At 40.5% G+C, this 130,066-nt stretch overlaps 2 protein-coding genes across 6 annotated transcripts; both read right to left on the bottom strand.

Moving 5' to 3' along the window:
• Window positions 1–23,632: 23,632 nt before the first annotated feature.
• On the bottom strand, window positions 23,633–86,127 carry Pspc1 (paraspeckle component 1). Its single transcript, XM_057786023.1, has 9 exons — window positions 85,611–86,127; window positions 80,283–80,584; window positions 74,965–75,060; window positions 72,303–72,499; window positions 66,694–66,778; window positions 52,740–52,845; window positions 30,682–30,739; window positions 27,406–27,575; window positions 23,633–25,396 (listed from the first exon to the last, which is right to left on the bottom strand). Exons 1-9 carry the CDS (start codon window positions 85,977–85,979, stop codon window positions 25,211–25,213), a joined length of 1,569 nt encoding a protein of 522 aa, XP_057642006.1. The 5' UTR covers window positions 85,980–86,127; the 3' UTR covers window positions 23,633–25,210.
• Window positions 86,128–101,929: 15,802 nt separating this feature from the next.
• Zmym5 (zinc finger MYM-type containing 5) lies at window positions 101,930–119,107 on the bottom strand. Of its 5 annotated transcripts, none has more exons than XM_057786790.1 (8): window positions 119,061–119,107; window positions 118,002–118,044; window positions 112,613–113,073; window positions 112,341–112,431; window positions 107,722–108,004; window positions 106,108–106,276; window positions 105,170–105,376; window positions 101,930–103,564 (listed from the first exon to the last, which is right to left on the bottom strand). In XM_057786790.1, exons 3-8 carry the CDS (start codon window positions 113,030–113,032, stop codon window positions 102,827–102,829), a joined length of 1,908 nt encoding a protein of 635 aa, XP_057642773.1. In that variant the 5' UTR covers window positions 113,033–113,073; window positions 118,002–118,044; window positions 119,061–119,107; the 3' UTR covers window positions 101,930–102,826. The 5 variants fall into 5 exon arrangements, with proteins under 5 accessions (XP_057642773.1, XP_057642778.1, XP_057642776.1 ...); XM_057786795.1 differs by having other exon boundaries at window positions 106,108–106,270; XM_057786793.1 differs by lacking the exon at window positions 119,061–119,107 and adding an exon at window positions 118,949–118,959.
• Between the last annotated feature and the right edge of the window lie 10,959 nt (window positions 119,108–130,066).

Raw genomic sequence — 130,066 nt, 5'->3', positions numbered from 1 at the left:
GACTACGGAATTTTCCTGCCACAAATGAGAGAAATCTGAATCAGCTCATGTAAGACCCTTTTCTCTTCTAGACCTCACTAGACATTTCCAGTCTAGATATCCACCTACTCAGGCTTCACAGTGCTATTTCAGAAACACTAGAGCAGAGCTCCTAAACTGCAACTTTCTACCTGGCAATGAGAAGGTCCTGGCCCTTTTTGCTCTGAACCCAAAATCTGGACTCATTCCCCAAGGTCAAGGACAGAGATGACTGTGGAGAGGCAGTACAGACATTGGAGAGAGCCAGTATTGATATCAAAGTGAACATTCGCCAGATAGCCATTTCAAGAATTAGCAATGTGAGGCCGGGCGGTGGTGGCGCACGCCTTCAATCCCAGCACTCGGGAGGCAGAGGCAGGCGGATCTCTGGGAGTTCGAGGCCAGCCTGGTCTACAGAGGGAGTTCCAGGATAGGCTCCAAAGCTACAGAGAAACCCTGTCTCGAAAAACCGAAAAAAAAAAAAAAAGAATTAGCAATATGGGGGTGCTTCAGCCAAGGTCTCCAAGGTTAATCTAGCTTGATGGTGAGATGAGTTTGGGAGTTTGGGGCCACACAGAGAAATTTCTGTACTGAACTTGGTCATATGCAGCAACATAGAAAAATCTTTAACCCAAAGAAGAAAACCCTGTTTCCTCTCTCTTTCTTTCTCTCATAAGGTCTCTCCCTATGTGGAGACCTGGCAATCCTGGAAGAAACACATACATACACATTCCCCCTTATCTCTCTTGCTCCAGTATACCTCAATACTACACACATTATACACAAAAGAATGCAAGAAAGCAATCAAGAGCGTTCTTAAAGATGGCATGCAGGCATTGTCTCATTGACACAGGTGGCATTGTAAGATTTCAGCTCAAACTCAGTTAAACTGTCTTCCAACAACAAAACATTGGGCCTGGTGGTGGGGCACGTACCTTTAATCCCAGCATTAGAAGGTGGAGGCAGAATTTGAGGCCAGATTGGTTTCAGACTTCCAGGCCAGCTAGGGCTACATACTAAGATACTGTCTCAACCAAAAGAGGAAAAAAAAAGGAAACACTAGAACTCTGACTGAGGTTGTAAGCTCTGGGTTCAAAGCCAGAGGACCACCAGGTAAAATGGCTGGGCATTGGTGGATCATGCCTTTAATCCCAGTACTCTGGAGGGAGAAGCAGAGGATTTCTTGGTTTCGAGGTCAATCTGGTCTACAGAGTGAGTTCCAAGCCAGCCAAGGCTTTGCACAGAGAAACCCTATCTCAAAAACAAAGAGTTGTACATCCCTGTTGCCCCAGCACTCTGCTGCTTGAGGTAAAGGAATTAAGAGATGAAAAGAACACTGGCAAGAGACTGGCTGCTCTTCCAGAAAGCCCAAGTTTTGATCCCCAGCACCAACACGATGGCTCACAATTGCCTGCAACTCAGTTCCAGTGAATCTAATGCACTCTTCTGGCATCTGTAGGCACAGGGCACACAAAACACTCATACAGAAAAATGAAAGAAAAGGTGTAGACTAGTTTGGACTACATAGTGGGTTACATAATAAGACTGTCTCAAACTAGTCAGACACCAACACTGGCTGTTACCTATGCCAAGGGTAGTAAGTACAATCCACGGGGAAGTGCCCTTCTAAACAAAGAACTGCCACCTGACCGAATGCAGCAGTGTGAGCCCAGCATACCTGGCTTTTAAGCTCTTCTACGTTAGACCAGTGCCTGGAATTTCAGCAGTTTCATGTTGTCTTAACAACCTAGGAATAGAAAAATAAGATTTTAGCCATTTAAAAATCAGACCTTATAACTGGTCTCTTAAAAGTTCCCAACAGTAATGAAGACTTCAATAAAACACCACTTGGTGCTGCATGGCCTACTTTTATTTTGAAAAATTATTTTTATTCAGAGGGTAATTTCTCTGATCCAGAATAATCCCTATTTCCATAAAGAATACTTAAGATTCAGATTTCCTACCATTGTACTAAACTCTATAAACCTTAAACTCTAAAAGATATTCAAATATATTAACAATTGAAAATGTTTATGGACATTTATTTTGTGAGAAGGCATGCTACAACATAGGTCAGAAGACAACCTCTGGGAGGACATTCTCCTCCACCATGTCAGTTCCAGAGATCAAAGTCAGCCAGTCAGCAGCAAGTGCCTTCACCCACAGAACCATCTTGATGGTCCAGTTAAAAGAAAAGGAAAACCGGGCATGGTGATGCCCACCTTTAAATCCCAGCAGTCAGGAGGCACAGACAGGCGGATCTCTTGAGTTCAAGGCCAGCCTGGTTTACAAAGTTACTTCCAAGACAGGCTCCAAAGCCTCAGAGAAACCCTGTCTCTGGAAAACTAAAAGGAAAAAAAAATAGGAAAGTTTTTTTTTTTTTTAAATTAAGCTTTCATCATCATAGTTCCCTTTCACAGATAACTAGCCCCTTGACACAATTTTAAAGCCTTGTTATAGGAGCTGAAGAGATGGCTCCAAGGTTAAGAACTGCCGAAATCTGGGGTTTGAATACCAGTACCAATATGGCTGCTCATAGATGTCTGTAAACTCCAGTTCCAGAGGCTCCAACACCTGCTGGCCTCAGTGGGCACCAGGCACATATGAACTGTCAATACGTGCAGGGAGAACACACATTTTAAAAACTGATAAACTTTCTGTGCTTGTACCAAGGTCAGCTACAGCTATTGTGCTCCATCAAGAGTACCCGACGGAAAACCTTAGGTACCGTTCGTTCTCCACAGAGCATGAAACATGCAATTACGGTCTGTTCCTTGCAAAATGTGTTTGGATAACGTGCTGGAATCATGAATAAAGTAGGGCAAAATAGCAGTGTAATAATCACAACTATCAGATTTAGGTTCAGTTTTCCTTTGTTTTGAGACAGGGTTTCTCTGTGTAGCCCTGGATGTCCTGGACCTAGCTTTGTAGACCAGGCTGGCCTTGAACTCAGAGATCTGCCTCTGCCTCCCTGAGTGCTTGGATTAAAGGCACAGGCCACCCCCCCACACACACACACCCTGTTTCCTTCTATTAAAAAAAAAAGGTTTATGTTGTTTACTTCATAAATAAATACATTAACACTTTAGACAGATAACAGTCTGGGAAAAAAAGTCATTATTTGACTAGAAATCTCTTAGGAATTTTGTCTCTTTTTATTTCCAAAGATTTAGGTAGGTAGGGGTGTGTGTGTGTAGATGTGGAGGGAGAGAGACTATGAATACAAAAGGTTCAGTTTTAAGTTAGGAGAGTTAAGTTTTAAGTTATATAAACACAGAAAACCAGACCTCTCCCTAAACCAGGAGTGTTTTGAAGTACCACTTAAATATTACGCCTGACGTAAGGAATACTGTCCCAAATTCATATCTGGATGAAATATTTTTATTTAAAGGCCTTACAAAGTTCTAAACATGCTTACTGGGGATCCACAGAACTGCTGTGTACTTTAATGCTTTATAAAAACCAAGCTTTTGTTATAAAACCTTATAATTTTTTAAAGTGTCCCAAAAATCAAATCAAACACTGTATTGGCCAAGTGTGGGTGTCAGTATTCAGGCATCTGTACTGCGTTGCCCTTGGGGTCCTGACAGGCTATGTCCTGAGCTGCAGCCACTAAGAGCACCTCCTTGTGAATACTCACTATGTTCCCTTCTAAAAGGGCCCTGCACACCTCCCATCTCTCTGTTCCTTTCTCTCTCCATCTCTGCCTATCTCTGTCTCCTTCCGGCCCTCTCTGCCTCTCTTTTCCCTCTTGTTCCCTCTCCACTAATAAAACCCTCCACGTGAGTTCTTTCTGTTGCATGGCGTCTTTCTTGTGCCATCTTTAAATTACAACAGTAGGAAGGAGCATCTCTAAGGACACAAAGATTTTAAAAGGGACATTTTATATACTCAGATACACAGTACCATCCCTAATCCTATGATTGCAAGAATATTAAAGATGCCTTCCTTCCAAGAAAAGGCCCACTCTACCAATGTATCATTCCCCAGGCCTTTGAGTGGTAAAAAATAAGACTTTCCCACCAGGTATCAGATATAATACGACACTCAATGTACAAAGAAATAACTGTAGAAAACAGATACCACAGCCCAATACTAGGCAGGCTGTTATTTAAATCATATGTGAATAGTAAAAACTCAACAGTACTTAAAGGCAAACACAATGAAAAATTCTTGCTATAAAGTAACCTAAAGAAAAGGTGACATTTCCTGATGTCTCCAGTTTCTTATTAAGAATGACTTTCTACCAGAATGCTCCCTTCTCAACAGCAGGGATTCTTTCCCAAGAAATACGCGTTTAGAGGTCTTATGTTTTAAGGCTGGGGGTTCTGTTAGTAAATATGACAGGAGAGCCCATGAACACTAGACCTCACAACCAATTATGGCCCTTTCCATTGTAACAGAAAATTCAGGCTACTAAGGCAGTAAGAGTAGGATATTTTATAGAGGAAATTTATCTTTTCCTGTCATATTTATGATTAAATGTTTGTGCATATGGGTGTTTTGTCTGCATATATGACTGGAGTTGCAGACGGGTGTGAGTCACCATCTAGATGATGGGAATTGAACTCGGGTCCTCTGGAAGAGCCATTTCTCCAACCAGCTCGTTTTTTCCCATCAAAGGTTACAGGTAATATTTGATGGTGTGAGCAAAGAAATATTAGGCTTGCAAATACATAAAATATAATAATATACAAATTGATGTCATCAAATACGATTTTAACTTTGTTTCCTAGGACAGACATTATGTATTCCACGCTGGCTTTACATTATGTAGATGAAGATGACCCTGAACTGATCTTCCTTCCTCCAACTTTCCATGTGCTGGAATTACAGGTGGTTAATATAGGAATTATCCACTTCAAAGCAAAGATAAATCCCAAGGTTTGGGTCATCAGACTTGAACATAAGCCAGGGCAGTGATGAACTTGAGGCGACTGCCCTGCCCCAGCCTCCCGAGAAGATGCCATACACCAGGTACAGGGAGCTGGTCCTGGGGCCTCAGGTCTACCACTGAGTTCGCTCTTCTTTTGGAGACAAGTAGATGTCTAAGTTGCACGAATTACCCCTGCACTAGAGCTAAGTAGCACCGCAGGATTGACCCTGTGATCCACCTGCCTCAGCTCATGGACAGCTGGGCTTACAGGGCTGCACCACCATGCCCAGAATTACGAGGCTTTTCAAAAACAAAAATCCAGCACCACCTGTGTAGTCAAAGTAAAATACAGTCACTGAAAACCATCAGAGTGTAATCAGGTTTGGCTGGACCACACTGACTGCCATTTTTTTCTTTTGCTTTTTTTAAACAGCACCCCACTATGAAAGCTAGGCTGGAGCTCCTGACATGCCTCTGAGTGCTGAATAATGGGCACGGTATCCCTGAACCAGTAAACTCATTCAGTTTAAGGAGGAAGATGAACTTAAAGAGCTGTACTGTTTTCTTTAAAAGTTCAATTTTCGCCGGGCGGTGGTGGCGCACGCCTTTAATCCCAGCACTTGGGAGGCAGAGGCAGGTGAATCTCTGTGAGTTCGAGACCAGCCTGGTCTACAAGAGCTAGTTCCAGGACAGGCTCCAAAGCCACAGAGAAACCCTGTCTCGAAAAACCAAAAAAAAAAAAAAAAAAAAAGTTCAATTTTCAAGTAGATTATTGCCATCCCCAAAAGGTCAGCCAATTTGTCAACCATGCTAATAAAAGGCACTGGAGGGCTGGACAGACAGCTCAGTGGTTAAGAGCACTTGTTGTTCTAGAGGACGTGGGTTCAGTTACCAGCACCCACACGGCAGCTCTAGTTCCAGGAGACCTTGTTTTGGCCTCCTTGGCACGAGAAATCTATATGAGGCACATACATACATGCAGGTAATGCTCATACACGTAAAATAAAATTTTTTCATTAAAAATGTTAAAGGCGCCAGACATGGTGGCACAGGCCTTCAATTCTACCACTTGGGAGGGAGCAGCAGGCCAATCTCTTTGAATCCGAGGCCAGTCTGGTTTACAGAGCAAGTTCCAGGCCAGGTTCCAAAGCCACACTAGAAACCCTGTCTCCTAAAACAAAATCAAAAACCAAAACAACAACAATAAAAATTTAATTCAACAGACAGGGAGCTAGAAGTAATGGGAAAAAATTCACAACCCAATGCATGAGCAAGGACAGAACTAAGAGCAGAGCAGGGGCTGAGGAAATAAGCCTGAGGCTCCACCTCCCCAAAATGTTTCCTTTCTCTTAGATGGAGAGAACAACAAACAAACAAACCAACCCAGACAGACAAAAACCACAAAGGATCTCAAGGTTAACAGCAACCATCTCATTTCTCACTTGGGTTTCCTTTCTTGTAACTCTGCAGGGCCCCCAACCCACGTCTCTGTCTAGGGGAGCAGGTCCAAGGCTCTTCAGTACCTTCTAGGCCTACTTTTTCTGTATTTGTTTTGGGGACAGTCTCACTACGCAGTCCAGTCTCACAATCATCCTCCAGAAGACATCACTTTATTTTCAACTTTGGTTAGGTTTTGGCGACAGGGTTTCCTGCAGCTTTGGAGCCTGTCTTGGAACTCCCTCTGCAAACCGCCTGTCTCTACCTCCCAAGTGCTGGGATTAAAGGAGTGCACCACCACTGCCACCCAACTAAACTTTGTTTTCGAAGACAGGCACTAACTACTCTGTTCCAGGCTGGCCTGGCACTCAGAGATCCACCTGCCTCTGCCTGCCTTCCAAGTGCTAGAATTAAAGGGGCCCACAACCACACCTGGCTTACTTCCAACTCAATGCTGGGCCCATTTTGTCTTCCACCCCTTGTCACGATCTTCCACATTGCTGCTGCCACCACTCACCCTCTTACTTTTCATCCTGGCCACCTTCCAGTTTATTCTCCAGAAATAACGACCTAAAATACAAACTGCCCCCACACCCAGTGTTTTCTCATCTCTCGGGCAAAATCATCACAAATATCTCCAGTGACAGGGAGGTGGATCATACTTTGAGCAGAAGTAGGTGGGGGTAAAAAGTCTTATTCGAACCACATATACAACCAAGCCCACAAGCAGTGATTTGGGTTGTCAACTTCATTACATGGGAGCAAATTAGAAAAGAAACATCTAAAGAGACTTCCATGATGAGAATGACCAAGAGCTTTGGAAATGCTTTGCCAATATGCCTACTGATCTTAGGTGCTAAACTGGTTGGGATATAGAGAATAAAAAATTCCCATCAGTTAGAATAGACATCAAATGGAATTTATGACCCAAATAACTAAGCCACTCCACTGTTTATTCTATGAACACATTCGCACAACACATGCCCACATATGGTAGAACGGGGACACATAACTGCCCAAAAGACCTTTGAGTATATAAAATAGCCTATTATGAGGTCTGAAATAACAGTCTAAAATACTGCAGAGAAATAATGTACATACACAGTGTGTACATATGTATGTCCTGAAATATATCAAGTGTCCTATGCCTGCGTGAAAACTTATGGAATACACAAAATCAGTAATGCTACCCCTGAATAGTGAAGTTGGGAGGTCAGCAGACAGTTTAGGAACTAGTTATGTGGCATTCTATACCTAACTTATGAATAAAGTTAGTCTACTCTGATTTTTAGTTTCCTCATGCTGAAAACTGACTCATCACAAATAAGAGCATGTATTATAAATACCCCATTCTGGAGCATACTGTGTAACACGAGCAGCTGCAGTTTTCTGAGGGAAAGTCTTCCATGGATCCAAACATCAAACACAGCCTCAACACGGCGCCACGTTTTTACATGCATGTTTATTGAATATTTCAGCACTGTTCAGCTACAAACATTTTACCAGCAAGTGACCTGTGTCTCACCTTTTATTCCCCTCCTCCTTTTTGGTTTTTCAAGACAGTGTTTGTGTAGTCCTGGCTTTAGACAAGGCTGGCCTCCAACTAAGAGATCCACCTACCTCTGCCTTCTAAATGCTGGGATTCAAGGCGAACGCTACCACAGCCCAGTGTGTCTCACCTTTTCATTATCAACAGCTACCTTTTAAAATTCTTACTGTTCAACTATGTATATGTATCTGGGCGTGTTTGTATACATGAATGCAGTTCCCAGAGGGGACAAAAAAGGGTTGCTGGATCTTCAGAAGCTGGTTGTAAGACTACAGACATGGATGCTGGGAACTCAACAGGGGTCCTCGGCAAGAGTAACAAGTGCTCTTCACCACTGAGCCATTTCTCTAGCCCAATTGCTATGTCTTTTACTGATGACAATAAGCGAAGATATTTTCCCTAAGCATCAAGAATTTTTATGTGCATATTGCAGAATCTTCCATCATGACATTGATCCTAATTATCATAACTTGACTTAAAGTCAAACATCAGCCCTTCCTTTTTTTTTTTAATATTTATTTATTACGTATACAATATTCTGTCTGTGTGTATGTCTGCAGGCCAGAAGAGGGCACCAGACCTCAATACAGATGGCTATGAGCCACCATGTGGTTGCCAGGAATTGAACTCAGGACCTTTGGAAGGGCAGGCAATGCTCTTAACCCCTGAGCCATCTCTCCAGCCCCCAGCCCTTCCTTTTATTTCCCATAGATTCCTAACAGGCAACTAACCAAAGTCCTAACCATAATTCAGTAATAATCCACGGGTCTTCTGTGTTGCTTGGGCCCCAATCTTTGGGCATGCTCCCATGTGTTCTACCCTGACCCAACTGGCAGATGTTGACTTCTCTACTCTCAGTCCGTAAAGCCTTAACTCTTCTCTGCCTGGAGTGTAAGGTGCTTCAAATTGAAATCTCCCCAAATAGCAAGTTATCTGAAAACCAAATACAAATGCCTTTAACATTTTTACATTCATGTTGGTGTGTAAAAAACAAATATGTGAAAATGAGAGATCTTGGGAAGTCAGTTCTCTCCTTCCACCATGGGGGTCACAGAGATCAGACTTCAGGCTTAGCACCAAACTGGCTCTGAATTCTTGCCAAGCCTTCCTCCCAAGTTGTTAGGACTAAAGGCACAAATCACTATGCAAGACTTAACCAGCATGAATACCCTGCCAAGAATCTCAATGACTCTTAACAGAAGTAGATCTAGAGTCCCAGTCTTAGTATGGGTTTCTACAGCCTTGTACCTACTTCCCAGGTCCCAACATGTCCTATGAGATGCTATCTGGTCATATATATCCCCCAAACAGATGTAACTTACTGGAAAAAGAACAGGCATTTGTACCCACCCAAATTCCTAGACAAAAGGACCCAACTCCTTTTTTGTACTCAACTGAATCCTTGAGATTTCCCTTCTTCATGGTATGGAAACAAGTCTCCCGTTGTTCGAGTCCCAGTGCTGCCTGTTCTTCACTGGTGAACAGTGTGCTATCTCTATTATCTTTCAGAGTTTCTGGCAGAAAGGAACCTGCCATCTATTTCATGCTGCCTTGGGTTTCAAAACATTTGCTGAATGGAGCTTTTTACTCTGTCTGCCACGCCCACTACAGAAACAGACATTCTGGTGGCTTTTGTGAGACAGGTCTTGTCATGTAGCAGCACAGGAACTCATGATTCTCCTGCCTCAGCCATCTGCAGGCTGACATTAAAGGCGCACACCACTACATATCGCTTATCTTCTTACCTATGCCCAAACAATCGGTATCATTCACAAACGTAACTACTAGTAACATCTCAGAATAATTCATTCCCAAGGCCCCGCACAATTTAAAATCATTTATTGACCAAATACTATGTTCCTTTTATTGCTTCATCAGAGTGGTCTAACAGCCCCAAATATTTCTATTAAATTAATGTTTATTTCACATTAAACATCCCATGGCCCAATGCCTGGAAACAGGATGTTTTGGGTTCTGCAATTTTTAGTGGGAAAGAACTCAGGGATGTTTGTATATATATAGTAAGTGGGTTTTGTTTTTGTTGATTAGACAGGGCTTCACTATGTAGCCCTGGGGCTACCCTAAATTTCACTGTATAGATGAGGCTAGAATTAATTGATCTACTGGAGTTTGCTGCCACAGTCAGCAAATGACAGATCTAGGAAAAGCGATTCCTGCAGAGGGAGCGATGCACAGCATTCTGATGCCCCTGCTTCCACCGTTAGCCCTCAGTCAGGTAGGATTTCTACTTGTGGCATCATGCCAATGGCCTAAAGTTTCAGATTTTGAACCTTTTAGATTTCAGACTTCCAAGAAAGGTCTAACCTCCAACTCAGGACCATGTACCTTGTATTCCCAATACTAGGACAAGGTGTATGCCAACATACTTAACTCTAAATCACTTTAACAAGATAGTCAAACTATTTTGAAGGATCCCAAACTATGTATTATTCCTATATATATAGTACCCAGTTGATTTTGTTTTTGACTCTGATGGTCAAAAGAACTATTGAAGGACAAATAAAAACAAAAGGAAAAACAAAACAACAAGCCAACCATCCCAGCAGTCAAGTGGCCTAATTGAACCAGCATTAATGTGGCCAAAAGTACTTCTATCCCAGAGGGGCATTTCTGGAACTCCAGCTGTTCTAGATAAAATCAGCTCAGAACTGAGCAGAACAGGCAGGCCTGCCTGTAGATAGGAGACTGGGTGAGGCTAAGAACCAGAGACAGGCTAATAAAAATAATATAGGGTATTAGGGAAATAGTAAAGACATGGAGTTTCTATACAAAACAATCTATTAAGTTTGTAATACTCCACAGAGCTAATTGTCTCTCCAAACCTGTTCCCTGTTCACTCTGGTATACAAGGATAAAATATTTGACCATCATTTTATTAAATGTATTAAAATATATTTTCTATCTCACATAATATCTATGGCTATGTAGAACAAACTGGTTTTAGCTAACTTGAGTCCACTCATTTCTGTGGAAAAGCACTAAAAAGATATAAAACTAGTGGAACAGATAAACACAATATATCAGCAATATAACTTGAAAAATTCCAAAATCCTTTCAAATAGCACGAGGTACACCCCACACACACACCTGATGTGTAAAGGACAGACCCTGCAGTGGGCCCTGTAGCATGTGCACAACTGACGTCAGCTGTCAGTTCACTTTGGAATGCAGAGAGGCACTAAGATGACTTTACAAAAGAAGACCACGCGGGGCGGTGGTGGCACACACCTTTAATCCCAGCACTTGGGAGGCAGAGGCAGGCGGATCTCTGTGAGTTTGAGACCAGAGCTAGTTCCAGGACAGGCTCCAAAACCAGAGAAACCCTGTCTCGAAAAACCAAAAAAAAAAAAAAAGAAGACCAAACAAGCGAATACTCCATAAAGAAAACTGTTAATACATATCATAAAAAACCTGACATCTTATAAAACACTAAAAATAGTTATAAAAGCTCATTTTTAATAACTTTTAAAGTATGAACCACCACCCAGTGAATAGTACCAGGCATTAGCCCAGGGGGAATGCTGGCACAGCTTAGCAGGTTATGGGCCTAACACACGACCCTGGGATTTACTACCAAACACCACAGTGGAAACCCAGTGGCCACTGTTAAGGAAGCAGGCACGTGAAAAGCCAAGGAAATCTGGTGACTTGAATTCTCCAAAGCATTTTTGGTTTGGGGGGGTTGTTTTTTTGAGACAGGCAGGGTTTCTCTGTTGTCCTAGAACTCACTTTATACACCAGGCTGGCCTCGAACTCAGAGATCCGCCTGCCTCTGCCTCCAGAGTGCTGGGATTAAAGGTGTGTGTCACCACCACCCAGCCTCTCCCAAGTATTTTAATAATAAACACAAAAGACCAATATGGATATTTTGCTGTTTTGTAAGTAACACCGAACTATGAATTACAAATTTTACACTGAGATTGGTAAGGTTCCTGGGGACTTCGGGCACATAGGTCAAGGGGTTTCTGCACTAGACTATACCTGAGGAGTAGCTCAGATGGGTTTATAAAATACCCACTTGCTCATTCAAACGTGTTCAAGGACTCAGTCCTGACTACACCCTGACCTTGAAATCATTACAATTTCTGTAAGCAGATCATCAGTGTGTGGAGCTGTGTAAAGAATGACCACCGTCATGGTGTGAACTAGCCTCAACTGCTAGACTAACCTTTCACATTTGAGTTCCTAGTAGCTAATTCTTTCCACTTTTAGTTTCAGTCTTCAATGCAGACAAAATAAGAGGAAACAAACAAAATAAAACCAGGTTGGCTTAGCTTTACACTCAAAAAGAAAGGCCACTTTTCCTGCAGATACTGTCGTAGGCCCAGGAAACTTCTAGATCCTCCAGTCTTCCAGCTTGGGAATCCAACACCAAACACCATTGCATTTTGTAAAACTGACATACAAAACACACTGTAATTTTAGTTTCAAGTTTCTCTGATACTGCCAGTCTGATCATTCACTCTCCAGCCTCAGAGAACGATGTCTTGATGCTCATCCATTCAGCTTTTCCCTGCCTTCCACGTGCTTATTCTTATATAATGCTTTATTGAAAACTGGGTGGCACATTGTCTGGCTCTTCTTGGTCTTAAATAATGGTGTACTTAAGAATTGGTTTATGGGTTTTCTTCTCATATTTCTCTTGCCGCCTAGTAGACCTCAAATTCAAAATAGGACCCAGTGTATTTTCTTTATTGTTACAGGCACAGGCTGAGACAAAAATGGTCAATAAATATTTATTGAATGAGTACACTATCAGAGATTCTCATTAGCATACTTTTATTGATACTGAAATACCCACTCTTCACTGTGTAGATTAGCCCAGGCTGGTCTTGATGAGAGGCAGAATTACAGATGTACACTTTCACACTTATTTTAGGAAAACTCATTTTAAAATTTAGATTATATATATTTTTTTTTCTTGAAATTCCCCTTAGAATCCTATGAACACTCTCAAGATACCAAAACACACCCATGATCAGGTCCCTAATTAAGCAGTGGGGACTCTGCATAAAACCTATGTCATGTCCTCATATAGATTTTTAAACCACAAGTTACTTACAATCTAATAAAATGCTACATCGACATGAACTATTATGTACTGTTTAGGGACTAACATAAAAAACCCTTTAAGTATGAACCAAATGTTGACTGAATCCATGAATTTGGAGTCTGTAGAGAAAGGGCAACCTGCACTAAATGGCAAGCACTGTGTGCTAATAACTTGAGTACTAATAAAGATAAATAAGATGGAGGCCTAAGAACTAAATACATGTACACTTACAGAGCATGAAATGAAAAGAGTGACAAAATACTACCTGAGCAACCTACTAAACAATAGGGAAACACAAGATACCAAACAGCTTAGGGAACAAGGTGGGGAGGTACTGAACTGAGAAGTAGTTTCAAATAAATCTTTCACATTATAGATTGGGAGATGCTGCATTTGAAAAAGAAAATGGAACCGGCTCTAAAGTTACAGAGAAACCCTGTCTAGAGAGAGAGAGAGAGAGACAGAGAGAGAGAGACAGAGAGAAAGAAAGAAAGAAAGGAAAGAAAGAAAGAAAGAAAGAAAGAAAGAAAGAAAGAAAGAAAGAAAGAAAGAAAGGAAAGAAAAGAAAGAAGGAAGAAAGAGGGACCAGATGTTACTCCTTTAAAAGCATGTACTCAAGACTGTGGAGACAGTTACAAAAAGAAGAGAAATGATCAGCTGTTGTCATGGCCTCAGTAACTAATGATAATACCTTGAGAATAATTTTTAAGTTTATTTTTAACATACGTGCATATTTTGCCTGCATGTATGTCTGTGAATAATATGCATGCTGTATCCCACATGCCAGAAGAGAGTGCTGGATCTCCTGGGAATGGATTTATAGATGGTTGTAAGCCACCATGCAGGTGCCTGAGAATCAAACCCATGCTCGTAACTGTTCAGCCATCTCGCCAGCACCTGAGGATACTATTTATCACACAGGAAAGCTTTGCAGTGTTTTAATGCCCTTCAACCCACTGCTGAACACCTGCTTGCAGTAAAGGAGTGGAAGCTCTTCTTTTAGAGTTATCCTTCCGCCATCGCTCCTGGACTTACCTTTCACACTAGAAACTCCTGGAACACTTTGCATCTTCCTCTTTCCTGGCAATATCCAGCTAAATTCATTCTGCATTACTTTATAAGAAACTCAAAGACTCCCTACTGTCATCCCTGTGTGTGTGAATATTCAAGTATCCAAGGTCTCTGCTTCCTAGAGCATTACTATGAACCCAGCCAGTTTAAACTTAGCTATCTAAAGACACCTACGTGATCTATTTAAATGTTATCATCCTCATGCCTTCTTCCCACATTTCCCAAAAGTACTTTTATTTGCTTCCAGACTGTCACAGTGCTTTCTTTTTATTAGTACTATGCATATAAAGTCCCAAGATGAGCAGGAGGCCATTTTCTCCTTCCACCATATGATCAAAAGGCTTGCACACAAGCACTTTCTGTGTCCTTTATTACTAACACAGTACCACTTTCCACATACCACTAAACTTTAAATCCTAACAACAGGGACCTGAGTCGCAGATTTGGGTACATTCACTAGTAAACACACAGCTGTGCTTGAACTGGTGTCCTTCATTCACAATCAATAAGGACTTCCTAGGAAACAACGGTAAATCACTAGGTAATGGCTAGTGTTCCTACTTCGTTTTCTTCTTGTGAGACTGGGAATTGAATCATGAGCCTCAACTGCTAAGCAAATCCACTACCACTGAGCTGGATTGCTGCCATTTTTGCTGATGCTAGTTTTCTTGCAACAAGGTCTGGTTTAACTTATACCAGCCACTATCTAGCTGAGGATGACTCTGAATTTTGTGATCAACCTGCCTTATCACACCGGGCAGGCCTGGCATTGAAATGGAACAAAACTGAACATTATACATACATTTAAGAGAAATTTTGTATGTCGAATCCCTTTACAGGATATATGCATCCTGTACTGACATTAGGTTATCAAGCAGGTGATAGATACAATAACAACAGTGAAAAGGATACAGCATAATTCACTGCCAGAGAACTGTGAGCTCCAACTCGTTCCTTGCTCAGTTGGCAAACACCCACTATTTTGCTTAAAGAAACAGATCTTTCACAAATTCGAATCCATAATAGAGGATATTTAAACTGTTTTTTCCTGTTTTCATAGGGTAGGGAGCATAAAAGACTTGCTCATGCTTCAATAACCATTCTGTTACAACCCAGCACTGAAAGGTCAACCCTGTATCAGCATAATTGTGGATTCTAGGAACACAAATCGTGAGATAAAATTTGGCAAAGTCACTGTGTTAGGATGAATCCTGTCCCGTATATGAACATTTCAAGTTTCCAAAAGCAAGAGATAAGACTACACAAATTTTTTTGAGCACAATATATCCAATTATCACCCCAATAGCTAAAATAAGCTACTTTACATTTTATTGATATTAGCCTTTCTACATGTAATTCAAATACTCAATTTTCTTTAAAAAACTTGAATACGGAAAGTGAAGGTACAAAAACAGATTTAAAAACTCAGCTTCAGGGCTGGAGAGATGGCTCAGTGGTTAAGAGCATTGCCTGCTCTTACAAAGGTCCTGAGTTCAATTCCCGGCAACCACATGGTGGCTCACAACCATCTGTAATGATGCCTGTCGCCCTCTTCTGGCCTGCAGACATACACACAGACAGAATATTGTATACATAATAAATAAATAAATATTAAAAAAAAAAAGGCAGGTTCTTTAAAAAAAAAAAAAAACAAAAAAAACTCAGCTTCACAGGCTCACAAGGTTCAAATACTCACTCGATAGCCAGACAGGACACCGCTTGACAGTGCAGCTCAAGCGAGCTCACCTCACCCGACTACCCCTGACTCTAGCACTGATTTCTCCTTCCAAAACTGTTCCCCACTCTTAGCTGAAAGAGGGCAGCTGCATTGCTGCTTCCCTCGCACCCACACGCTAAGCTCTTTCTATGGCATTTCCTCTTCTCAACTACAACACACATGCCTATGGGGGTCCCTGGGAAAGCACTGGCCACACGAAGCAGCAGAGCAGCTGTGGAAGGTCAATTCTGGACTAAGAATTCCAGATAATGCCTAACGCACTTAACATATACTTAATGGTATACCAATTTATAAGAGCATAAACAGCAACTTGTGATAGGTTATCTTTCTACTCCATTAGTCCAATATTCCAAAGCAACTCACATTATGAGAACCAGGGTTTCCATAAACACTGGACCCAATGAGTGATCTCAAAGGGGGTATGAAACCCTGAGGCTTAGTTTACTTTACCCCCATTCCCTGCGTCAAAATTAGCAAATAAAATTAAAAGTATCAATACATGTCATTTTCCAAAACATTTTAATGTCCGTCATTTTTATAAAATTGCAGTGGCTCCAAATAAATCTTGCCATGTGACAACACATAAGCAACAATGTTAATGTGCCAGCTAATTCCAACACATAAACCTAAATTCCAGGAATGGAACAGACAGAATCTAAAGCTTCAATGCTCAACAGTAAGTAGTTTTGGGCTGCGGTAAGTACATGTGGGGTAGGGAGGAAAAGCATATTTGGATTCAGAAGATTTCTGTCATCTTGAGGATAGCAAACGCTGATGGGCATGGTGTCTGCGTTTTAAACTGCTGTCATTACGACCAAGAACACAGTTCTGAGCACCTGCATACACATGAAGCACCTAGGGTAGCCCCAAGAGCCCCTTCCCCATTTTTACCAAATTTTTGTGTTTAAAAGTAAAGAACTGACTTTTGGAAAGATTCAGCTCATTTTAGTGTGACAGGACTCAATCATTTCTTGAATAAAGAAAATTAACAACAGATAATTCACTGTTTACTGTGTCAAGGAACTTAGTTATAATTAATGGATTTAGAAAAAGGTTTTCTTCTCATGAGTCTATATCAAAATAGCTCATCTGGAAACAGGTTCATTAGCTAACCATCTTTGTGTAGAAAATATCTTAGTCCTGGGATCCCAAGAACAAAAAATTGACTCTTATAAAAAGATAAAGCGTGCCTTTGTTATGTTACAAAGCTAGAAATCTGGGGCTATAGAGTGTGTAAAACACTGGCTGCTCCTTCAAAGGACCTGGATTCAGGTTCCAAGCATCTACATGGTAGTTTACTATCTGTAACTCCAGTTCCAAGGAATCCAACACCTCCTTTGACCACCACAGGCTTCAGGCACACACGGTACAGATATACATGCAAGCAAAATGTTCACACAAATAATTTTAAAAAACTCTTTTTAAAGACTAGTTAAACAAGGAAGGCGACGATTTTCTTGATCGCAGATAAAGAATCACCACAGAGTCAAATTCTTAGGTTGGTGGGGGGAAAATCACAAAATGCTTCAACAATTAAACTTCTGGCAAAATTTCTGAGACACAAAAATTCTATGCAAAGGTAACCTTTGGTAAGTAAGGCAGGTATCTGGATGCCAAATAAAATCATGGTTCCTAAATGGATTGTCTTATTACAAGTTGACATGAGTCCATCTGATATTACAATGCCCATTGTTTCTGTTTTATTTGTTTTGAAACAAGGTCTCATTATGTAGCGCGAGCTGACCTTGAACTCAGATCCCCCTGACTCTGCCTCCAGACAGCTGAGCCACCACATCTGTCCAGCCTTCATATTTGAAACAAACTACTGCCAATCTAGTAACTATGGGCTATCATTATAAAAATCTTAATATACATAATTTTCAATTAATAAACACATAGATGCATTTAGAATACATTCTTTGTTGGTCTCAGAAATAAATAAGATTACTTATTTTCCTCTTTAATTCCTTGATGGGTACTATTTTCTAACATGACTAATGAAAAATACGGCCAAGAAACGAAGATTGTTTAGAATACTTATACACTTAGGAAATGCGGTTACCAAAGTCAACCCATTACAAACACAGCAAAATGCTATCATTCTGGGCATGCTTACCAGGATGTAAGCAACAGTTTCCAGTGCCTCTTCAGCTGGCATTAAGGACTCCAAGTATACCAACTCCAAGACTGACCTGGTAGCTTGTTTTATCACTAATACAAGTACAGACAAGAATGAGCAGAGTGAAATTCCTAGTGAGACTTTCAGAATGTACTTATTTAGGTGTGTACGTATGTGCAGGAGCACATGCGTACGCAGACAAAAGTACTTCAGATGCTCTCCACTTCCCCCATCTTTTCAAGTGGGCTAGCCTGGCTGAAGACCAAGCTCAAGGAATCGACTCTCTGCTCCCTCCACACAAAATGTACTTTTCAACATAATCATCTTCATTTTGTTAAGAAGGTTTAAAGCTGGGTGGTGGCGGTGGCACATGCTTTTAATCCCAGCACTCAGGAGACAGTGGCAGGTGGATCTCTGTGAGTTCGAGGCCAGCCTGGTCTACAGAGTGAGTTCCAGCCAGAACTACACAGAGAAACCCTGTCTTGAGAAACGAAAAAAAAAAAAAAAAGTTTGTGAACACAATAAAACAAAAATTCAAACAAGTGTGACAAAACCTGTCAATCTAATATGAAGCAACCCAGGGGTTATTACATTTTCCAATCAGAAATACCATATTTGGCAGGGCTTGTTGACTGTCAACAAATACTCAGGGGGTCTATTAGATTGGGAGGACAGAAATCTTAACCTACAATATACTATGACATTAAGCTATGACCAAAATAAATTTAAAAATTACATAACCCAAAATGCAGTTCTACCTTTTTGGGAGGTGGCAGGGACAGGCGCATGTTTCCGCCTGCCAGCCCTGTACCTGAGTAACAAGTCTAACACATTAACCAAGTAGGATCACCAAACCACCAGCACCAGTATCACGTGAGAACTTGGTACAAAGAAATGTGTGCTCCTTGGTTCTGCAATTTTACTGAAAATCAGACACTGGGGTAGAGAGCCCAGAATCTGTGTTATGGAGGCTCAGAGATCTGTGTTTAGAGAGCCTCCTCACTCAGATCCAAGAAACACTGACAGAAGGATGGACAGAAGGATTGCTGCTGTCCCATAGAAGACCCAGTTTTTGCACCAATTTATCTTTTTAAAAAGCTGCTCATTTTTAGTCTGCACGCCAGCTACAGTCTAGTACACACAGAGGTCAGAAGGCATCGGGCCCCGGGAACTGAAGTTACAGCTTATTATGGGTTGTCAAGTGCGTCCTTTGCAAGGGCAGCCAGTGCCCTGAATGGCTGAGCCATCTTTCCAGTACCCCACTGTGCAGAAACTGTTTGGCTAAGTAGACACCATTTGTAGACAATTATTTCAGTGATCATTTTCATTCTGCTAAATTAATGGGTCCAAAATGAAAATAATGTGTAACATTCAAATAAGTGCAAAATTTTCTAACCAGTTGAAAGAATTAACAGAGGTTAAAGTATATTCTGGAGAAATTTTTGATACTGCTAACACCAAAAAGTTCAGAAATTACTAACAATTACCGAATAATTTAAGATTCAGTTTAATGTTACTCATTCATTCATAAACGTATCGATTAACATTTAAATCTAAGAAATCAGTGAAATAATTATATAGTAATTGAAAATACTCAAAAAAATGATCTCTAATTATGTTGTTAAAATGCATGCAATGTTTTATATATTTTTGCATGAGATTACATAACTTGTAATGTAGGTAACCCATAGTCAAATACAGCAAAGGTAATATACGTAAGACTCACACAGTTCTTTGAAAACCCAGAAACATGCAAAATCTCATTTAGCCAGTGGAAGCTAGAACACAGAATTATTTCAAAGACCCAGTAAGAAATAAAGCATGGAATGTAACGGGTAAATGTGGCTTCTGAAGTTTTCACGCTAACGTACTTATGTACCTTAAACGATGTGCTCAATACATGAATTAAATTTAATGTGACTGTCTTTACAACATAAGCCAAAAAAGATTTGGTAAATTACCAACGCTGAAGTCTTCAACACTGTCAAACTGCTTATATACAGCATTTAAGAAAGGGCCCCAGACATTACCTTATTGACTGAACTTTAAAATATGGGAACAATGTATTCAAATTTAGTATGCTTGCACTTAATTCTACCCAACTGTACTAATCCTAATCTTAATTTGAGATCTGAAGTCCCTCACAGGGAATTGAGGTAGGTAGTTTCTACAAGACAGGATTAAATGTCATTGCAAATATTGAGCAGCCCCTGTGAGAGACCTGTTTCTTTTTATCTTCTTTTATGAGTGTAAATGTTCTGCCTGCATGGATGTCTGTGTACCGTGTACACCTAGTGACTGCAGAGGTTGTAAGAGGACATGGGATCCCTGGAACTAGCGTTAATAAAGGTAGTTATGACTGGCCATGTGGATGTTGAGAATCAATCCCACGTCCTCTCTATAAATCAATGCTCTTAACAACTGATCAATCTTCCCAGCCCCTGGTAGTTTTTTTTTTTTTTTTTTAAGATTTTTATTTATTATGTATATAGGTTTCTTCCTTCATGTATCCTGCAATACAGAAGAGGACACCAGATCTTATTACAGATGGTTGTGAGCCACCATGTGGTTGCTGGGAATTGAACTCAGGACCTCTGGAAGAGCAGCCAGTGCTCTATTCCTCTGAGCCATCTCTCCAGCCACCTGGTAGTTGTTTTTAAAACAGAAAGACACACACTGAAAACGAACAACACTGCCTTTAGCCATTTTTAAGTGACAAGTAATTACGCTCTTGAAAAGAGGGAAGTAGTAAGTAGTACCAATGGTTATTTCAGTCATACATGTCTGAAGGGATCCTTTTTGAACCTGTATATGTACCTGAATACTCGCTACATTGAAATTTTCGGTAACTCAGACCTGGAAATAACAGATTATTTCTGTTCTTCAAAAGGAAAACAAAAGAGAAAATAAGGCATAAACTTCATCATGTAAATAAACAACAATGAAAAAGGAAATTTTAGAGGTGGTCATAATCTAGACAGTTTTATAAAAACAACAAAACGGTAGCAGTCACAGGAATTTTAAGTGTCTTCAATGTTTAAAGTTTTATTTATTTGTTTGTTTTCAAACAGGTTCTCTGTATAGTCCTGGCTGCTCTGGAACTTCCTCTGTGGACCAGGCAGGCCTTAAACTCATCCACCTGCATCTGCCTCCCTGGGATAAAATGTGTACACCACCACAGTGCAACTAAAGCTTTATTATTCAGTAATCAAGAAATCACCCCACAACAAAAAACATACTGCTTATGACAAAGTGCATTTGATACTTAAACAAAAAGATAGCTTTAAATTTCTACAAACATAAAATAATTTCATAATGACATATTTTGATTTGATATATACAAATTAACATACTGTATGACGGTGGCCTAAAGATGTTGATATTTTTAAAAGATGCATGTAAAATCTTAGCTATATCCATTTATTTCCCACCACCAATAAAACGAAAGAAAATCTTGCCCACAAATGTCTATGTAGAAGGGAAACACAGGGAAACAAAAGATAAATACGCACTGCTTTCTCTTGAGACTTGTTTCCCTTTCATTCAGTGGAACTGGAAAATGAACCCAGTGCCTCAGCGGGGCAAGCATCCACCTAATGAGAGCAACAGTGAAACCCTGACCACAGGGCCTGGCTTTTCCTAATTCTGCCCTGGCTTCCTGGCACAAGCAATAAAGTCCAAACTAGCCTTCACCTTGAAGCAGTCCTCCTGTCTCAGCTTCCTGAGGGAAGGGATGATACTTGACAGCACTTTGGTGGTTTATGAATTTTATTAATTTTTTTAAAGTTTTTTTTTTTCCCCCTTAGGAGAGGGTGGGGGGTTACATCTTATGAACCTGCATGTGTATGGCACATGCAGTCTGAGACAACGTGCCAGATGTTTCTCTCCTTCCACCATGTGGATTCTACGACGAAGCTTGGAAGCAAGTGCCTTTATCCAGTGAGCCATGCTACCAGTCTTAATTAAGATTACATTTTACTACCCGAGAAGCCCTAACTACATTAGTATCCAGAGAACATTTAACCACCACTCGATTCTTCAGGAAGCCTTCTCCATTTACCCTAAAAGACACACCCCACATATCTGTATCAACAGAACAGTTTACTGTATCCCAACTGGTCTCGTAAGCAGCTGCACAGCGAAAGACTGGAGGAAAGCAGTCTAAGAATGGAGTTGTGAGGAAAAAAAAAAACAAAAACAAAACCAAGAAAACAAGAGTCTTGTGACAGGACACTTTAATCATGTGATCCTCTTAACCCTCAGACAGGAACTGTCTGGTGCTCTGACATGGCCACTGCATCAGACTTTAGTTCCCCTCATTTATCAGCTCAAATCCCCAGGTCCACTGCCTCTGGACAGTAAGCAAGGATAAAGAGCTCTGATTGGGGCTGGTGTCACTGACACTGCATTTCAGCACTTTTAAAGCTTCGATCACACATCTGATTATATTCCTTCACAAAATCTCATTCGTTTGATAACACAGTTGCATCCTTTTCCTCGTTAAAATTGATGTTTTAACTGTCAATTTAGCTTCCTATTAGTCACTCACAGTGATACTTAGCAATTTACATAAAAATAAGTTACTCTAATATTCAAAGATATTTCTGAATAAACTTTAAGCTACAATTTAGTGTTTGAGAAACAAGAGCCAAAGCCTGGACCCTGTCCAAATATCGTATTGCTAGTAAATACCAATCATAGCTAACATAATGCCCCAAATACACTGACATCTAAAAAAAAATGATATTTTACTGAATGTTTGGGGCTGAACATAGATTATAGAAATACCCAAAAACATCAAAGAATAAAATTTACAAAATACAGATAATCCAAGCTTTTTTTAAAAAAAAATCTCATCTGTCAAGAAGAAAATTGTTTACTTACAAAATAAAAGCAAGAAATTCCAAAACAATGATAAAATTGGATGTTCCTTTATTTTATATGAACTACAATTAGCATACGCATCCTGAACTCTGCAAGACTTCAAAGTTGATTATTTCAAGACACAAAAAAAATAAGACTGTAGTATTCTAAGATTAAAATATCATGTTAACTTTTGCTGAAAGAATTATGATAGCATACATGACAACTTCACACTAAATCAGAAAGTGGGAACTGTTTTCTTTTTTTTTTTTTTTTTTTTTTTTTTTGGTTCCCTGACCGGGAATCGAACCCCGGGCCGCGGCATGAAAACTGTTTTCTATACTGCATTTTTCCTACAAGCTTTAAGCAAATCACCAATGGTATGCTAATTAATGAGGCAAGTGGAATGAGACAGCTGAGACACCAAAAGCACTAACAACTGGGTAACAAGGAGGTCACGGGTGTTCCACTTGACTGTCACTCAGAGGCTGACTCTTCTGGGGAAACCTTCTAAGTACTGGAACAGGGTTTTCTTGATGTAGGAAAGGAAGGCTGTGTAGACTTTTCTTGGAGCTACAGTTGAGCCTGAATACTAAACTCTCAGGAGACTAGGACCACTCAAATGTTCTTCAATAAATTACACAATTTCACAGCCTTGGACAAAGGCAGCTTGGTATTAACAACAAATGATTAAGCATCTTGGAATCTTAATTCACAATTAAATCAAATACTGGAGGAGAGATAGTAACAGAAAGACAGTTAAAATATTAAAACAAATCAATTAAAATTGCAATTAAGAACTCATTAATTCCCAAATTAATGTTAGAAGTTAAAACAAGTTCCACTTCCCATCACCTTATACTTATGAAAACTGTAATGGGAATTAGAGTGGCTATTATTTTACAATCTCAAATTTATTATTTTCAAGTAATTGCTAAACACAAAACTTCTGAATATTCCAAGCATTTAGAAAATATTTTCAGCCCTCTGCTGTGTCTGAAAAGAATAAAAACACTAAACAACAAAATGAAATATTATTTGGTACAAAAGGTTACATCTTAGTCATGCTTTACAACCAATTGCTTTTATGTAAAATTTTGATTGACTGAAGTCATCTTCCCATGACATACCTTTCATCAAAAGGAGGCAGGAACTATTTACATAAATACCATCTACCCCAGAACATTCTACTCTGCAGACAGGTATTCTGTAAAAGGACGAATACACAGAAATTTTTATGTGAGAAATACCACCTATGATCATTAGCTGGTCAACTAGACATGTTAAATATGAGAATCTACATCTACATATGAAAATTTAAATACTATGGAATGAAAACCACAACATGGCATCAGTTTCCCCCAAGCACTGAAAATGAAAATTCAAAAATGGACTTTCCTAGACGAATCTACTCAGATGCTACTGAGCCTACCAAAGGTGGGAGGGAACATGAACCAGCATTTGAACAGTACTAACATCAGGCGGGGTTACTGGGCAGGCTTAACACAAGGAAGTACTTCCAACACAGCAGCGTCACACTACCTTTTAAAATACTTCTAGAAAACAAGAAGAAATGCTTCAGTGGCTAAGCTAACTGTTGGAGAATAAGACCAAATCCACTTTCACTGACGTTCTAGTGATGGTGTCTGTTTGTGGCTGACTGGTCAGTTTAAAGCTTAACACCAATTCGTCAAGTGACAATAGGGGAAATGTAGGTACTGAGACTAAATAAATGATGGAACAAGATTAAAACCAGGAATTGTTTTATAATCAAGAGAGAATTTACCTTCAAACATTTTTGTTCAAGATTCAAAAGATTTATTTGAAAAAATCAGCACAAAACAAAGAGATCCTTAATAACCTTTCTCAGAATATATGAATAGTCAGAATCTATATGAAATGTAAGCAACAACTCTAATTTTACACAATATGGATGGTTTATACAATCTGAAGCCCCATGCCTCCCACCCACAGATACACTACAACACTACACTATTGATCCCCACTGACATCAGCTTTCACTAACAGTCTGACTTTGGGGTTATTGGAACAAACAGAAAAGCAAAATCATTTCCACTTTTAAATAGGATTAGCTAAAGCAACCACAGCAAGTTTTATAAAGTCATGAGGGAATACCACTAAGAACATTTTTAAATTAGGCAAAATCATTTCTTTATTGATATTAAGTAACTACATAGATTTAATAATAATGTGGCATAGTTATTCTTAGCTATGATCACAACACATTTCAACATTCACAATGATGGGCATCTTTATCGCTAACCTAATCTACAAAGCTTATGAATAAAGAAAATACAAAAAAAAAAAAAAACCTCAAGCTTTACAAAAGAAAAACTTCAATCTACGTACGTTAACAATAAAACCATTTTTTTCCAGGTAACAGACAACGTGTAAAGGCATACCATTGAAAGTGTTTTTCTAAACAGCCGGGAATGAAAGAATATTTAGTATCTCCGACGCTTATTAGGGCCTTCAAAGTTGCCCCCTTGACTTCCTCTACCAAAACCACCAGGACCTCCACTCACAGGACCTACACCACTCATTGGTGTCTGTGGAGTTTCAGAACCTGTTCTATTTCCCATAGGCGAACCCATCTGGGACGGAGGTCCTTGAGGAAACCTATCATTGTGCTATAATGACATATAGTAAAGTCCATTTGGAACACGCCAAAATATAAGTGACAAGAAAAATTGGCAAAATCCCAAGTGGTGATGTCAGGAAGTTCAGCAGAAAGTCCAGCAGAGTCAGGATCAAACATAGAAGGAAGAAAGGAGCAATTTAATTAGTTCCTGTTTTTAAAAAATAAATAATAATAAGCAGCATCTGAAGATTTACAAGTTGCTAAGCTATACCCCATTTGGTGAAAAGAACTGATTCTGACATAAGCAAATGTCTCCTTATGCCCAATCACACTGCTCTGATCCCTTTTTAAAAAGCTTATAACTACATGAAACTATGATGTAATATATATCATTTATATATATATTATCATTTTGCTCTGAGATGGAGTATCTGTTTGTAGCCCAGGCTGGCCTCTAACTCATGATTCTACCTCTACCTTTACCTCTCAGGTGCTGGGACTATAATATAAACATGCTCCATCTGTCCTGGCAAGAAAGATACTTTTTAAAAAGATATCAGAGATGTAAAACTGAGGAGCAGCATTATACTATTTTCGAAGTAAACATTCTATAAACTTGAGAATCAATGCTTTTAAAACACAAAGCACTAACATGAACATCACAAAAAACTAAAACTTAATAGAGACATATGAAATACTTTCCTTTAAAGACTAGCATTAAGAAAATAAGATTAAGTTTCAAGAACTGTTTAAATAACAAATTATTGAGAACACATTAAACATCTCTATCATTTATTCTGTGATACTTTATAATAGTTAATCTCAAGTGATGAACAGAATTTTGTCTTAAAAAAAAAAGAAAAAACCACCAAAGATGACATTTAAATTAAATTTACAATTTTAAGTAATGTGTAGGAATATAGGTTGGTTATGTCTATGTTACTGCTAACGATTAAATGCTAAAGAGAAACTTAACCAACATACTTCAAGTTTCAGGAGTTACATTGCAAAAATGCTGCCTCTCCTAAATATATCAACTTCTTTATGTGCCATCTGACTGTCCTAGATACTATGACCCTGCTTTTTTTAAGACCCTTGTACAATAAATTTTAAAATGATATCAAGAAAACCAGTGCATGCTTCATTTTTGCAATGCACAATGTATTCCTTTTAGTCCCTTCTGATCACCACAGACGTAGAATGATGGCATGTCTAAGTTAAATGCTAGTGTATCTTCCTTCTTAGCCATCAATGGAACTTTAACTTTTGGTATGGTAATCCAAACACCAAACACCCTCTTTGAAATCTAGTCACCAATTTTACTTTTCAGAACAACTATCAACAAGCATTACATGAGGCAACATTTTCCTACTCTAAGGCCTCAGAAACAGTAAGAGGCACCTTTCCTGCTAACTGATATGCAAAGATGACAGAAATTACAACTGAGAAAGTCAATTTTCATGTTTTACCCATACAAAGATATCTTCACACTCATGGATCAAGACCAAAAAAAATCTGTATTTTTAGGTTACTAATACAAGCAATTATTACTTTTATGAAGAGAAGATAACAGTGTACCTTTAGAAAGCTTTAGAAAAATAAAGTTTTAGTGTTAACTATTTTCCAGTGAAGCAAAATGGTCTGAAATAAATTACATTGTTTTCATAAAAACTAAAATCTGTCATTTCGTACATAGTAGAGTTTTGTTTCCAAAGGTAAATAGTCTACATAGAAAAAGCACAATATAAACATTTAGCATTACATCCATACACTCAAAGACAGATGTAAATTAAAAGTACTGAAGAATAATTGTAGTGGCATATATCTTCTATATTGAGGTAGCAAAGTAAGTAGTGATGGCAATACTAACATAACATCTGGCAACTTAAAACTGTCTCAAATAAATAAAAACTTAACCAAGTTGCTTTCTCTTCGTTGGCTGTACATCTGTACTACCAAAAACAATGATGCCTGGCTATCGTAAGTGTGAAGTTACCTTTGGGGCAGAAAAATGTTTAGTTATAAAATAAAATCAAAATAATTTTAGTGATACGTTACCACTGTGCCATTATCGGGTATCATTGGAGTTCCCATATTTGCAGCTCCTTCTGGTCCCATGGCAGGACCAGGGCCCATTGGTGGGCCAGGTATAGTTCCTCTGTTGTTCATATTCATACCCATCATTGGAGGAGGCCCTTGGGTACCAGCAGGTGCTGGGCTAAATGCATCTATGCAAAACAATCTACACTTAGAGCTGTCCTATCTTAGTTTGGTGAACATTAACAACTTTATAACTCATAAAAACAAAACTATCATCAAAATAATTTTCCTTCCTTAAGAAAGGAACACTAAACCATCAACAATACAGCATCATATACACAGTAAAATTCTCTTTATTAAAACAAACCTACAAGAAATAAGTAAAGCCAATGTCAATTTTTTAGAGCAATTGAGACTAAGATATGCAAAGTTTCAAAAATCAGAAATACTAAGTGTAGCTTAAAGAAATGACCCTTGATAATTTTACATTCCACCAGTCTTAATAAATGGTCAAGGGTTGGCACTCAAAAACCAAATACAACTAAAACTATTAGCATATCAAAATAATGAATCTTAAGAAGGAAAATTAGTCCAGGGAATTACACAACATAAGCTATAAAAAAAAAATCCCTTGGCTTTTACAAAATTGTTAAAACTTACCAAAGAATGGTTTTTCAATTTTATATTAAAATAAATAGTCTAAACAAAAAAAAAATCTTACTCAGGTCAAACCAGGTTTTAAAACACAGTTACACCCAAACAGAAAATGATTATTAGGGAGTACTTCTAAAAAGTGAAATTCTGAAAAGAGGCATAATCAGACTTCTAATTTGGTCATTAAGATATCCACCTGAGTCATATTACAATACTGTCTGAGCTGTACTCCAACATGTATGGTAGTCTGAAATAAAACATTTTAAGGGATGATATTTTTTATTTTTAATTTTTTAATCTTTTATTTTTTAATTTAAGGGATGAGTTTTTTGATCATAAAACTCTAAAACCAAAAACTAATGCCAAAATCAAGATTTCTTCTACTATTTCAATACATGGCCAGTTTTCAGATATTCAGAACTGACTTTCTTAAGAACACAGTAAGTCCATGGCACAGTACCTAATGCAGCTGAACACTGCAGTGTCAAGACTAAGGAGCAGGAGAAAGAAGGAAGTCACACTCCTTGCCAATCCATGGTGTCACATGCTATTGCTCTTTGAACTCTAATCCAAGAAACAACCAATTTCAAAGGAAACAAGTTCCTTAATCCCAACATATTCTAATTAATCAACACTTAAAATTAACAATTTCTACTTCCTCAATACGGTTATAAACATGAATATAACAGAAAAGAAAGGCAGATGGCAACAACTACAAGCCCTCTTAGTTCAATTTTTCCTGAAAAAAAAAAAAAACAGGTTAAAGGCCTTTGTTTTCCCCTCATTTTTTTTAAAGGGGAGATCTTGTGTGTAGCCTAGAGGTGTTGCTGTCACATACTCCTGCCTCAGCCTCTTTGATGCCAGAATTATAGGGATGAGACCCCACGGCCAGTTCCCTTCTTTTTATTAGTATTATGAGAGTTCAGACAGTTAATGATAAAAGTCGGAACATGTCAAGTAATACTCCCAGCTATCAGTAACATGGACCTATTTTCCGCCTCCTACCTGTACAAATCTAAGAAATGTTGGCATTATCTGGTATGTCCACTTGTAATACATCAAAAGTGATGATGCCACACTATCAACAGCAATAGGATTTGTGTGGTGCAAATACAGGGCCTTGAGCACAACCACTGAGCTACAACCCTAGCCCATTTATGAAACTTGATGTACTATGATAGTTTTAACAACTCAACAATTCAACAAGATGGAAACTGCATTAAACCATCAAGTCTTAACACTGACTGAACATTAAAGAAATGAACCAGACTTTTGGAGAGTGCTAAAAGGCATGTTATGATTTCCTAATAAATGTTGCAAAATTCTTTATTTCTTCTGAATTAAGTAATACAAAAGGGTATTCTCATAAAGGTGTTAAGCAAAAGAATGTTTTCAGATCTCTCTGCACTACCAAAAAATGCTTAAAATTTTACAAGTCAAAGTTTGATTCTGAGATAAATGGCAATAATTCTTTGAAATTGAACTTCATAATCTTCTTACTGTTCTTAAAAAAATGCCATCTATTTCCTTATGCATTACCCACAAATTACTATGAAAAAATACTGAGTCATATCACCATTGTATACAAAGCTTCAACTCAGAAATCTTGTTATACTAATGATTCCACATGTCCACACACTAACTGCATAGATAGGTTCATGGGGCAAGGGCCACGTTTCATGCTTCCTTTGCATACCACAAATGCTAAGTCACACGCTGAAGGCCAAGAAAAGTGACCAAAAGGATAGTAATAAAGTATTCTAGATTATCTAAGAATAAAAGAACTAGAATTACAAGGTTTTTTTTCATGGCTAACCAGAAAATATTGATACAATTCCTTATTTTCATATGCTACAAATCTTAAGAATATATTAGTTGGTAATGCATTATATGTTCTGATAGTATAATTGTTAAAACAGCATGCACATATGAATTATACAAGTTTCAATTTTGTGACGATTCTATTGGACAATTTAATATAAAAAATTATGTAAAATGTAATTCATTGGCCAATGATTAAAGTATACCACTTCAAATTTTAAGTTTACTAATAAGAGTCATGATATCTATACACTTTTCCCTTACCTTATTTATGATACTATTTCTTAACAATTTTGCAACTCCTCTAAAGACATGTAAGGCATCTTATTTCCTCAACAAGCCATAGAAGACTGTGAAGAAATACTTCCATGCTAAATACCTTAGCCATGAAAAACATTTAAAACATTTTGTAAAGTAAATAAAAAGGCTCGGTCTCAAACAAAAAGTAAAAATTTAAAATAGGAACTCTAAAATCAACTGAAAATACAACTTAGAATCTGTCAATTTCCAAGGGAAAATGACACTTGCTTTGTACAATATGATAGCATTGTATTTAAGCAAAATGGTTAGAATTGTTGCACCCTGCATTAAAACCTAGTTTAAAGGCTTCTTTCACGGAATATATCAAATTGTATTTTTCAGCTATAAAATATTCTTCCTAGACACTTTTTAAATCCATTCATTAAATATAAGAAATATCACCTTCATAATTGGCTCCATGTTTCAGGTTCTCAGCATACAAATACCATGAACAGCATATAGTCCCAAAATAATTACAAGTAAGTTAAGTTACATAAGTCTTTTGCTTCAAATCCCTACCTCCCATGTTTATTGCTCCTCGGGGACCCATATCACCCATTCTCATTTCCTGTTCTCTCTGTAAGTAAACATAGTTGTCAGAGTCAACCTATCGATCTTATGACTTGATATTTCCCATCTAAAATCAAACAGAAAAGAGTGAGTTGGGATATCACTTTCCATAAAAAATTCTGAAATTTTCCAACATTATTTACTTAACAAGACTACTAGAAAAGAGGAAATGAAAGGGAAAAGGTAAAAAAAAAAAAAAAAAAAAAAAAAAAAACAAGACAACAACAACAACAACAAAAAAAAAAAAAAAACACTCCAAGCATCCAAGGCTTAATAAGCATTAAGTGCTTAGAATATTCACTTGATACAATAAGACCAGGTTACAAATGAACCAGACTACATAAAATCTGCTAGCTTTTCAATGCTGTCACTCCAAAGAAACTTTCATCAAAGATACACCTAGCCTGAATAACGCCAATTATATTTAACTTCCACGTTACAGAATTCTTAAGGTTACAGGCAGTTTTCATTATATAAAACTTATGAAAGATCCATGAGTTTTTATTCAACTAGTCAGGCATTATTCCACCTCTGGTCTATATATACACCCTAAGTATTCGGTCTACACTAGCAGTTATAAAAAGATTTATGTAATATTGCTTTCCTTTAAATAAAGCAGTGGTTTTATTTAAAACATGAATAAACTGTTTCTCATTTTCCAAGTTCTGAAATGATGCATTGTAGAATTATAACACAAGAGTCAGGTCATATAAATTAACATTTGAAATTTCATTACATAGCTACTTTGTAAGAATTATCTACTGCCAGTTACTTCAAAATTAAGCCAATGAAATTAATCAATAACAATGAAATTGCAATACCACTTTAACCAAAATATTAAATGCTGAAACCATGAAAAGTACTCTGACACAAAAGTATCAATGAGTGTTTCAATTCAATCCATGGCTGAATGAAACAACAATTATTCTTGGGAAAAGCAACTGTTGTTAAACATAAATGCTTAATGATGATATAATACTGGAGAAAATAGCATATAAAATCAAGGGCCTAAAATGCTATAATGGAAGAATAAATGGCATTAAGTAGTAAGTAACCTCTTTAAAGACATCCCAGAGTGGTAGGTAGGGTGTAGGACTCAGTAGCAGAGCACCTTTCTACCAAACACAGAGTCCGAGGTACGATCCCGTAGCACAGGTATGACGCGGGAAAAGTCCTGCCCGCTTAGAATCGAAGAAATAATTATTTTAATACAGCAATGTGAAATGAACAAAGCTACGATACAGCCAAAAGAAATGTTTTACCATATAATTTAGAAAATGTAAATACAACTTCCTAAGAAATACGCTTTTTCTTCTCATAAAATTTATGTATTAACAGATACTATCATTAACATATGAGAAGGCAAGAATAAGTAAGGCTGGACATGTAAAGCATGCCTTTCGTCCCAGCACTCCCATAAGGCAGAGGGAGAAAGGTATCTATCTCTGTAAGGTGCAGGTGAGTCACATCTATGTGAAATTCTGTCTCAAAAATGAAAAACGCAAGATCATAAGATCAAAACGATGACCAATCAGATGTTATACAGAAAAAACTTTAAACATGTTAAATATTTATTAGTTAAGTTTCCTTCTCATGACTTCAGGAGATTGTTATGTTCCAAATCTACTGTCACAAACTTCTACTGAAATACAATAGCACAGTAACATAATAACCTGAAAGTGAGATGCAGGGTATTGTCTATTCACATCAACCTAAAGAATTCACAACTGCGTGCTAACCCAAAACGCAAGAGACCCTTCTCCTATAAAAAATTTCTTTTAATAATGTTGGAGATCAAATTCAGGGTCTCAAGTAGGATAAGCAAGAACTGAGCAATAGCCTCAGGCATGAATAGCTTTTAATATATTTTAAATCAGACAAAAGTTAACATTTTCTTAGATATTAGTAATGTTTTAACTTTGTCGTAAGTATTCATTATAGTGTAAATTGAAAAACTGTAACCAACATCTCAACAGTCTTTTAATGGCGACTAGAAAAATGGCCCATTGTTAAGAGCAACTGCTGCTCTTCCAATGACCTAAGTTCAGTTTCCAGCACCCAAACCAGGTAGTTCATAACCATCTCTAACTTAAGCAGCAACGGATCTGGTGCTCTCTTCTGGTCTCCAAGGTACCTGTATATATATGGCACACATATATACACATAAATTTAAAAAGAAAAAAATCTTAAAAAAATAAAAGACTTTAATTCATGAGGTCTAGAGAGATGAGTCAGCAGTTAAAGAGCATACAAATGGATGGCTCATACCCTTAGTAATTCTAATTTTAGGAAAACTGGAAGCCTCGTCTGGTCCCTGTAGGCACCTGCACACATGCAGTGCACATTAATTCATGTAGGCAGGCAGAGACGCACATTCACACACACATACACACGCGCGCGCACACATACAAAAGGAAATCTTCAAGATTTTCATGCAATAAAATAAAACTACAATGAGAACTCAAGTTTTAAAATAGATTCAACTCTATCAGGCAGAATGATCATTGTGTGTGTACACATGTGTATTATATGCAATGTTCAAATGGCACATCAAGACCCAACTGGTGTGCTTTCTTGATTCCTTTCCATCATTTTCTTTTTTATTTGGGGGTGGGAAAAAGAGTTTCACTGTGTGAACCTGGTTGTCCTAGAATTTGCGATTAGAAGAGACTGGTCTCAGACTCAAGAAAATGCAACTGCCTCTGCCTCCTGAGTGCTGGGATTGACAGCGTACGACATCATGCAAAGCCTTCCACCATTCTTTTTTTGAAACCCTGGCTGGCCTGGAACTTAATATGTAACCTTAGCTGGCCTCAACCTTCTAGGAATCAGTCTGCCTCTGCCTCCTGAATGCCGGGGATTAAAAGCACATGCCATAGCACCAGGTCCAGCTTTTTATTTTGAGGCAGAATCTCTCACTGAACCTCAAGTTCATCAATTGTGAGAGGTTGGAGTCTCAGAAACTGAGCCCCAATGCCCATCATGTACACACACACCAAGGTTGTAATTACAGGCTTACATAACCATTTATGACTGCAACACCTGGCTTTGTAGATGGGTTCTGTGGTCTTGTGCTTGGAGAGCATGCACTTACCAACTGCGCCACTCCCCGGCCTATTTCTTTTTTTTTTTTTTAAATATTTATTTATTTATTATGTGTACAATATTCTGTCTGTGTGTATGCCTGCAGGCCAGCAGAGGGTACCAGACCCCATTACAGATGGTTGTGAACCACCATGTGGTTGCTGGGAATTGAACTCAGGACCTTTGGAAGAGCAGGCAATGCTCTTACCCCCTGAGCCATCTCTCCAGCCCCTCCCCGGCCTATTTCTACAACCATCAAACTGTAGCAGAAGATATAACAGATAAAGAGCTAGTAACTAACTTGCTCGAGGCAATATAAAGAGAAAATGACTGAGTTGTCATAAAAATTCTGCTAACAGAATTCTTAAAATTTTGCCATTACAAGAGGCAATAATCCCGACTGTAAGACATTGTCTTTCCATAAAAGAATTATAAATTAACAGATGACAAAATAAGAAGCAAAGTACAACTGTTTTCCAAAGCAAAGTACTGAGAAAAGTAATCCCAGGGTAGCAGAAAAGTACTTTCAAAAAGTACCCCTTCAGAAAACATGCAAAGTAACATTTAACATTGAAAGTTCTAATACTAAATTTATAATACTGAATTTTATCAAGCATTTTCACAATACCAACATCCATGACATTCCAATATGGCAAAAACAATGGGTTATGAGAAATTCCTGGTATTTCAACACAATCAGGGGACTTGAACCCACTGTGTACTCATATTATTAATGACATACATCTAATTAAAGTATGATTATGAAGATTTGAATGAAGCAGCAAAAAAAAAATCAACTAACTTTATTAAACCCATCATAGACTTTATTACTACCCTGTATAACTGAAGAGAACACACAGACAGCCTTCTACTACATTATAAAAGAGGGTGATTATTTTAAAAAGTTTCTATGTGATTGGGTCTCACAATAGACAAACCACTTTCTTTTTTTTTTAAATACATTTATTTATTTATTATGTATACAATATTCTGTCTGTGTGTATGCCTGCAGGCCAGAAGAGGGCACCAGACCTCATTACAGATGGTTGTGAGCCACCATGTGGTTGCTGGGAATTGAACTCAGAACCTTTGGAAGAGCAGGCAATGTTCTTAACCTCTGAGCCATCTCTCCAGCCCCTAGACAAACCACTTTCAACACAAAGTAACATTTTTACCTAGAACTTCAACATCTGATTGTTGACATATTGAGAAATATAGTTTCTGTGTAAAAGAGAGTAAAAATTAGATGATTTGCGTAAAAGACCAATAATTTTTTACATGATGCCTAAATTTTTTTCATGACGGGAGTTCTACTCCAAGTTCAAGGCAGAACAACAGGCTTTAGTTCAAAAGTATTTCTAAGATACTGCTATCCAAGTATTATCCATGTAAGAAATTATTATTATTATTATTTTGCTGGTGGGGGGAGGGATAGGTGGCAGAGAGAAGATAAAAGTCTCCCTGTATAGCCCTGGCCAGCTGCTAGGAATAAAGGTGTACATAAGCACATTTGACTTCATGGATAGTTTTGCAATTCATGAAATACAAAAGCAAGTATGTGAAGATAACTATTTGATATGTCAGAATATTAAATTTACAAATTTACCATTTACACTTCACAAAGCTATTCAATATTAACGACACAGAGTAAAAATAAGACTCTATTCCTTAAGTAGGCATGTAAAATTCTTTAATTTACTCTATACTATCTCTATTTGTATGTGTGATGTGTGTGCATGCCCACAGAAGTCAGAAAAGGATGTTATGGGTGGTTGTGAGCCACCTGATAAGGGTGCTGGGAGTCAAGCATGGGGCCATGGGAAGAGCAGCAACTAAGCACTGGACCATTCATCTCTGCAACCTCAACATGTTCTAAATCATTGCTGTAATTTGTAAAATGGCAACTATAAATAAAACTAAAAAACTCTTTCAAGTCTTGAGTAAATTTTAATTAGTATAAAGGAACCTAGACGTCATATAGGTTGATAACCCACTGCTTTGTTGCTTTATATCTTTTGTTTTTGTTTTTGTTTTTTTGTTTTTTTTTTGTTTTTCGAGACAGGGTTTCCCTGTGGTTTTGGAGCCTGTCCTGGAACTAGCTCTTGTAGACCAGGCTGGTCTCGAACTCACAGAGATCCGCCTGCCTCTGCCTCCCAAGTGCTGGGATTAAAGGCGTGCGCCACCACCGCCCGGCTCTATAACTATTTTATACAGAGAGAGGTGTGTTGCCTACATAAATATCTATGCACTACTTGCTTTCCTGGTACCTGCAGAGGTCATAAAGGGGCATAAGATGACCTGAAACTGGAGTTACAGACAATTGTGAACCACCACGTGGGTACCGAGAATCAACACCTGGTACTCTCGGGGAGCTGCCAATGCTCTTAATTGCTCAGCCATCTCTTAAGCTCCTATTTTATCTTTTACCATGCACATATCACATTGAGTGTGAGTTACAGGTGGTTCTGAGTCACCTGACATGGGTGCCAGGAATCAAACTCTGGTCCATTGGAAGAGTAACTCATACTCTTAAATGCTAGCCCATCTTTCTAGACCCAAGAGAACTTTATTTTTAAGATTATTTGTTTATTATGCTTTCAGTGTTCAGTCTGCATGTATGCCTACAAGCCAGAAGAGGGCACCATATCTCACTACACATGGCTTTGAGCCACCATGTGGTTGCTGGGAATTGAACTCAAGAGCTCTGAAAGAGCAGACAATGCTCCTAACTGAGCCATCTTTACAGTCCCCTCCCCCACGAAGAGAACACTTTAAAGTTCTAATCATCCTTCCTACCTATAAAAACATAAAGTAGAGTGCTGGAGAGATGACTCAGCGGTTAAGAGCACTGGCTGCTCTTCCAAAGGTCCTGAGTTCAATTCCCAGCAACCATGTGGTGGCTCACAACCACCTGTAATGAGATCTGGCGCCCTCTTCTGGCGTGCGGGCATACATGGAGGCAGAATGTTGTATACATAATAAATAAACCTTAAAAAAAAAACAAAAAACATAAAGTAGAAAAAAAAAGTCTACACCAACATACATTAGTCTATTCCCAAAGCATGGTTAATATGTCACTATTGGCACCTAATACCACTTTTCATTTAATACTTAAGATAGAAGTATGATTTTAAATATACATTTCACATAATCAAACGGTGTGGTTGTTTATGAATTTTACAATTATCTGCATATATTGAGTGTGTATGTATATGTAAAAAAAAGGACTTGCAAAAAAAACTGGTTCTTTTCTTCCACCAAGTATACAGGGATCAAGTGCCAGGCTTGACAGCAAGCCCCTTTACATACTGAACCATAATACTTACTGAGTACTAAGTATTGCTAGCTTGCTGTGTTTTATTTTAAGGCAATGTAATTTAGAGGAATCACAGAATTTGCAGGGCAAAAGTGAAGTATATTTTCCTTTTAATGTAATCTCAATGGCGATAATCAACAATCTTAAGTTTGTAAGAATTGTCTAGGGAACAATTTGCGACACTTTTAAACATTTGAACACATGCAACATAGAAAGAAAAGTTCTGATAGTGAACAAGATCCAATCTTATCCATAAATATTTCTAAACCTAAATTTATAAATATGTCAACCAGACCTACAATTTATTTTCTTTGCTTTATTAAGGAAATTTTTGTGTAACAGAGTACTAACCAGTCAAACTTCCATGAAAAAATAGTAAATAAATACTGTCAGTAAGCAAGTGTTAGCTAAGATACTCTTCCTAGGCACAAAGAATAGCACAAAAAACTATCATCATGTAAGCTATCAACCAAACAAAATTAGGAAAAGTTTTGCAGAGGCTGACTTCTGCCAACCTAATCAACATAGGAAAAAGCTAGAAAAACCTGGCACTCTCCAGTCTCTTCTCTCCCCAGCTTGCTTTTCAAGCTAGCCTTAGCCTGGCCCAGATTGACCTCCCATTAAATCAAGTTTCCAGCGTCAGTCTCACAAGTGCAGGGGTTACAGGCTCAAGCCATGATCCCTAGCTAGTTTAGCACTTTTAATTTATATCATTGAAAACGACATCCAAAATTCTATATAATGCACAATTAGAGAAGGAGTAAATACATGATGAAATATAAACTCCCAGAATATAACTGTGACTTTCTGCCTTCAATTTGAACACACGCATTCTAAAATACTCGTACTACAGGTAGCGGTATTCAGTTTTTTGTTTTTGTCTTGCTTTGTTTTCTTAAAGGAACCGGAGTTACAGACAGTAGTGAACTTCCATGTAGGCGCTGGGAACTGAATCCGAGTCTACCGGAAGAAAAGCCAATGCTAATAATTACTAAGCCATCTCTCCAGCATCAGAAGTCCTCAGTTTTATCATGATTAAATGAAATTTCTAGCACATATCATTATAGAATCAAAATTTAAAAGAAAGAGGCCAGAAAGATGACTGTTATTAAGAGCACTGGCTGCTCTTACCAAGGACATAGGCTTAATTACCAGGACCCACTATGGCTCATACCATCCATAGGGGATCCAATGCCCTCTTCTGGCCTCCCCAAGCGCCAGGCACACCAGACATACATGCTGGCAAAAGATTCATACACATAAAACAAAATTTAATAAGAGACAAAAAAGAGGAGGAAAAGGAGGACAGCAAAAGGATTCAGTAAGAGAATGAGAGAGACAAAGTATTCAAATATTCAAAGTCCAATAATCAGTGGCATTACAAATGCTAGTATAGATGAGAAGCAACTGGAGGAATCATCGGTCATTATTGGAGAGAAAGCAAAATAGCATAAACACTGTGAAAGAAGGTCTGGTGATGACATAACTCTTTTACCATATGATTCAAATCATATGGCCAAAAGACACTTAAGATCGTGCTCAACTTCCTTAGCAATCAGGGAAATGCAAATCAAGACAACATTAAGATACCATCTTACACCTGTCAGAATGGCTAAAATCAAAAACACCAATGATAGCCTCTGCTGGAGAGGTTGTGGAGAAAGGGGCACACTCATCCATTGCTGGTGGGAATGCAAACTTGTGCAACCACTTTGGAAAACAGTGTGGCGGTTTCTCAGGAAAGTCGGGTTCAACCTACCTCTCGACCCAGCAATACCACTCTTGGGAATATACCCAAGAGATGCCCTAACATACAACAAAAGAATATGCTCAACTATGTTCATAGCAGCATTATTTGTAATAGCCAGAACCTGGAAACAACCTAGATGCCCTTCAATGGAAGAATGGATGAAGAAAGTATGGAATATATACATATTAGAGTACTACTCAGCAGTAAAAAACAATGACTTCTTGAATTTTGCATACAAATGGACGGAAATTGAAAACACTATCCTGAGTGAGTTAAGCCAGACCCAAAAAGAGGAACATGGGATGTACTCACTCATATTTGGTTTCTAGCCATAAATAAAGGACATTGAGACTATAATTCGTGATTCTAGAGAAGCTAAATAAGAAGGTGAACCCAAAGAAAAACATATAAGCATCCTCCTGAATATTAACCTTCATCAGGCGATGAAAGAAGACAGAGACAGAGACCAACATTGGAGCACTGGACTGAAGTCTCACGATCCAAAGGAGGAGCAGAAGGAGAGAGAGCACGAGCAAGGAACTCAGGACCGCAAGGGGTGCACCCACACACTGAGGCAATGGGGATGTTCTATCGGGAACTCACCAAGGCCAGCTGGCTGGGGTCTGAAAAAGCATGGGACAAAACCGGACTCGCTGAACATAGCGGACAATGAGGACTACTGAGAACTGAAGAACAATGGCAATGGGTTTTTGATCCTATTGCACATAATGGCTTTGTGGGAGCCTAGGCAGTTTGGATGCTCACCTTAATAGACCTGGATGGATGTGGGTGGTCCTTGGACCTCCCACAGGGCAGGGAAACCTGATTGCTCTTTGGGCTGAGGAGGGAGGAAGACTTGATTGGGGGGGTGGGGAATGGGAGGTGGTGGCGGGGAAGAGGCAGAAATCTTTAATAATAAAAAAAAAAAAAAGAACTTCTGTGTAGAAGGCACGCAATACGGCCATTACAGAAAAAAATATGCAGAGTCCATAAAGTCAGAAGTAGCAATCCCACTTCCGGGTACATGGCCAATGAAAATAAAATCAGTTTTCCAAAGAAAAATAAATAAATAAATAAAAATTGCTTTGTCCAATCAGAAATTCAAGTAACAACAAGCACGAAGATTACTTAAAACAAAAGAGCTTTCACTCAAAAATAGATTTTTAAGCTTTAAAATGCAGCAAAATCAATAGTTGTTTTTTAATACATTGTATATTTCTGAGACTGAATTGCATATAACCATATAAAATCAATCTAATAGGTATCAGCAGACAAGAGGGAACACATATTTTACATAAATTAATATATGAACACATATATTGCATTGAGAATATTTCAATGCACTTACATGGTGATATATATTCATGACATAATTTTCAATTGTTATACCAAATTCACTGAAAAAAATTCTGTTTTGTTTCCTGAGATAGGGTGTTCATGAAAAATCTTCCTTTCTCAGTATAACTACTGGGATTACATACATGTGCCACTAAAAAGATGCTTTTGGTTGCTAGAATATACCAGCAATACTTAATAATTCTTCAAATTTAATTTTTTTAATACCAAACTACTAAGGATATGATGCCAGGTGAAATTATGAAAGATGAACTAAAGAACAAAACATAAACTGTACAAGAGACAATCTAAAATTGGTCCCATGGAAAGGCAATAATGGAAGAATACAGTATACAGTCCAATGTTATGAAGAATTACACATATACTTCATGAAGAAGAAAATCTTTGTTTGCTGTTTAAATCATGCCAATAGTTTCGTAGAAGCACTAATATGTTGACAAATACATTTTTTCTAAGTAGGTTGCTCAAAGTAACAGAATTTAAAATTTTAGATTTTAAGTACGAAATAAAAATCAGTTATATCAAATTTGAAGTTGCAAAAGACAAGATTTAAAATGCAGAAGACATAAGACAAAAAGTAAACTTACCAAAACACTTTCTTTCAAATTATTCAAAAAGTCTTTGAAAACACAATTATAATTATCAATAATATAACTTAAGCATATCACCAGTAGAGTATGTTTACAAATCAAGGTTTGCAGTGCCTGCCAGCAGTGAATATTAAAATACTCATTTATCTAGTTGAATTCAGAATTCTTGACATTTGGGTGATACTACATAGCTTTATGCTGTCGGTATTAAAGCTAAAAACATTTAAGAATATAACCACCAAGTAAATAATTCCTGCAAAATGGCTCTACACTAAAGTCACAGAGCAGAAGTAACAGTCTTCTTCAAATGTTACTAATTGAAACATTTACTAAATCAAAGTATTAATTATATTACAGATATTAACAGCATTTCCAAAGCATGTTTAGACCAACCTTTTCTTTTCTCTATTGCTAACTCTCTTATCCGCTTACTCAAAAAAGGTAAATATTTGTTAAAAAAGATCTTACCATCTGAATCAAAAATTATTAAAACTTACCATTTCAAATGAAAAGACATACAGTACACCTACAACACAGTACAATAATAAACCAATTTTATCAGTGAAAATTTTAAAGAAAACCATGAAAATAAACCCTTCCAACAGACAGAATGCTTCTCTAAACCAGTAAGAACACTTTAGCTGTACCTCTTAAAGGTCCTTTCCTGTCTACATACTATGTACCAAAATTCCTATAGCACAGGAAATAACAGGAATTTTCCCCACCTAAATGGAAAAATCTTTCTGTAATGGAAACCAGTCTTCATGTAAAGTGAACAGAATCCTCACATTAAAAAGTTAGGTATGCTGAAAATCAAGCACACAGATAAAAAAGTTGACAGGATTTTTTTTAATTATATTCATTATGTGATTCCATTATAAAAACCTATGAGTCCAGTAGCTTTATCTCAGTGCCATTCTGTGTTTTCCTAACAATCTACAAAGGACAATACACAAAGGCACGGGGACTCATAAGGTTCAGCTAAAACTATGACTGCAGATTATCTACCTACCTATTTACTTACCTACCTTTTTTTAACAATTTTATTTTATTCTTTTATTTATTTTTTGCTTTTTAAAATTTATTGGGTTTTTTTGAGCTATACATTTTTCTCCGCTCCCTTCCCTTCCTCCCCTTCTACCCTCTCCCATGATACCCACACTCCCAATTTACTCAGTAGATTATTCAGGAGATCTTGTCTTTTTCTACTTCCCATCCTACCTATCTTTTAATCTACAACATCTCCCCATATAGTACATACTCCCATGGTGGCCTCAAATCTGTGATCCTCTTGCCTTACCATAAAGAGTATTAGGGCTACTAGCTTTAGCCCCTATGGCCAACACTGATATGTGCACATAGGGAACATAAACACAAAAGAACTATTTGATTCTTTCAGCTTACATCTAACTAACTATAATACAAACGCACAAACCCTGACCTCTAAAGACTCAGTATAACAGCAAACAAAAACATTTTAAAACTTAGAATCTAATTTGTAGGCACTAAAAATCAAACAAGAAGAAAAGGCTGGGTTGAACAATCAGAGGTAATATACAAACTGTGTTTATACAGAATCTATACTATAGACAAACTCCAGGAATATGAGAGGGGGGAACAATGAGAGAGATGATGTATGTCTGAAACACCAAGTTGTACCTTGATACGAGGGAGAATGACATATAAGATATTTAATAACTTCCATTAGATGTGCTCAGAAAAAAAACTTTTATATATGAATCATAGAGCAAAGAACCCCATGTTCATTAGGCTGGCCGTGTGATTCTTCCAACAAAGCTAATTTTGTATCTTCTATTTTTAAAAGTAATTTAATGCTGGGCGTGATGGTACATGCCTTTAAGTCCAACATTTGGGAGGAACAAGTAGGCAGGTCTCCAAGTTTGAGGACAGCTAAGACTACTTAAAGGAAATTTAGAAATATATATATTCAGATATATATTCAGATATAAACATATAATTTTTATGGAAACTTGTAAGTAATCAGCTATTAATAAAACCAGTATTTTAGCATAATTAAAGAATTAAGTATCTAAATAAAAATGATCAGTATGTTTTACTGGATGTTTCCCCGCACATACACCATATGTATGCAGTGCCCTTGGAGACCACAAGAAGGCATGGATCCCCTGGGACTGGAGTTACAACAGGCAGTGAGCCTACCATATAGGTGTCAAAAATTAAGATCTAATTTAGAAGACCAGCCAATGCTCTTAACAGCTGAGACATCTCTCCTGCCCCTGACCAATACTTTCAGTCAGATATATCTAATCATCAAAATCTTAAAGAACATTTTCAATAACATCAGCAAATATTATAAGCTTAACTAGTGTATTTTTATTTAATCAGAAGTCTGTTTCAATTATGTACCCCCAAGATACAGACAGCTTTCTAATTAACCTAGACTCTGTTCTTTTGTTATGTACACAATAAAAACAATTCCTGAAAATACTGTATACCCTCCCTAATATTTACAAGTCTTTTGCTTATAGAAAGAACCAGTTAAATAAGTGAAAGCGTAAAAAACCAAACTGGCCTGGCAGTGGTGGTGCATGCCTTTAATTCCAGCAACCAGGAGACAGAAACAGGCGGATCTCTGTGAGATCAAGGCCAGCCTGATGTACAAGAGCTAGTTCTAGTACAGGCTTCAAAGCTACAGGGAAAGCCTGTCTAGAAAAATAAACAAAAAATTGTCTATTTAATTGGAAGCATGGGTACCATGGAAGAGGGTAGGAGGGGAATGGAGAGGAAGTGAGTTGAGTAGAGAAAAATATATAGCTCAATAAAACAATTTTTAAATAAGCCAAACTGGTTACAAATACATTAAGACCATTACAATCACTGTATCATTTGTTTAGAGTTTTATCAACATGTCCAAGTCTGTTGACAAGTTGACCTGTAAGTCAGATGAAAGTCCAAACCTTCAGTACCATCCCTTCAACTATTCCCACAGAATGAAAAGCTATGGAAGCTAATTGTAACATTCCTCTGAATGGTCAGCTATTTGACTCCTTTCCACTCCTCTAAAAAAGGAAAACATTCTATTGCAAGCCAATCAAATTAACTCATTAAATAATTTAAAAGGAAAGAGGTATAGTCATGTAGAAAAATACAAAATAACAACTTATCTAAAACATGCATACATCATTTCAGAAAATAAATTTGTACCTACCAACCATATCATTAATAAGAAAAAGAAGGTGTCATTTCTCCTTGTTAGCTCCGATTAATGACTTTTATTATTCCCAACCCCCCTGTTTTGGTATGCACATGTTACACCAGGGCAAATCAATTTTATAAATAAATCATGGAGGTAATGGAAAACATCCATACAAAATACAAAAAAAAAAAAAAAGACTGACATGGAGGCATCAACACAGTAAAGTTAACACTACTGATTAAGAGGAAGCAACATCAGAAGAAAAATTGTTTAAACCTCTACTGACGAAAACTAAAAAAATTTGGAAACCCGAAAGAATAGCGTTTGGCAGCATCTCTTTAGCCGTTGCTTAGTTAACTCTTGCACTGACTTATAAATAAGACTATCATGAACCTAATATGGATTCCTCAGGAACCTTTGAGCTTACGATATGAGCAGATCTGCTCAATAGGCCTTCTAAAAGCACTGGAAAGGAAACAAAAATTAATTAATTTGCATTGTAATTTACAGACTGTTGACTTTGTATAATCTGAGCCTTTTCTTTAAGATCCCCCCAATTACCTGACTTCAGATTAGGAATCAGCAAACAGGGCCAAGTAATAAATATTCTAGGCTTTGCTTGCCATACAGTCTTGATATAATATTATTGTTCACATCTAGTCAACTTAGACTCTGTAGGGCAAAGCAGATGTTAACAAACTAACCAAAGTGTTTCAATTCATTTTACAAAAACAGAAAGCATGCAGATGAACATGACCTTCTCTAATCTGCTGACCCCTAGTGCAGATGAAGTCACTAAAATCTTAAAGTACCATTACTTGAGATCATCTCCTGCATATATATAGTATGAAAGACCAATTCATGGTTGGCATCCAAATTCAAAAAGCACTATTCATAGAGAACGCTGTACTATTTAAATTGTATATATGAATTTCCAACTCTTTCCCATGTTTCCTCAAACCCATTTACTGCTTAAAAACTTGAACTCTACTACCACAGTGATTTCAACATATTTAAGTGCATCTTAAGCATCACTAAAAAAGTTGTTCAACATTTTAAAATCAAGAGCTGTGTTCCAGCATAAACCTAATGATTCAAAATATTGATGGATCTCAAGTACTTTTCAATAATTTCATGGAGGTATCACACATTGTTACCTACTAATTTAGCAAAACTATATTCCCAAGTACACAATGACAGAATCTTCTCCAATCAGACAAACATAAAATTATTTCTAGGTAAAAAAAAATGTAAGGATTTATTAGACAAAGTGGCATGCACACTCTTAATCCCAAAAATAGGGGGGCAGAGAAGTTGGGAGATCTCCTCTGAGTTGAGGACCCACTGTCTAAATAGCAAGTTCAAGGCCAGTCCAGGCTATACAGAGCAAGACCCTATCTCTAAAACAAACAAAAAGCACAACCAAAAAAGAGGTATAGGGAATCACTGTGTATCAAGTACTCGGTAGGAACAATGAACCTTAAGAATGCTATGCAGACTGTCACTAAACTGTATTTCTAGGCTAGCTTTGAATTTGTAATCCACCAGTTTCATCCTCTCAAATACTGGGGTTATAGACCCTCGAGCCAGCACTTATAAGGTCACTGTGGAATATTTGTAACTGTGCACAGTTGTATTTGTTGTGACTGGTGTAATAAAAAGCTGAACAGGGGGGCTGGAGAGATGGCTCAGAGATTAAGAACACTGGCTGGTCTTCCAGAGGTCCTGAATTTGATTCCCAGAAACCACATGGTGGCTCACAACATCCCTAATGAGATCTTGTGCTCTCTTCTGGCCTGCAGGCAGACATGCAGGCAGAACACTGTATACATAATAAATAAATCATAAAAAAGAAGGAAAGCATGTAATAGTTTTAAAACAATTAATTAATTAATGAAAGCTGAACAGAACAGCCAAGAGCCAGGCAAGGAGAGAAAGAAAGAAAAGGAGAATCTAGGCACAAAAGGTGAGACAATACGGAGATATAGCATGAATAATAAAAACCTAGAGACAGATACTGGGTGCAACCTGAATATCAGAAAAACAAAGCAACCAGTCACTGGCTCTTACCTCTACCTCAAAGTGAAAATGAAAAATCCCACCTCCCAGAACCTCAGATTGAGAGACTGAGGGTGAGACCTGTCTCCTCCCATTTTATATTCCTCTCTAGTGCAGGAATTAAAGGTATGCACCAACACCTCCTGGCCTCTATGGCTAACTAGTGTGGTTGCTAGGATTAAAAAGAAGTTGGGAGATCTCCTCTGAGTTGAGGACCCGCTGTCTAAATAGCAAGTTCCAGGCCAATCCAGGCTATACAGAGCATGCCTGGCCTGTATGTTTGACTAGTGTGGCTGCTTTGCACTGATCTGCAGGCAAGGTTTATTTATTGAAAAATAAACAATATATGGAGAGGAAACAGGAGGTACAAGAAGATGGAAGAGAGGTAACACCTCATGATAGAACATAGATTCATATAAATGGGTTAGTTTAGGTTATAAGAGCTAGTAAGGAACAAATCTAAGCTATAGGTTGAGCTTTCAAAATTATGAAGTCTTCATGTCACTATTTGGGGGCTGGCTGGCAGAACAGAGAAAGACACGTTACAGGGTGATACTCATAATTTTAAAGAGTTCTTCCTAGCTGGCCAGGCATGCCTTTAATCCTAGCACTCAGAAGGCAGAGGCAGGAGGATCTCTTGATTTCGAGGCCAGCCTGGTCTACAGAGTGAGTACCAGGACAGCCAGGATTAGTTTCTAAAACCCTGTCTCCAAAAATCAAAGCATTCTTCCTAAGGGATTTGAAAAATAACGTTCATGAATAAATATTAAATCATTGGTTCGCTATATTTTCCTCTTCCAACAACTGTTTGGACGTGTGGGTTTGTTTTTTTTTTTTTTTTTTTTTTTTTTTTTTTTGGTGTTAGGGACATGCTGCCACTCAATTATACATAGGTCATCCCTGGGTTTTACTCCTCTTTTTTTGAGCCACAGTTTTATGTACCCTAGGTTGGTCTCCAACCTAGTATATAGCCAATAAAAAGCTTGAAATTCTGACCCTCCTGCCTCCACCTAGCCAGTGCTGAGATTACAAACCTGTACCATCATGCAGGTTTGCAGTGTGGGACGGAACTCAGAGCTTCATACATGTTAGGTTAAGTGCTCTCTTGGCTTAGCTTCATTCTCAGCCCTATTTCAAGCCTTGATACGGGTGTTACAATGGAAGTCCGACGTTAAAGGAACACAGCTTGAATAAATAGTTGACTTAGCATATACTATTTCCAAGTTCACTGTGTGCATGTATCGTAAATTTCAGGGAGTAATGGTATATGTCTATAATCCCAGCATTTCAGAGGCAGATAGATCTCTGAATTCCAAGCCAGCCTGATCTACAAGTTCCAGGACAATCAGAGCCACATAGTAAGACTTTGTCTCAAAAAACAAAACAAAACAACAACAACAACAAAACACAAGTAATGTATATACTTAATGTAGAATATCTGGAATAGATATGAAATGCTATCCCTTTCGTTAACGAAAACCAAGCATTAATATTTACTTCGTTAGAAAAAAACTTCATATTTAAGTCTGATCCTATATAAATTATATCAAAAAATAAAAGACTTATGGTATCCTATACTACTTGACAGCTTAATTTTCTTAACTTATAGCATATGAAATGACCAAATGTGAAAAATCACAAGACCATTATAAAAAATAATCTCATAAAATTCCCATTGATTCTGAAATAAGTATGGAATGTATAAACACTGTACATCTATCATATTTAACCTAAATACTCTTCACACCATGGTCAAATACATTCTAAACTGATAAATTAACATGCATACATACATATATATGGGCTGTAGAAATGGATCATTGGTTAAGAACACTGGAAGCTCTTTCAAAGGATCTGGGCTCAGCAAGGCAGTAGTAGCGCACGCCTTTAATCCCAGCACTCAGGAGGCAGAGGCAGATGGATCCCCGAGGTTGAGGCCAGCCTGGTCTACAAAGTGACTCCCAGGACAGCCAGGACTATTACGCAAAGAAACACTGTCTCAAAAAAGCAAAAACAAAACAACAAAAACTGGGTTCAATTCCTAGCAGCCATGTGGTAGCTCAAAACTGCCTGTAACCGTAATTCCAGGGAATCTGAAGTCATTTCCTGACCTCCATGGGCACCAGGCAGTCACATGGCACACATAATACATTCAGGCAAAACACAAGTACATGTGAAATTTAAAAATTTAAATGTAAGCCTGGTCTACAAGAGCTAGTTCCAGGACAGGCTCAAAAAAAAAAAAAAAAAAAAACCCCACAGAGAAACCCTGTCTCGAAAAACCAAAAACAAAAAATTTAAATGTATACATATACATGCTCGCTCTTTCTTTTTTTTTCTCTCATACACACACATACACACACTTCAGATAGTGAAAAGAAAGACATGTTACAAGACTGAAACTATCATAGTTAATTTATAGTAACAACAGCTATTCTATTATCAAGGAGTTTGACATTTTCTAAGCAGAAATTAAGTACAAAATAAGAATGACAATTTAAAGTTAATTATATCCCCAGAATTCCAAAAGACATGCATGACAAAAAATAACTATTTTAAGGCTGACTTATCATATATCTAAATATGTTAAGTTCTGTCCTTCATCCTATGCTACACTATTACTTAGGGGTTGTTGGCACATGCCATTAATCCCAGCACTCAGGAGACAGAAGTAGGTGTATCTTTGAGTTTGTGGCCAGCCTGGTCTACAGAGTTCCAGGACAGCCAAGGCTATACAGAGAGATCCTGTCTCGAAAAAGAAAAGAAAAACAGAATTACAAATATTCCAACCTATGGTTCAACATAATTCAAGTATTTTACATGAATCAGAATTAGTCTCAAGTGTATTTCTTCTGTTTTTATTCCTTTTCTTGTTCATCCATTATGCATGTGTGTACATGTTTATATACTTGGAAAAACAACTTTTGGGAGCTGGTTCTAACCTACTGTGTAGTCAGTCTTCGAGAATATAATTAAGGTCATCCGACTCCAAAGCAAATGCCACTTTTACTTGCTGAGCCGTCTCATCAGGCCAGCTTTCTTCTTTTCCTCTTATTATTTTTATTTATTTATTTGTTTACTTATTTTTGTGATAGGGTTTCTCTGTATAGCCCTAGCTATCCTGGAACCCGGCAGATCAGCTGCCTCTGCCTCCAGAGTGCTGATATTAATAAAGGCATACGCCACCACTACCTAGCCTACAACTTTTTACTTTATGTTTTTTTGAGACAGGCTAGTCTTGAAGTTGCAGTAACTATCATGCTTTGACCTACAAAGTGCTTGGAATATAGGTATATGCCACTATCTCCAACTTTCAACAACATGGGCATGTGTGTGTGCGTGTACCCCTGCTCGTAGGATGCCATGGGAAGGCCAGAAGTTGTTGGGGAAATGTCTTCCTCAATTACTTCTCAAACTTAGTTTTTGAGACAAGCTCTTTCATTGAACCTGGTGCTCACCTGGCCAGCAACCCCTGGAGATCCTGCAGGGATTACAAACATGCCTAGTCATGCATCAGATTTCAAGTTCTCATGTTTGCACAGTCAATATTTTACTCTCTGAGTCACCTCCCCAACACCAACAGTCCTTTTGTGTTTTTTATTTACATGTCACAGAGCATGTGTGGAGGTCAGAGGACAACTTCTGAAAGGTGGTCATGTCCTTTCACAGTGTGGGGCCCAGTAAACTTAGGTCTTCAGGCTTGGCAAGTGCTTTGACACAATGACCCATCTGAAAGTACTACTCCCCAAAATCTTTCAAAAACACAAGTAACAGCCGGGCGGTGGTGGCGCACGCCTTTAATCCCAGCACTCGGGAGGCAGAGGCAGGCAGATCTCTGGGAGTTCGAGGCCAGCCTGGTCTACAAGAGCTAGTTCCAGGACAGGAACCAAAGCTGCAGAGAGACCCTGTCTCGAAAAACCAAAAAAAAACAAAAAAAAAACAAAAAAACAAAAAAAAACAAAAACAAAAACAAAAAACATAAGTAGCATGTTGTCTTTAAGGTTTGGTAGGATGAAAAGGGACAGTGGTCAAAGACTATAATTTGCTACTCTAATCAGACTTTCATTATGTGGCTCTAAGTATGTAAAACATACTTTTTCTAATAATTTGAAAGTAAATGTTTAAATCCAATTCTGGTCTAGTAAATAATCGTGTGAAATAATAATCTACTTTAGAAATGACAATAAAAGCAGCATGAGTATTTTATGACTAATTCACCTATTCCCAAAGTTCACTAGATAGCTATAAAATTTTATACTAATTTAAAAGATTTCTGAAAGAAAATGATTTTTTTTCTTATGAATTTAGGAGCTGAAGAGATGGCTCAGCAGTTAAGAATACTTGCAGTTTTTCCTGAGAAACAGGGTTCAGATCCCAACAAATACGTCAGCAAGTTCACAACAGTCTACAAGTCCAGCTGCAGAGAATGCTAACCTGAACACACGCTCTACGGTCACACAGAAACATACACCTACTTTTTCTTTCCTTTTTGAAAGAAAAACAAAAATTTACATGGCCAGCATGATGGCTCAACAAGTAAAAGCTCATATACAACAGACAACTGAAGTAGGTTCCATATTTGGAAGCTATGGTGAAAGTGAAGAGTCAGCTCCCAAAAACTGTCCCCTGATCTCCATACCTGGCTGCCCACATTCACTCATAACACCCCCCTACACACACATAAATTTTACCCTTCCAAAACTTAAGGAATTCATAATTCAATTTTAAAATAAAAAAATGTTTCCAAATTAATTCTACAAGCAGAAAAGTAAAATTGAAACTAGTCATTCATAATTAATATCTAATTATATTAACATCTATATTAATTTTTCACTAAGCAAAAAATGCAGCTACTTCAAAAAGTATGCAACTGCATTAATGATGCAACCAACTTATGTTTAAAAATAAGAAAATTCTTTAAAAGCTTAGAAATTAATATTTTACTTCTTCCTTTCTAGTCCATTAGAATGACATTATTAATAGCAGCACAAACAATTATGTTCATTATAAAACATGTAAAGTTCATGTCGGGAAAAACACCAAGAAAGTTAGTATATACCTATTTTATTATGAAAGAACCCTTTAATAAATATTCAGATAAATAAAAAAGTAGGTAGAAATTTTTAATCCTCAGTGGAAATTCTTTAAGAAATATACCATATATGGCTTAGACATGATAATAATAACCAATATTAGTCTGGAAATATGCTAAATTCTACTTCCTTTTACATTATAACACAGCATCTTCACAGTTAAGACCAACAGATTTATGTTGAAAACTACTGAGACTGCAAGTTTAAAATAAGTCATTAAATGCTTAGTATCCAAGAAGGAAAAGATAATTGAAAGATAAAGCTAGAAACTAATAAATAAAAATTCAAAAGGCTTTAAATTTTTTTCATTGGTAAATTTGGTGATAGAACAATTACAGGCATTTATTTAACTGAATTTCAGTGGTACATAATTTCCATGCAAAGAATACTTAGGTGATAGTAGAACAAACACTTTCTGTTACTATAAGATTTTTTACTATGTGTTTCTTCATTTTATTAAAAAGATAAAAAATCATTCCCAGATATAAAAGAATGAAAACAGAGATTTGAAAAAAAGCACCAAAGATTTAATACTTTCAGACTCAGAAACTTACTAAGTAAGTTTTAGTTCTTAAAGTATCTGGCTTTTGACAAGAGAAGAAAAATAACAGTGGATATTTTTCAGAATTCAAGCAAACAGTGAAACTCTTGCTTAATTATCATTAAGAACTTAGAGAACTTAGTATTTTTGAAGTATTCATGGAGCCACCTTTATTGTGAAATAACAAACAAAAAAACGTGAGCCCGGCAAGAAGTCATTTGCTGAAAGCAAGCCTGAAGACCTGAGTTTGATCCCCAGAATACATATAAGGTATAAGAAGGTTGTCCTCTGACCTCCAAACACAACCACAGCACAAGCTCCCAAGTCCTAATAAATAATTTTTAAAAATTTAAGCCTGGACTACTGTGAAGGAAATTCAGGAACAAAAGAGTTGTGTCGAATAACCTATAACCAGGAAAAGTCCATAGAAGAGTTGCTCTAGTCTACATAACGGTGCACAGTGTGGAAAGAAAGGAAGAAAGGAGGAGGAAAGCTCCTACAAATTGTAGCTAATGGGAATACATCAGACAACATGAAAGGCCCACTCTACAAATACACTTATAAGACCTTTTCAGATGTGGGCTTAATAGTAACACACTAACAAAATTGAATAATGCTAAGTATTTTATACAAAATAATTCAGAAAAGGAAATGTACAAGACAAAAAGTTCAGCCGTGTTTAAAGGTATTATGGCTGACACTGCATATATCTAAAACTTTCAAAAATAAATTCTTGAAATGGTACAGTGCAAACATCAGGTAGAGATGATGCCTGTATTATCAAGGTATCTTATTGAAGAGCATGTATTCTTACCAATCAATTAAAACAGAAAAATATAACAGCCATTTTATTAAGTTATAAATATTACTTCAATGAATGTATTACTTAAAAGACATTAACAAAATCACTTGTTTAACAATCATAAAAAAATTCAAGAATCAGAAAGTATACTATTAAATACTACAAAATCTAAAAACTTCTGAATACACACCATCTAACATACTAATGAAATCATGTTGATTAAGCAGTCTTCTACTTACATTTTCCATGTAGTTTGGTTTAAAGCCCTCCTGCTGTCTCCTCAACTCCTCCTGCTCTCTGTGTCGAATCATCTCTTCTTCACGACGACGATGCTCCTCCTCGTGTCTGCAAACATTTTTTAAAATTTCAGCACTATGACATTTAAGCCATTGGAGAAAAGGTAATTTGAGTAAATTCTGAAAATTACATTATATATGCCAAGTTTGTGACTAAGGAGATCCTAGATTTCACCTTCTAGTTTGTTACAAGCCTCCAAATCAAGAACAACTAAAAATCAGAGTCACAACATGTACCTATGCTTCTATCAAGGAACTCCAGCCAACTTGGTGGCAAAGCTCTGTGATCTCATCAGGGGACCACTGAGACACAGGATCACAGGATTGAGTCTAGCATGGACTAGCATGGAGTTGTCTGAAATAGATCAAGGAAAAGAGATGTAGCTCAGTGATAGAAGATTGGTCTAGCATGGACAAAGAATGAACTGAGAGGGGTTCAATCTAATCCAACACTAGGAAAGGATAAAAGAGAGGAGGAAAAAAAAGAAAAGTCTGTATCTATAACGTACATAGCAAAATTCACAGACATTCACAGATGGGAAGAAGGGAAACAATGGGAATAAATGGGAAGCAAGAAAGGGTAACGTGGTTAAATATGGACAAATTATACTACATACAGGTGAAAACGTCATAATGAACTGTTATATATAATTAATATATGCTAATAAACTTTTAAATAAGGAAACTATAAGAACATTACCACAAAGAACTGACACAAAAATTCAATTATGCATAGGGGGCATTATAAACCCTTTTTTCTCTATGTTCATCAGCCCACTAAAGAAACTCCCTGGAATAGTCAATACAAAACTGCAAATCAGTCATTTTCTGTCTATGGATAGTTTGAGGCCACAGTAGCAAAACAGTTGAACTACCCACCAAGACCTAACATAGTCACTATTTTGTGCCTTTCAAGAAATATTTCTGACAGGTAGCAGAGGCACACACCTTTAATCCCAGCACTTGGGAGGCAGAGGCAGGTGGGCCTATCTAAATTCAAGGTCAAGTTCCAGGACTGTCAGAGCTGTTACACAGAGAAACCTAGTCTGGAGAAAACAAAAAAAAAAAAAAAAAAAAGAGGGGGGGAAGGAGGGAAGGAAGGAGGGAAGGAGGGAAGGAGGGAAGGAGGGAGGGAGGGAGGGAGGGAGGGAGGGAGGGAGGGAGGGAGGGAGGGAGGGAGGGAGGAAGAAATATTTTTTGAAAGAAAAATGTTTACTGACACTTTCTAAAAGAAAGTAAACTTCACTATTTTGTATGTGTATAATACTAAAATAATAATTAAACTACAAAATGATTAATAAACAGATGATAATACTAAAGTAATATTCTCTCATGGTATTGGCATTAAATCAAGTCAAATTGAAATATTTGTCATACACACAAACAAGAAAAACACTACTTTTGAGCCAGGCAGTGGTGGTGCACACCTTTAATTCCAGCACTTGGGAGGCAGAGACAGGCAGATCTCTGTGAGTTAAAGGCCAGCCTGGACTACAGAGTTCCAGGACAGGCTCCAAAGCTACAGAGAAACCCTGTCTTAAAAAACCAAAAAATGGTAATTTAAGTAGTGGATTAAGCAATAAAAATACAGTGACACAAGTCATTAATCTAAGCACTCAGGAGACAGTGGCAGGCATCTCTCTCTAAACTCAAGGCCAGCCTGATCTACAAATCAAGTTCTAGGCCAGCCAGGACTACATAGTGAGAACCTGTTCCCAGAAAAGTGAAATACATGTTCCTTTAGTATATTGTCAATTTTTATAGTACTCTTTTAAATCACCTTTCTATATTAAGAATCTCAGCAAAATTCTCAAAATGCGACATACTACTGTATGGTTTATGTACAATTTTACCACAAAAAAAGCATGTTTACTAAAGTATTTCTTCCACTACCAGAAGGAAAACTGAGGAATTCATGGCAAATTTCTGGGGCTGGAAAGAGCATTTCCTGCTTTTGCAAAAGATATGAGTTCAGTCCTCAGCATCCACACAGAATGGAACACAACTGCCTGTACATCCAGCTCAAGGAAATCCAATGTCCTCTTCTGGCCTCATCAGTCACTCATATCCATATTCATATCGCTCTTTCCCTCCACATCTACACACAAACACACACACACACACACACACACACACACACACGCTCATACGTACACAAAGAAGAACAAGAGGAGGAGGAGGAAGCGGAAGAAGAAGAGGAGGAGGAGGAGGAGGAAGAGGAGGAAGAGGAGGAAGAGAAAGAGGAAAGCTAGGTAGGCTGGTGCAAACCTGTAATCCCAGCACTCAATAGAGAAAGGAAGGTTTCAAGAGTTAGAGAATAGCCTGGGATACATAGTAACCTCAAAGCTAGCCTGGATTCAAAGCTAGACCTTGACAACAAAGCAAGCAAGCTATAGTAACAAAGTCAGAAAAAAGGGTTAACTTCTTCCACAGACATTATTAACATTAAGTTTTATTGTCAAAATAATACTTTCAGTTTGACAGGATGGTACTATAGTTAAAGAGCTTGTTATTCAAAAGCAAAGACTCCAAATTCTAATCCGCAGAACTAAGGAAAAACTGAACAAGGTGGCATGCGTCTATAATCCTAGTGCTCCTACAGTAGTAACATGAGAGGCAGAGACAAGAGGATCCCCAAAAACAACAAAAGAGATTGTCCTAAAAAAAAAAGATGGAAGGTATGGATAGACACTCACAATTGTCCTCTAACCTCCACAGACACACCATGACTGGAGAGAAGTGTCAGCAGCTAAGAGCACACTGACTGCTCTTTCAGAGGTCCTGAGTTCAATTCCCAGCACCCACACAGCAGCTCGCAACCATCTGTAACTGTAGTCCCATGGTATCTGATGCCATCTTCTAGTGTGCAGACATACACACAGATGAAACACCCGTATACATAAAATAAATACATGAGTAAAATCTTTTTTTATAAAAAAGTACACTGACGCCGGGCGGTGGTGGTGCACGCCTTTAATCCCAGCACTCGGGAGGCAGAGGCAGAAGGATCTCTGAGTTCGAGGCCAGCTTGGTCTACAAGAGCTAGTTCCAGGACAGGAACCAAAAAAGCTACGGAGAAACCCTGTCTCGAAAATCCAAAAAAAAAAAAAGTACACTGACACATATCTATCTCCCCACTCACACCCCCAAACACACAAATTTCACATTCATATACTGTGGAAAAAATACTTTTAAAGTTTTATTTTGTTTTGCATTCTTTATTTTATTTTTCTAGTCTGGGTTTCTTCTGTGTAGCCCTGGCTATCATGGAACTCTTCTTTGTAGACCAGGCTGATCTCAAACTCAGAGATCTGCCTGCCTCTGCCTCCCAAGTACTGCACTTGTAGGAAAGGGTTTTGGCTATTCAGCTAGACAGACCACACACTCATGACACAGTAGCCTCAGTTTCCCGAGTGCTGCAATTACAGGAAGGAGCCATATGCCCCACTTAAAATTTCCCATATTAAAAGACTGTAAGAGCCAAACGCAGAGACAGTCTCTGTGCATTCAAGGCCAGCCTGTTCTGCATAGTGAGTTCCAGGATAGCCAAGGGTACAACAGAGAAACCCTGACTCAAAAATGTCAAAGACAACAGGATCCAGGGTATTTTAATAGCATTTTTTTTTCTAATTTTAAAACGTCAAGGCCAAGGGGCCAAAGAAATGGCTTAGTGGGTCAGATTAAAATTACTTAACACCAAGTCCATGCAAGACTGAAAACCTAAGGTTCAATTCCCATAACACACACAACGGTGGAAGGAAAGACCCAGCCTTAGAAAGCTATCCTCTAACAGTCACAAGACACATGTTGACACACCTATACAACTTCCTACCTACACATCCACCCCCTTTCTCTTTCTCTGGAACAATTTTTTTTTTTAAATTCAAAGCTAGGCATGATAGTGCATACTATAATCACAGCACTCAGGAGAATCAGGCAGGGGGACTGAAACCAGCCTAGGTTCACAGCAAGACAGTTTAAAAAAAAAAACAGAATGAAGAAAAATATAGTAAAATATGACTTGCATTCCTTGTGAAATCTGGAGCGGCACCCCATAATCAAACACATGAATTTTCTACAGTAAAATAAATATTTACACACATTGAAAAGAACAAAGGTATCACATAGTTCCATGAGCTCAGGTCACTCCTTGCCACAAAGCTCATGTCAGACTCTGCCAAAAATGATGTAAGGGGTTGGAGAGACAGCTCAGGCTGCTATTCCAGAGAACCTTGGTCTGATTTCCAGCACCTACATCTGTAATTCCAATTTCAGTGGATGCAAATGCCCTTTTCTGGCCTCCTTGAGCAAAGGGCATGTATGTGATGCACAGACATAAATACATAAATGTAAAGATTTTTAAAATAAATAAACAAAGGATATATTTTAAAAGTTTGGTTTGGAAACTGATAATGTGGTATACCTAGAGTTAGCAGAGTGCTAGCCTAGCATGTATGAAACCCTGAGTTTGGTGCCCAGCACTGTATAGTAGATGTGCCATGGTACTTGAGTGTACCCCTGGTACTGGGGAGGCGGAAGCAAGAGGATTTAAAACTTCAAGATCACAACAAAGGGAAGAAAAAAAAAACAGTATTCAGGAGGCAGAGGCAGCCGGATTTCTAAGTTCGAGGCCAGCCTGGTCTATCTACACAGCTAGTTCCAGGACGGCCAGGGCTTTTACAGACAAAACCAAAACACTCCCCCCTCCCGCAAAAAAAGGATTTCAAGGTCACCCTGGCGTAAGTGAAAACCCACGTCTGCATAATCAAGCTTGGTGGCACATGCCTTTAATCCCAGCACTCATGAGAAGGCAAAGGCAGGCAGATCTCTGTGATTATCTACACTGCAAATTCCAAGGTAGCCAAGGGATACTACATAGTGAGACCATTTCAAAATATTAAAAAATAGAAACAAGGGGCTGGAGAGATGGCTCAGAGGTTAAGAGCACTGACTGCTCTTGTAGAGGTCCTGAGTTCAATTCCCAGCAACCACACATGGTGGCTCACAGCCATCTATAATGAGATCTGGTGCCCTCTTCTGGCACGCAAGCATACATGGAAGGAATGTTGTATACATAATAAATAAATAAATCTTTAAAAAAAATAGAAACAAAATAAGTGTTGATGTGATGGCTCAACCGATAAAGTGCCTATTTTACCAAGTATGAGGACCTGAGGTCAGATCTCCAACACTCTCAAAAAAGACACACTAGTGTACATCTGTAGCCAACAGTGAGGGAAGGTGCATGTGGAGAACAGAGGATGAATAACATCAGGTGTCTTCCTTCCTTAATATCTCTCAATTCTTTTTGCTGAGAGGCAGGGACTCTTGATTAATACAGAATTCATTTACTCAGACAGCATAGCCAACTTGCTACACTGATTTAGTTAATGCCTTGTTTCCACTTTCGGCATTACAGACATTTCCACCCTGGGATCACAGGAAAGCTGCTAAACCTGGGCTGCTTTAGTAGGTACTGGGGATGCAAACGGAGTTCCTCAGGCCTGCACAGCAAGTACTAAGCCATCTCCCCAAATAGAAATCATCATCACATCCCTTTCTCTTTTTTGGTTGGTTTTTTGAAACAGGGCTTCCCTGTGTAACTCTGGCTGTCCTCCAACTCAAAGTTCAAAGAGATCCACCTGCCTATGCCTCCTGAGTGTTGGGATTAAAGGCATGTGCCACCACAACTAGGTAGTATAAATTTCGTAATTTATTTCTTTTGTCCACTACCTTATACCAACACTGAAACAGTTTTTCATTCTAATGCTTTTAGATTTATAGAAAAGTTACAAAAGCAGACTTTATCCAACCTCACATGATATTAGCATTACAAATAACCACCAAGCAATTGTGAATGAACACAGAAACAATATTAAAAACACATTTTTGTATCTCAACTTGATTTCAATATTTTAAATTTTATTTACATATTTTGCGTGTGTGCATGCACACATAATATGCCCCCGTGTACACAGGAAATCAGAGGACAAGTTACAGAAGAGTCCTCATCTTCCATCAGGGAGGCTCCAACAATTAGAGGTCCTTCACTGCCTTTAGCCATCATGACACAAATAAAATCCTTGATTCAACTTTCACCAAAGTCCCCATCTATAGCTTCCTTATGTTTTAGGCCTTAATAGGAATTCCATACTACATTTGGTTATTCTCTCTTTTTCACATTTATGTATTGGGGGTGGGGTACATATTGCCACATCTTACAAATCAAAGTCAGGACAACCTGTGAGAGCTGCTTTCCACCAAATGGTTTCCAGAGTTTAAACTCAACTCACCAGGCTTAGCAAGGTCCTTTACTGCTAAAATATCTTAGGAGTTTAATTATTTCTCTCCAATCTCTTACAGTTCAGTCTCTTTTATGAAGAGACTTGCCCCCTTTTATGAAGATCAAGGAAAATATTATTAGGAGTTTGAAAAATAGGGCAAAGAAACTATAAATCTCTTCAGTTGCTAGGAAAAAGGAAACAGAGAAAGGGAAGACATATTGCCATGTTTTTTAGTTTGAGAGCAGTGAGCATCCTCAACAGAGGAAGGCAGGCAGCTGAACAGTGGGAAATCAGAAGCATGGTGGGAAAGGGTATAAGTAGATCCTCAGAAGAATAAAAAGGAAAAGATGTCAGGGAAGTATAACTAGTATTCAAGTATTCAAAGAAAAACAGAAAACAAAATTTACTCAGAAAAGCCAGGCAGGGAGGGACTAGAGAGATTGCTTGGCAGAAAGTTACTGCTCCTGCAGAGGACCAGAACTAGATCCTCAGTACCCATGATGGGCAGTTCACAATTGAAACTCCAGCTTCAGGGACCTGATGCCCCATTCTAGCTTCTATGGGAACCCACATGCACTGGGATTACACATGCACACACATAGAGATACCTGCACATAAATAAAAGTCTGAAAAGAAATGAAGCAGGCAGGCTGCAATGATACATGATGAAAACTTGCAAAAGATTGCATTATTTACTTACTATTTATGAGACTTTCTCTCATTCAAGTTACCCTCAATTTCACAGTACTCTTGCTACCTCAAGTAACTATTTGTTATTTGAGTGCTGAGATTACAAACATGTGCCATCATGGCTGGCTTGAAATGATTGTACAATTGATTTTGTTTGTTGATTTTTTTAAACTTTTTATTTGCTTCTGTGTATGTACATCACAGTCCATATATGAGGTAAGAAGCTGTCCTTCCACCTTGTTGGGACAGGCTCTCTCAGTTTTGCCTTCCTACTGTATCCTCCAGATTACTGCATGTCCCAAAAGTCTCTATTCTACAGTTGCCTGCCTTCCATCTGGAAATAAAAATGCAGGGATTACAGATGTCTGCCACCTTAACTAGCTTTCTATCTGGGTTCAGGGATCCAATTCAGGTGGTTAGGTTTGCACATCAAGTGTTTTTGACCCACTAAGAAACCTCCCTAGCTCTTTCTTTATTAGGTGTTTTAAGACAATTTCTCAGTGTAGCTTTAGAGCCTGTTCTGGTACTCTCTCTGTAGGCCAGGCCAGCCTCAAACTCATAGAAATTCACTTGTCTCTGCCTTCCAAGTGCTGGGCTTAAAGGCATGCGTCACCACTGCCTGGCCTCGGGTTTTTTTGTTTTGTTTTGGTTTTTGTTTTTTTTAAGATTTATTTACTTTGAAAAAAGAAAAAATGCTGGATAATGGCACACACCTATAATCCCATCACCTAGGAGGCAAAGGTATGTGAATCTCCACGAAGTTGAGGCCAGCCTTGTCTACAGGGAGTTCCAGGACAGCCAAGGCTACACAGAGAAACCCTGTCTCATAGGGGAAAAAAAAAAAGATTTATTCTGGTCTACAAAGGGAGTTCCAGGACAGGCTCCAAAGCTACAGAGAAACCCTGTCTTGAAAAACCAAAAAAAAAAAAAAAAAAAAAAGATTTATTCATTTAGTCAGGTATGGTGACACATTTTTAATCCCAGCACTTGGGAAGCAGAGGCAAATTTCTGCGTGCAAGGTCAGCCTGGACTACCGAATGAATCCAACACAGCCAGGGCTACACAAAGACAAAAACAAAAACAAAGGTTTATTTATTACTTTATTGTGTACGAGTGTTTGCTTGCCTAAATGTTTGTATGTGTACGTGTACAGATAAATGTGCATGCATGCAGAGGCCAAAGGAGGGCATCAGATACTTTGGAACTAGAGTTACAAAGAATTCTGAGCCACCATGTGAGAGCCAGGAGTTGATCCCAGAATCTCTGTGGAAGTATGACATGGTTCCTAACCACTGAATCACCACTGCATCCAGCATTGGCTTCTTTTTAAAGAAAACTGAAGGACACTGAGTCTGTTCAGGATACATAAGTGCTTGCCCCTATGAGCTGGAGACCCCAGTTTAATTCCCAGACCTCAGAAAATAGAAAAGACTCCAATAATTTACCCACCTAACTCTATAAGATCACCATGGCAAGTGCACACAAACACATTATACATACACACATGAGGGGGGATAATTTTAAAGAGAATTTATTATTTTGTAGACAATCCTTTAATTTGCACTCATCTAGCTTTTTCTCCTGACAAGAAAGGGGTTATGTATGGCAAGAATGTCTGAGAAGATATCATATGCTATATCCTTACTGAGAAATATCAACAAATGCATGGTATGAAGTATCTCATTAGGATAATGAAAATTCTGACATTTAGTCACAGTGCTGTCTACTAAGAATCTCTACTTCGAATTTCCTATTTTTCCACTTAACCTTAATACGAAAATTTAAGATTTGTTTTTAATTGTGTATGTAAACATCTATGCATGAATATGTGAGTGCAGATGTCCATGAAGGCCAGAGCATTTTGTTCTTCTCCCAAGTTAGACAGTATAAGTTGCTTGACATGGGTGCTGGGAGCAATTAAGAGCACTGGCTACTCTTCCAGAAAACCATTCCCAACACCAACATGGCAATACAACCATTTGTAATACAGTCCCAAAGAGTTTGGTTCACTCTTCTTGAATCTAACGGCACTCCAAGCATGCATATCATACATAAATATGTAAGCAAAACACCCATACACATTACATAAATTTTAAATAGAAAAAAAAAAAACCTTTAAGGAGAGCAGTAAATGCTCTTTACCACTAAGCCATCTCTCCAACAATAATTTACAATTAAAATATTTTTTAAAAAACATGTATCTGTGCACTGTGTGCATGCAGTGCCTGAGGAGGCCAGAAAGGGGAACTGTATAACTGGAGTTAGAGAAAGTTGTTAAATGCTTTTTTTTTTTTTTTTTTTTTTTTTTTTTTGGTTTTCCGAGACAGGGTTTCTCTGTGGTTTTGGAGCCTGTTCTGGAACTAGCTCTTGTAGACCAGGCTGGTCTCGAACTCACAGAGATCCACCTGCCTCTGCCTCCCGAGTGCTGGGATTAAAGGCGTGCGCCACCACCACCCGGCCTATTAAATGCCTTTTTAAGTGTCTGAATGGAACCTGGGTCCTCTGAAAGACCAGCGCATACTTTTAATCTCCGAGCCAACTCTCCAGCATCCACCATATAAACTGTTAATGATGTCAGTTTTATTTGTATTAACACTATGCAAAAGTCCTGTTGTTCAAGAATTTGTCCACTTTCACATTCATCTGTAAATCTTATCTTCTAGGTATGGTAAGGCACACCTGGACTGCCAATCATAGGGAAACTGAAATAAGAGGACCCCCATGGAATACATAGTGAAACAAAAAAAGAAAAATTGTCTTTTCTATAATTATTACTATACTCTTTACTTATCAGTGATTTATCACCTTTACTTATTAATTTGATACATGAAATTCTACTGCAAAGAGCTGCTTTTTTCCTGTTATATATTTAACTGTCTGATACTTTTAGCAGTATGGAACTTATATAAATTTTGTTCTATGGTTTGAAAGCTAATGATCTCATTCTTTGTTTCTCTGTCTTAATCTCTCTACCTTTCTCCCTCATTTCTCCCTTCTTTTGGTTAAACTATTGGCCATGAGAAGCTGTCATGTTGGTTTCCAGGTTCTTCTGACATAATCTACCCTTGTTAAAGACCCCTTGTTAGTAGGTACTTCCTTACTATTAATACAATTTCTTCAAAAACCATGGCTTGTTTGATTAGGGAAAAGCACTTACAAGAATGTGAAAAATAAGTGTGCTCACTGTTGCTGACATCACTGCTTCTGGGGTCGTTTAGTGAATAGCGTTATGAAAACATTAGTTTAATTACATACTTGTACATCTGCGTTTACCTATCAATATTAAAACCCTCTGATCTCACAGTAGTGATTCTAATATAACATACATCATTCATCTTGTCTTTCTTCATTCTCTAACAGTGATAACCTGGGTCTCACACTACAGTTCCTAAACTGTTCAGAATGCTGGATGTGGAAGCACACACCTATGATCTCAGCAGTTGAAAAAAGCAAAGTAAGACAGCCTGTAGCAGAGAGACCAGTACACACTCAAAAGTGCATGCCGCCCCCAATACAAACACAAACACCTATACCCTTAAAACTAGATTACACAATAAGAGGCTACTAAGAACAAGAAAAAACAAGGAGTTGGGCAGTGGTGGTGCACACCTTTAATCCCAGCACTTGTGAGACAGAGGCCAGCCTGGTCTACAAGAGCTAGTTCAGGACAGGCTCTGACTTCAGGGAAACTCTGTCTTGAAGAAAAAAAAAAACCTAGATTATGGAATAAATGTATGACTTGCCCTGTATGCATGTGTGTGTAACTATTTTTTCTTTTAGAAGCAGTTTTGTGTGTGTTTTCTTTGTTTTTGTTTTTCGAGGTTCGTAAGAAAATTGAGTGGTAGATTGTATTCCCAAATACTTCCTCCCATAACGAAATCCACAACAACCTACTGTGAACATGTCCATGAATGACACATTTGTTAAAATCCGTTAACCCCAGTAACACATTAACATTCAGAGTTCAATGTTTCTGTTAGGGTTCAGTTTTGGTATGCATGTTGTAGGTTCAAAGAAAGAAAAAAGGTAGGATTATACAAAGCAGTTTTATTGCCCTACAAATCTGAGTTCCTGAAGAGATGACTTAGAGGTTAAGAGCACTTGCTATAGCCAGGAGGTGGTGGCGCCTGTCATTAATCCCAGCACGCAGAAGCAGAAAAAGGTGAACCTCTTGAGTTCGAGGCCAGCTTGATCTACAGAGCTAGTTCCAAGACAACTTGGGCTGTTATGCAGAGAAACCCTGTCTTGAGAAACCAATCAATCAATCAATCGAGCGCCTGCTGCTTTCGTGGAAGACCTGGGTTCAAAGAACCCACGTGGAGGCTTACAACCACCTGTAACTCCAGTTCTGGGAATCTGATGCCTGTTTCTGACTTCCACAGCATACATACAGGTACTCTCATCACATGAAAATAATCTTTAAAATAATTTTCCACATCATCACCTCCATTCTCTAACCTTAAACACTGATCTTCCCATCTCCTTAGCTTGCTATTTCTATAGTAACTGGAGTCATACAATATCTGCTCTTTTTAGATTGTAAATAGTAGATTCTTCTACTTAAAAATAAACATGTAAGGGGGCTGGAGAGATGGCTCAGTGGTTGCTCTTCCAGAGGTCCTGAGTTCAATTCCCAGAAACCACATGGTAGCTCACCACCGCCTGTAATGCGATCTGGTGTCCCCTTCTGGAGTGCAGGCAGATATGCAGGCAGAATACTATTTATACATAATAAATTAAAAAAAAAAAAAAGCATGTACAACGCCTTACATGTCTTCTCCTGGCTTGATAGTTCATTCGTCTACAGAGCATGACAAATATTCTACTGTCTAAAACTTTCAGCTTACCAAGTCCTTTCTTTTCCAAGGCCAACTGCAGCTACATACTAACTTCAAGACCAGTTTTGGCTACATTTGAAACCAGTCTGAACTACAAGAGACCTTGTTTCAAACCCAAACAAAATAACAAAAGATTATTTAGGTTCCAAACCAGGTTTTTCTTTTCTTGTTTTTCTTTTTCTTTTTTTTTTTTTTAAGATTTACTTATGTGTTGTATAGACAGTGTTCTGTTCTGTCTGCGTGTATGGCTGCAGGACAGAAGAGTGCACCAGATCTCATTACAGATGGTTGTGAGTCACCATGTGGTTGCTGGGAATTGAACTCAGGACCTCTGGAAGATCAGTCAGTACTCTTAACCACAGAGCCATCTCTTCAGTACCCTCAAATCACTTTTCAACGTGACTATGTTATTCATCTCTATCAGATTCATGTGATAAATTTTATGTAGCAATTAGGATTTTCTCTTCCACACTCTATTTGGTTTTGATTAGTTGTCTTCCTTCCTGGAGTGGAAAGGGGTGGTGGCAGTTATCTATAGGATTCATTACTATACAAAAGTCTAGTTGACAAATTGGGATAAAAGAGAAAGCTGGATTTAAATAAGGTTTTAAATTTGGGAAGAAGTTTCCTTTTCTTTGAGAAACTGAGAAGATCTGGACTGGTTTCCATGAAAACAAAAAACTGTTTACATAAAAAGAAACCATGAGTGTCCTTTTCCTGATGAGGAAAAGCACCTCAGGAGCTCTCAAACTGTGAGGTACACTGAAAGTATAAGAGTAGCTCTCAACCTGGCGATGATATTTTGTCGGCATGTGTGTCTTTGTGAGGGCATAGAATCCCCTAGACTGGATTTACAGACAGTTTTGAGTGCTGGGAATTAAACCTTAGTCCTCTGCAAAAGCAACTAGTGTTTTTGTTTTTTTTTTTAATTTATTCATTATGGATACAGTATTCTCAGTATTCTGTCTGCATGTATATCTGCAGGCCAGAAGAGGGCACCAGATCTCATTACAGATGGTTGTGAGCCACCATGTGGTTGCTGGGAATTGAACTCAGGACCTTTGGAAGAGCAGGCAGTGTTCTTAACCACTGAGCCATCTCTCCTACCCCTTACGACTTTTATATGAAAAAAAATTCAAATTTGTTTCATCTATCATAACTTTGTTTAAAATGTTAACTTATGCTAGGCGGTGGTGGTACATGTCTTTAATCCCAGCACTTGGGAGGCAGAGGCAGAGGATCTCAGTGAGGAGGAATTCAGCGAGTTAGAGGCCAGCCTGGTCTACAAAGTGAATTCCAGGACAGTCAGGACTGTTCCACAGAGAAACCCTGTCTTGAAAAACCAAAAAAAAAAAAAAAAAAAAATTAAAGTATGATTTTTGAAACTTTGAAGACTAAGTGATTTTTAATGCCCATGCCCGAGCAGGGGATGTAGCTCAGTTGGTAAAGTGTCTATCTACCACACAAGAGCCCAGGCACTGCATAAACTGAACACAGTAGCATGAACCTATACTTTTTTTTTTTTTTTTTTTTTTTTGGTTTTTCAAAACAGGGTTTCTCTGCCTACCAGTCCTGGTGTCCTGAACTTCCTTTGTAGACCAGGCTGGCCTTGAACTCACTGAGATCCACCTGCTTCTAGCTCCAAAGAGTTAGGATTGAAAGGGTGTGCCTCCATCGCCCAGCAAGTCTATACTTCTGGCGTTTTGGGAAAATAAGGCTGGATGTTCTAGACTTTGAGGCCAACCTGGTAGACAATAGCAGTGACAAACCAACTGAGGTCACATAGTGAAAACCTATTTCAAAACAAAACTAAAGCAAAATAGCAATCTAAATGTATCTATCTCGGGAAGAAGTCTGGCAAATGACTGAACATTCTTACAATTAATTACACGCAACACTTAACCTCAAAATCTATGCAAAGAGTGCCCTTTACCAGCAAAAGAAACACAATTCTAATTTCCTACATGTGGATGAAAAAAAAAAGGTTTCTTCAGTATTTTTACTATTTTCACAACTTACAAAGGATAAGAGAATTTTATCAATAAAACATACAACGAAATACATCTATGTTAGGTATTAATTTACCTCAGTTGTATTTGCTTCCGTTTTTGTAATTCTTGGTTTCTGAGTTCTTCTAAGCGTCTGAGTTCTTCTTGACGTCTCATTAGATCTAAAAAAAAAATATTACTACATATTAGAATTTTTTAACCTTCCTTTTCTGAGTTTTCACATCCAAGCATGGAATGTCTATTACTGGAGCATATAAGAGCTAAGAAAATACTGGTTCTACTGCTTTCTATTTTTGTTTCAAAGATTTATTTTTATTTTATATGTATGAATAGTTTGTGTCTACAACACGCACGGCTGATATCCAAGGATGCCAGAAGAGGACATTAGATCCCCTAAAACTGGAGTTATAGACAGCTGTAGGTACTAGGAATCAAACCTGGGTCCTCTGGAAAAGTAGTCAGTGCTCTTAATTGCTGAGACATCTCTCTAGCGATCTCTTTTTGATTTTAATCCTAATTTTTGGTGGGTTGTTTTAAAAGATAGGGTCAATCTATTCACAGGAGTCATATAAGACCATGGGAAAACAAATATTTACATTATAGTTCATAAGAGTAGCAAAATGAATTATAAATTAGCATAGAAATAATTTTATGGTTGAGGGTCACCACAGCATGAAGAACTGCATGAAAGAATAATAGCATTAGCCGGGCGGTGGTGGCGCACGCCTTTAATCCCAGCACTTGGGAGGCAGAGGCAGGCATTATCTTAAGAGAAACCAGATGTCGTTCCTCACATATATAATCCCAGCACTTTTTTTTTAAAATATTTATTTATTAATTATGTATACAATATTCTGTCTGTATGTATGCCTGCAGGCCAGGAGAGGACACCAGACCTCATTACAGATGGTTGTGAGCCACCATGTGGTTGCTGGGAATTGAACTCAGGACCTTTGGAAGAGCAGGCAATGCTCTTAACCTCTGAGCCATCTCTCCAGCCCCAATCGCAGCACTTTTGAAGCTTAGGGAAGGTGGATTGTAGTGAGTTTCAAACCACCTTGGGTTACATAGCGAGTTCTAGTTTGTTCTAGGGCAGTTATTCTCAACTTTCTTAATGCTGTTATTTTTTTTTTTTTTTTTTTTTTTTTTGGTTTTTCGAGACAGGGTTTCAATGTGGTTCTGGAGCCTGTCCTGGAACTAGCTCTTGTAGACCAGGCTGGTCTTGAACTCACAGAGATCCGCCTGCCTCTGCCTCCCGAGTGCTGGGATTAAAGGCGTGCGCCACCACCGCCCAGCTAAGATAATGCTTTGATAAATTATGTAGTCTTGGTTGACCTCAAACTTGGAATCCTCCCAACTCCTTGCAGAGTTCTGCCATTGGTTACAGGTACACAATACCATATGCAACCATATGCAACTTCTATGCCATTTTAAAGAAACCAATAAAGGATAAATATCAGACAGTCGCCGGGCGGTGGTGGCGCACGCCTTTAATCCCAGCACTTGGGAGGCAGAGGCAGGCGGATCTCTGTGAGCTCGAGGCCAGCCTGGTCTACAAGAGCTAGTTCCAGGACAGGCTCCAAAGCCACAGAGAAACCCTGTCTTGAAAAACCAAAAAAAAAAAAAAAAAAAAAAAAAATCAGACAGTCAAACGATGATCATAAAGTGATACCTAAACCTAGGGTTAATACTTCTATACAGGTGTGGTGTGGTGGCACACTTTAAATCCCAGCATTCAAGAGACACTCTGGGAGTTCCAGGCAGCCAGAGCTACATAGCAGAGAGACCCTGCCGTCAAAGAGATGATAGAGAGGTAGAGAGGTAGAGAGGTAGAGAGGTAGAGAGAGAGAGAGAGAGAGAGAGAGAGAGAGAGAGAGAGAGTGTGTTTCTGTGTGGGAAAATTATAATGGAGAATATTACATTAGCTGGGCACTTGGGAGTAGAGGCAAGAAGATCTCTGTGTATTCCAGACCAGACTAACTAAACTATATAATTATAGAGTTCTAAGCCAACCAACACTATATAGCAAGATCCTATCTCAGAGAAAGAAAAAAATGGGGCTGGAGAGATGGCTCAGCGGTTAAGAGCATTGCCTGTTCTTCCAAAGGTCCTGAGTTCAATTCCCAGCAACCACATGGTGGCTCACAACCATCTGTAATGAGGTTTGGCACCGTCTTCTGGCCTGCAGGCATACATGTAGGCAGAATATTATATACATAATAAATAAATAATTTAAAAAAAAGAAAAAAATGAAGTAAGACATATGAATATACATACATAGTCACAGAGAAAAATCAAAGAATTAGGCAGGAGACATGGCTCAGTTTAAGGGTACAGCATATATTGCTCTTGCACGGGCACTGAGTTTCATTCCCAGTACCCACATGGAAAATAAGAAACTCTGTAATTCCATTCCCAGGGGACCTGACATTCTCTTCAGGACTCCCTCGGCACACATGTACTTGGTGCATAGATACACATGCAGACAAAACACCCATACACACAAAAATCTTTAAAAAAGGAAAACTAGCCACTAGCCAGGGGTTGGGAGCACATGCCTTTAGTCCCAACACACAGTAGTGAGAATCAGGAAGATCTTCATGAACTGGAGACCAGCCTGGTCTACAGAGTGAATTCCAGACAGTCAGGACTACACAGAGAAAACCCTGTCTTGAAAAAAACAAAACCCTTGTGACCCAGCCCCCCAACAAAGGGAAAACATAGGAATTGTCTCCTACATTAATAATCAAAAACATATGGAAACCAAGTTCAGTTTGTAGTCCTACCCTCTGAAGAGGCCGTGACTACCCCCCCAAAAAAAAAGAAAAAGAAGGGGGAGTGCTTGAGTCTAGAAACTAGAGCTCATGAATGCAGAGGACAACAGTGAGATTCTATTAAAAACAAAGTCCTGTATTTTATCCTAACAGAAATTAGAATTTAGCAAAAGGATTTAGAGATGAGTCATCAATGTTTTTTCTTTTTTCTTTTGGTAATAGCGGAAAGAGGTATTTGAGACGGGATCTCATAAAATCCAGACCAAATTTTAAATCATTATATGTAGCAGACAATAACCTTAAACTCCTGATTCTCCAGCCGGCATGTGTCAAACGTTGACAATTCAGGCATACAGTACCACATGACAGTGAACATTTGTCACACCAGGCATAGTACTGTACCCTATACTTCCAGCACTTGAGTGAAGAATCGGGAGTTCAAGTTTATCCTCCACTATGGCCAAGTTTTAGGTAAGCCTGGGCTACATTGAGACCTCCCCTCCTCTCTCACCCTATATCTCAAAAAGAAAATTTAACACGCCTTTAATCCCAGCACTTGGGAGGCAGAGGCAGAAGGATCTCTGTAAGTTCGAGGCCAGCCTGGTCTAAAAGAGCTAGTTCCAGGACAGGCTCTAAAACTACAGCAAAACCCTGTCTCAAAAAAACCAAAGGGGGGGGGGCAATATTGATATACTTAATTCCAGAATTTAGGAGTTGAAGGTAGGAGGAGTAATCAAGGTCATCCTCTGCTACAGAGTTAGAACTTCAAGGTCATCTACTTACAAAACAATCTACATTAAAGAAAAAAAAAAAAAAAACAGGGCTAGAAGGTGGGCACTGGTGCTACACTCCTTTAATCCCAGTACTTAGGAGGCCTCTAGAAATCTCCACCGTGAGGCCAGCCTGGTCTACAGACTGAGTTGCAGGACAGCTAGGGGTACACAGAGAAACCCTGTCTCAAAGTGAAAAAAAAAAAAGACTGCTCTTGGGGGCTAGAGAGAGCTCAAAAGAGCACTGGCTGCTCTTCCAGAGAACCTCATGGTTGAATGCCAGCACCTAGGTCTGAATACTATGACAGCTCACTACCACGGGTTACTCCAATTCCAGGGGGTTCAATGTCCTCGTCTGGCTTCCAAGACAATAGGCATACTGTGTTACAAAGACATGCATGCAGGCAAAATATATATGTATTTAAAAAAAAATTGTTTAAAGACTGCTCTTACAAACTGAGGTATCAGTTTCATGTTCTTCCCAGTTTTTAAGAACCTATTCTTAGCAGGGTGGTGGTGGTACATCCCTTTAATTCCCAGCACTTGGGAGGCAGAGGCAGGTGGATCTCTGTGAGTTCAAGGCCAGCCTGGTCCACAAAAGCTAGTTCCAGGACAGGCTCCAAAGAAACCCTATCTCAAAAAACAAAAAAATAAAAATTTTTTAAAAAAGAAAAAAAAAAAAAGGACCTAATCTTTCTGATTCCCCAAAGTTATTTGAACACATAAATCTTTTTCTTCTCTACCAGTTATCATTTGATACTCCCTCCTCCCTCCCCTAAACCTGAGGTCCAACTGGGGATTGAATCCGTAGCCTTGTGTATGCTTAAAAAAAGTACTCTATAATTTAACAAAAATCAAAGCTCCATTTTGGTTCTCTTCTAATGCATAGTAATATAACCTTAAAGCCAGTACTTAATCATAATCTTTCTATCAAATAAAATTTTACATACGGCTCTGGGAAGTGGTGGTGCACACCTTTAATCCCAGCACTCAAAGGCAGGGGCAGGCAGATCCTGTGAGTTCGAAGCCAGCCTGGTCTACAAAGTGATTTCCACAACAGTCAAGGCTTCACAGAGAAACCCTGTCTCAAAAAATAAAAGGGAGGGGAGGGGGTATTTACGTGTGGCCTTATTTCATTCCTATCTTACACAAATTGTATACTATGCTTCCCTTTCTTTCAATGGAATGATATCTGTATTACTACTAAAGTTAAACATCCTTCAACTACCTCCAGCAATGCCACTCACGTAAGAAACTCAAAAAAATTTTTCAGTGTCTCTTGTAATCCAGGCTGCCCTGGAACTTGCTAACCAAGGTTAACTTTGAAATTCCGATTCTCCAGTTTCACCCAAGTCCTAGAAGTACAGGCATTCACCAACCACTTCCACTTCAAATACAACCGTGGGCTTTATTCATTCTAGTCATGTAACCTACCAACAGACCCAGCCTACTAACACCTTTCCCCCCTTATTTTCATGTGTTTGGGTGTTTTGAGAGCATGTATGATTGTGAACTATTTGCATTCAGTACCCAAGGAGGCTAGAAGAGGACGTCAGAATCCCTGGGATTGGAGTTTTAGACAGTTGTGAGCTGCCATACGGGTGCTGGAAATCAAACCTGGATCCTCCAGAAAAACCAGAGCTATCTCTCCAGCTCTCTCACACTTTGAGAGGCTGAATGAACATTCTACATTGGAAAAGCTAAAACCCAGAAATCCAAATCTGAAACAAATCTGTTACCAAGCTTTCTGGATGAGGGATACTCAATCCTGCTAAACTTCTGGGGGTTTTTTTTGTTTGGTTGGTTTTTGTCGTTAAAAATCTCATAAGGAGTGTGGCTTACATCTACAATCCCAATACTCAAGATGATAATCAGGAATTCAAGAAGAACCTGAGTTACCAGGTAAGACTCTGTCTTTAAAACAATCACAAAAGTTCTCATGAAAAATTTTTAACTAATATATTGAATCATAACTCGTTTCTGAACTCCTAATTGGCAAGTTAATGCAAATACACAGCACTCAGAAGGCAGAGAAAAGCAGAACTCTAAGTTCAAAGCCAGCTGGTATACATAAAAAGACCCTATCTCCAAAAATACAATCACAACAAAATATTAATACGTATCAGTGGTACATCTCTTACCTTGCCTCATTAGCATTAATTGATGTTCATGTCTAGCTGCTTCCATCTCTGCCTCCAGTTTCTCTTTGGCTTCTCTGATGTTTCTATCAACCTGTTCACGCTGCTGCTTTTCCATTTCATCAAGAGCTTTCCATCGAGATGCATATTCAAATTCAAATGTCCCGGGTTGAGCAAATCGTGGTGGCTGTTCTCTTTCCCTATATTACATTAAAAACATACAAAAATGTATGCTTAAAAGGTAAACAACAATAGAGAAAAATAACAACTATTACTTATTGGACATTTATAGTATTTATGGCCTGAACAGTGAGGCATAATACATTGTCTCCTGACAATATCATGAAAGTGTCTATATACATGTATTTATGAAACTTCCCAAGAACATCAACTAATAAGTAATAAGACAATGATTCAAACTTACAAAATGCAATACTCTAACCCATGTTATCATTACTACCTCCCATAAAGACTTTCTCATTTTCATTCAACAACTATATATAACGAAACCTGCAACATACAAACCCAATGAGTCTTAGAATCAGATTTTCTTAGTAATAAAAATATTTTGTTATGTACCAAGTTAAGTAGTTGGGTTAAAGATAACAAACTGATATCACTCTGTAGTTATATATATAACAGCTCTGCTGTTATAACAATTTATGGCACAACTATGTATATACTATTTTCAATACTCAAATAATAAATGAGCAAACAAATAACTAAATGAAAAAAATACGCCGAGCTTAGTGGTAGTGGTGCATGCCTTTAATCCTAGCACTCAGGAAGCGAGCCAGGAGGATCTATCTATATGAGATGAAGGCCAGCCTGATCAACACACTGCGTTCCTGGCCATCAGGGCTACATAGTGAGACCAATGTCTCAAAAAAAAAAAAGGCTGAGTGGTGGTGGCACACACCTTTAATCCCAGCACACAGGAAGCAGAGGCAGGTGGATCTCTGTGAGTTTGAGGCCAGACTGATAATGAGTTCTAGGACATCAAAGACAGGCTCCAAAACTACAGAGAAACCCTATCTCCAAAAAAAAAAATAATAATAATAATTAATAATGGCACAATTTTCATCTCTTCTACAGAAACCTCACAATTGGAATTTTCATTTTACTTGTAATTAAAGGAAAGATGAGCTAAAGCAACACAATTCCAAGCACTAACGAAGAAAATTATCACGGAGCAAGCGGAGGCAAATAACAAGAACCACATACAAGGACCAGGAATTTAGGTCAATAGTAGGCACAGGATTTGATACTGGGAGGGCATGCAGAGAATAAGAAAGGAGGGGAGCTGTCTGAATTTAAGACCCTATCTCAAATTGGGGTGGGGGGAAAAAGGAAAGAAAAGAAAAATAAGAGGCATGGTGTTGCACAAATTTAACCCCAGCTTTCCTAAAGCAGAGACAGGCAGATTCTAGTTTGAAACCAGTCTGGTCCACACACAGAGAGGTCCAATCCATCCAGGGCTACACAGTGAAACCCTGACTCAAAATTAAAATAATAACAAGAAAATTTAAAGAAAGAAATGAGAAGAAATGGCTCAGCACATAAGAGCACTCCCTGCTCTTACAGAGGACTAGAGCTTCATTCCCAGCACCCATGTCGAGCAGCTCAACAACTAAGCCTCTATCCCTGCTCCAGGGCTCTGATGCCTCCACTGACACCTGCACTCATGTGTACATGCCCACATGCAAATCCCAGACCGGCCAGAACTACACAGTGAAGACTAAAAAAAATAAAAAGAATTAAATAATAAAAAGTAGAAACTTGCCGGGCGGTGGTGGCGCACACCTTTAATCCCAGCACTTGGGAAGCAGAGACAGGTGGATCTCTGTTCGAGGCCAGCTTGGTCTATAAGAGCTAGTTCCAGGACAGGCTTGGGAAGGCTCCAAATCTACAGAGAAACCCCCACGAAAAGCCAGACAAACAAAAACAAAAGTAGAAACATTTCTAAGTAAAACTAGCATGCTTTACCTATGTCTAAGAAGGGGAAATAATGTGGCTGAAGAAATGGCTCAACAGTTAAGAGCAATTACTACTATTGCAAAGGACCCATGTTTGGCTCCCATAAGCCAGCTCAGAGCCATCTGTAACCCAGTTCCAGGAGCTCCAACACTTCTTCTGACTCCTGTGAGCTCTTGCACACATGTGGTGCATATACATAGCCTTAGGTACATACACATAAAAATAGTTTTGAATATAAAAATAACATTCCATATAGACCAAACCACTCTATTAACCAAATTATGCTCTAATAGTACTTTAGAAAAATGTAATAAACCACGTTGGGCGGGGGTGGAGTATGCCTTTAATCCCAGCACTTGGGAGGCAGAGGCAGGCAAAGTCACTATGGCCAGCCTGATCTACAGAGCAAGTTCGAGGACAGGTTCCAAAGCTACAGAGAAACCCTGCCTAGAAAAACCAAAAAAAAAAAAAAAAAGTAATAAACCCTAAACACACACATCTAAAATAACTTTATCGGCCGGGCGGTGGTGGCGCACGCCTTTAATCCCAGCACTCGGGAGGCAGAGACAGGCGGATCTCTGTGAGTTCGAGGCCAGCCTGGTCTACAAGAGCTAGTTCCAGGACAGGAACCAAAAGCTACGGAGAAACCCTGTCTCGAAAAATCTAAAATAACTTTATCAAGTCTTACTTATGATATTGCTGAGTCTTCTGCATTAGCTTCTCTGGTAAGCCATCTTCATCATCAAACTGCTCCATGGGTTCCACAATTACTGGACGAGGTGTTCTAGGTAAGTATAAAGGCATTAAAAAAATTAATTTCATGACTACAATTAGCACTCTCCTAAAATTTATAATAATGGCAAGGCGGTGGTGGCGCAAGCCTTTAATCCCAGCACTCGGGAGGCAGAGGCAGGCAGATCTCTGTGAGTTCGAGACCAGTATGATCTAAACAGCTAGTTCCTAGACACCCGCGTCACACTGTGACCCTGTGAGTTTGAGGCCAGCATGGCCTACAAGAGCTAGTTCCAGGACAGGCACTAAAAGTTACAGAGAAACCCTGTCTCAAAATAAATAAATAAATAAAATTTATGATAAAAATATTCACTTGAAAAATGTCACAGTAAAGAAAAACGTCCCAAGAATCATGCATATCCATATATAAAAATAAAGCCAGGTGTGGTGGCACAAGCCTATATATAACCCCCAGTACTGGAGAGGCAGAAGGATCTGTGAGTTCAAAGTCAGCCTGGTCTACAGCAAGAGTTTCCATATGACAGTCAGTGCTACACAGTGAGACCCTGCTACAAAATCAGTTAATTTTTAATATCTGGTTCAAAATAGGGAGCCAAGATAGCTGTGTGGGCTAGTTGTTTTGTCGACTTGACACAAACTTTCTAGTAGTGGTTTAAAGGAGATCTACTGGACTGCAGGCATGCATGCAGGCAGAACATTGTATACATAAAAAATAAATAAATCTTTAATTAGAGCTACTTCCGGGACAGCTAGAGACTTACTCAGAAAAACCCTGTCTTGGAAAAAAAAAAGGGGGGGAGAGCTCATTTGAAAAAAAAGGGGAGGAATGGGGCTGGAAAGCTGACTCAACAGTTAAGAACACTGCTGCTCTTCCAAAGGACCCAGGTTGAATTCTTAGCACCTACATGGTGGTGGCTCACAACAGAGATCTGACTCCCCTTCCTGGCTCTACCAGTACAGACATACATGCAGAAAAACACTCATACACCTAAAAAAAAAAAAAAAAATTAAATAATTTAAAGAAAGAACAAAGAAGAAGGCAGAAAGGTGGAAAATTATTTCTTGCTGGGCAGTGGTAGCAGAAGACTTTCACCCAGAAGGTAGAGGCAGGTGGATCTCTATGAATTCAATGCCAGCCTGGTCTACAGAGCAAGTTTAAAGAGCTACACAGAGAAACCCTGTGTCAACTCCCCCATATGATAACACCTCCCCCCCAAAAAAAAGATTTCTCAGGCTAGAGTAATGGCTTAGCATACTTAGGAATATTAGCTGTTCTTCCAGAGGACCCACATACAGCTCACAATTGTCTGTGTCTCCAGCTCCAGAGTATCTGGGGGGGGGGGGGGAATCCTCAATGGTTACTATGATTTACCTATAATCCCAGCACTAGGGACTATGAGGCAAAAATGATCTCAAGTTCATGTCAGTCTGGGCTAGAATGAATTGTAGGGTAAAGGACCCACAAAAACTGAAACAATCACACTGCTTCAATAACGAAAGGCCAAACCCATCTGTCCAAAAAAAATTATATTTTTCTTATGTGTATGAGTATTTTGCTTGCATGTATGTGAGTATACTACATGTATGTCTGGTGCCCATAAGTCAAGAAGATACCAGCTTTCCTGGAACTATAGTTAGGGATGGCTGTGAAATGCTGTACATGTGAGGGAATTGAATCTGGGCCTTCTGCAAGAGTTACAAGTGCCCTCTCTAGTCCCATTAAAAAAAAAATTTTTTTTCCGAGACAGGGTTTCACTGTAAGTTTTGGAGCCTGTTCTGGAACTCACTCTGTAGACCAGGCTGACCTCAAACTCAAAGAGATCTGCCTGCCTCTGCCTCCCAAGTGCTGGGATTAAAGGTGTGTGCCATCACCACCCAGCTCAAAAGTGTTTTAGAGACTCAAGAAGGAAATACACTAAGTACCTCTGACAACACATCATACAATTCAGAAATGACAAGGTTAACTATATGAAGCCAAAGGATAATGAGAATCAAGTTCAGACAGATACAATATAAAAGTCAGATGGATCTCCCTGAGTTTATGGCCAGCCTAGTCTACACAGGAAATGTTAGGATAGCCAGGGTTACATAGTGAGAAACATAGTGAGATCCTGTTAAAAAAAAAAAAAACAAAAAAAACCAGGTACTATAAATTTAACCTTTACCACTAGATAACTGGTAACATTAAGGAAGAAGGGAAGGATAACTTTCGGGAACCGAACTTGACAAATAAAAAATTTACAATGTCGCCAGGCGGTGGTTGCGCACGCCTTTAATCCCAGCACTCGGGAGGCAGAGGCAGGCGGATCTCTGTGAGTTCGAGACCAGCCTGGTCTACAAGAGCTAGTTCCAGGACAGGCTCCAAAACCACAGAGAAACGCTGTCTCGAAAAAAACCAAAAAAAAAAAATTTACAATGTCACCCTAATTCTCCCTTTTGTTGTTTCTAAATAGTCTCAGAAACAAATGAGCAAAAATCAGTCACAAGCCCCATTATCACATCACATACCAAAAAGAATGAGGAATATGTGGTGTGGAATTAAGTATTTAAGGGACTGCCCCATCTTATCTTTAATGGGAAGGTGCTAACATGTCAGCACCTGTGGTTTCATTATGCTTACCACTCCTTATGGAAGCTTCCTTTGTCTTTTATCTCACTTTAACTTAAATTTCATTTTACATGACAAAAGTTTTTAAATCTTGACTTAAATTGCATTTATAGGCACAATTGATATTTATTTTATTCATTTTTAACAAATATGGGAACATGTAGAAAAAATGACTGAAAAACACAAATGAAGTGCCCAATTGATGCCAAACCCAGAGTTATGGGACAAGAGAAACGGCTCAGTCAGTAAAGTGCTTGTCATACAAGAATGATGATTTGAGCTCAATACCCAGCATCCATGTAAAAAGCCAACTGGGGCAGGCACCTGTAACTGCAGAGCTGGAAAGATAGAGATGGAAATATACCTGGAGCTCACTGGCCAGCTAGCATAGCTAATCATAACAGTGGGCCTCCAGCCCCAGTGACAGCTTATCTCAAAAACAAGGAGGCTAACTCCTAAGGAAGACAACCTTTGTTGATATTATACAATCACACCCCAAAACAAAAACCTATGAAGCTATGATTTTGTAAGACTTCCTCCACCCCATTTTCCCATCAAATGCATTGTTTGTTAGCAACTTGAAAGGTATTCTATTGTGGAGAATAAATAGTGCAGGGCTCAGTTTAAATTAGTCACAGGAGTAGAGACAGGACTCTGCAGTGAGCGAATGTACTGCTGCTGCTCTTCCAGAGGACCCCAGTTCAGTTCCCAAACCCCCATCAGGTGGCTCACGAGCACCACTAACACAGACTCGTGCTGGTCTTTGAAAACCACTATTTAAAAAATTAAAATGTGCCTCTAGAGCAGCGGTTCTCAAACTTCCTAATGCTGCGACTCATGCTGTGGTGACCCCAACCATAAAACTATTTTGTTGCTACCTCATAACTGTTAATTCTGCTATTGTTATTAATCGCAATGCAAATATCTGGGATGCAGGATATCTAATATGTGTCCCTCAAAGATGCTGCAGCCCACAGATTGAAAACCACTACTCTAGAGCGATGGCTCAGTGGTTAAGAAAACATACTGGTCTTGCCAAAACTGGAGTTCAACTTTCTAGAACCCATATTTAGTAGTTCACAACTATGTAAAACTGCAGATTGAGGGGAATCTGATGCAACATTTCTAGTCTCCAAGGGCAACTGCAGTCATGAGTACATATACTAATACATATACATACTTAGAAGTAAAAAAATAAAATTAAATAATTTAAAAAGAAAATTAAGCCAGGCAGTGGTGGCACACCCTTTTAATCCCAGCAGGCAGAAGCAGGCAAATCTCTGTGTGTTCAAGGCCAGCCTGGTCTACAAGAGCTAGTTCCAGGACAGGCTCCAAAGCTACAGAGAAACTCTGTCTCGGGCGGAAAAAAAAAAATTAAACTACACATTACAAGACTGGGAAAGTTTAACAACTGAGCCTATCTACCAAGTGCTATCTTCCCCAGCACTGCCCATCCTTCCTAAAGCACAAGCCACAAGTTGGACATGGTGGCACACATCTTCTTCAGTGGCAGGCAGATCTCTGGCAGCTCGAGGCTAACCTGGTCTACATAAACAGCACATAGTGAGACCCTGTTTCAAAACAAAACGAAAATGCAAGCCACACACTAAAAGAAATATTTACAATACTTATGTGTACCTAGATTATGTAATTCAGGAAAAGAAACAACACAATTTTTAAAACGGGGGGGGGCAAAAATGTTTACATACTTCATGAGGAGATACACTGACCAAAAAAGCACACAAAACCTTAGTTATCAGAAAAAAATTTAATTTAGCCAGGCAGTGGCAGTAAACACCTTTAATCCCAGCACTCAGGCAGCAGAGACCAGCAAGTCTCTGTGAGTTCAAGGTCAGCATGGTCTACAGAGTGAGTTCCACAGAGTGAGTTCCAGAACAGGCTCCAAGGCTATCTCGAAAAACAAAACAATCTAATTTAACCTCCAGTGAAATACAAAGCTGTCATTCACTGCTGATGAAAAAGAAGAATGAGAAGTGACACGACTACTCTGCAAAACATTCTGACAGTCATTAAGCTGAACAATCAGCAATTTGTGCCCAGATGGGGCATGGACACACACCTGTCATTCCAGCAACTAGGTAAGTTAAGTTGTTCTAAGTCATCCTCAGCTACACAGTACGGCTAATGACAACCTGGTCTTCATAGTAAGATTATGTCTCAAAACAACAACAAAAACTTACTTCATTGAGCCAGTGAGGCACCACACATGCCTTTAATTCTAGTACTTGGGAACGTGAATAAGGAAGATTATAAATTCAAGGTTTGCTATACATAGAGTTCCAGGCCAGGTAGTGGTGGTGCATACCAAAAATCCCAGCACTCGGGAGGCAGAAGCAGGAGGATCTCGGTGAATTTGAGGCCAGTCTGGTCTACAGAGTGAGTTCCTGGACAGTCAAAGCTACACAGAGAAATCTTGTCTTGAAAAACCAAAGTCAAGCCTTGTGGTGCATGCACACCTTTAGTCCAGTTGCCAGCCTGTCTCCATAGCAAGCTCTGAGTCACCCAGAGCTATGCAGCAAGACCTTGCCTCAAAAAAATTAATAAAATAAACCAACAAACATCAGAATTCCAAACAGACACACTCTATATTTAAGAGGACATAGGAAAAGACAGTTAAAACTTACGTTGTTAGCAAGAAGGCCCCATCACCACATCTCTCCAGAGCCTTTCGTGCAGGAGGTTTCGCTGCAAATTCTACAAAACCTTTTCCTGTAGCTCTACCACGATCATCCACAACCACAACAGCTTTCTCTACTGGACCAAATTGTGAAAATGCTTGTTCTAGAAGCTCATTGGAAACAACTGGAGAAAGGTTCTTGACCGTGAGGGCTGCTCCATGTGTAGCAAAGCGAATTCGGAGAGGTCTGCTCTTCAGTATGGTGCCATCCAGCTCTGCTTTTGCAATTTCAGCCAGTGTTCTGGATTCCTTTTTAAAAGGAAAAGTTATTTTTAAAGTCGAATAACAAAAAAATTAAACTAGTGGTTTAAGCTCTAAGGAGACTGGGTAACACTGGGTCCCTTTTATCATCAACTTGCTGTTTACTAGGTATTAAAAATATCATTGTAAACATTTCTAAGCTTAAAAAAAAAAAAAAAAACAACAGCCTGGTCTACAAGAGCTAGTTCCAGGACAGGCTCCAAAGCCACAGAGAAACCCTGTCTCAAAAAACCAAAAAAAAAAAAAACCTCAATCAGGATGTGTGATGCACACCTTTGATCCCAGCCAGAACTTGAGAAACAAGAGACAGGTGAATAGCTGAATTCGGCCTAGTCTACAAAGTGAGTTCCAGGAGAGCCAGGGATAGATACACTGAGAAACCAGCCTCAATGAATGAATGAATGAACAAATGTAAAAATGGTGTCTTTGAGAATAAGTATCAGTTTCCAGAACTACCACGCAAACAATAATTCTTTATACATACCTCAATATTTTAGACACTGGTTGATTGGTTCATTTATTTATGGGCTTTGTTTTTTGAGTCTCCCTATGAAGCCTGGGCAGGCCTTAAAGTCGCCCCTTCCACCATCCCTGCTTCTATTTTGTGAGTGCTGAGATACAAACATGTGCTACCATGCCTGGCTGACACAGCATCAAGTCCCCACTGTCAGCCTCATTCACATTATTTGCAAACACTACCATTAGCTCTTGTAGGGTTTTGATTTCCTTTTGTTGTTGTTTTGGTTTATTTTTGTTGTTTTTTTTTTTAATTTTGTTTTGTTTTGTTTTCGTTTGGTTTTTCGAGATAGAATCTGTGTAACCCTGGCTCTCCTGGAACTCTGTAGATCATGCTGGCCTCGAACCCAAGAGGTCCACCTGCCTCTACCTCCCAAGTGATGGGGTTAAAACTATAAGTCACCACCATCCAGTTCACAATTGCTTCTTTGTTTTGTAAAGACTATGTATGTATGTATGTAACTATCTATCTATCTATCTATCTATCTATCTATCTATCTATCTATCTATCTAGATATCTATCTATCTATCATGTATATAGTGTTCTACCTACAGGTAGGCCTGCAGGCCAGAAGAGGGCACCAGATCTCATTACAAGATGGCTGTGAGCCACCATATGGTTGCTGGGAATTGAACTCAGGACCTCTGAAAGAGCAGCCAGTGCTCTTAACCACTAAGCCATCTCTACAGCCCTCACATTTGCTTCTTAACAGGAAGGCAAGAACTGTTACAGTCCATAAATTACTTGCTACTTGATTCTCAATGAGACCCTATCTCTCCAAACACTGGACTAGTAAGATAGCTCAGCAGATAAAGGCACTTATTACCAAGCAAAATGACTGATGTTTGATTCCAAAGACCCACAAAAGGTAGAAGAGAACAGACTTCCAAAGGTGTCCTTTCCCTCTACATGTGACACTACTGAGAGCGTGTGTGTGCACATGCGCATGTGCAAATTTAGCAAAAAATCCAAACAGAGGGTTGGAGAGATGGTGCAGAGATTAAGAGCTGCTTGTTTCTTTCATAGGTACTGAGTTCAATTACCAATAAACAAATGGTGGCTCACAAACATCTATAACGAGATCTGGTGCTCTCTTCTGGTGTGCAGGCATACATACAGAACACTGTATACATAATAAATCTTAAAAAAATCGAAAGAGAAAAACTTTCCTCCTACTTGGAGATTTCACACTTTTGGTACAAGTATATATAATGAATAAATGATAAAACAGAAATATTCTTCACTGTGCCCTGGGACTTCTTCAAGAAGAACCACAAAGAACTGTTAATTAAGAAATCTATCTAGGGGCTGGAGAGATGGCTCAGTGGTTAAGAGCATTGCCTGCTCTTCCAAAGGTCATGAGTTCAATTCCCGGCAACCACATGGTGGCTCACAACCATCTGTAATGAGATCTGCTGCCCTCTTCTGGTCTGCAAACACACACAGACAGAATATTGTATACATAATAAATAAATATTAAAATCTGTTTAAAAAAAAAAAAAAAAAAAAAAAAAAGAAATCTATCTATACCAGGCACTTATAACTGAAAAGAAATCTAAAAAGGTTATTTTTAAATAACAGTAAAGGCTGACATGGGCAAGGAAGGGGACGACTAGCAGGAGGGGGGAAAGGGAAACTGCAGCTGGGATGTAAAGTAAAATGAACTTACTTAAAAATAAGTAAGTAAGCCGGGCGTGGTGGCGCACGCCTTTAATCCCAGCACTCGGGAGGCAGAGGCAGGCGGATCTCTGTAAGTTCGAGACCAGCCTGGTCTACAGAGCTAGTTCCAGGACAGGCTCCAAAGCCACAGAGAAACCCTGTCTCGAAAAACCAAAAAAAAAAAAAAAAAAAAAAAAAAAAGTAAGTAAATAAAAGGCCAGCAAGATTGCCCTGAAGGTAAAGGTGATGCCACCAAGTCTGATAACCTGGGTTCAATCCCCCGAACTAACACTCCTACAAGTTGTCTTGTGGCATCTACACTTGCACCACGTTTACATACCCAAAACATTTACAAACACACAAATGAATGTAAAAAATTAAACTTCTCACCAGCCAGTGGTGGCACACACCTTTGATCCCAGCACCCAGAAGGCAGAGACAGGAGAATCTCTGTGAGTTCGAGGCCAGCCTGGTCTACAACAGTTAGTTCAGGACAGCCAGGGCTGTTATACAGAGAAACTCTGTCTCAAAAAACAAACAAAAAAATTCTCCTGGCCGGATGGTGGTGGCGCACGTCTTTAATCCCAGCACTTGGGGAGGCAGAGGCAGGCGGATCTCTGTGAGTTCGAGGCCAGCCTGGTCTACAAAGGGAGTTCCAGGACAGGCTCCAAAGCTACAGAGAAACCCTGTCTTGAAAAACCAAAAAAAAAAAAATCTCCTAAAAGTAGATAAATGTTTGCAATCTAAAAACTACATTCTTCTGGAAAATCCTATCTATGAAACTATTTTTATAAAAACACAAATAATTCCAACCTATTCAGAGATAACCAAAACATCTTGTACCTTGTCTTAGTGGTTCAGGCCTGTAATCTCCACTACTCAAAAGGCTGAAAAAGAGGATCACAAATTGAAATTTTAAAATTATGGGGGGGGGGCGCTAAAGATGGTTCAAATGTTAAGCATGTGTACTGTTCTTTTTCTCTCTCTCTCTCTCTCTCTCTCTTTTTTTTTTTTTTTTTTTTTTTTTTGGTTTTTCTAGACAGGGTTTCTCTGTGGTTTTGGAGCCTGTCCTGGAACTAGCTCTTGTAAAGGCATGCGCCACCGCTGCCCGGCATGTATACTGTTCTTGTATAGGATCTGTGTTCAGTTCCCATCACCTACACCAGGTAGATCACAACCACCTGACTTCAGATCCAGAGAATCCAACTCCCTCTTTTGAATGGGAGGGACACCTGCATTCACATACCCCCACACAGACATATACAAACACATGTAAATAAAAATAGTAAATCTGGCAGTGCAGTGGCGCATACCTTTACTCCAAGCACTTGGGAGGAAGAGGAAGGTGGATCTCTAAGTCTGAGGTCAGCCTGGTCAACAGAGTGAGTTCCAGAACAGTCTTCTCTGTGTAGACAGAGAAACTGCCTTGGGGGCTGGATAGATGGCTCACTGACAGCCCTTCCAGAGGACCCTCGTTCAATTCCAGTACCCTCAAGACAGGTTACAACTCTCTGTAACTCCAGTTCCCGGAGACCCATGGCAAAACACCAATGCACATAAAATAAAAATAAACTCATGCACAAACACAAATACCAAAAAAAGAATTTTAAAAGAAGCTCCAATGGAAAGCTTCCACAAACCTCTCAGTAGCGTGTCTGGAACTCCAGTACACACAAGACCAAGGTCAGAGGATCCGGAGTTCCAGGTCAGTATGGGAGATATACTGAGGCTCTCTCTCAAAAACAGATAAAACGTATACAAATTGCAATTACTATATTAGACATAGCTGGGCAGTGGTGGCTCACAGCCTTATTTAATCCCAGCACTCAGGAGGCAGAGGCAGGCAGAGTTCAAGACTAGACTGGTCAGGACAGCCAGCACTATAGAAAAACAAGCAAAAATCAGACACAAAGGTCTAACCGTTAAAACAAAAACCACTTCTGTGTATAATGCATGCCCCCCTGCACAAATGGTTGTTAGTGTGGTAGTTTGAAAAGGTGTGGGCTTCTGAGGTTTCAAAAGCCCAGCCATTCATTCCCAGTTAGCTCTTTTAGTCTCCTGCTTCTTGGATCAAGATGTAAGCTCTAAGCTACTGCTCCAGCACCATGCATGCCTTCCTGCTGCTGCCACGCTGCTCACTGTGATGGTCACAGACTCTAACCTCTAGAACACATGCTACAAATGCCATGGCATGCATGTATGCCCCCGCACACACGCGGTGATGATAAAACTGCTTCAAACAGATAAGCTAGGAATAATCTTGCCTTGCATACTGACATTTTTCTTCTTTAAAGAAGCTGGAGGATAATATTTAAATGCTGGATTAAATCAAATACAGCGTAGCACGCATTCTTGCCCCAATTACTAATGTCAGGAGTCTGCAGACCGGGGTGACTTAGGGTAGATGTAGGCAGTCAGTGCAGGGGGAGGGAGAAATCTTGTTAAAATGTTGGCGATGGAACCCTGGGCCTTGAGCATGCTAGGCCAGCGTTCCGCCACCGAGCTACATCCCCTGTCCTTCAACACACATCCCCTAAAGAGCAAAAAGATGATGTGGATCATTCTTTTAAGGAACAAATCCGCAGCTCAGATTTCTCATCAACTTCGTTCATTCCCGCACCCCCCACCCCAATTCACCTCGTGACAACACTACTTCAGTCTGGCCAGACCGTCAACCGGGACCCCGCCCCCCTGCGGGTACCTGGGCGCCCGCAGCGACAAGCCTGAGGCTGGCAGGGGACAGAAACGCTGTGGCGCCCCCACGCCAAGCCGCAGCCCCCGCAGCCTTTTTTTTTTTTTTTTTTTTTTTGGTCTCCTCGCGCCCCGCCGCAGACTCACCAGGCGGATGAAGCCGAAGCCTCGGTCGCGGTTGATGAAGACCTCGCTGGGCTCGCCGTAGCGCTCAAAGAGCCTCTTGAAGTCCTCCTCCGTGATGTCGGTGGGCAGGTTCCCCACGAAGAGGCGGCAGCGCTGCGTGTACGTCTTCTCGCCCGGCTTGAGGAAACTCTTGATGTCGATGGTGAAGCCCATCTCCTCGTCCGGGTGCTCCTCCGAAGGCGCGGGTGGCGCCGCCTGCTCCCCGGCCAGCGTCAGCGCCATGGCCGCCGCGGCCACCGGCTCGCTCTCGCCGGCCGCCGACTCCAGGGCGCGAAGGCGAGCGGGGTTCTTCTCAATGCGTACTTGCTTCAGGTTTCCTCTTAACATCATCGTAGCGACTTCGCCCCGGATGCTGGTGCGGCCTAGACGTCAGTGCACACCCGTCTCCACATGTATCTATGGAAACGAAGCAAGGAGAGCCAGGTAAAGGAGGGGAGCCCTGCCTCCCCGCAATCACGCCCGCGGTGGCCGAATGCTCAAAATGGCGCCGCTTCAAACTGCGGTTGGGAGAAGAGACGCGGGCTGGAGGCCCACCCCTCCGCAACACGCCTGCGCAAACTCCGCGCTCGCGGTCCGTTTGCAAGCTCGGCGCGTGCGCACACGGGGGCGAGCCGAGCCGTGCAGTCCACTCCGAGGGGCCGTCGCGTCCTAAGACAGTGGAGACTTCTGGGGTAGGGGCTTGTTTTCGGTTTTTGCTGTTTGCATCTGGACGTGTTCGTGTCTGAGGCTGGCCTTGAACTTTCAATTCTCCGGCCTCAGCCCTGGGACACCAGGTCAGAAACTGCATGTAAGGAACAAATTATATGTGTGCACTACGGTGTGAAAATATAATAATTTCGGGAATGTATTTACCCTTTTGAATATTATGGTAATTATCATTAGACAGGAAAATGAAAATTTGCATGTTTTCAGCACTGGGTAGACTGGGAAAGAAGGATACAGATTTCAAGGTCAGCTCAGGCTGCGCGGCTAAGTGGTGTAAAAAAGAAAAAGAAATGTCTTCCTACCTTTTTCTTGAGACAAGGTTCTCTGTATATCCCTGACTGTCCTTCCTTCTTTAGACCAGGCTAGCCTCCAACTCATGATCCAACTCATGATCCACCTACTTGTGCTGGAATTAAAGATGTGTACCACAACACACCTGACACCACGGGCCACCACCACCCTGCAATTTAACAGATTTGTAAACAGCGTTTAATAAAACATCACTTCCAGCTGGGTGGTGGTGGTGCACACCCTTAATCCCAGCTCACAGGAGGCAGAGACAGGCAGATCCCTGTGAGTTTGAGGCCAGCCTGGTCTACAGAGCTAGTTCAGAATAGCCAGGGCTTCACAGAGAAACCGTGACTCAAAACAAAACAAAACAAAAAAATGTAAATAAAACAATATTTTCAACAAATAAAAAACACCTTTTGACATGTATGGTAGCTCACACCCGTAATCCTAGCTAGCTCTTCAGAAGCAGAAAAGCATGACAAAAATAATAAAATTGTTAAAAATAATTTCCTAATTAAGCAATCCAATTTTATTTTTTCAGAGCTGCAACCTGAACCCGAGTCTTTCAACATGCCAGCACTGAACTTTGTCCAAAGCCTTACAATCCAATTTTCTGAAACAATTGTTTTTGGGTTTTGTTTTATTTGGGGAGAGTTATCTTTTCTTTTTGAGACAAGGTCTACGTAGCCCTGGTGTCCAGGAATTCTCTCAGTAGAGGTTGGCCTTGAACTCACAGAGACCCTGCCACCCCTGTGTCCGCCTCTGAGAGCTGTGGTTGAAGGCTTGCACCACTGTGCAGGTGTGTTGTTGATTGTTGACTTCAGACAAGAACTCCATGAAATGACTTATAAAATTAGTATAATCAGAACCTGGTGGTGGTGGTGCTCGCCCTCAGTCCAAAAACTGGAGAGGTGCAGGCAGGTGGGTATCTACGAGTTCAAGGCCAACCTGGTCTACAGAGCAGACTGGTTCTACTACTTGTCTACTAGTAGTAATAATTCCAGGCTAGCCAAGGCTACACAGAAGCACACAGTCTCAAAAAATGAAACAAACAAACAAAAAAAACAGAAAGAAACAAATTAGTATAAGCAGATCATGGACTTCTATGGACCACAGACTTAAACATCATAAACATTCTCTAAGGATGCAATGAGCAAAACTTAAGATTTGTGAGCAGTTCTGAACCTCTCAACTCAACCCTGTCGAATACACTTCCTGCCACATACAAAGAGAATCCTCAAAGGCCATGAAAACTAATCTCACATGCCACCCTACAAGAACTTCAGCAGCTTCTCTTAAAGTTAATTTTTTTAAGATTTATTTATTACATATACAGTGTTCTGTCTGCACGTATGCCTACAGGCCAGAAGGGGGCACCAGATCTCATTACAGATGGTTGTGAGGCACCATTGGTTGCTGGGAACTGAACTGGGGATCGCTTGAAGAACAGTCTATACTCTTAACCTCTGAGCCATTTCTCCAGCCCAACTTCAACTCAATATTTTTTTACAATATGAAACTCAAGAGTGGGACAAGTTCATTAGGCATCCTGCGGATGAGGTGGTCCCGAAGTCAGGCGCTGCAGGCTGAACCCTGAAATGCATTCCCATGGAGGTGGGAGTGTCAGGAACATCTGAAGGATGTGTTTGTGACTTAGGTGGCCTTGTCTCCTCTGGGTGTGCTGCAAGCCTGCCAGCTTTGGGAGCCTGTTGCGACCCTGGTTTGTGGCTGGTGTGATTGTGTCCGTGCCTGACTAGAGATGTTTCTGTGACAGTGATTGTGTCAGCACCATGTGTATAGCGGAGGAAGGGTGCTGTTGTAATCAGGTGGTTGGATGTGTGTGTGTCGCTTGGAAGTTGATATCCTGCGCATAACTGGTTTGGCTGTGAAGGTGACTGTGATGGCAGTGGCGCTGAGGTGGTTAGTACTGGTTTCCGTGGCCTGTGACTTTCCTGTTTTTTTCATCTGGGTGATTGTCTGACGTGTGTGTGTGTGTGTGTGTGTGTGTGTGAGAGAGAGAGAGAGAGAGAGAGAGAGAGAGAGAGAGAGAGAGAGAGAGAGAGACTGACTTACTGACTGAAGGATTGTATGTGCTGTTTTCATGAACGTCAATAAAGTAGAATTATACCCTTGTTAAGGAAAGAAAGAAAGAGAGAGAGAGAAGGGAAGGAAGGAAGGAAGGAAGGAAGGAAGGAAGGAAGGAAGGAAGGAAGGAAGGAAGGAAGGAACTCAAGAGCTGGAGAGATGGCTCAGTGGTTAAGGGTGCCAGTTGTTCTTTCAGAAAACCTAGCTTCCAACTAGCTCAGGATCTAGTTGCATGGTTCTGACACTAGGTCCTAAGCACCAGGCATACACATGGTACACATATGTACAGGTAAAACAGTCATTTCATATGTGTGTGTGTGTGTATTATAGCAGCTTTTTAAAAATTAGTAAAAGTATGAAACCTTTTATTATTAATTAAATTTATTCATATCTTTTACAATCTGACTGAAGATTGCCCCCCTTCCTCCTATCCTCCCATTTCCTCCCCTTACCTTCCCCCCTGTAACCTATTCTTAAATTTTTATCCAAGAAAAATAAAAAATATGGGGGCTAGTGTGATGGCTCAGTGCTTAAGAGCACTGACTGCTCCTCCGGAGGACCCGGGTTCAATTCCCAGCACCCACATGGCAGCTCGCAGCTGTCTGTAACTCCAGTTCAGGAGAATCTGTCATCGTTATACCAATGCACATGAAATAAAATTAAATAAATTTTAAAAAAAGGAAAAGGAAAAATATGTTCATGGGACTTTTTTATGCAAATCTTCTTAGGAGCTTTGTTTGTTTGTGGCGGGTCTCCTACACTTTAGGCTGACTGTGTAGCTGATAGTGACCTTCAACTCATGATCAGTACACCTTCACCCTTCAAGTACTGGCATCACAAATTTGAATCATGATAGCAAGCTGCAGAGGGTTGGGAACATGCTTGTACTTTAGATGAAATCAACAAAAACTGTAAACAAAGCCTTGCACTGGTAGGGGATTAAGTATTGTACTTAGTGGTGTGGTTTTGTTCTTGACTTGTTGTTGTTCTGTTTTGAGACAGTCTTACTAGTAGCCCTGGCTATTTTGGAACTTGCTATGAAAATCAACCTGACCTGGAACTCAGTGAGATCTACCTGCTTCTGCCACCCAACTACTGGGATTAAAGGTGTGTTTCTAAAGGTAACAGAAACAGAGACACTTTATTAAAAAATAAAAAAGTTACCAGGTGGTGGTGGTGCACGCCTTTAGTCCCAGCACTCAGGAGCCAGAGGCAGGCAGATCTGAGTGAGTTCGAGGCCAGCCTGGTTTACAGAGCTAGCTCCAGGGCTTCAAGAGCTACGCAGAGAAACCTTGTCTTGGGGAAAAAAAAAGAGAGAAAAAAACTGTCTCAGGCAAACCTCCTAAATTCCCACAAAACAATGTGTTTAGACCAAGTCTCTTAGCTCTCCCCACATTAAGCTCACTCAGTTTGTTATTTTTTATGAAGTCTCTATCTTTCATCCACATCATGGAATCAACAGTGTAAGGGCCATACTGAAGCCTTTACTTACCACATATTCAGTGTCCAACCAGCAGATATTTTTGAATCTATTTCAAAAAGCTATCCCAGGTTGGAGAGATGGCTAGTGATTAAGAGCATGTACTGCTATTGCAGAGGACCTAACTTGGATCTCAGCACCAGCAGGGTGCCTGACAAGCACCCATAGCTCCTCCGGTTCCAGGGAATCTGAAGCTGTTCAGCCTCCTCGCGCACCTGCACGCATATAGTGCATATAAACATTTGCAGGTACACACAAATACACGTATAAAATGTTATTTAAAAAGATAGCCCATACACAAATGTTCTATGCTAACTCATCTTCTGCTGAGTGCTAATTACCATCTAATAATGACTGTAGTTGTCTTTTTTTTTTTTTTTTTTTTTTTTGATTTTTCGAGACAGTTTCTCTGTAGCTTTGGAGCCTGTCCTGGAACTAGCTCTTGTAAACCAGGCTGGCCTCAAACTCACAGAGATCCGCCACCTGCCTCTGCCTCCCAAGTGCTGGGATTAAAGGGGTGTACCACCACTGTCAGGCCTGTAGTTGTCTTTCTATTATTATTGTTGGGTTTCTGTTGCTGTGAAGAGACACCATGAACCTAGCAACACTTTTTTTTTTCAAGACAGGGTTTCTCTGAGTAACAGTCCTAGCTGTCCTGGAACTCCCTTTGTAGACCAGACTGGCCTTGAACTCACTGAGAACCACCTGCCTCTGCCTCCCAAGTGCTGGGATTAAAGGCAAGCCTCACCATTGCTCTTAGATTCTGTTGAATAATCTTCTAGGTGCCAGTGAATCCAACAATCAGATGGTTGTTCCTCGTGGTACAGTCAGTGTCACAGTTCTAGTTACCCTGTTGGTTATTCCTGTTCCTGGAGGTAGCTCAGTGCTCCTGTGCTTTGGTCTGCTCCCTTGGAGTTTGCTGTCTTAGGCCTACTTTGGCCTTTGGCCTAGGCTGCTGGCTTTGATCTGTTTCTGTAAATCTTGGTCTGGATCTCTTCCTGCAGAAGTCCCTGGCTTGGAGTTGGACCTGTTCTGGTGGAGATCACTGGCTCTGGATCTGGTCGCTGGCTCAATCCTGATCCGCCCGTGTCCCGGGACTGGGTTTGCTCCTGGTGGAGCTTGTTCTTTCTGTGTCTTAGGTAACTGGTTCAGTTCTACTCTGGTTCAGGTGGAGATCACAGACTCTCTCAATGATTTTTTTAAAAGAGGTGAGTTGTGGGGCTGGAGAAACAGTTTGGTAGTTAAGAGTGCTAACTGCTCGGGCTGGAGAGTTGGCTCAGTGGTTAAGAGCATTGCCTGCTCTTCCAAAGGTCCTGAGTTCAATTCCCGGCAACCACATGGTGGCTCACAACCATCTGTAATGAGGTCTGGTGCCCTCTTCTGGCCTGCAGACATACACACAGACAGAATATTGTATACATAATAAATAAATAAATAAATAAATAAATATTTAAAAAAAAAAAAAGAGAGTGCTAACTGCTCTTCCAAAGTACCCAGGTTCTATTCCTAGCATCGACATGGCAGTTTAGAAGTGTCTGTAAACTCAGTTCCAGGGAATTCAACACCGTCATGTAGACATATATGCAAACACAGCACTAATGCACATAAAATAAAAATAAACAACTTAGAAAAGAGATGAGCTATGAAGGGGGTCTTAACATGCTTACAGACAAGACCTGCCAGAACCAACTCATTCATCATCATCTTTTTCTTTCTTTTTTTTTTTTCTGTTTTTTCCAAACAGGGTTTTTCTGTGTGCTCCTGGCTATCCTGGAACTCACTCTGTAGACCAAGCTAGCCTCAAATTCAGAGATGTATCTGCCTCTGTCTCCTGAGGGCTGGGATTAAAGGTGTGCGCCACCATGCCCAGCTATCATCTCCTTCTTCATCTTCTTCCTGCTCTTCCTCATCCTTTTTGTCCTCCTGTTCATTTTCCTGCTCCTTGCAGCCCTGACTGCCCCTTTTCTCTGCATCAGGTTTCTCTTAGCTCTGTAGGCAGCTGTATTCTTTTCATCCTTTTCCTTCATCATGGCCTTCGTTCCCTTGGGCTGCTTGTTATCTGCAGTAATGCTGTTCCACATAGTTAAAAGACAAAATTTTTCCTGAGGGATACAACATACATGTTTACTCACCCCATATAGGGAGCCCACAACAGGCCAAAGCACGACACCACCAAAGTCCAGCTTGGTGAACCAGAGTATTGGGGTTCCCTACAGGAATATGGGCGAGGCAACACTTGTAGGAGCAGAGATGACTCAAAGACGGCTGTGTCACCAAGGCTCACTCCAGGCTGGGGAGAGCTCACAAAGTGAGGACCCTAGAGCATAGTGCACAGCCTGCAGGCAGCTCAGTAGATTGGAGAGGGTCCTTTCCTCAGCTGGTGTCTGCTCCTTCCAGGCAGCTGGTCTGCTCTCAGTCTTCTTCACAGCCCTGTTCCTTCAGTCTCCCAGGAACTCTCTGAAGCTCCTTTGAGTTGTTGGCTTTTCTGTTTAAAGAGCATCCTGCAGTGTTTGAACCTCAGAGGAAATTGTCACAGAACGCTCATCTCTCCCAGTTTCGTCACAAGCCATCAATGACGAGCCAGGATGTGCTTGGCTGGGCTTGGGGCAGTATTCAGAACAGACCAAGAAGAAGGCCTAAAAAAATTCTTGGGCACACTACGACCCTTGCATTTCTTTTGTCTCATCTTGAAGACAGAATATAGGTTTTTTTTTTTTTTTTGAGACAGGGTTTCTCTGTGTGTGGCCCTGGCTATCCTGGAATTTGCTCTGAAGATCAGGCTGGCCTCAAACTCATATAGATCTGCCCACTTCTGCTTCTGAATGCTAGAACTAAAGCATACACTACCACTGCCTGGCCATAATTTCCCATTTTTAAAAGTTTCATTATTATTATTATTCATTGTTATTTTTGAGTCAAGGTCTCACTATGTAACCCTGGCTGTCCTTGAGCTCCCAATGTAGACCAGGCTAGCCTCAAATTCACAGAGATCTTCCTGCTTCTCCCTCCCAAGTGCTAGGGTTAAAGTGTGGTCACTTTATATTTCCCCTTTTCTTCGACAGACATGGTCTTCCACCTCTCTGAGCCCCTCTTAGAGAACTAAGAAGTTAACAGAAGCATCTGGGTACTTCCTGTGCTCCCGGAAAGGACGGTACGCACAGAGAATGCATCCGATGGCATTGGCCTCTTGGTTCCTTACGTTCTCCTTTGCCTGTGTTTAGTTGGCTTCTTGAAAGCACAGAGTGGCCCAGGGCCCATCAGTCTCTCACTTATTGGGCTCTGTCTCTGGAGTTCACCATGCTACAATTCCTGACACTTTCTAAAGGCAACCTTTAAAAGCTAGTAAAACTGGATCAGTAGAAATACTCAGGCACAAGACTGTTTTTTGTTGTTAGGAAATCACTCTAGCAGGTGATTGAAGGAAAGAGCTGTCATAGAGGAACATAGCTTCCACAGAGAGAGCAGGAAATTAAGTCAAGACAAAAGTAAGTTCCGGGCTGTGATGGCGCATGCCTTTAATCCCAGCACTCAGGAAGCAGAGGCAGGCGGATCTCTGTGAGTTCGAGGCCAGCCTGGGCTACAAAGTGAGTTCCAGGACAGGCTCCAAAGTTACTGAGAAACCCTGTCTCAAAAAACAAACAAACAAACAAACAAAAAGCTGAGTCTTTCCACCAAACTAACATAAGATGATGTCCCACAGACATGCTAAGGACCTGTCTCCACAGACATGCTGAGTGACCCATCTCCACAGACATGCTGAATGACCCGTCTCCCACAGACATGCTAAGGACCCGTCTCCACAGACATGCTGAGTGAGTGACCCATCTCCACAGACATGCTGAATGACCCGTCTCCCACAGACATGCTGAGTGACCGATCTCCACAGACATGCTGAGTGCCCCATCTCCACAGACTTGCTGAGTGAGTGATCCGTCTCCAAAGACTTGCTGAGTGCCCCGTCTCCCACAGACATGCTGAGTGCCCCGTCTTCCACAGACTTGCTGAGTGAGTGATCCGTCTCCAAAGACTTGCTGAGTGCCCCGTCTCCCACAGACATGCTGAGTGAGTGACCCGTCTCTACAGACATGCTCAGTGACCTGTCTTCAGGTGACTAGATTTTGTCACACTGACGACACTTAAGCATCACAACTGAAAACACATGTTGATGAAAACATAATCATAACTTATATTTAACCCCTCCATTCATACTAAGCAAAGGAACAGGTGCTTTTGTGTTGTATGTATGCGTGTGCATGTACACAAGTCTTCATGTAGAGGCCAGACGTCAGTCTTGGGTCTTTCCTGAGAAGCTGTCCATTCTATTTTTGAAACATGGTGTCAAACTACTTACCCCCTATAGGGTATCAATGATAGACCAAGGAAGCAATATTCCAATATCAATTTAGTAAGTCAATAAATTTATTGGGGCTATCTACAGCAGTATGGATGAAGGTTTAGTTACAGGAGCATGGGTGACTCAAAGGCTGCTTGCTGTGTCACCCAAAGCCCACCCCAGCCTGGGTGACAACTCATACGAAAGCTGCATACTTAAAACTCCCCACAAGATCTCCTCTTCCAGTAATATATATAACATGTATGTATGTATATTATATATTTACTGTACCTATATGGATATATTACTATACACACACATAGATAGAGACGTGTGTGTGTGTGTGTGTGTGTTTCTGTCTCTCTCACTGGGACCTAGAGATCACTAATTAAATGAGACTGGCTTTTCATCCCAAGCATTTTGCCCAGCGAGCTATCTCTAACCCCATGACATGGCCTCGATATGCAGCGCAGCCCATGCTACTTTTGAACTCAGTAGGCAGCTAAGGTTGCCCCCAAACCTACGGCAATCTGCTCAACTTCCCAAATCCTGGAATTACAGAATGCCACCATACTTAACTGGGACTCACAGTGCTAATTTTGTTTGTGCTTGTCAGTGGAAAAGTCAACACAGCAAAAAGGTAAGTTCCATGCCATGATGAAAACGCTTTTGTTGGGCTGGAGAGATGACTCAGTGGTTAAGAGCATTGCCTGCTCTTCCAAAGGTCCTGAGTTCAATTCCCGGCAACCACATGGTGGCTCACAACCATCTGTAATGAGGTCTGGTGCCCTCTTCTGGCCTGCAGACATACATGGAGATTATTGTATACATAATAAATAAATAAATGAATAAATAAATTAAAAAAAAAAGAAAACACTTTTGTTGTCTGACTCTTTGAAAAAAAAAATGTTTTCTTTTTGGTTTCGAGATAGGGTTTTTCTGCATAACACTTGCAGTCCTGAACTTGACCAGGCTGGTCTTAAAGCTCAGAAATCTGTCTGTCTTTGTCTCTGAATGCTGGGATTAAGGGTGTGCACCACCACACTTGTCTCCTGAAAATGTATTGATGGCTTTCATGAATCATCCAGGGAGGATGACTCTAAGTACAAAGCCATCCTTTCTGCTATGTAGTAGAAAGTTGGAGACTAGCCTGGAACACATGACACCTTGTCTCAAAAAAAATAATATAGGGCTGGAGAGATGGCTCAGTGGTTAAGAGCATTGCCTGCTCTTCCAGGGGTCCTGAGTTCAATTCCCAGCAACCACATGGTGGCTCACAACCATCTGTAAAGAGGTCTGGCGCCCTCTTCTGGCCTTCAGGCATACACACAGACAGGATATTGTATACATAATAAATATTTAAAAAAAAATATAATATAGATGGAGCAGGTAACATGGTTTCTAGCATTTAATAACAACATCCCATTAGGACTAGAGAGGGCTCTGTTTTTCCAGAGAACTTGGGTTCAATTCCCAGCACCCACACAGCAGCTCAAAACTGTCTGTAACTTCTGTTCCAGGAGACCTGACATGCATGGCAAAATACTGATTCACATAAAATAATAATTAAAACATGACATCCCATTAAACCATCTCACTGGTTTTATGTGTGTGTACATAAACACACATACTGTAAAAGGACCCCAGACCTTAGTACAACGGATTCCATCATGAAATATCATTCAGGCTGTAAAACTCAACACCTAGACAGCACCACCTACCAAAGTGAAGACAAAGACATAATCCATCAAAATTCATAGTTCTAGGGATGTCTCTTAATGTATTAACCTTGAGTTTTGACTTCTGCAAGTCTACTTCTGGCTCACTGTTCTTGCTAACTGAAGTGTGTCAACCCAGGACATGTTTTTTGTGTTTAAAAGCTCACCTGAGAAAGACTTGGGGCTACAAACACCTAGAGTAGTTGCCAGCCAGCTAATCAGCTAATAAAGACTTTGCATTGGCTTAAACCCATGTCTGAGTATTCTTCTCTGGTGAATTCCCCACAACAATATGTATATATGTATGTATGTACGTACGTATGTATGTTTTGTTTTGTGAGACAGGGTTTCTCTGTGCAGACCTGGCTGTAGGAGGAAGCCACTTGTTCTTTTGGCTGCCCAGCTACCTTAGACCTGAAATAATCACATAGAAACTGTATTATTCACTGCTTGGCCCATTAGCTCTAGCTTCTTATTGGCTAACTCTTATATTAATTTAACCCATTTCTATTAATCTGTGTATCACCACATGGCAGTGGCTTACCAGGTAATGTTTCCAGTGTCTGTCTCAGGTGGAGGATCCATGGATTCTCTCTGCCTCTGCCTCCTTTCTCCCAGTATTCCGTGTGTGTCTGCCACCCCCCATGCTCCCCAATCCTAGCTCTGTTCCCTTATAGCTCTACTATAGGCCCAAAGCTGTTTCTTTATTCATTAATGGGAATCACAGCATACAAAGGGAAATCCCACATCACCTGGCTGTCCCAGAATTCATGCTATAGATCTTGAACTCAGAGATCCACCTATCTCTGCCTTCCCAGTGCAGAAGTGGTGCTGAGACTAAAGACATATACACTCTGCCTGGCTAAATTTACTGTTTCAAGGATACCTTGGCTACTTGGATTTTACATTATTTCTAAATTTAGAATAATGTCTTTTTTGTTTGTTTGTTTGTTTTGGTTTTTCGAGACAGGGTTTCTCTGTGGTTTTGGAGCCTGTCCTGGAACTAGCTCTTGTAGACCAGGCTGGTCTCGAACTCACAGAGATCCGCCTGCCTCTGCCTCCCGAGTGCTGGGATTAAAGGCATGCGCCACCACCGCCCGGCTTGTCTTTTTTTTTTTTTTATTTTATGAGGCAGGTTTCTCTGTAGCTTTGGAGCCAGTCCTGGAACCAACTCTTGTAGACCAGGCTGGCCTCGAACTCAAGAGATTTACCTGCCTCTGCCTCCCGAGTGCTGGTATTAAAGGCATGTGCCACTACCCAGACCAAAAGTAAAGAGCTGCTTTGATTTTGTTGATGTGTTCTCTTTCTAATTAATTTTTTTTTAGATTTTATTTATTATGTATACAATGTTCCTCCTGCATGTACACCTCTATGCCAGAAGAGGGCACCAGACCTCATCACACATGGCTATGAGCCATCATGTGGTTGCTGGGAATTGAACTCAGGACCTCTGGAAGAAAAGCCAGTGTTCTTAACCTCTGAGCCATCTCTCCAGCCCCCTAATTTATTAATTTCTATGCAAAATCAATATTAAAAAAATTTAAGCCAGGCGGTGGTGGCGCACGCCTTTAATCCCAGCACTTGGGAGGCTGAGGCAGGCAGATCTCTGTGAGTTTGAGGCCAGCCTGGTCTACAAGAGCTAGTTCCAGGGCAGGTTCCAAAGCTACAGAGAAAGCCTGTCTCAAAAAAACAAAACAAAAAAAAAATTAAGGGATTTTAGTTAGTATTGTGCTCAAAATAGATCAGTATGGGACAGATGTATCATCTCCCAATCTAAGAAAAATAGTTATTTCCCCTCTATTATTTTTTAATGATTTATGTGTGTGAGAGACAGTTGTCTTCATTACACTTTGAGCACCATGTGCATGCAGTACTTGAGGAGGCTAGAAGAGCATCAGACCCCCTGGAACTGGAGCTGCAGAGGGTTTTGAGCCTTGTGGTCGTATTCATCTGCACAACCATCTCTCTATTCCTATTCTTTTTTTTTTTTTTTTTTTTTTTTTTTTTTTTTTTTTTTTTTTTTTTTTTGGTTTTTCGAGGCAGGGTTTCTCTGTGGCTTTGGAGCCTGTCCTGGAACTAGCTCTTGTAGACCAGGCTGGTCTCGAACTCACAGAGATCCGCCTGCCTCTGCCTCCCGAGTGCTGGGATTAAAGGCATGCGCCACCATCGCCCGGCTCTATTCCTATTCTTATCCTTTCTTCTGCCTCTTTCTCTTCCTCCTATTTGAGCCAGAGTTCTCACTATGTAGTCTAGAACTGGCTATGTAGTGATCTCTAATTTGGAGAATTGCTTTTCATTTCCTCCTAGGTGCTAGGATTCAAGATTTGCACCATATTATTTATTTTCTATTTTTGATGTTTTTGCTTTTCCAAAATGGGTTTCTCTGTATTTCTGACTGTCCTGGAACTCACTCTGTAGACCAGGCTGGCCTCAAACTCACAGAGATCTGCCTGCCTCTGCCTCCTGAGTGTTGGGAATAAAGATTGTCACCACTTTATGCTTTCATTTTTGCTTTTTCCAAGTTTTCTCTATATGGCTCTGTCTGTCCTGGAACTCACTCTATAGATTAGCCAGTTAAGTAACTTCAGTTCCAGGGGATGTAACACCTTCTTCTGAACTCTGCAGGCACCAGGTACATACAATATACATACAGGCAAAACACTCCTACATTTAAAATAAAACTAAAAGAAATGTCATATTTTCTAAAATACCCTCATAGGCCTCTGAGAGTAACATGACATTTTGGAGACATCTCAAAGCTATATGTATATCCAAATCAATCAGCTTTTACCTCTGTATCTTTTGGTTTTTTGAGGCAGGGTTTCTCTGTGCAACAGCCCTAGCTGCCCTGGAACTAGCCCTTGTAGACCAGGCTGGCCTCGATCTCAGAGACCCTCCTACCTCTGTATCTTACATAACACAATAGCTCATGCTGGAACTCATTATGTATCCCAGGTTGGTCTTGAATTAGTAACAATCCTCCAACCTCAGCTTCCCTAGTGCTAGGATTACAGGTATAAGCCATCATAACTGATTTAGACCCAATCCTGAATAATTAAAAGTAATTTTTATTTTTTTGAGATAGGGTTTCGTATACCCCAGGGTGACCTGACCCTTGTCGATTGCTTCTACCTCGAGTTTGGAAATTACAGGCCTGCTGCCAAACAGGCTAATGCAGTGTTGCAAGACCAAACCCAGGACTTTTTGTGTGCTACGCAAGCACTCCACCAATTGAAACTGCATCCTTGGCTTGAAACAAGGTACAATTTAACACAAATGATTTAGTGGGTATTCTGACAAATGCTCTCACGCAGTAGCATCATTGAATGTGTAAGTGTTCCCATGTAGAAGGAAGCATCACTTAGGTCATTGTTAATAAAGACAGTCTCACAAGAAAAGCCCTGTCTTAGGGTTTTATTGCTGTGAAGAGACAAGACACCATGACCACGGCAATTCTTATATTTAATTGGGTCTAGCTTACAGTTCATCATGGTGGGAAACATGGCAGTGTAGTCAGACATGGTGCTAGGGAAGGGGCCGAGACCTCAAAATCCACCCACAGTGACACACTTCCTCCAACATGGCCACATCTTCTCATAGTGTCACTCCCTGTGGGTCAAGCTTTCAAACAGGAGGCCATGGAGGCCATTCTTGTTCAAACCACAAGCCCCAAAGGTGGAAAAAAACAAAAACAACTCATACATCCTAAGAATTTAATAGATGATAAAATTACTATCAGTAATCAGAAGCAAAAGAGAAAATTATCAAACTCAGAGTGATCAGGAACCTAGATGGCCATCAGAATTTTTAGATTTGCTTATTCTTCTTTGGGAAAACATCAAATGACAGATGATGCTGGTGCAGAAGGGCATGGAGAACCCTGGGGTCCAGGATTGGGGGAGGCTTCGGGAGTAGCAGTAGAGGTTGTGGCTGTGGTCCAGGCTTCCAGAATTGTGGCGGTGAAGCCGAAAACAAGGAATAGAAACACATCACCAAGCTAGGCTGTCTAGTCAAGGACATGAACTCTGTCGTGGGATATTTGCATACTATGTGAAAATTATGTTGTTGTGATTGGTGTAATAAAGAGCTGAACAGCCAATAGCTAGGCAAGAGAGAAGAGGTGGGATTTCAGGCAGAGAGAGGAAGTCAGAGGGATGAAAGGCATCGGGGACATCAATGGAACAAGTCAAGCATACATGGCAGGAGAAAAATAACCAAGCCCCGTCACAGAATATAGGTGAATAGAAATAGAATAGCTAGTTTAACAGTTTCTGTGGGCTTACTACCAAAGTCTTTGGAGGTCTCAAGATCTCCCTGTCCATTAAGGAATCTTAGATTACTGACTTTTTTCCTGGGTTCATCCCTAATGGATGAGGTTCTAAAGATCATGCCGGTGAGGAAGCATACTCAGGCTGGCCAGCAGATCAGGTTCAAGGCTTTTGTCGTGTTTTTTTTTTTTTTTTTTTTTTTTTTTAATAGATTTACTATGTATAGTGTTCTGTCTGTGTGGATGCCTATATTCCAGATGAAGGCACCATGTAATTGCTGGGAATTGAAGTCAGAACCTCTGAAAGAGAAGCAGTGCTCTTAACCACTGAGCCATCTCTCCAGCCCCTTGTCACTATGTTTTGGGGACTACAATGGTCATGTTGGTCTTGTTAAGTGCTCCAAGAAGGTAACAGCTGCCATCCAAGGGGCCATCATCTTGACCAAGGTTTCCACTGTTCCTACAGAGACTACTGTGGGGAACAAGATCAACAAGTCCCACACTGTTCCATGAAAGGTGACAGGTAACTGAGACTCTGCTGGTATGTCTCATCCCTGCCCCCAGAGGCACTAGCATCGTCTCTGCTCTTGTACCCAAGAAGCTTCTGATGATGGCTGGTATTGACTATCTAAAATCAGCCAAGGGCTGCCACCCTGGGCAACTTTGCCATCTCTAAGACCTACGGCCACCTGACCCCCAACTTCTGGAAAAATACTGTATTCACCAAGTCTCCTTATCAGGAATTCACTGGCCATATTGTGAAAACCCATATCTGAGTCTCTGTCCCAAGCTCTAACTATGGCTACCACATAAGGATTTTTTTTTAAATAAATATTTATTATGTATACAATATTCTGTCTGTGTGTATGCCTGCAGGCCAGAAGAGGGAACCAGACCTCATTACAGATGGTTGTGAGCCACCATGTGGTTGCTGGGAATTGAACTCAGGACCTTTGGAAGAGCAGGCAGTGCTCTTAACCACTGAGCCATCTCTCCAGCCCCACATAAGGATTTTCATACAAGAAAAAAATACAATGAATTAAATCTTGAAAATGTTTTTCTTAGATTCATAATTTTTCAAATTTCATACATGGAATATACTTTCACAGGAAAAAGTATACCACTGAAATATTAAATACACACACACACATTTTTGTTTAGTTTTTTTTTTTTTTTTTTTTTTTGGTTTTTCGAGACAGGGTTTCTCTGTGGTTTTGGAGCCTGTCCTGGAACTAGCTCTGTAGACCAGGCTGGTCTCGAACTCACAGAGATCCACCTGCCCCTGCCTCCCAAGTGCTAGGATTAAAGGCGTGCGCCACCACCGCCCGGCCCTTTTGTTTAGTTTTTATACAGGGTTTTTCTTTTCTTTTTTTTTTTTTTATACAGGGTTTTTCTGTGTAGCCCTGGCTGTCCTAGCTTGCTATAGATACCAAGCTGGCTTTGAACTCACAGACATCTGCCTGCCTTTTGCCTTCCAAGTGCCGGAAATAAAGGCATGTGCCACCACCATGCAGCTACATACACACATACACCTTTTAATGATTCTTGTATTCATACTAACATAAAAATAGCTATATATTCTTTATAATTATAATTCTCACATAACAAAAGCTAAAACATTTACAGATTAAATTGAAAACGAAAAATATAAAGCCAATAAATTCAAATTACCTTTATTTAGTGTAACAAATGAACTGATTTGCACAAAGAGAGAAATGTTTTAAAAAAAAAAAAACAGAATTTGGTTTACTAGCAAATAGCTGTAGCTGCAGATTCTACTCTGTTCTTAAACTGTTTGAATGTTTTCTTTTTTGGTTTTCCAAGACAGGGTTTTTTTTTTCCTGTATAGCCCTGGCTGTCCTGGAATTTGCTCTGTAGACCAGGCTGGCTTCGGAACTCACAGAGATCCACCTGTCTCTGCCTCCTGAGTGCTGAGTTAAAAGGTGTGCACCCCCACTGCCTGGCCTGAACATATTTCCTTTAACAATGTCAAAAATGCTTATTACGTATGTATCTTATTCTCTGGCTCTTGGGCCATTAAGTGGGAGTCCTCTGAGAATAACTTTAAAAAGGTGAGATCCCCACATAGTAACAAAACCCAAACTGCTTTTAATAATCACTCCAATTGCCTTTGCATCTGGACAGGAATATTTTTACTACATATTTGCTATTGGACATACCGGAAATGAACTCCTGTAAGAGTTCCACTTAAGAGTGCCACAGTGTAATGGTACTGGCTCCTGGTACTAAACTTTTCTGGGTGATACAGACACTGCCATGTCTAGAGCAGACAGGACATTACGTGTACAACAGCAGCACACCATTTTCCCCATCTTCATAAAGTTTGTGGTCTACACTGTCATCGGTTGTACTTTCCACGTTAGATTTTAATTTTGAATACTTGGCGCTGTTGTTGATGTGCATCTCACTTTCTTCGTGTTTACTAAGAATATGGGACAAATGCTGCCAATCTCTGCACCCATTCTCATTTCTCAGTTGATTTTTCCCTTCCCCGAACAGTCTGCAATACAGGCAGAACACCGCATCTTTGGAGGCTGAATAGAGCAGCCAGGACCTGGAGGTCTTCTCACCGCTGGGAAGGATCCGTGTGTAGTACGCTTCGGAAAACTTCCTCCCTGTATTGTCCTTTGGAAAATGAAAATTTCTTATTTGAGGTGGATCATTTTTGACAAGAATATCACGTTGTTTCATATTCAAGATCCGGGGCCAGGAGCCTGGATCTGAAGATAGCACACCTGACATACCAGAGTCTGAACTCCCGTCTCCCAGGTGCTCTTGAATTGTATCAGGCATTGCTGTCTCAGGGGCTGAGTTCACATGTGACTCCTTCGATGTGTCTAAGCTACATTCTGCTGCAATTTCTATTACCTCTGAAATCTTCTCCTTTTTTTCTGGTGTTTCTCCTATTTTTTCTGAAAGTGTACTTAATTCATATAATCGTCTTTCATTTTCTTCTCTGACAGCATTCCTTTTTCTGTTTTGTAAAAGTGATATTTTTGATTTTGTTTCCATTATCTGTAAAGAAATAGAGATTACAATTTTATTGACATTTAAAAAACTGAAATACATAAATAAGATCAGGCAATGGTTCACAGTTAGCTATCAAAGAAATAAGGTCTACCAAGATCTGCACTCAGTGTACAAATATACATGAAGCAGAGCACTAATACTGCTAAATATAAAACCAAGCAGAACTAGGCAGAGCACACCTATCAGGACGCTGCAACTGACAGACAGAAGTGGAAACATAGGGACACAGTGAAAAATGACAACTTCACGAAAGCTCTGGTGGGAATTAAACAATGTGCGTTGAATTGGGAAAGAAGTTTGACAATTCATCTGACACTTTTGAAACATGATCCATACAGACAAGGTATATTAAAAAAAAAATAAGTATAAAGCCAGGCATTGGTGGGCATGCCTTTAATCCCAGCACTTGGGAGGCAGAGGCAGGTGGATCTTTTCAGTTTGAGGCCAGCATGATCTACAGAGTAAATTACAGAACAGCCAGGGCTATGTAGAGACACCCTGTCTTGAAAAACCAACCAACAGGGCTGGAGAGATGGCTCAGAGGTTAAGAGCATTGCCTGCTTTTCCAAAGGTCCCAAGTTCAATTCCCAGCAACCACATGGTGGCTCACAACCATCTGTAATGGGGTCTGGTGCCCTCTTCTGGCCTGCAGGCATACACACAGACAGAATATTGTATACATAATAAATAAATATTTAAAAAAAAAAAAAACCAACCAACAAACCAATAAACAAAAAACTAAGCATAAACTGGCTAAGAGAGTAAACACCTTAAATCCCAGGACTAAGGAGGCAGAGGCATGCAGATAGTGTTGCTTTTGAAGAGGGTCTGAGTTCTGTTCCCAGAACCAATGTTGTACAGCTAGCTCCTAAATGCCTGTAACTCCAGCTCCACGGGAACTGCCATCACATGCACACAATCTCACAATCTCACAATCACACACACACACACACAATTAGGGGCAGGGCTGGAGAGAGAACTCAGAGATTAAGAGCACTGGCAGCTCTTTCAAAGGTCCTGAGTTCAGTTCCCAGCAACCATATGGTGGCTCACAACCATCTTTAATGAGATCTGGTGTCCTCTTCTGACCTGCAGGCATGCACGCAGGCAGAACATTGTGTACATAATAAATGAATCTTTTAAAAAAAATTAAGGGGGGCTGGAGAGATGGCTCAGAGGTTAAGAGCATTGCCTGCTCTTCCAAAGGTCCTGAGTTCAATTCCCAGCAACCATATGGTGACTCACAACCATCTGTAAGGGGGTCTGGTGCCCTCTTCTGGCCTGCAGGCATACATACAGACAGAATATTATATACATAATAAATAAACATTTTTTTTTTAAAAAAAATTAGGGCTAGAGAAATTCCATAAGCAGTTAGGTGCACTGGCTGGTCTTCTAGAGGATCTGGGTTTGATTCCTAGATTCACATGGTAGCTTCACATCTGTTTGTAACTACAGTTCCAGAGGAGCCAACATTCTTTTCTAGCCTCTGAGGGCATCAAGGATACATATGATGCACAGACAAACATGCACGCAAAACACCCATGTACATGAAATAGTATTACAGAAACAAATGAAACAAGGGATTACCTCTTTATATTCACTGGCACAATTCTGGCAGCAGAAGCTCTTTTGCTGACCCGAAATCAGAACCTTGTGTCCAGTATTCTTGGGAATATACTTGCCACACTGTTCACAGCAGTTCATTATTAGACCATTAGTCAATCTGTATTCATTAAAGCAATTGTTACTACACAGTTTATGTGTTACACTGTTAATACTGATTTCATGACGAACCTAAAAGAAAACAAAATTTCTTAAGACAGTATTTTACAATTTATTGCCCTACAGTATTTGAATCTCTTTAAAATATTTGGGAGGTGGATGAAGGGAATCATCACTCGTGTAGAATGGTGTCTGTGCACTTAGCAGTAAGGTGGTTCTAAAGCTGTAACTAAAATAAACTTACGTCTTTCATTTGAATGGCCCCCAGTTACTCAACATTAGACTTAGCTACTGAGGATAATGTAAACAAAGGACTGCCTGAATAATGCCTGGTTCCTCCTCTTGAACATGTATCCAGCTATTACCCCACACATTCTTAGGATCTGCTGCTTTCTTCATTGTCCTTAAATTACTGAATTACAATTAATTCCACAGAAACAGACACGTACTTTCTACACTATGAAAATGATGTATATCTATCTCTATGCATAAATATCTTTTGAGGGGAGAGACAGGTCTCACTATTATATAGCCTTGGCTCTCCAAGAACTCACTATATGTAAAGCAGTTTGGGCTCAAATTCAGAGATCTCCTTGTTCCTGTTTCTCAGATGATGGGATTAAAGGTATGCATCACTACTTAGTGGTAAATCTTTTTAATAAACAGAATTCTAACATCTTAGTAGTTTTTCAAACCTAATAATCTAGAATCTAGACATTATGTAGATGACAGAGCTTACAGTGGTACTTAAAACTCAGCACTATGCCTATGAGCCTAAATAGTAGTTGTATAAAGAATCAGACCTCTCCTAACTTATTACACATTATACATCTTGACTTCGTAAAAACTTCTTTTCTGAGATCCTGGTAGTATTCACAGGGAGACAGAGATGCAGTACAAAATTCTGGTGAGGACTTGCTTGACTCCACTGGAGGAATAACAGTTGCTGTCTTCAAAGGAGAATCTCTGTAACTCAAAGGAAAACAAACGTCTTAAGATCACCATGATTTAAAATCCACTCTCAACTTTACTTCCACTATTCCCTAAATAATACAGAAGAAAATTCAAGCGTAAACTCTTTAGAAATGCACTAAAGGCCAGGCAATGTTGGCAGATGCCTTTAATTCCAGCACCCGGGAGGCAGAAGCAGGCAGATTGTGAGTTTGAGGGCAGTCTTGTCTCAGAGCAAGTTCCAGGAGAGCTAGGGCTACAAAAGAAAACCCTATCTCAAAAAAACAAAACAACAAAAACACTAAAATTCTTAGCATTCTAGAAAGATTTAAAAATGCTATTCATTGGGGCTAGAGACAGCGTAGTGTTAAAGGGCATTGGCTGTACTGGGTGGTGGTGGTGCACACCTGTTATTCCAGCACTTGGGGCAAGTCAGGCAGATCTCTGAGTTGGAAGCCAGTTTGGTCTACAGAGTGGCTTCCAAGACAGCCAGAGATACATGAAGAAACCATCTTGAAACCCTGACTCCTCCCCAAAAAAGGGTACTGGTTACTCTTGCAGATGACCTAGGTTTGGTTCCTGGCACCCACATGGTGGCTCATAACTGTCCATAACTCCAGTTCCAGTGAACCTGGCATCCTCTTTGGGCCTCTCAGGAAACCAGACATGCACGGAGTATACTTAAGACACAGGCAAAACACTCATACACATAAATAAATTCTTAAAAAAAACAAAAGCTAGCCGGGCGGTGGTGGCGCACGCCTTTAATCCCAGCACTTGGGAGGCAGAGGTAGGTGGATCTCTGTGAGTTCGAGACCAGCCTGGTCTACAAGAGCTAGTTCCAGGACAGGCGCCAAAGCCACAGAGAAACCCTGTCTCGAAAAACCAAAAAAAAAAAAAAAACAAACAAAAAGCCGGGCGGTGGTGGAGCACGCCTTTAATCCCAGCACTCGGGAGGCAGAGGCAGGCGGATCTCTGTGAGTTCGAGCCCAGCCTGGTCTACAAGAGCTAGTTCCAGGACAGGCTCCAAAACCACAGAGAAACCCTGTCTCGAAAAACCAAAAAAAAAAAAAAAAAAAAAAAAAAAGGAGGGGGGGCGCAACTGTAGCACCTAAGAGAAGGGAACTAAGTACCCCAATTTTTAAAAACCTGAAAACGGAGGCTTGGGACTGGAGAGATGGCTCAGTGGTTAACAGTGCTGGCTGCTCTTCGAGTGGTCCTGAGTTCAATCTCCAGCAACCACATGGTGGCTCACAACATCTAACAGTAGCATCTGATGCTTTCTTCTGGTATAAAGGTGTACAGGCAGATAGAACACTCATATATATAAATAAATCTTTAAGAAAATTAAAAACAACTTGAAAACATCTCTGCAACATCTACAAGTCTAGCTTACAGTTGTATCCAGAGTATTTATTTATATTGGTGGCATTAACCCACATGGAGAAACGCTGAGGTCTGCTTACTTTTTACATGCTACATTCCGTGTCTTTCGAGTCCGTTTATGAGAGAAAGAAGAAAGGCAGGTGGTTGAACAAAAGAGGTGAGCTGATCCTTTTCGTTGATAAGCTGTCTGCCCCTTCTGTAGAGGATTTTTACAGTTTGCACAAGTGATTTTAACAGGTTTAGTAAGATGCTGGTTTGAGGGCTGGAAATTCTGTTTAGGAAGTGAGGCCACTGGTGATAAAGAATCCATTCCTTGTTGTTTCTGGTTACGAGGAAATGATGCTGACTGGGAGATCCAAGAATCTTAAAAACAAAATGTGTAAGAAAAAGTCATAGAATAAATAAAAATATACATTAGGACACATTTGAATTTTAGGCTTTAAGAGGCTCAGAAGCATGTGGTTAAGGTAAAGTAACTTTGACAATCAATCCAGCATTCCTCCTACTGTTCAGATGGGTATGAAGTGTTTCCCGTGGGCTCACCTGTTTCCACAGCTGTCTCCATCTGGTGGGTACAGGGCCTACCTGGTAGAGACAGGGGCCAGGGGAAGGGCTTAAGGTTACAGCACTGTAGCCTGGTTCAAGCTCCTGCTTTCTGCTGTACTATAAGCAGCAAGTGTTATCCTGAATGGTGGTGTAACCTATAATCATAGTGTGATGGAAATATAACAGAAGGAAGACCACAAGATTAAGGCTAGCCTGGGCAAGACTCTCCAAAAGCAAATGTTACAAGCAGCTGCCACCGGCTCCTCCAGCTTTGGAGCTACTTGTCAACTTTCCCAGCTGCAATGGACTGTATTACTTCAAAGCATGAGCCAAAATACGTCCCTCCTACTTCAAGCTGTTTTCCAGGAACTTAAACACAGCTATTTTTAAAAAGTAACTAATATAGATAGCTCAGAGGTTAAGAGCACTGGCTGCTCTTCCAGAGGTCCTCAGTTCAATTACCAGCAATCACATGGTGGTTCACAACCATATGAATTGAGATCTGGTGCCCTCTACTGGTGTGGAAGCATACATGCAGGCAAAACACTATACATAATAAATAAATCTTCAAAAAAACCAAAAACATTAAAAAAAAAACTTCTTAGCTGGGCAGTGGTGGCACATGCCCTTTAATCCCAGCAGAGGCAGGTGGATCTCTGTAAGTTCGAGGCCAGCCTGATCTACAGAGATACCGTTTTGAAAAACAAAGAAAAAAAACAAAAACAAACAAACAAAAAATCTTTAAGAAGTACCTAATACAAATTTGAATTATCAGGAATATTTTCTTTTTTTTTTTTTTTCGAGACAGGGTTTCTCTGTGGCTTTGGAGCCTGTCCTGGAACTAGCTCTGTAGACCAGGCTGGTCTCGAACTCACAGAGATCCGCCTGCCTCTGCCTCCCGAGTGCTACGAATATTTTCTTTTATCAACGAAAAAAAAACATGTTTCCTAAGATTATGCAATGTGACAAACCATCAGCTATTGTCGCAGTCCACAGACGCAGAACCTGTTTCCTGAATTTACTAGATTATACAAGTACATTAAGCTTTGTGGGTTTGTTTGCTATTTCTCTGTGGTGCTGGGATGTACACGCTACCAGTCCTCTGGCTAGCTTTTCTGTTATATACTGAGATTATACCTGATTCCCTAGTGCTGTAAGGAATAAACGGAACACATATCAACTGTAGATTAAATAGAAGTTACACTGGGGTCACTTCCTCTGCCTACTTGAACTTAAATAGCCAACCAGATTTAAGCAGCAGCAGGAAAAAAAACAGCAATTTTTACAAGATTTGTCATTGCTAAGACTATGGGGGAAAATAAATCCTCAACTCCCAAAATAGTTGTGTTTTGTGGACTTACTGATACTTAAGGGAAGCACATTTTTACATAATTAGGAAACAAGGATATCATTTTTTTTAAAAAAATTTATTTAACTTTTATTTTATGTGCATGGGTGTGAAGGTGTCAGATTCCAGGGAACTGGAGTTTCAGGCAGTTATGAGCTGTCATGTGGGTGCTGGGAATGGAACCCAGGTCCTCTGAAGAACAGCAGTGCTCTTAACCGCTAAGCCATTTCTCCAGGACTAAGATACCATTATTATATTGCCTAAGATGGTAATTTATCTGATAAAAAAAAAAATCACTTTAAGTTTGGCACTTACATAAAGTGTGTACAATTTTACAAGGCAAATATAATTCCTAAATAAGAACTTTTGGCTGGGTATGGTGTTGCAGAGGCCAACATGACTGGCTGAGCTCTAGCACAGCTTCAGTTCTGTATATCCTGCCTTTAAATAAATCAGTTAATTTACCAACTGGGAGGGGGGAGAGGGAAGTATTAGTGTTTCTATTCTACTTAAAGTCTTAGTCAAAATTTCTTATGCCACATGTTCAGGATGTATTTTAAGACCAGAAGAAGCTGTCTTAAGTCACTGTTCTATTGCTGTGAAGAGACATATGACCAAGAGAAGTCTTTTTGTTGTTGTTTTTTCGAGACAGGGTTTCACTGTAGTTTTAGAGCCTGGCCTGGAACAAGCTCTTGTAGACCAGGCTGACCTGTGAAATCTGTGGCCACTTCTTCCACTGACTGAATTCAGTTAATCTGACTACATAGTTTGCTCCAGGGATTGCAAGATTCCATTTCCCATGTGCTAGGATTTTAGGGAGGCTGCCACACCCACTCAGTTTTTATGTGGAATCTAGGCATTTGAACTCTGGTCTCCATGTTTAGGCAGCAAGCATTTCATTAAACTTTTTTTTGTTCCCATTTTGGTTTTTTTGAGTGTTTCTCTATTTAACAACCCTGCTGTCCTAGAACTCACACTGTAGACCAAACTAGTTTTAAACTCACTGAGATCCACCTGCCTCTGCCTCCCAAATACTGGGATTAAAGGCATGGGCCACTACTGCTCCTTAGGCTGCAAGCATTTTACCTATGAGCTATCTCCCCAGCTGGATATTTTATTAGTTTTTATCTTATTCCTAATTAAGTTTCAGGAGAAACAGTAATTACCTAGTTACTAAAAGTACAATGCCTTTGAGTCATTATCATGGGGGAGGTATGGGGGAAGGAGAAACTGTGATTGGGGTGTAAAATAAATAAATGAAATCATTAACTAGCTAGAAATGTTTATAAAACAAGACAAAAACAACACAAGGATGACAAAAAAAATTCTATAGATTTCTTTCGGAGGCAACAGAATCCCACCGTGTAGCCCTGGTTGGCCTCAAACTTGTTATATAGACCAGGTTGATCTTAAATGCAGAGATGCACCTGCTTCTACCTCCCCACTGCTGGAATGAAGACCTGTGACACTGCACCTGGACCTTTTCATCAGTTTCTTTAGATAAAGCTGCATGTGACAACAGCTACCCATGAAGTGGGTGCTAGGGTTACAGGTACGCACCACAAACCTAACTTTGAGTTGTTAGGTCCTTAAAATTCAACACCCTAAAAAAAGCACTAAATATCAAACCGCATATTCGTCCCCTTCTCAGCCACATACGTAACTTTAGAAAAGCCCTAAGAGTCACTGATTCAGCCCTTAAAAACAGTTAAGACATACATTACTTTAGATTTTACAAAAATTACTTACCCTCTCCAAATTGCAGATACAAAAGACTTCAGAAGTATATTAAGTAACATTATTTTCATATGAAAGCCAATAAATTATTGTATATAGAATATAACAGATATGAGTTCTAAAAAGAACAGCGATGGGAGCTGAGATGGCATAACTAGTAAAATGCTTGTCCCACACTGTGCAAGCATGAAGACCTGAGTTTGATCTCCAGTACCCATGTGAAACTAAATAAATCAAGTAAGAAACAGAATAAAACAAACAAAAGGCAGGCGAATGAGATGGCTTAGTGGGTAAAGTCACTTATAGCCAAGCCTGACAACTCGACTTGCATACTCAGATCCCATACAGTAGGAAAAAACTGATCACTGCAAGCTGCCTCCTGACCACTACATGAGCTGTAGCAAACACGCAAACACAAACACAGACACACAAACACACATTATAATCTAAAATTTTCTTTTTAAATTAAACCAATAAGCCGGGCAGGGGTGGTGCACGCCTTTAATCCCAGCACTTAGGAAGCAGAGGTAGGCAGATTTCTGTGAGTTCTAGGCCAGCCTGGTCTACAAGAGCTAGTTCTAGGACAGGCTCCAAAGCTAGAGAAACCCTGTCTTGAAAAAATATATGTATTTATACATACATACACATACATATAATTTTTAAGACAGAGAGAGAGAGAGAGAGAGAGAGAGAGAGAGAGAGAGAGAGAGAGAGAGAGATATAAAGCCAGTAATGGTGGCACATACCTTTAATCCCTGTACTCAGGAGACAAGAGACAGGAGGATCTCTGTGAGTCTGAGGCCAGCCTGATCTACATAGTGAGTTTCAGAGCAGCTAATGAGTACGTAAGTTCAAGGCCAGCCTGGTCTGCAAGAGCTAGTTCCAGGACAGGAACCAAAAGCTACGGAGAAACCCTGTCTCGAAAAATCCAGAAAAAAAATAAACTATTTGAAAACTAAGGTAGAGACCAACAGAGGAAGACAGCCCTGACTTCCAGGCACTTGAGTACAGACTCACAGAAATCTAAATGTACTCAATACAAGGCAAATAATACAACTTACTGCTTACCAGGATTGGGATGTGCTGCACATCTTCCATTCTGAAGCGCATCTACTACATCCAGCCTACCAGGATTAAAAGGTCCTACTCCAGGCTTGGTCTGTGAAGTTAAAGATGAGGATGTTTGTACATTAACACTAAACCCGTGAGTGCCATCTCCTAAGTTGGTACAGTGATGTACAATCTTTACGTTCCTATCTCACCCGTTTCTAAAACTGTAACATTAGAATTAGTAGAGTCAACTCTGTAGTGATACTATTAGTACCCATTCCTGAATTTACCTTACTTCTTGATAGACTGGAAATGAAGAAATCCAAATTTTTGGTACTGTTTTTGTTTCCATGAGGTCCCCATTCAGTAAAATTGGTAGGATTTTTCTCCTCCCCTCCATCTGTCTCTGTGTCCCCCTCATCATCAATAACAATTGTTTCACATATATTTCCCTTCTGAGACGTAAAATCTCTTAAAGAAGGAGGAATGATGGAGTAATTTCCTTGTGGATTTTCATGTTTTGAAGATGTAACTACAAAGTTTCTCTCCTCAGCTACTGCTGGAGCACAAATTGGAGGCTGTATGGATTCAACGAACACAACATCATCATCTTCCACTGGTGAGCTTCCAGATGCACTGGTTGAAGAACCCACATCTGTGAGGTGAGCTGCCATGGCCAATTTTCCTAGGAAGGCATGAGCCTGTACCATCAACTGATCTTCCCACTGAGTGTTTATCCACACCGAAGAATCTGTAAGAGACATAAAGGAGCATTTTCATTTTTCTGCAGTAATAGCACTGATAAAACTGTTACAAACAACTCAAGTGATACTCATTCTATTTTCCTGTTCACCACTTTGTTAAATTCTACTTCTGGTGTTTGATGGGAATTATGCAATTTGATGCTAACAGTGCTCACTTTATGCTACTCTCCACTTACAACAAAAACAGCCTAAGCTTTCTTTAAATTTAAAATAACAAAATTTGGGCTGGAAAGATTGTTTGGCAGTTAGGAGTTTGTATTGTTCTCTTACATAAGACCCGAGTTCAGTTTCCAGCACCTCTATCAGGAGGCTCACACCTGCATTTAATTCCAGCTCCAGGGGTTCTGACACCCTCTTTCTAGACTACACAACCACCTACATCCACAACTGCACATGTCCACATAGACACACAAGTAAAACAATAAACTTGAAAAACAATATATATATCAGCCAGGCATGGTGGCACACACCTTTTTTTTTTTTTTTTCCTTTTTCAAGACATGGTTTTTGTGGGTTTTTGGAGCCTGTCCTGGAACTAGCTCTTGTAGACCTGGCTGGTCTCGAACTCACAGAGATCCACCTGCCTCTGCCTCCCGAGTGCTGGGATTAAAGGTGTGTGCCACCACTGCCCGGCTTACACACCTTTTTTTTTTTTTTTTAAATATTTATTTATTATGTATACAATATTCTGTCTGTGTGTATGCCTGCAGGCCAGAGAAGGCACCAGACCCCATTACAGATGGTTGTGAACCACCATGTGGTTGCTGGGAATTGAACTCAGGACCTTTGGAAGAGCAGGCAATGCTCTTAACCTCTGAGCCATCTCTCCAGCCCCACCTTTTTTTTTTAAAAAAAAAAAAAAAAAAAAAAAGCCGGGCGGTGGTGGCGCACACCTTTAATCCCAGCACTCGGGAGGCAGAGGCAGGTGGATCTCTGTGAGTTCGAGACCATCCTGATCTACAAGCGCTAGTTCCAGGACAGGCTCCAAAACCACAGAGAAACCCTGTCTCGAAAAACCAAAAAAAAAAAAAAAAAAAAAAGTATGTTTCTTTCTTTTTCTAATTTCATTTATTTGGTGTTTTTTGTTTGGTTGGTTTTGGTTTTTTGAGGCAGGATTTCTCTGTGTAACAGTTCTGGTTGAGATTTGCCCGCCTCTTTATTTATATATTTTTTAAATGTATAAGTACTCTGAATGTATACCTGTAGAGCAAAAGAAGGCATCAGACCCTATTATAGGTGGTTGTGAGCCACCATGTGGTTGCTGGGAATTGCACTCAGGACCTTTGAAGAGCAGGTGGACCTTTGCTCAGCACTTGAGAGAGAGAAGCAGAGGCAAGAGGATCTCTTGAGTTTGAGGCCAGTCTGGTCTATATAGCAAGTTTCAGAACATTCAGAGCTAAACAAAGACCCTGTCTCAAAAAAAAAAAAAAAAAAAAAAAGAAAAAAAAAAGAAAACAATATCAAAACTAAAGCTGGAGAGATGGCTCTGTGGCTGAGAGCACTGCACTGCTCTTCTAGAGGACCAGGGTTCAATTGCCAGCACCCACATGACAGTACACAACTATCTTAACCCATCTCCATTAATCTGTGTATCACCACGAGGCTGTGATATTGAACTTACTGAGATCCGCCTGCATTTGCCTCAAGTGCTGGGATTCAAGGCAAGCGCTACCACTGCCTGGTTCAGAAACCTTTCCTTTATTGAGATTCTCTACTAACTGATGCGGCTAGCTTGTTGACATGAAACCATTCAGTTACTCTGCTCAAAAGAGAAACGTTACTGTTTGACCACTTAGTTATGTTACACTGAGCAAGTCACTACATCTCACTGAATTAAGTTTTCTGGATTGTAAACAAAATGGGGATATAAAACAAGATTATAGCTTAATATGTTCCAAGACTGACGTTAGAACCTTACACTTGCTAGGCAAGTGCCATACGTCTAGTCTACATCTCCAGCCCTAGATATTTTAAATCTTGACAGTTACTGTTCTCTGATTTTATTTTTCCAATAGAAAATTTCACCTATAAAAAGTAATTTTTTTTAATTAATAGAATACCTAGCTAATAGATAAAATGGAAGATTCTGATTTTTTTCAACATAGTGAAAACTGCCATTAAAAAATGAATCAGAGTTTGTGTGGTGCACTTCCTTGATCCCAGCACTCAGAAAGCAGAAGCAAATGAATCTCTGTGAGTTCAAGGCAGCATGGTTTACTTTGAGAGCTTCATGACAGCTAGGACTACAGAGATGCTGTCTCAAAACAAATAAACAAAAATAAATAAATAAATAAATAAATGAGTTGCAGCATTAGGAAAGTTGGGAACCACTGACTTACCAAGTTCCAGGACAGCTAGGTCTAGATAACAAGATCTTGTCTCGCCGGGCGGTGGTGGCACAAGCCTTTAATCCCAGCACTCGGGAGGCAGAGGCAGGCGGATCGCTGGGAGTTCGAGGCCAGCCTGGTCTACAAGAGCTAGTTCCGGGATAGGCACCAAAGCTACAGAGAAACCCTGTCTCGAAAAACCAAAAAAAAACCCCAGATCTTGTCTCAAAACCCAACAAAAAAAAGCAAAAAAACCATAAAATGGTAAAGTCTCTAAATGTATACTGGCAATGTATAGGCAAATACTTTAAAACTTCTATCTCATGAGGTCCAAAGGAAACTGTGGATATATGATTAACAAGCGGTGCCTCTGAGCATACCAAAAAGGTCTGCTGACCTCTGGGCTTTAGGTGCCTGTGGATCCTCTCTCCTCTCACCCTGACCCCACCCTAAACCTCATGGCTTCCCGTCCCAAGTTCTCATTCCTATATAACCTGGCCATTCTGGCTATGTGCCCTCTTAGTCTCTTCTCTTTGGTCCCCCTCCAAGTCCATGATTCAGACCATTCTGAACGACCTGCTCTGGACTATTCCAGATGCCTCTGCCTGTACTATCTTCAAGGCTACAATAAAAATCTTCTCAACCATACCTTGGAGCAGTCACATCCTTTGTTCATTCAATGTTAAGTTTTACAGTTGTTTAGACCTTGGGTCAATTTAATTTTGTTATGTGGTGCTTCCCCCCCCCCTACACCCAGACAGGGTTTCTCTGTGGTTTTGGAGCCTGTCCTGAAACTAGCTCTGTAGACCAGGCTGGTCTCGAACTCACAGAGATCCGCCTGCCTCTGCCTCCCGAGTGCTGGGATTAAAGGTGTGCGCCACCACCGCCCGGCTATGTGGTGCTTTTATATGAAAATTTAAAAAAGAATAAAATTGGTACATGTTCTCCATCAGACTGGCCTGTAGGCAAGTCTGTAGGGCATTTCCTTAGTTGTTGAATAATGTAGGAGGGCCTGGCGCAGTGTGGGTGGTATTACCCCAGGGGCAGTTGGTCTTGGGTTGTAGAAAACAGGCATGGGGAACAATCAAGCAAGTAGCTAGAGTTTCTGCCTTTAGGTTCCTGCACCAACTTCCCTTCATGATGAACTGTAAATGTAAGACAGAGTGAGAAGAAAAATGCAGTTGATAGCAGCCTGACTTGTGCAGTTTCAAAGGGAAGCAAAGGCTGACATAGTCATTTTTTTCCCCTCCTTCCTTCTTTTGGTTTTTTTGAGACAGGGCTTCTCTGTAGCTTTGGGGCCTGTATTGGAACTAGTTCTTGTAGACCAGACAAACCTCGAACTCACAGAGATCTCCTGCCTCTGCCTCCTGAATGCTAGGATTAAAGGAGGGAGCCAGGCTCTCTCTAGCTTTTAAGAATGGAGACTGAACTGTGTGTGGTGGTGTATTCCTTTGATCCCAGTACTCACAAAGCAAGGGCAGGAGGATTTCTGAGTTGGAGGACAGTCAGATCTGTAGAGCAAGTTCCAGGACAGAGAGGGCTACACAGAGAAACCCTGTTGGATGTGGGTTGCTAAGGGAGGTGGGAAGGAAACTAGGAAGATAGAGAGGCTCAGCAGTTAAAAACAGTAGTAACTCTTGTAGAGTGTGTGTGGGGGGGGATAGACAGAGAATTCTACTGTCTGATACTTTACCCTACATCGGACAGGGGCTAGATAGATAGATGTTCAGCAGTTAGGAGCATTTGCTGCTTTTCCAGAGGACCAGCATCCAACTGACCCTACTCGCAAAGACCTGTAACTCCGGCTACAGTAGATTCAACACTTTCTTCTGGCTTCCTCAGGAACACAAAGACAACACACACTAAATATTTTTTAAAAATAAAAAAGATATGTCTAAGAAGTACTACATGAGAGATCACAGAGGCTACATGGAGAGAAGGTTCAGTGGTTAAAATAATTGGCTGCTCTTCCAAGGGTTTGATGCAGCTCACAACCTGCTCTCTAGTTCCAAAGGATCCCCTGCCCTCTTATGGTCTCCTTGAACACTGCATCCAAACGGCACAGACATACGAGCAGAACACCTATACATGGGAAAGAAAATCTTTCAAAAAGGGAAATTCGCTAATTTGCTCTTCCTCAATCTTAAAACATTTGTCAGAGCCGGGCGATGGTGGCGCACGCCTTTAATCCCAGCACTCGGGAGGCAGAGGCAGGCGGATCTCTGTGAGTTCGAGACCAGCCTGGTCTACAGAGCTAGTTCCACGACAGGCTCCAAAGCCACAGAGAAACCCTGTCTCGGGGAAAAAAAAAAAAAAAAAATTTGTCAGTAAGTTTTTTAGGTATTTAGCTTTTACTTTATAACCTCATTTTAATGAATTGGAGCTTAGTCTCATTAAAGACTTCTAAAAAACAGCAACGTTAGTGGTACTTACAGGTGTGACTCTTGCCATAGATTGCACTGGCTCGGCTTTCCGGCCAGAGACCACTCACTCAAGCAGCAATTTTTCGAAGTAACAGAAAAGCAAACTTCATATGCAACAGTCTATCCTAGTAAGTTTAAAAAGGAAAGATAAGCAAAATGACTCACAAAGGAGATGTTTTCCTTACTTCACCAGAATGGCTTGAAGGTTCTACAATAAGAAAAAAAAATAACAAAAGCCTTTAGCACCAATAGCGAGGAGGTAGCACCAACCCTGACCACCAGAGGAGGAAGTATAAAGGTGAAATCATTCCAGAGCTTTTCTAGCAACCTTCTCCAAATAAACAGAGATCAACTACTAAAAAAACTACAGCAAATCAAGCTCGATCTAGTCCTTCCAGTTTCAGAATTAGGAAGAGTGCACAGCGGCGCAGAAGGATAAGCGAGTCCAAGCCAGCAAGGGATTCGAATCCTATTCCTCCCATGTCCACCCTGCGTCACCGCCACCAATTAAGTACCAAGAAGGTGGAAGGTGTTCAACAACTGGTTCCATTTGCCGCAAGCACTTGCCCGGGGACCTAAGATTCCTACGCCTCTGGAGACCACGACAGGCACAAGTCAGACATAAGAAATTGCTCCACTAAGACTAGAAGCTGCTGCACAGCGCGGCGGAGAGGAGCAAAAGAAAAGACTCCGCAGGACTTAAGCGGATCCCCACCACCACAGAAAACTTGGAAGCTAGATCAGACAGACGATGTGAGAGTGCAGCCATTAGGAGGGGGTGGGGGTGGGGGTGGCGGGGTGGTGTCTAACGGGCTCCACACCCGACTGCCCACCCACCCACGCGCTCACCCGTCCACAGCAAGGAAAGGAAAACACCCCACGACCTCCGGCCGCCGCCACCCCCACCCCGCGTCCCCCGTGCCCCAGCATCCGCCCCACCCAGCCCACCCAGCCGCGCCCGTGCTCCCTCAGCCTTCGAGTCGCACGAGAAGCCGCCCGGGACATGAGCGCGGCCCCCAGCGCACCCCGAGGCCCCGACGCAGCAGCGGCAACACCGGCCGCCGCGGGCTGCTAAGCCCGGGTCGGTGGGAGGCTCCCGAGGCTGCCCTCACCCATCTCCGCCTCCCCAGTCGCCCCCGCCTCCTCCTCCCGAGGCTGCGCTGCTCCCAGCCACCCCCACTCTCCGCGGCCCTCGACAGGAAAGACAGCGGGGATAAGCCTCACCCGGTTCTGGCTGCAGCTCCGCGGAACGAACCTCCCCTCCCCCGGCCCACCCCCCTTCAGCGACACGCACAACTCCGCTCGGTCCAGTCCCGGCTTTAGCGCTGGTGAGGAGGAGGTAGAGGAGGCAGAGGAGGCGGCGGCGCGGCGGAGCCCACGGAGGCCCCGCCCTCCGCACGCTCATTGGCTGCTGGCGAAGGCGGCCCGGAATGCCTCGGGCATGTCCATTGGCTCCGTCGGCCTTCGTTCAGGACCCTCCTCGGTGAGGTAGTCAGACCGGCTGTCCGTCAAAGCTGGGCCACGCCCTCGTGCCTGCCGTTCCCTCCCCCCCACCCCGCCGCCAGCCTCGGGCTTAGCCCTCCCTCCTCCTCCCTCCTCCCTCCTCCTCCCTCCTCCCTCCTCCCCCTTCCTCCTCCCTCCCTCGGTGCCCCCGCTCCGCCCCGCCCCCACTCGCCGGGTCCGCCGGGGTCAGGAGCCCGAGAGGCGAGGCCCGCGGTACGGATCGCTGTGTGGCCTCGGGGCGGAGGAGTCTTCGTCGAGGCTTCCCGCGGGGCCGGGATCGGGCCACCGGACCTCGGCCTCTAGACGGTCGCCGCGGTCCCCCGCGACTCTGCCCGAGGAGCGACGCGGCCTCGATGCCCCGGCGTCCTCCCTATCCAGGCCGCCAAGGCCCGGGGAGACGGCCGAGCCCCGCAGTGCCTGCGGCGGGCCGAGGGGGCGGGCCGGGCCGCGGCTGCAGGGGACTGGCGCGCTGGCGGCCGTGCGGGCGCTTCCACCTTGCCTCGCCCGTGGGAATGGTCCCCCACCTCCGCCATGGCTGCGGCGGGAGGAGACGTCGTCCTCCATTTTGTGGGATCTTTAGGGACAACTTGGTGCCCATCAGAACCGAACCCCGTGGGGCCGGGAAACTTGGCCCGGAACAGCCCCAACCGCGCTCTGCCATCGGCCGTGCCCTCGGCGGCTAAGGGCCTGCGCGCCTAGCTTGCGGCCGGGCCACACGACGGTGCGCGCCCCGGGGACCCGGGCTGTCCGGGCTCGGCCGTCGGTGCCTGGCAGTGCGCGCGCTCCCGGGCCTGCCCAGCGCCTGTGCCCTACATTGACGGGGGCGCCTCGGCCACCCGCGCCTTTCGCTCCTCCTGCCCGACGTGGCCCCGTGGGCAGAGACCTCGCCTGGGAGCCCCGCTGGGCGCGTTCGGAGCAGAGCCGCGGGAGGGCGGCACGAGGGTCCTTTGTTCGTCGTCTACACCTAAGTCTGGTGGTTTGTTTGGATTATAGCTGATGTTGTTGCATTAGATCGAAGTAGTGTGTGATAGACCAAGTTGCTGTATGATGTGCGAAAATATATGACTATATATATATATAATATGATATATATATATATTATACACAGTTTTTCACTGTCTAGCATAGTCAGCCTTCAAACTGTAGATACTTTTCCTGCCTCTGGAATGTTGGAATTGTAAGAATTACACCACTGCTGTTTTGCTTTTGCCTCACATACGATTTCAAAATAAACAGATCCCACATCACGGGACACATGCCTGTAAAACCAACATTTAAGGGGTGTAAGTAGCAGGATCAGTCAAGGCGCCCTGGGACACTTGGCATTGTCTCATATACAGGAAGCTGGGGAGGAATAAGATAGAGAGATAAGACATACTGCTCTTAGAGACTACCAGGGTTTGCATCCTCCTGTGGCTTTTTCCAGTTGCCAGCCACTCCCGTTCCCGGTGAGCCAGTGCCCTCTTCTGGCCCACCTACGCACATAGGTGTGTGCATACATACAAGCACGCATTTATTGCATGCATACTTTCAACGTTTAAAACACATGTCCACGGGAGGCAGAGGCAGGAGGATCTTTGTGAGTTCGAGGCCAGCCTGGTCTAGAAGAGCTAGTTCCAGGACAGGAACCAAAAGCCACGGAGAAACCCTGTCTCAAAAAATCCAAAAAATAAATAAATAAATAAATAAAAATAAAACACATGTCCAATCCCCCCCCTTTTTTTTTCTGAAGTGCGATAAAAGCACATTTAGTCAATGACAAGCAAATAGACCTCTAAGTTATGTTCTTGTCTATATATCAATGGGGGCGCTGAATACGCCTTTCTAATGCTTTACATCGTGCACATTCCCAACATCAGCATTTTATTTAAGTCTTCAACGACTGTTTGAAAATAAATGTGATAATCATAACATTTCAATAATTGCTGAAGATGATAACCATCTTTTTTATGTTTAGGCGTTTGGAAATACGAAGCTGTAGGTACATTGAGTTGATACACAAAAGCTCCTTAGATTTGGAGAGATTTAATGTTAGGTTTGTGAGCTACAAGTTGTGTATTTTCTGAAAATCCATCTCCACAATATTTAGCGTTAGTACTGTTTTTTGTTTTTTTTTTTTTTTTTTTTTTTTTGGTTTTTCGAGACAGGGTTTCTCTGTGGTTTTGGAGTCTGTCCTGGAACTAGCTCTTGTAGACCAGGCTGGTCTCGAACTCACAGAGATCCGCCTGCCTCTGCCTCCCAAGTGCTGGGATTAAAGGCGTGCGCCACCACCGCCCGGCTAGCGTTAGTACTGTTAATAACTAAACCTTAAAGTATGTTTTCCCTAGTGATTACAAAATCAACAACTGTTCTTTTACTATGCTGATATGTTCAGTTTGATGCTACTATACAAGAGTGCCACACACAGTAAGTTAGAACTACAGGCGTTTATTTGACTAATGGATTTCTGTAGGAATTCCTACAGCCAGTAGCTCTTACATATTAGTTTAACCCATCTCCATTAATCTGTGCATCACCACAAGGCTGTGGCTTACTGGATAAAGTTCTGGCGTCTGTCTCTGGCGGAGCTACATGGCTTCTCCCTGACTCCATCCTTCCTTCTCCCAGCATTCAGTTTAGTTTTCCCGCCTACCTAAGTTCTGCCCTATCAACAGGCCAAGGCAGTTTCTTTATTCATTAATGGTAATCACCGCACACAGAGGGGAACCCCACTTCAATGGATTTATTTATTTATTTTTGGTTTGTCAAGACAGGGTTTCTCTGTGTAGCCTTGGCTGTCCTGAAACTCACTCTAGACCAGATGGCCTCAAACCCACAGAGATCCGCCTGCCTCTGCCTCCCAAGTGCTGATCAAAGACTTGCACCACCACTGCCTGGCTAATGGCTTTAGAGACTGGAAATTTCAACAGCCAGCCACATCTGATGGGCAACTCTTGAAGTGTCCTAAGTGTGAGACAGAGGATAGGAACTGAGCTCTACAGAAACTCATGTCCATGATAAAGCCACTCCTTCAATAGCTGTTTGACTCAGGATTTCTCTAGAAGTCCACCTACAATGGTAGAAAGTTCATGATCCAGGCATCTCTCAATGTCTTGATTGCATTGGCAATTCAGCAGCAGATAAAATTTAATATATATTTTGGAGGGAACATTCAAAGTATAATGGAGATTTGAAAATCTGGGACCGCCGTGCGGTGGTGGCGCACGCCTTTAATCCCAGAACTTGGGAGGCAGAGGCAGGCAGATCTCTGTGAGTTCGAGACCAGCCTGGTCTGCAAGAGCTAGTTCCAGGACAGGCTCCAAAAACCACAGAGAAACCCTGTCTCAAAAAAAAAAAAAAATGAAAAAGAAAAAAGAAAATCTGGGACCATGTTTTTTCATTACTGATAAATGATACTTTGATAAATTTAATGTCAAGTGGTGCACACTTCTTTATTTCCAGAACTCAGTAGGCAGAGGCAGACATAAGTCTAAGGGTAACCTGGTCTATACAGTGATTTCCTGGCCCACAAGAGCTCCATAATGGACCTTGTTTCAAAAAACAAAGAAAACAAGTCACAAAACTTTTTAAAAATCACAAAGACTCTATTAGAGAAAACTTCAAAGACAGTATGATATAGCTAAATTAAACTGAATTTTCCATTAGCAACCTGCATTTAGAATCTTTTGTGTATGTTGATGCATGTCCATAGCACCAGCACTTGCAGAAAGATTGTGAGTTCAAGACCTACCAGGGTTTCATAGACCCTGTGTCAAAAGGACAAAAATAAATTAAAAATGTCTAAGATAAATATTTCACAGTAAGCCCCAGGCAGAAAGGCACATGGTTGCAACCCAGACCCTGAAGACTGAGGCAGGAAACTGGAATGCTGATGTCATGCCTGCACAAAGGAATGAGTTCTTGTTTCGAAAATAAAATGTGGCAGGGCAGTGGTGGCGCACGCCTTTAATCCCAGCACTTGGGAGGCAGAGGCAGGCAGATCTCTGTGAGTTTGAGACCAGCCTGGTCTACAAGAGCTAGTTCCAGGACAGGAACCAAAGCCACAGAGAAACCCTGTCTCGAAAAAGCAAAAAAATAAATAAATAAATAAAATAAAATTTATTTCACCAGGAAAATACTAAAATGTTACAAGAATTAAAAGATAGTAGTTAACATAGCACATAGACAAGAATTTTGGATATTATGTTTATTAGACATCCCAGAAGTAAACCCTGGATTTGATGTGCGGCAACATTAATAAAGTTGGAAAGGATTTTCTATAGTGGATGAACAACACAATTCAAAATGGAAGAGCACTTAATTCAAAACAGGGTAATTAAAAGCAAATGCCTTTTCCAGGACACCCATGATAACATCGAGTGACCCTGCTTCAAAAACAAACAAACCCCAAACAAATCTTTACAACCATGTCCAAAAGACAGACTATCCAAGCAGAGGAAAAACTGTGTGCTTTGAGACAGGTTCTCACTTTGCAGCCCAGGATGACCTGCAACCTGTGGTAGTCCTGCCTCAACCTCCCCATTCTCCACTGACAAGTGAACGCACCACACCAAGCTAAAAGAGATAGGGAAGAAATGGTAGAATTACAATCATTACAATCCCACGAAATGCAGACGGATCTCTGTGAGTTTGAGGTCAACCTGGGCTAGAGTGAGTTTCATGACAGCCAAAGCTACACAGAGAAACCCTATGTTGAAAAACAAAACAAAATATTTAGGGAATGGAGAGATGACGTGGCCATTAAAGGTGCCTGTCACTTTTGCATAGGTCTCAGTTTCAGTTCACAGCACCCATACAGCCGCTCAAAACCACTCATAACAGTTTCACAGAATTTAATACCCTTTACTGGCTTCTAGCAGTCTTGCAAAACACCCATACACATTTTTTGGTTTGTTTTAATTTTTTTTTTAAGATTTATTTATTTATTGTGTATACAACATTCTGCCTCCATGTATGCCCACATGCCAGAAGAGGGCGCCAGATCCCATTACAGATGGTTGTGAGCCACCATGTGGTTGCTGGGAATTGAACTCAGGACCTCTGAAAGAGCAGCTAGTGCTCTTAACCTCTGAGCCATCTCTCCAGCCCCCCCTTGTTTTTATTTTTTGAGACAGGGTTTCTCTGCAGCTTTGGAGCCTGTCCTGGAACTAGCTCTTGTAGACCAGGCCAGCCTCAAACTCACAGAGATCTGCCTGCCTCTCAAGTACTGGGACTAAAGGTATGTGCCACCATTGCTCGGCTGCATCGTTTTGTTTTTTTTTTTTTTCTGAGTTTTGTTATTCTGGTCTTACTATGTAGCCCTATCTTGTAGACCAGGCTGGTCTTGAATTCACAGAGATATGCCCTGCCTCTGCCTCCCGAGTGTTGACATTAAAGGTGTGTGCACTCACACTCCGCATTTTTTTAAATTTTTTTATTTATTTATTCATTTATTTATTTATTTTGGTTTTTTGAGACAGGGTTTCTCTGTGGTTTTGGAGCCTGTCCTGGAACTAGCTCTTGTAGACCGGGCTGGTCTCAAACTCACAGAGTTCCGCCTGCCTCTGCCTCCCAAGTGCTGGGATTAAAGGCATGCGCCACCACCGCCCAGCTAAAATTATTTTTTAAATTATTATCTTTTTATTTATGTGTGATTTTTTGAAACAAGGTTTCTCTATAGCTTTAGAACCTGTGCAGGAACTATCTCTTGTAGACCAGGCTGGCCTCAAACTCACAGGATCTACCTGCCTCTGCCTCCCGAGTGCTGGGATTAAAGGCATGTGCCACCACTGTCCGACTTTATAAAATTATTTTTATGTGTGTGAGCATGTGTGTGTATTTGTGTCTGTCCAGAGAAGCCAAAAGAAGGTGTGAGTTCTTCTGGAGCTGGTGTTACGGGTCTTTGTAAGCTGTCTAATATGGATGCTGGGAGTGGAACTCACGTCCTCCAGAAGGGCAGCACTCTTTCTTTTTTCATCAGTTTTTCAAGACAGGGTTTCTCTGTGTAACAGCCCTGACTGTCCAGAACTCACTTTGTAGACCAGGCTGGCCTCCAACTCACACAGATCCAGCTGCCTCTGCCTGTGCTACCACCACGACTGAAGATCAGCAGTCTTAACTCCTGAGCCATCTCTCCAGCGACAAGTTATTTATTTATTATATATACAGTGTTCTGCCTGCATGTATGCATGTTGGAGGGGGGTACCACATCTCATTACAGATGGTTGTGAGCCACTCTATGGTTGCTAGGAATTAAACTCAGGATCTCTAGAAGAGCAGCCAGTGCTCTTAACCTCTGAACCATCTCTCCAGCCCCAAGAGTTATTTTATTATTGATTATGTATATGGCTGTGTATATCTGTGCACATGGATATGTGTAGTGATGAGACAAGCAGACCATATCCCACCGCCCGGCTAGCTTTACCTGAAATAATTACACAGAAACTGTATTCATTTAAAACACTGCCTGGCCCATTACCTCTAGCCTCTTCTTGGCTAACTCTCACATCTTAATAGACCCATTTCTATTAAATCTGTGTAGCACCACGAGGTGGTGGCTTGCCGGGAAAGATCCTAACCTACGTCCGTCTCGGGTAGGAGAATCATGACATCTGCCTGACTCTGCTTTCTTTCTCCCAGCATTCTCTTCAGTCTACTCTGCCTATAGTCTTTTGGTAATCTGCTGAAAGACCAAGGCAGTTTCTTTATTTGACCAATGAAAGTAACATATAGACAGAAGGCCCTCCTACACCACATGTGGTACCCACAGGGGTCCAAAGAGAACATCGGATCACAAAGAGGGGGAGTTACAGGTAGTTGTGAGCTGTCATTAGTGGACACTGGGAATCAATTTCAGGTCCTCTGAAAGAGCAGCAAGTGCTCTTAATCCCCGAACTCTCCAGCTCCCAAAACTCACTTTTAAGAAAAAAGTTTATTTTTTTTTTATTACTTTTTTTTTTTTTTTGGTTTTTCGAGACAGGGTTTCTCTGTGGTTTTGGAGCCTGTCCTGGAACTAGCTCTGGTCTCGAACTCACAGAGATCCGCCTGCCTCTGCCTCCCAAGTGCTGGGATTAAAGGCGTGCGCCACCACCGCCCGGCTCAAAAAAGTTTATTTTTCACAGGTTCTTCTCTGTCCCTCAGTGTCTGTGAGGGATTGATTGGTTGCAGGTCCTGACTTGTGAAAGAAAGTCCACCGCATGCCCTAAAGCAAAAGCAGCAGAGTGTTTGCTTCGAGCTTATGCACATTGTCCTATATACTTTGAATCATCTCTAAATGACTTATAATAGCCGGTACACTATAAATGCTATGAAAACAGATGCTAGACTGTGTTGTTGTTGTTGTTTTGTTTTTTTTTTTTTTCTTTTTCAAGACAGGGTTTCTCTGTGGTTTTGGAGCCTGTCCTGGAACTAGCTCTTGTAGACCAGGCTGGTCTTGAACTCACAGAGATCCGCCTGCCTCTGCCTCCCAAGTGCTGGGATTAAAGGCGTGCGCCACCACCGCTCGGCTAGACTGTGTTGGTTAAGGAGTAACAACATGGAAAGGCTGTATAAACTTGGGATGGGTACATTGCTTTTTCTGTTTTCCATTTGGTTTAGTTGAATCCACAGATGCAAAACCTAAGGATATCAAGGGTCAGTTGTACTGCGGTGAGCATGAATTTTAAACAAGACCCAAAACTGAATTCAGGAAGTGATGATTAAACAAAGCCATGTGTGTGTACATGTTGGAAAATGTGTTGAAACATGTTAAATACTTACTTGCAGAAGTGAATAATCACTTAAGTTGAAGAGAATTAAGATGACCCCTATCAAAATAAAACATGCTGGTAATCATTGATTCAGTGGGTTTTGTTTGTTTGTTTGTTTTGGGGGGGTGGTTTTTTTGGAGCAGGGTTTCTCTGTGTAACTTTGGAGCCTGTCCTGGCACTCATTTTGTAGACCATGCTGGCCTCAAACTCACAGATAGCCACCTGCCTCTGCCTACCAAGTGCTGGAATTAAAGGCGTGCGACACTACCGTATATCTTATTGATTCATTTGGTTTTTTTCTTAAAGATTTATTTATTTGTGTATATAAGTGTTCTATCTGCATGTACACCTTTATGCTGGAAGAGGATATCAGATCCCAGTATAGATGGTTGTAAGCTACCATGTGGTTGCTGGGAATTGAACTCAAGACCTTTGGAAGAGCAGCCAGTGCTGCTCTTTGAATCTCTCCAGCCCCCATTGATTCCAGTTTTTTTGTTTGTTTTGATTTGTTTTACTTTTGAGATAGGGTTTCTTTTTTTTTTTTTAAAGATTTATTTATTTATTTATTTATTATGTACGCAGTGTTCAGCCTCCATGTATGCCCTCAGGCCAGAAGAGGGCACCAGATCTCATTACAGATGGTTGTGAGCCACCATGTGGTTGCTGGGAATTGAACTCAGGACCTCTGGAAGAGCAGTCAGTGCTCTTAACCGCTGAGCCATCTCTCCAGCCCAATAAATAAATCTTTAAAAAAAATAAAAAGCAAAACCAAACCAAAAAAGTTTATCTTTTAAAGCAAAAAATGCAGTCTTGGTGTTATGGCTCAGCTGATAATGGTGCTGGCCAACTGATCTAACATCTTGAGTTCAATCCTAGACATTTGTAATGGCAAAAGTAAAATTGCTGCAGATTCCTGAGTGGCTGCAGTGGGCAGTGGGCCATGAGACCACGCTGCAGGTCCCCAAGTGGAGGCAGGCAGGGGGCAGGGGGTCCGGAGAGCATCCAGTCCCAGGCAGGGACAGCACAGTTCCTTGAGTGGCTTCTGCAGGCCACGAGGAAAGACAGACAGATGAGCACACCACGAGACCATGCCGCAGGTCTCTGAGGGTGGCTGGTTCCAGGCAGGGAGATATGTGGCAGCAGGCAAGAGACAGAGACATGGATAGGCATGCCATGCAGAGTGGGGTTGGATATTTATTTAGTGGGTTATGGAGGGGAAAGGGGAGAAGGAAGAAGAGCAGAAAGAGCAGAGAGAGATAAACAGAAGGGAAGGGGAGAAGTGGGGAGAGACAGAAGCTGCCTCTTAGAGAAGGAAATGGAAAAGGAAAGACTCTGGCTGGAAGCTGAAGATCAGGTTGCCTTGGCAGACAGGGGGTGGGGGGGTGGGGGGAGTGGGTGTGGTTTGTCTCTTAAAGGGACAGGACAGATCATTACAACATCTACATGGTAGAATCGGAGAAACAACTCCCACAAGTTGTCTTTTGGCTTCCATTCATGTTCTATGGCATGTGTGTGCAAACATACACAAAACAAATGCGATAAATTCAAAACAAAAACATATATTGTAGTAAATAAATAAACTGGTATCATCTCTTCTGTCAAGAGTTTATTATCCTTATCAAGTATTATGTGCTGTAGACAATTTTATATGCTATAGTTGTGTGTGAATGGCAGTGCAGAATCAGAATCACTACAAAAGCATGGGTTATACAGCTGCCCTGGGTGATACAGCTGGGGAGTCACTGGTGACAGAACGCTTTCAGCTTCATTATAATCTTAGGTACTCTATTTGTATATGAAGTCTGTCACTGATCAAAATACTGTTCTGGGTGGCCAGGAAGATGGCTCAGCAGTTAAGAGCACTAACTTCTCCTGCAGAAGACCCAACTTCGATTCCCAGCACCCACATGATGACTCACAATCTTATGTAACTATAGTTCAAGGAGACCTAATGTCTTCTTCTGCCTCCACGGGCACAGCAGGCATGTGATGCACGGAAATACATGTAAGCAAAACACCTACACACATAAAACATTCACACACAGATATATTTGTACAAATATTGTTTCTATATAAATCATGAAATAAGTTTTGATGTGAATGTAGAGAAATGGGAGCTCTTGCACACGGGTAGGAAGAAGGTAAAAGGGGCATCGTCTGTGAAAAACAGCATGGCTAGTCTTTTTTAATCTTTTTACCATTTTATTGAAAATAGATTTTTTCCCCTCACATAATATATCCTGATTATGATTTTTCCTCCCTGTACTCCTCCAAGTTCTTCTTCACTTCTCCTCTCATTCAGATCTGCTCCTGTTCTGTCTTTCATTAGAAGACAAACAGGCTTCTAAGGGATAATAATATAAGGGATAATATAATAAGATAAAAACATAATCTATTACATCAGAGTTGTGACAAAAAGAAGAAAAAAAAAGACCCCAAGAGAAAGCCTAAGTATCAGAGACTCACTCATTTGCACGCTCAGGAGTCTCAAAAAGAAACCACTAACATGCTGGGCAGTGGTGGCCCTCACCTTTAATTCCAGCACTCGGGAGGCAGAAGCATGTAGACTGTGAGTTTAAGGCCATCCTGGTCTACAGAGTGAGTTACAAGACAGGTTCCAAAGCTACACAGAGAAACCTTGTCTCAAAACAAAACAACAACAAAAAAAAAACCTAAAAAAACAAAAAACGAAAAGAAAAGAAACCACTAACATATTATGTCTTATTCAGATGATCTGGTGCAGAGCCACGCAGGCCCTGTGCATACTGCCTCAGACTCCGTGAGTTCAATACAGCATGGCTTTTCTTCAACACATTAAAATTAAAGTTAAAATGGCAGTCATGGTGGCACATGCCTTTAATCCCAGCACTCAGGAGGCAGATACAGGCAGATCTCTGAGTTCTAAGACAGCCTGGTCTATAGAGTGAGTTCCAGGACAGTCGGGGTTACACAAAGAAACCCTGTATTAAACAAACAAAAGTTTTAAAAATGATGATATAG

Source organism: Chionomys nivalis, chromosome 12 (genome assembly GCF_950005125.1).
Source record: "Chionomys nivalis chromosome 12, mChiNiv1.1, whole genome shotgun sequence".
In the NCBI taxonomy this organism is placed as follows: Eukaryota; Metazoa; Chordata; class Mammalia; order Rodentia; family Cricetidae; genus Chionomys; species Chionomys nivalis.
Note: the sequence above shows the minus strand (reverse complement) of the source record. Positions and strands in the feature narration are given on the sequence as shown.

What these genes read in the sequence shown, in the direction of transcription:
- Zmym5 (XM_057786790.1), bottom strand. Translation starts at nt 113,032, where the DNA reads ATGGTACAGGCTCATGCCTTCCTAGGAAAATTGGCCATGGCAGCTCAC. An exon ending in CCAGTCTATCAAGAAGTAAG is followed by an intron (nt 112,432 to 112,612) that starts GTAAATTCAGGA and finishes TTAACTTCACAG; the next exon opens with ACCAAGCCTGGAGTAGGACC. An exon ending in GTGCCAGTGAATATAAAGAG is followed by an intron (nt 103,565 to 105,169) that starts GTAATCCCTTGT and finishes ATTTCTTTACAG; the next exon opens with ATAATGGAAACAAAATCAAA.
- Pspc1 (XM_057786023.1), bottom strand. Translation starts at nt 85,979, where the DNA reads ATGATGTTAAGAGGAAACCTGAAGCAAGTACGCATTGAGAAGAACCCC. An exon ending in GGGGCCTTCTTGCTAACAAC is followed by an intron (nt 75,061 to 80,282) that starts GTAAGTTTTAAC and finishes ATACTTACCTAG; the next exon opens with AACACCTCGTCCAGTAATTG. An exon ending in AACCAAACTACATGGAAAAT is followed by an intron (nt 30,740 to 52,739) that starts GTAAGTAGAAGA and finishes GTTTACTTACAG; the next exon opens with AGAGAACAGGAAATGAGAAT.